Here is a 144,179-nt window from a genome sequence, read left to right as displayed (position 1 = left end):
GGAAGAATTCAACTACCCTGATATCTGTCGGAGGGACAACACAGCAGGACATAAGCAATCCAGGAGGTCAAATGCATTGATGATAACTTCCTCTCCAAGTGACAGAGGAACCAACAATGAAAGGTCTTATACTGGACTTTGTTCTCACCAACAAGGAGGGGCTGGTGGGGAGTGTCAAGCTCAAGGGCAGCCTTGGCCATATTGACCATGAAATGATGGAGTTCAAGATCTTTAGGGCACCAAGGAGAGTGCACAGCAAGCTCACTACTTGCACTTCAGGAGAGCAGACTTCAGCCTCTTCAGGGATCTGCTTGGTAGAGTACCACGGGATAAAGCCCTGGAGGGAAGAGGGGCCCAAGAAAGCTGGCTAATATTCACAGATCACCTCCTCCAAGCTCAGGAGCAGTGCATCCCAACAAAGAGGAAGTCGAGCAGAAACACCAGGGGGCCTGTATGGATGAACAAGATACTCCTGGACAAACTCAAACACAAAAAGGAAGCCCACAGAGCATGAAAGCAAGGACAGGTAGTCTGGGAGGAATACAGAGAATATGTCTGAGCAGCCAGGGATCAGGTTAGGAAAGCTAAAGCCCTGATAGAGTTAAATCTGACCAGGGATGTCAAGGGCAACAAGAAAAGTTTCTATAGGTATGTCAGTGATAAAAGGACTAGGGAAGATGTCGCCTCTCTCTGGAAGGAAACAGGAGTTCTGGTTACCTGGAATATGGAGAAGGCTGAGGTACTCAATGACTTTTTTCTTTGGTCTTCACTAACAAGTGCTCTGGCTGCACTGCCCAAGTCACAGAAGGAACAGAAGGAAAAGGCAGGGACTGGGAGAATGAAGAACCACCCACTGTAGGAGAAGATCACGTTCAAGGGCATCTAAGGAGCTTGAAGGTGCACAAGTTCATGGTACCTGATAAGATGCACCCAGAAGTCCAGAGGGAACTGGTGGATGAAATTGCTGAACAGTTATCCATGATATTTGAGAAGTCGTGGCAGTCTGGCAAAGTTCCCACTGACTGGAAAAGGGGAAAAATAGCCTACATTTTTGAAAAGAGAAAAAGGAAGACCCAGGGAACAACAGGCCAGTCAGTCTCACCTCTGTACCCGGCAAGATCATGGAGCAGATGCTCTACAAAACTGTGCTAAGGCACATGGAAAATAAGGAGGTGATTGGTGACAGCCAACATGGCTTCACTAAGGGCAAGTCGTGTCTCACAAATTGGTGGTCTTTTACGATGGAGTTACAGCATTGGTGGATAAGGGGAGAGCAACTGACATCATCTGCCTGGACTGGTACAAAGCATTTGACACTGAACCTCACAACAACCTTGTCTCTAAATTGGAGAGACATGGATTTGAAGGATAGAGCATTTGGTGGATAAGGAATTGGCTGGATGGTCACACTCAAAAGAGTTGCGGCCAAAAGCTCGATGTCCAAGTTAAGACCAGCGAAGAGTGGCATTCCTCAGGGGTCGGTATTGGAACGAACTCTGTGTAACATTTGTGTCAGCAATGTGGACAATGGGATCAAGTGCACCCTCAACAAGTTTGTTGACATCAAGCTGAGGGTGCCATCCAGAGCGACCTTGACAGGCTGGAGAGGTGGGCCTGTGTGAACCTCATGAAGTTCAACAAGGCCAAGTGCAAGGTCCTGCCCGTGGGTCGGGGCAATCCCAAGCACAAGTACAGGCTGGGCAGAGAATGGATTGAGAACAGCCCTGAGGAAAAAGTACTTGGGAGTGATGGTGGATGAGAAGCTCAACATGAGCCAGCAATATGTACTGGCAGCCCAGAAAGCCAACCGTATCCTGGGCTGCATCAAAAGAAGCGTAGCCAGCAGGTTGAGGGAGGTGATTCTGCCCCTCTGCTCTGCTCTCGTGAGACTCCACCTGAAATACTGTGTTCAGCTCTGGAGTCCCCAACACAAGAAGGACATGGAGCTGCTGGAGCAGGTCCAGAGGAGGGCCACGAAGATGATTCATAGATTTATAGATTCATAAATTTCTAGGTTGGAAAAGACCTTAGAGATCATTGAGTCCAACCGTCCCTAATCCCCATTAAACCATATCGCTAAGTAGATCATCCTCCCTATTCTTAAACACATCCAGGGACAGGGACTCAACCACCTCCCTGGGCAGCCTATTGCAGTGGCTGACAACCCTTTCAGAGAAGAAATTCTTTCTAACATCCAACCTGAATCTCCCCTGACTAAGCTTATACCCATTTCCTCTTGTTCTGTCACCCAACACTAATGTAAAGAGCCCTTCCCCTACCTCCCCACCATCCCTTCTCAAGTATTTGTAGGCTGTAATCAGGTCTCCCCTCAGCCTCCTCTCCTCCAGGCTAAACAGTCCCAACTCCCTTAGCCGCTCCCCATAAGTTTTATTTTCCAGCCCCTTGACCAGTTTAGTCGCCCTTCTTTGGACTCGCTCCAGGAGCTCAATATCTCTCTTAAAGCGAGGGGCCCAACACTGGACACAATATTCCAGGTGCGGCCTCACCAGTGCCGAGTACAGGGGCAGGATCACTTCCCTATTCCTGCTGGTTACACTATTCTTGATACACGCCAGTATCCCATTGGCCTTTTTGGCCACCTGGGCACACTGCTGGCTCATATCAAGCCGGTAGTCAACCAACACCCCCAGGTCCTTCTCCGCCAGGCAGCTCTCCAGCCACTCTTCCCTGAGCCTATAGCGATGCTTGGGGTTTCTATACCCCAAGTGAAGGACTCTGCACTTGGCCTTATTAAAGCTCATGCCGTATGGAGAGTAGTCCTAGGCTTAGGAGTTGTGGGGAGTTGTTGTGGAATCATGTGACTAGTCCAGAGGTTGTAAGTAGGGTGGCTGTTGCTCCAAAGATGGGTCAGGGGCTTGGGTCTACTATGTGGTAGGAGTGTGCTTGGTGGGCCATTAGATGTTTTCAAAGAAGCTTAGGGTCATGGTCAGATGTTGTAAGTATAGTCTTAGTAGTAGGACGAAGACGTAGGCTTGGATTATAGCTACGGCTACTTCTAGGATTGTCAGTAGGAGTAGAATGGATATGGATAGGAGGGATACTGCTGGTATAATAGGAAGTAAGGCAGCAGTGGCTGTGGAGATTAGTTGGATGAGTAGGTGTCCTGCTGTGAGATTTGCTGAAAGGCGAACTGCTAGTGCTAGTGGGCGAATAAGTAGGCTGGTTGTTTCAATTAGGATTAGGGCGGGGATGAGTGGGGTTGGGGTTCCTTCAGGTAGAAGGTGTCCTAGGGAGATCGAGGGTTGGTTTCGTAGGCCTGTAAGTAGTGTGGCGAATCAGAGCGGGAAGGCTAGTGCTATGTTTATTGATAGATGGTTTGTTGGGGTGAATGTATAGGGTAGAAGACCTAGTAGATTGATTGTGAGTAGGAGTATCATTAATGAGGTTAGGATTAGGGCTCATTTATGGCCTTTTTTATCTAGGGGAATTATTAGTTGTTTTGTGATTAGATGAAGGGCTCATAGTTGGAGGGTGGAGAAGCGGGTGGTGATCCATCGGTTATTAGGTGAGGGGAAGAGCATAGCGGGGAATAGTACTGATAGTAGGATTAGAGGGATTCCTAAGAGGCATGGGCTTGTGAATTGGTCAAAGAAGCTTAGGGTCATGGTCAGGTTCAGGAGGGGGACTTAGTGGTTGTTGAGGCCTTGTTAGAGAGTGGGTTGGTGGGTGTGAATGACAGTAGTTTAGGTTGAATAATTAATGAGAAGGTTAATCAGGATACTAGCATGATAAAGAATCATGGATTTGGGTTTAGTTGTGGCATTTCATTAAGGAGGAGTGAGTCTTCTTTCTCTAGCTTAAAAGGCTAGTGCTTAGGTTCATAGCTTCTTAACGATTAAGATGAGAGCAGTGAGGATCAGGCTTCGAAGTGGGTGAGGGGGGTAGATTCTACTACGATGGGTATGTAGCTGTGGTTGGCCCCGCAGATTTCTGAGCATTGACCATAGAAAACTCCTGGTCGGGTAGTGATGAAGGATGTTTGGTTTAGTCAGCCCGGGATTGCATCGGTTTTTACTCCAAGGGTGGGTACTGCTCATGAGTGGAGAACGTCGTCAGCGGTAATGATAATGCGAATGGAGGATTCTATTGGGATTACAACTCGGTGGTCTACTTCTAGCAGTCGAAAGTGTCGTAACGGGAGGTCGGATGTTGGGTTATGTATGAATCAAATGCTAGGTCTTCGAAGTCTGTATATTCGTAGGATCAGTATCATTGATGTCCAATGGCCTTTAGGGTGAGGTCTGGTTCGTCAATTTCGTCTATAATGTAGAGGATTTGTAGGGATGGTAGGGCAAGTAAGATGAGGACGATAGCTAGTAAAATAGTTCAGATTAGTTCTACTTCTTGGGCGTCAACTGTATTTGAGGATAGTTTTTCTATAAGTATAAGTGTTAGGAGATATAGGACTAAGCTGCAGATTGCGAGGGCTGGAGCACCTCTGCTATGAAGACAGGCTGAGAGGGTTGGGCTTGTTCAGCCTGGAGAAGAGAAGGCTCCGGGGAGATCTTCTAGCAGTCTTCCAGTACCTAAAGGAGGCCTATAAGAAAGTTAGAGAGGGACTTGGAAGAGTATATAGTGATAAGACAAGGGGCAATGGCTTTAAACTAAAAGAAGGTAGATTTAAATTATATACAAGGAAGAAATTCTTCCCTCTGAGGTGTGGTGAGGCACAGAAACAGGTTGCCCAGAGAACTCGTAGATGCCTCATCTCTAGAAGTGTTCAAGGCCAGGTTGGATGAGGCTTTGAGCAACCTGGTGTAGCGGAGGGTTGGAACTAGCGTTGGAACTAGGTGGTCTTTAAGATCCTTTCAAATCCAAACCATTCTGTGATTCTATGAAATATTACAGAAAAGTGTCAACCTTGAAAAAGAACTCTTAGTAAAATGTGAATGCTTTACAAATTTACTTTTAAACTATAGTCTTTATAATTTTTCTGAAGTTTAATCTCATCAAGTGAGGGTTTAAAATAGGATATTAGCAGTAAAAATATAATTTAATAGTGGAGTACTTCTAACAGTAGCTCTCCAGTGACTATGTAGACAGCTGTGAAAACTTAATAAAACAGTAATTTCTCATATATATTGCTATTTTAGCACCATGTGGACTCAGATGTTTAATTAAAGTGAGTACTTATATGGCCCTAGTTAGTTTTTTTATCGAAATGGAGATTTGATATGGCCCTCTACCTACTCATTAATCGAATTAAGCTGAGCTGTAAATCTCTTTTTTTTTTCTTGGTGTTTCTTGTTTGGTTGGTTGGTTTTGTTTTCATTGTTAACTACATTTAAGCTATTGTCTTTCCTTTCCTCCAGAGTAATTACCTTATAGGTATCTCAGTCATTGTTCAACAACCTTGTCCTACCAGTATGGCCAGAGTACAATATACATGATTCAGACATTTGTAGAATGAGTTAATTCCAGAAAGAACCTGTGTTTCCTCATTGATACCCTTCATAGACCGAGTTATAGAATATGTATTGGCTCCTATTTCAAATGAAAAGTATTCCATACTATGACTACCATTTAGGAGAACATTGTCACTGTATTCACAAATGATCCATTAATTTGGTACAGTATATTATTATTATTATATTATTACAATATATTAGTCAAGTTAAAATTCAGTGTATTTGAACCTAAATTCATGTCAATTCAGCCTTAGGCTCCATTTTTCTATCTTTATTTGCTAGACCTAGCAGTCATGTGTTCCCTGTGCACATATTATTAAAGATAGGTTTAGGACTAGAGTTTATTACAGTTTTTCCAGTCTTCTTAAAGAAGCCTATGTGGACAGCGTGAAATTAGTAACATTTAATGCCTCATAAATTCCTCTGGATATATACATCTTTATTTGAATTTTGTACTCTCCTCTGAGATTTTCAAGGGAAGTACTAGTAAAAGAACGGTCTAGTTAAATGAGGGGTAGAGGGCCTGAAAACCTCCTGGTTTGTGCTTATCAGATCCAACTGGGAAGTGTCCAAGGCTGATTATATAGAACTGGAGAGGATTAATAAAACTGGAGCTTTCATTCAAGGAAAGGTGATGGATACTTGGATACCAATAGAATAATTTAAGCCATTTTGCACAGGGAAAATCAAGCTGTTAACAAAATGGGGCTTGTGAAGATTTTTGGTCAATAGCCCCAACTGCCAATAGTGTTGGTAATTCAGTGAAGACATAAGTTTCAAGAATTTCTTATAAATTACTGGACATCTCTTTTTGATATTAAAATGGTAACTAAATTGAGGTTAGAACTAATGGACCAGCAATGAAAAGAAACCTCTTCCCTCAGTTAATAGCACAAATTTAGATTATCCCAGAAACATGATTATGAAAGTGTGGAATAAGCTAGCTAAACTATTTCAGCATCTTTATCTGAGAGAGTAAAAATCACTCAGAAGTTTTGGCTATTAATTCTAATATATGGCCTTAAAATGTATGACTGAAATGAACATTGCTCTCTTTGCTGTAATAAAATGTGAAATTCAAGAAGCTGGTTATGTTTTGCAAGAACTTAAGCAGCCCATCTGCCACATATTTAAATCTGCCTGTGTCTTCCATCCTACCATTTGACTTGCACTAATCTAAAATTTTCAGATGCATTTCTTGTAGGATGAAGCTCATTGCTGCTCTTCCAAGACTGCCCTTCTGCAATTCACTTCTACTAAATTATTCTTAAGCATAATTTTGTCCTGCTTAAAAAAAGTGAAAGTTAAATCCTATTGTCCAAGCTTTTACAACTAATTATATATATGGTTCAATAAGTGGCAGGATCTCATTTAGGCTGTTGCCTAAAAGGAGAAATAGGAGGATATTTTTGCTTTTCTTATTTAATTGAATAATTCTGTTGTGTAGATTCTGTGGTAAATTGTTTCTTGGTTTAATTCATCTTAACATTACCAGAGATACTGTAGTAATTTGCTTCATATAAATGCATGTAATAACAATGACTAACCTCTTTATGAACAAAAGCTAGCTTTGGAAAAACGTATTTTTATTTAATATGGAGAATATTGCTACTTCTACCACTTCTACCACTCTACCTTAGTATATCCCTATTGGAAATCTTGAAAAACAGTAGGCACTATATAATTCAGAAATTAAAAATGCATGAATGCTTTCACTGATTAGACTATATGAACATAATTTTCATACTTGCATTTGAATAGCAAGGGACTAAGCTGACAGATATTCTTTGTTCAGCCAGGCTAAACTTTTGGAAAAATACTTCCTAATTTGAAAATATCCTTCAGAAAGATGCTCAATGCATAGAAGTGTGTGCCAAATATTCGAGAAACAGTTTTGCAGCAATTCAGACAGCAACTGAATAACAAAGTATTAAAAAGAAAAGCTATTCATGAGACAGCAGTAATTTTGTTTTAGTGGTTATGGAACAGACCTCAGCACCAGCAAAAGGACACCAAAATTTAATAGAGATATTATTCTTAAAATTAGGTCAGATTTGCAGATTTCAGTTGCTACCTCATAAGATTTGTAAACTGTTCTAGGAAAAGCCTAGCAATCATCACCAATTATTTCTTATTAGGAAGAATGACAGAGAAAGCAAAGGTATCAATGACTCTTAAGATGGAATAAAGCCACAAGGAATAGGATTTATTACTGCGGACCAAAGAGTTTTGTTCTGAAGCAGACATCTATGCTTGGTCAGATATGTGACACCCTGTTTCTGCTTCTGCTTCTGGTTCTGAGGGTCCTGGTGGACAGCAGGATGACCATGAGCCAGCAATGTGCCCTTGTGGCCAAGAAGGCCAATGGCATCCTGGGGGGTATTAGAAGGGGTGTGGTCCAGAGAGGTTCTCCTCCCCCTCTACTCTGCCCCGGTGAGGCCGCATCTGGAATATTGTGTCCAGTTCTGGGCCCCTCAGTTCAAGAAGGACAAGGAACTGCTTGAGAGAGTTCAGTGCAGGGCCACAAAGATGATTAAGGGTGTGGAGCATCTCCCTTATGAGGAAAGGCTGAGAGAGCTGGGTCTCTTTAGCTTGGAGAAGAGGAGACTGAGGGGGAACCTCATTAATGTTTATAAATATGTAAAGGGTGACTGTCATGAGGATGGAGCCAGGCTGTTCTCAGTGGCATCCAATGATAGGACAAGGGGAAATGGATATAAGCTGGAACATACGAGGTTCCGCTTAAACATGAGGAAGAATTTCTTCCCAGTAAGGGTAACAGAACACTGGAACAGGCTGCCCAGAGAGGTTGTGGAGTCTCCTTCTCTGGAGATGTTCAAAACCTGCCTGGACGCGTTCTTGTGTGATCTGATCTAGGTGGTCCTGCTCCGGCAGGGGGAATGGACTAGATGATCCTTTGAGGTCCCTTCCAATCCCTAACATTCTGTGATTCTGTGATTCTGTGATTCTGCTTCTGCTTCTGCTTCTGTTTCTGTTTCTGTTTCTTGCTATTGACCATAAAAGATGTCTTTGATAAGTAGATCAGATGTGGAGAGGTATATTGTAAAAGAAAGGTTCATTTAGTCAAATGATTCTCTTTCAAGAAGAAATGAAAATTTGGGCAAGGTTTTGGAGCTGTAAGGCAAGTTTCTGCTCAGGTATGTATTTGACCATCTGTCTGAAGACCTATTGGAATATGCAAGTCATTGTAGACTGCAGGAACCTTGAACACAAGAGAGACAGATAAATTTACTGGAAAGCGTTCTAGTTTCATGACCAAATGAAAACAGAGAACAGAGTAGGCAGACAATTTGATATATAACTAGTATGAAAAGGAGAAGTTCTGTAGAGCCCTAGGCTATGTTCCAAGAAAGCAGTTAAAAGAAGCAGTAGTAGTTACAGGACTACAATGTTCAGTTCTGCTATCGTTATTAAAAAATATATTTATTAACAAGAATGGGTATAGAAGAGACCAAACAGAAACTTGAAGAAAAGGAAAGCCTTACAGAGACTTATAATTTTATCAGTTCAATTTGACTTGTTTATCAAAAGAAAGATGAAAGATGACTTTATTAGGATGTACTTGTATCTTATAGGGGGAAAATAAAAGTTAAAGAAGAATGAAGTAATCCAAGATAAACACAACAGCAATGATTTGAAATTAAAGCCATAATAATAGAAAATAAGCTACTTACCCCAAAAAATTAAAGTGGCTAGTCATTGGGACAAAAAAGCATACTCAAATGAGGACTAAATGTTTACTTCCTTCAACAGGCTCCACTTGTTTGGCTCAAACCTGGATTAACCAGACAAAGCTTTATGGCCCATGTTAGATGGCAGATCTAAATCAGTGAACTTGTCATTATACCTGAACTTTAACAACTGAAATCTGTGAATTTCAGATTTTAGATAACATACATTTAGTGTGACATAGAAGAATGTGAAGAACCCATCATAAGCTTTTTGTCCTATTCACCCTGTTCTCCATCCCAAAGCAAAATTAATCTGAAAAAAAATAATTAATCTGAAAAAAAATCAATTAATCTGAATCCAATTTAAGTCTGAAGCTGAATACAGAGCTTGGAAAAGGACTTGGGAGTGCTGGTGGATGAGAAGCTCAACATGAGCCGGCAATGTGCACTGGCAGCCCAGAAAGCAAATCGTATCCTGGGCTGCATCAAAAGGAGCGTGGCCAGCAGGTCGAGGGAGGTGATTCTGCCCCTCTACTCAGCTCTTGCGAGACCGCACCTGGAATACTGCGTTCAGCTCTGGAGTCCCCAGCATAAGAAGGACATGGAGCTACTGGAGCGAGTCCAGAGGAGGGCCACGAAGATGATCCGAGGGCTGGAACACCTCTGCTATGAAGACAGGCTGAGAGAGTTGGGGCTGTTCAGCCTGGAGAAGAGAAGGCTCCAGGGTGATCTTATAGCAGCTTTCCAGTACTTCAAGGGGGCCTACAGGAAAGCTGGAGAGGGACTTTTTACAAGGGCGTGTAGTGATAGGACAAGGGACAATGGCTTTGAACTGAAAGAGGGGAGATTTCGATTAGATATAAGGAAGAAATTTTTTACATTGAGGATGGTGAGGCAGTGGAACAGGTTGCCCAGAGAAGTTGTGGATGCCCCACCCCTGGAAGTGTTCAAGGCCAGGTTGGATGAGGCTTTGGGCAACCTGGTGTAGTGGAGGATTTCTCTGCCCATGGCAGGGGGGTTGGAACTAGATGATCTTTGTGGTCCCTTCCAACCCTAACCATTCTATGAGTCTATGATTCTATGATTCTATATGCAAGGTGAGTGAAGCAGTTGTATATACAAATCACTATTATAATAACCTAACATTTTATTACTGTACTAGCAAAGTAAATATCTTTGTCCTTCACAACACTAAAAGTTAGCTATCCTGGGAATTTTGAGTAGTTATCGCTATCCTCTTCTTCCTCTCCAGTATCACCAGCTGCTGTATGTAAAGGACTCAATCCTAGTCCTAGAAAGGAGTAACTGTATGGTCTGCCTGAGCAATTAATGTGGGCGGCTAATACGTAATAATGAAGATACTGAAAGACAATTTAGTAAGCTGATGAATGTGATGGACAGCTACTTAATTGCACTGGAGAAAGTTAATTCACTACTGAAGTGTCATTATTTAAGCAATGCTTGTCTATTCAACAGGCATCTACTTAATAGAGATGTTATTAAAGCTAAATTACAGCAAAGCTGTGAGACATCTCCATCTAAATAAGACAGGCAAGTCGAAATGAGTGATGAGATACTCATTTTAGTAATTTTCAGTTTAGCCATTTATTGTAATTACTATTTGATGCTATATCTTTCATTACTTCATTTGTCACTTCATGTTTGGAGCCACCTGACTTGTATTTTTGTTGTTCTAAGTGCATAAGTAATATAAAGTAATACAGAACTTTTTTTTTTTATTATTTAAACAGTTATTTAGTTGAAGAAGTTACATGAAAACAGGATGAGATATGAAGCAGCAGAAATTAGGATTTAAGATGAGCTAAAATAACCTCAACTGTCAGATGAAAATGAGCATGTGGTAATATCGACTTTAAATTTTCAGTCTCGCATGGTTGCAACAGAAAAGCTTTAAAATACAATAAACGTGTTACCTGCAAGACATAAAATTAGAAGAGATATTAAAAACCCTCTGTTGCTATTATTTAAATCTGATTGTTTTTAAGGCAAACTTTTATTCTGGAGCAGAGAGAGGATTTAAATATTAATATAAATTATAGACTGCATTAATACGTATCTCAATTCCTAAACTGTTATCAAAACAATACCCAATCCACTCAAAGCCTTTAAACATGGACCAAACAAATTTAGAGGAGAGACAACTCCTCTAATGCACTCTTGTGCGTTTCCTTTTATCTTCATATTTTTAGTATCTAAAAAAATACCAATAAAAATATTTAATGATTCCAAAGGCTTTCACTGTCAATCAGCAGTAGAAGCTAAATGTAACATGTACCCACATTTCTGTGATATTTGGATAATAATACAAAATCAAAACTCTTTTCTTATCTACTTTTATGTCCACTATATCAATAGATCAATATATGGGGGCAGCCTCACAAAATCTGTTATTAAGTTACTCTGCACTAACATAGATGAAGATATGATTCAAAAGTAAACTCTTCAAATGTCATAGAGGGATACCATGCTTGTTTTCCTAATAATCTTGAGAATCTTTGTGCACAATCTGCTCTGTTTAGAGCAAGTGGAATGGGAAAACTGAAATTATTTGTATGCAATATATTTTTTAATTCAATAAATAAAAAAAATTGTAAATTTCTTTATTCTTGAAATTTAATTCCGTGAAGACAATTGTCTTTTACATTAATATGTTCATGTGTTTTGCTTCCTCTGTTCTCACATTGCAGAGGTGTAACAACTTGCATACAACAAAAAAAACCCACTGATGTATAGACAAGTTGTTTCAACTGTATTTTGTATTTACACTTTTCTTTTAATGGTAAGAGTTTGTAAAATAGTTTAATTCAAAGTTTATTCTTCATGTATAACATTAGCCTTTTAAATTGCTTAGTGCATTTATTCTCTTAAAATAATTCTATTAGTAATGCTAAGTATTATTTAGTAATACTTAGTAATATTTAAAATATAATGACTATTGATATGACACGTTTTTTCATTTAGTTGATTAAGATTTGGCATTGAAAAACTTTGTTTTCTCTGCCTTCAAAGACAATAAAATATGTTTATTTACTCATGGGTCATGTTGTGGTTTATGTTAGATTTTAATGTATTTTCTTGCCTAATTCATCTTTCTTAAAATATGGAAAAGTGATCTGCATTGTGATTTCCCTTTTTCTGCTAGATGGCTAAAGGTTCACACTAAGGGCCTGACTTGTCATCCTTTATTTGTGCAAGTACTCTTTCATCATTTCAATATTTCTCCTGTCTTAGTTGAGTATTCATACAAATGAAGGATGTTTCAATTAAGCATAAACTGTGTCATTCAGCTTTAATCACTCATGCTTGGATTATTTTAATTTTCACTTTTAATATTTTTTTCCTTTGATCAATCAATTTCAGAAGTTGTAGCTTCGTTTCTTTTTTCAAGAGGTCTGGAGAAATGTTGCTGAATGTTGCACAATTTTAGTGCAGTATTAAAGGAAATTGTTAAAAAGTCAAGTTTAATTATTCCAGTCTGTCACTGAAGACAAAGAGAGTTTTGTTTACACAGGTCTGACCTCTACAGCATGCCAGATGTTGTGGAATGAGCTATAGAAGAACTGAAATAGATGTTTACTCTTCACAAAGTTAGGTGTGTCACTCAGAAAAGAGGTCCTTTAACTAATTACTCTCATATGTCCATTTCTACATGAATTGACTGTCTATTATTATTATTATATTGAATGCCTTTCTTCCTCCCTGGCAAACAGGAAAAAGCCTTTATTACTCAGATAATGAAGTAAGTACTCCATATAAGGATTTCTGCTTCAAAAACAGTAACTTAAGTTACAGACAACAAATGGATTCACTTATATGAGGCATCACTTGACACAGTGGAGAAAGTCTCAGTAATTCTTTATCTCTTCCCAGTATTTTATGGCATCTTTGAGAACTTTAACTCCCCATTCTGATTAGGAAAGTGTTAGTAACTTTCTCAGTTGGCTGTTATGAAATTTATTTGCTCTTGGACTTAAATAGCTAGTCAAAATTCTTTTCCAATTAATACTGCCTTGCTCATTAGGCTTAGAAAGTGGGTTTCTTATTAACCAGCATTGGTTTGACCTCTTTTCACCAACATTTTACAATATTCTATCAACATTTTAAAACATTCTGAAAATGAGACAACTTTCCAAAGCAAACCTTGTGGGAGCCAGAGCTTACTTGTCAGAATAAATGTGGTGAAAAGTCAGGCTGAGAAATCTATGGAGCTTTCTTCTCCACCTACCAGCTCACATCTTTATAAGGTCGTCTTTATTGTATAGTTGTCCAGACCCAGAATTCTCAGTGGTCAGCACCTACAAATAGTGTAACTTGCCCACAGTTAGGGAACAGAAATACAATAGTGAGAGCCATGAGCTCTAGCATCACTTCTAATGGCGATCTCTAATGATTTGTCCACTTTGTAGCCTTTATGTTGTCTAGAAAGTACTAACGTGCCTTCACTTTACAAATAAAGTTGCAGAGGAACATTCAGGAAGAAATGGTGTTAGACACGGTATTTTCAGCATGGCAGACCAATGTTTTGTCAGCTGAGTTGAAAAACCTTTCAAATTCACAGGTATTCAATATATACACTTATCTGTACCTGCAACATAATTCATAGAATCATAGAATTATAGAATGGTTAGAGTTGGAAGGGACCACAAAGATCATCTAGTTTCAACCCCCCTGCCATGGGTAGGGAAACCCTCCACTACACCAGGTTACCCAAAGCCTCATCCAACCTGGCCTTGAACACTTCCAGGGGTGGGGCATCCACAACTTCTCTGGGCAACCTGTTCCACTGCCTCACCATCCTCAAAATTTCTTCCTTATATCTAATCGAAATCTCCCCTCTTTCAGTTCAAAGCCATTGTCCCTTGTCCTATCACTACACACCCTTGTAAAAAGTCGCTCTCCAGCTTTCCTGTAGGCCCCCTTTAGGTACTGGAAAGCTGCTATAAGATCACCCCAGAGCCTTCTCTGCTCCAGGCTGAACAGCCCCAACTCTCTCAGCCTGTCTTCATAGCAGAGGTGTTCCAGCCCTTGGATCATCTTCGTGGCCCTCCTCTGGACCTGCTCCAGCAGCTCCATGTCCTTCTTGTGCTGGGGACTCCAGAGCTGAACACAGTATTCCAGGTGGGGTCTCACGAGAGCTGAGTAGAGGGGCAGAATCACCTTCCTCGACCTGCTGGCCACGCTCCTTTTGATGCAGCCTCGGATATGGTTGGCTTTCTGGGCTGCCAGCCTCTTTTATTGCTCTTTTATGTTAACTTCTGTTCTTACTGCTTACTCTATTAGGCAGTACTTACTGGATGCTGCTACAGATCGGAAAATTATATGAAAGTGCTGTCTTTCAATTGTTCCACATCTGATGTATGACTTCAGTGGCATATCATTTCTGCTGATACTACAACGGATGTGACAACCAGACTGGCTGATATAAGCAATTACATAGCCTGCATTTAATAAATTACAGTAATGCAGAATATCAAGCTTTCTCTGTTATTGTGTGTTTGTATTTTTCTTTTATTTCCAGTTTCATGTCTAGCAGCTTTAATATTTCCAATATATGATACTTGGATTCAACTTAGAAGAAGGAATGAAAATAGGCATTTAGGAAATAGTGAAGAGATATTTATCTTGCTGTGAAAATGTATTTTAAAACTCTTCCAAAGTTTCTTTTCTAGCTTGCATCAGGCATTACACAAACAGCTCTTATTGTTTTGAATGGAAATAGTATGGTTGTACTTTGGAAACTTTGAAAATTGGCATGATACATAAATGTACATTATATGAGATTTAAACTGTTACTTATTTCTGTCTCAAACCAGCTGTTTTTCATTTTAAAACTCATGCAAGTTTGAAGATTTCTATCTTGATATTATACATTATTAATTATATTTTAAATGCTAATAATATAATGTGCATTTTCATTATTTAATGTTTTAAATGGTGTATAGAATATAATAGTAATGTTATATAGTGGTATTATATAATATTAATGTTTTAGTACGATAAATGACATATTTTATACATTGTACATTATATATATTACATCTTAGTATACATTCAACTGAGTATGTGACATTCAGCTGTATTAGAAATCAGAAGGGAAATGCACAGGTCATACACAGAACTATAAATTAGCTATTTCTTCATGACTAGAATTCTGAAATAATAATTCTGTTTTAGCCACACATTCTTACCTCATTTACCTCTAAGCTGTGCAAGTGTCACTCTTCAACAGTTTCTCCTGTCCTGGCTTTAGGATCTGTTTGGACAATCCACGATATTTACCCTGACATCTAATAGTCTTTAAAAAAAGGAAAAAGTACAATGCTTTCCTGGCATTCAAGTCTTGAAAACATAAATTCTACAGGATAAATAACAATATCAGTAAGAATACAATAATTTAGGGTATATAGCTCGCTAAGTCACTGGGTATAATGAGAGACATATGGATTCACAGAATATTAATAGGACATAGAAGCTTCAATACATGGCCTTCTAAGTGCCTTGATTGCTCCTTCTACTCCAAGCTTGTAGCACTCAGGAGATGTCCTCATAAGAAGCGTCGTCTAAACACAGATGTAGGTAGGACAGAAGCTGTAGTAGAATGGATGCTTTGGCCAGTGTTAGCTCCTGGGTTGTGCTTCTGTGGTGGAAAGTAGTCTTGGTGTTCAGTGCATTCCTCTTCTGTTACACAAAAATACCCTTTACGTAGGTGGTAGCTGCTACAAGGGCTGCTACAAGGGCTGAAGAAGACTAGTAAGAGGGCAACACCAGGAAGATACTTGCCAACAGGGGAATGAAGTGCAAGGAAGGCTGTGTCTTCTCTGTAGTTCTCTTTTAGATGTGTTCAGATTAAAATGCATAAGATCCTGGCTCAGGCAAAGAGCTGATACCACAGTATCTCAACTAGAGAACTAGAACTCATGTAGCCATGAGTTTCCTTTGTCTTTGAGATTAGCAATAGATTTCAAGTCATTTAATGAATAATGAAGTCCAAAGCTTTCTCTATAATTAGAGGCATTCATAATGCTCCCTTTTTAAATTTTCTGGTGCCTAATAATGTAGTTTGTTTTCCCTCATTTGGGATGCTAATGTGGTCTCTCACCTATACTCTCACCTACTCCTTGAAACTTGGAGGAACATGATATTTTTAAGGGATGTCGATGCACACACGTGCACACACATTGACTAATGGCAATTCCTCAGGAAACATTTAATGCCAAATTCCTGTCTTTCTGACAGCTTCCTCTAAGAAGCTAGATGATCCTCTAAGAAAACTATGAGATTCATCTAAGAGACTAACACTAAGCGTTACTTTTTAATACCAATAGCTTTGAAATCAATTTTATTATTTATGTTCCAAATATGCAAAAACCAGCACGTACTGCTCTCTTGCCTAATATTAGACAAACAAGTCTCACTTCATTCTCAAACTTCTTGTTGCACACACAACAGCAAACTAATGTGGTTCCATTTCTTAAAAAGGCCCTACTACAAAGTAAATACTTTGTATACTCTGCGAGTCTAAAATTTTACTTAAAGAAATAAATGGCTAGAAAAGCAACATCCCTTTATACAATGCAAACCACAGATCCACCTGAAGATCAAAGAACCTTGAAGTGATAAAGTGGCTTTTTTCTCTCTTATATGAGCTATTTTCAGATGTGTGATATCCCAAAAACTTACATGTGAAACCTTGACATTTTTTGCCTAGTAATTTTAGTGACACTATTAAGGCTAGCTTTAGAGTATATCTGTATTTTAATTGAAATTCACTTAAAATGTTGCAATGCACTAAACTTCTGCCCAATATTGCATGTTCAATATGCAAACATTTTAGTTTGTGCAAGAAGAGCCAGACCTTCCCTGATCTCTCAACATTTCCCAAGCCTTAAGCCTCTGCCCAGAGATACACAGGAGTTAACATAGTTTAATGGAATTTTTCAAATATATCCCTGCAGAGACTAGAGGCCTGGAAGCCAGCATACTTCAGAGTCTGGAAATGTCTGTTTTGATATTTAATAAAAAGGAGGGAATAAAGAATCCAATAACACAAAAGAAATAGAAGAATCTCACAATTCAAAAACACAGAAGTATCCTCAATCAGATAGTTACATCTCCAGATACTATCTTTTAGTGTGGGTAAATATGTGCACTCTGGTCTTGAAATGAAACAACATACTTATTAGGCTTCTTCCATCAGAGAAACACAGTTTTGATATACAAATCAGGTGAAGACTTCTTAGATACAACAATCTTTAAGCCTTTTTTCTTTAAGGAACATTTTTAAAGAAACATTTTCATCAAAATGCTGGCATTCAGGTAAAAAAATGTTTATAACTAAAGTTTGCTAAAAGTAAACTAGCTTTAGAAAACAAAGAAGGCCTATATGCCAGATAAAATATTCACATAAGATACAAAATTCTAGAATGACAAACAGAGAGACTTACTACTTTAATAAAGAAGAAGAAAAAGCATTTGAAATCATTAATTTCAGAAACTAACTTAAAATAATGACTCTTCGGTTGTTCGGAAAACAGCAAAATCCAGACACAGTAATATTATACAGACGAAAAAGATATGAACATTTTTTACCATACTTACCACTTGTTTTAATTAAGAAGCTATATAGGACAGTTGAGTAGGGACACGGAAGAAGCCAGAGAGATTTACCTATTGGAAGCATAAATTAAGATTTCATTATATGCTTATGACTTTATGTCCTTCATACAATATACATAATAAAGTTGGGAAGGATTACAAGAAATAGAGTTTTTTTCATCAATGAGCATATGAATTAAAATACTGTAAGTGACAGATACAGCATTATGACTTAAAACAGTAAACGATGACAGATGACTTCTAAAATATATAGATAATAAATTTAGATATTTTGGCATTAATGTTCCAAAGAAGGAGGATGTGTTTCAACGAAATATGGAATGGCAATTGCTTACTCTGATGTAAATGTGAAAATATTATTACCAGTGAAATGACCTGGTAGATTCCAGGGCTTTAAAAGAATAGGTGGACTTTGGTATCTCTTTTTCCTGAACCTCTTTTAATCCACAGAAAAATCATAGAATCATAGAATGTTTAGGGTCGGCAGGGACCTCAAAGATCATCTAGTTCCAACCCCCCTGCCGTGGGTAGGGACACCCTCCACTACACAAGGTTGCCCAAAGCCTCATCCAACCTGGCCTTGAACACTTCCAGGGGTGGGGCATCCACAACTTCTCTGGACAACCTGTTCCAGTACCTCACCGCCCTCTGAGTGAAAAATTTCTTCCTTAGATCTAATTTAAATCTACCCTCTTTCAGTTCAAAGCCATTGCCCCTTGTTCTATCACTACATGCCCTTGTAAAAAGTCCCTCTCCAGCTTTTCCGTAGGCCCCCTTTAAGTACTGGAATCATAGAATCATAGAATCATAGAATGGTTAGGGCTGGAAGGGACCTTCAAAGGTCATCTAGTTCAACCCCCCTGCAAGGAACAGGGATATCTCTAACTAGATCAGGTTGCTCAGGGCCTCGTCCAACCTGGCCTTGAACGTCTCCAGGGATGGAGCATCCACCATCTCTCTGGGCAACCTGTTCCAGTGTTCTACAACTCTCATGGTAAAAAATTTTTTCCTAATATCCAACCTGAATCTACCTCCCTCTATTTTAAAACCATTACCCCTTGTCCTATCACAACAGGCCCTCCTGAACAGCCTCTGCCCATCTTTCTTGTAGGCCCCCTTGAGGTACTGGAAGATCGCTATAAGGTCACCCCGAAGCCTTCTCTCCTTCAGGCTTAACAGCCACAACTCTCTCAGCCTGTCATAGAATCATAGAATCATAGAATGGTTAGGGCTGGAAGGGACCTTCAAAGGTCATCTAGTCCAACCCCCCTGCAACAAACAGGGATATCTCTAACTAGATCAGGTTGCTCAGGGCCTCGTCCAACCTGGCCTTGAATGTCTCCAGGGATGGAGCATCCACCACCTCTCTGGGCAACCTGTTCCAGTGTTCTACCACTCTCATGGTAAAAAATTTTTTCCTAATATCCAACTTGTCCTCATAGCAGAGGTGTTCCAGCCCTTGGATCATCTTCGTGGCCCTCCTCTGGACCCGCTCCAGCAGCTCCATGTCCTTCTTGTGTTGGGGACTCCAGAGCTGAACACAGTATTCCAGGTGGGGTCTCACGAGAGCAGAGTAGAGGGGCAGAATCACTTCCCTCGACCTGCTGGCCACGTTTCTTTGGATGCAGCCCAGGATGCAATTTGCTTTCTGGGCTGCCAGTACACATTGCTGGCTCATGTTGAGCTTCTCATCCACCAGCACTCCCAAGTCCTTCTCCTCAGGGCTGTTCTCAATCTCAATCTCCGCCCAGCCTGTACTTGTGCTTGGGATTGCCCTGACCCACGTGCAGGACCTTGCACTTGGCCTTGTTGAACTTCATGAGGTTCTCACAGGCCCACCTCTCCAGCCTGTCAAGGTCCCTCTCGATGGCATCCCTTCCCTCCAGCGTGTCGACAACACCACACAACTTGGTGTCATCTGCAAACTTGCTGAGGGTGCACTCGATCCCACTGTCCATGTCACCAACAAAGATGTTAAATAGCACTGGTCCCAGTACTGACCCCTAAGGAACACCACTCGTCACTGGCCTCCACTTGGACATTGAACCATTGAACACAACTCTTTGAGTGCGACTATCCAGCCAATTCCTTATCCACCGAGTAGTCCATCCATCAAAACCATGTCTTTCCAGTTTAGAGACAAGGATGGCGTGTGGGACAATATCAAATGCTTTGGATAAGTCCAGGTAGATGGTGTCAGTTGTTCTTCCCCTATCCATTAATGCCATAAACTCATCGTAGAAGGCCACCAAATTAGTCAGACAGGATTTGCCCTTAGTGAAGCCATGTTGGCTGTCACCAATCACGTGCTTACTTTCCATGTGCCTTAGCATAGCTGCCAGGAGGATCTGCTCCATGATCTTGCCGGGCACAGAGGTGAGACTGACTGGCCTGTAGTTCCCTGGGTCTTCTTTTTTTCCCTTTTTAAAAATGGGGTCTATGTTTCCCCTTTTCCAGCCATTGGGAACTTCACCAGATTGCCACGACTTCTGAAATATGATGGATAGTGGCTTAGCAACTTCATCTGCCAGTTCCCTCAGGACTCGCGGATGCACCTCATCAGGTCCCATGGACTTGTCCACCTTCAGGTTTTTTAGATGGTCTCAAACCTGATTTTCTCCTACAGTGGGTGGTTCTACATTCTCACAGTCCCTGCCTTTGCCTTCTGTAACTAGCAGATTCACTTCTGTGAATCTTAAAGAACTCTATAAATATAATGAAACAACTCCTACAGGTTAAATTTTAAATTAATATGCAAAATAGAACAACTGAAATAATGCTGCAGCAGGACAAACCAGGGCAGAGCTGCCACAGAATTCCTGGAGGAAACGCTTCTTCAGAAACACTGATAGAACAGAACTTACTGACCTTGATCCTGTAATGTAGCTCAGCCCCAAACCTTTGGTATTAAAATTCTAGCAAGCATGAAACAGTCTCTGGAATTCAAAAGCACAAGTGGCAGTATACAGCACTTTGGGCAATACGGAATTAGTCAATAGAAATATATAGATATACGCATGCACACATTTACATATACAGAGAAAGAGGGAGAGAGATTTTTTCACCTAGACTCAAAAACTGCACAAGTCTTGAAACAAGGGGAAGTATTTATTCATGGCATACAACCTTAGATAACATATTTACAATAGAAATATTTAAGGATAGCCATCTATGACAGGAATATTTAAAAACGGTCCTGTATAAAAAATCTCCCAGAAAGCAAGCTGACAAAGCTATTTACCTTATCAAATTTCATATGGAAATCTGAAACGTGCAAATACAATGGAAATTGTTTTGTAAAGTACAATTTCAAGGCTATGCTTTTAAAAGACAAAATTCAAAGTCTGTAAATTTATGAAGTGTGGATTGCAAATATGAACCAATAGCAAAAGATTAGAAAGAGGTAATGCAGATCACAACCGTTATCTTAAAATTAACCAGATACCAAAAGTTCAGTACTATCTGTTTCATGGCACATTTTAATCTTTATATAATTAGATAGTACTGTTGTCCCAGATGTCAATGTAAATGTAAAATTACACAGGCTCCACTTCATACAGGACAAGATGGAGAAGGGAGAGCTTGTGTAGGGATGCAAAATTGACGTGGAAATGAATTTTGCAACAGCATTCTGGGAAGATATGAGTGGGGGAAAACAAATTAATTGGGGAAAGGTTGTTACAGTAAATGAGATATGAGATGATGAAAGCCTTACTGAGGGTTTAGCTGTTGTGGAGGATAATAAAGGGGGCCACTATGACTGCATATTGCTAAAATTTTTCTTCACTTTAATTTATGTTTTATTGCAAATGCTTGGCAAAACCACTGACCAATGTTACCTTTTGGATGGGACATGGAGGTGAAACTGCACCGCTTTTCAACACTTCTCATAGACTTACTAAGTGGATGGAGTGTTGCACTTTTCACATAAATCTTCATCTGAATTAAACACAAAATATGTTATTTTGCTAACTGCATTTTCTCAGCATCTCTACAATGGTCCAATAGATGCCTTTGCACAAAAATAGGAACGGTATTGTTTAATTGCTAAATGTTTCTCAAATGTTACGTGCATCTCATAGGACATGGGCATGAAGCAGAAAGTATACAGCTTCTTTATTGTGTTACTGTGAATATTGCAAATTGAAGAAATATTTTACAATGCAATTACACTTTTGAACAGAAATTTTGCAATATCAGTATTCTTTATTCAAAATTTTGCTTTTGGTGTTCTGTATCACATTTAGGTTCTATATTACTCACATTTTCACTGAATGTAAATACGGATTTTCTTCTGATTCATACAGCATGAAAAAACTAAGCCAATCTGAGTTACAGTAACAGCTTGTATCAAAAAATAGAAACTCCTTTGAGTCTAAGAATATGCTGCTCTCTACATTTCCTAAAAGCTAAAAACATGGCAAAATTCTCAGTTCTTTGAAAGCCAGTCTAACTAGAGTTGGAAAGAAGAAACCCTTTTACTACTATTTTTGCAAAGTTACAGTTCACAGCAGATCCAGACTTTACAGTGCCACTACCAAATGTTTTACACATCCTGTAGGATGGTACTTTTGTACAGCATGAATGGAAGTCTGTTTCTGAAGGAATGGAATTGCACACCCACCAACATTAGTAAAAATGTTAATTCTTTCCTTTGCTATTTATTTCTGTGGATGGAATTGGAAGAAAGAGGAGGAATACACACTGAGAAAAGTGTTGAACACAGATTTCTAAGGATACATAGTATTTGACAGACACATTGGAATAACTACTTGGACAAAACCTGAAAGAACATTTGTGCATTTACAAAAAACTCACAGAACTACTTCCTGTGCGAAACTGCTTATTAACTAGTTCTTCTTTAACAAAACATGTCACAAGGGTCATTCTTCTCAGCAAAAGAAAGCAATTACTTTCTCAAACTCTTACCTATGTGATGAGTTAAATTAATGTCCAGCATGCAACCATACCTTTCCCTTGGAGTCAAGGTGCTAGGAAATCAACTCTCACCTGCTATTTTTTGAATAGTATTTCCTCTCAGGCACTTGATGATCCCCAGTGGCATTTGTTGCTTACATATTTGGGTCTTAATTCAATAATTTTTCCCAACAGTACTTTCTGACTGATCACTAGTATCTCTCTTCCTTCTCAGATCTCTACAGAGTTATTGTACCACGAGAACCAGAAAAATTAGAGTCTTTTTGAGAAAAAAAAAAAAACAACACACACCTGCTTGAAGGAACCAAGGAGATTCAATAAATAGAGATTACAATTATTAAATATTGTGAAAAACAGGTGCGAAGGTTGTCAGCTATCAGGCTTCCTTTCCTAAAACCTCCCTGAGCCCAAGATAGCTCAAAACATACTGATACACCTGAAACAGAGATGTCTCTTCTGGGTCCCGTTTGGTTCTTCTTTGGAAGGTATTCTAACAATTTTAAATGTGCCTCAAATGACCCAGCAAGATCTAGCTCCACTGACAGCACAACACCAATAGCTTATGCTGGAAGCAAAGATGCCAGGCCAGTTAGGATAGTGCTGGAAGCCTGGGCTGGGCTGATCATCTGCTCACCTGCCCCCACCGTTTGTCGGCGGGGCTGGGGACAGGGGCAGATATTTGCTCCACTCCAGAGCGGATCCTGGTGGTGCTCAGGCAGCATGTAAGGCCCTGGTTGGGGTGGAAAAAGAATGACTCACAGCAACAGTAATAAGTGTTCCCAGTGTGACTTAAGTATGAAAACCAGAATATCCATCATTAAAGTAACACGGTCATCAATGGTTAGCAAGCGCTATGCAATAATATAATCATCGAGTTTGTTAACAGGGTGGTACTACGTTTCAAAGTGAGCTTCTTCACATCCATCAGATCATATCCATTCTGGTGACTTTTTTCAACTGAGCTTAGTGTCACATTTCATCTATCAAACCAGATATACCCATCAAATGCTAACATAAAAAAATGGAGAAGAGGTTAGGGTTTTCAAGGCAAATGTGCTTTGAGAACTAAACCCATAGAATCATAGAATGGTTTGGGTTGGAAGGGACCTCAAAGATCATCTAGGTCCAACCCCGCTGCCATGGGCAGGGAAATCCTCCACTACACCAGGTTGCCCAAAGCCTCATCCAACCTGGCCTTGAACACTTCCAGGGGTGAGGCATCCACAACTTCTCTGGACAACCTGTTCCAGTGCTTCACCACCCTCTGAGTGAAAAATTTCTTCCGTATATCTAATTTAAACCTCCCCTCTTTCAGTTTAAATCCATTGCCCTTTGTCCTATCACTACACGCCCTTGTAAAAAGTCCCTCTCCAGCTTTCTCGTAGGCCCCCTTTAAGTACTGGAAGGCTGCAATAAGATCACCCCGGAGCCTTCTCTTCTCCAGGCTGAACAGCCCCATCTCTCTCAGCCTGTCCTCATAGCAGAGGTGCTCCAGCCCTCGGATCATCTTCGTGGCCCTCCTCTGGACCTGCTCCTGCAGCTCCATGTCCTTCTTGTAAAATAATACTTTTTTATCTCATCTTCTGCTGGCCACTTATAGTACTTAAACCATACTGCTAGTCTGTAGATATTGATAGTCTAAGATATTGATAGTACACTAGTAGATGAAAAATTAATTCTTCATTTCTGCTAAATACGCTTATGAGACTTACCAAAGGGTAATATCTAGCACTTTGTAACACCTGGTTATGAGCTGCACTCCAGCACTTCCAGTGGCTGGAGAGGTTTACATTTATTTCAGGGTTCTTCTACGGATTTATAAATTAGTCTTTATAAAAGGACAGATCAAATTTTCTAAAGGGAAAAACTTGGTTTCCACTTATTCACAGTATTATAATGGTACACACATACCTTTAAATCTGTGTTTCACTGGAGCAGAGCACTCCGCATGCACTACAGCTCTACCACACAGTAATAATGATACCATACGATACTTGAAATGGTTTGGCAACACAGTTTAATAGATCTGCACTAAATATATACTCTATCCATCACTCTTTATTCCACATAAATGTTAGCAATATTCTCTGCTTCATCTGCAATGTTTATAGAAAGACTGAAACAAGAACATCCTTGGAAAACATTAACTTTGTCAGCAGCCAATCTCTTAAACCAAGGACCTGCATGCTTTCTCCCCAACACTTCAAATCTCTGTTTACTGAAATGACGATTTGACATTTACAACTTCTAGGTTATTCTGAGCTTTGAATTTTCAAGTACCACATAGAGCTTGCTGCACGCTTGTACTTTGATATTGATCTGACTTTAGCATGCTTACCGTTAGAAGTTCAGAGTCTTCACTGTCTTTAAAGCAAAGCATTTTTATGATGTCCTGGATTTCCTTAGCTATTTGTTTTTAGATAATGTTAAAGTCGATCAATATGCAAAACTATTTTCTGATATAATTTTTAATTATATTATGATCCACGTAAAAGGCTACACGATCAAGAAAGGCAATGGGTCAGAATGGAGATTAATGGACATTCTTGGCTAATTCTGCAAATTATTTTTAAGAGCTACTTTTGAAACTATAGAAAAAGTAGTTATCTTTTTTAAATAGGGGACAAGGGTATGTGACCCCAATAAGAAATTTTTCGCTTATAAATTGAGGACTTTCTTGGCATATAAGCTCCTGAATAACTAAGTTTTTGAGGTAATAATGCAATTTTGCTTCATTTTTATGCAATGCTTCAGAGGTCCATAATTTTTTTCAAAGGCAGCAAGATACGTGTTTTTTCCACCACTTTTGGTATGTTTCCAGTGAGGCTTGATTCAACCATTGAATGAACCAACTTTTGGTAACTGTAAACATTTTAAAGATTGTAATTACAACACGGTTTATAAACAAGCAATCAGGGTCACAATAAAATGATTAATCTGGTTCCCTTGTATTTCTTTCCAGCAGTTAGATTTAATGATATGCCTGCTTGCTTCCCCCCCTCCCCTTCTTCTTTAAAACAAATCTGTCCTACTAAGAAATCAGTACAAAATCAAATCAATGTTGAAATCCTATCTTCCGGAGATCTGTAGTGCTTTAAAGAAACAATACTTTTTGTCTTGAAAGCATGCACTGAGCTACTGTTATTAGAAAAGAGAGCAATTACTGCATTTTTAAGATAAAATACCCTTCTTTTCTAATTGACATTAAATCTGAAGAGGCACAAGTTTAACAAACATTTAATTTATGTTTCTTCTTCTTCAGAGGAAGCCTAATCTGCACGCTTAAATCTGTCATTTTTCATATCCATAATTTGCCTCTTCTGAAAATAAGCCTCTCTAAATAATGAGTGGGTGTTTTTTTTTGGTCCTGCCAAGATGTTTTTCCTTTTAAGGATCTGATTAATAACCTGCTATAAATGTCAAAGGGCAAATTCAAAGGAAAGAGTTGTTTATTAAAAAATTGAAACTATTTTTTTATGAACCCTTGTGCAATAAATGTCTCTCATTTCAAACTATGTGGTCTCTACAGCTGTGTGCATGAGAAGCTATTAGAAACTTCCAGAGCTTTTTTCCTGTGTCTCTTCCCACTGCTTGCTCAGCTCCCTCCCCTTTCCTGCACACCTTTTTAAGTAGGCAAGTAAGATGCAAAAGATTATTTGAAAGTCAGCCCTTAAGTGGATGTATTTTCCTAAAATCCATCTCATTTTTTGTTGGTTTTGTTCACAAAAGGAAAGTTTGCAGAGATTTCTGAAAGCTGTTGTTCCTATGGATTATCTATAAAGGGATACCATATAATAAAACAAATATGCCCTGCTTTAGGTCATGTGCCCACTACACGATAGGTCACTGTTTCTAGCTTTGTCACTGCCCAGGAATAAAGTCGGAGCAGACAAAACCAGGAAAAATTCTGCATGCCATTAAAAGAAGATAGTCCTACCCAAACTGGGATATCTGGTTACCTAACTGATGTTTTACTGTCATTGCTGCTCCTTCCAGTCACTGAGATTTTTGGGAATCACTCCTTTTTATTCTTTATATAAAAAGCAGACATCAACACATATGAATCATGTCTATTCAAATTAAACCAAAATCTGCCTTGTTTTCCTTCAACACTGTATCTTTCCTATTTAATGTTTAAATCATACAGATGTAAATCCATCTATCAGCTTCACTTCATGTCTGCTATTGCAGCCTTCAGAATATCTCCACCACACTGTTATCTCCCCAGCAATGTGGTAATATGCAAGACTAATTTCACTAGCTGATCTTTAGATTTAATCTTGGAATTAATTTTTTTTATATCCAAGAGTTAGCTTCAGACTGCAGGTGACTGCCTTAAATTTCTCTTGTTGTCTAAAGCTGTGGTTCCATGTTTGTGATTGTGCATCGTTGTACTACCTCATCGTACACGTCTGAGCCAGTTCAGACACGAGGGCGTTTTACCAACAGTGCTGTTCATGTACATTTTACCAACAGTGCTGTTCACTTAGCAAGTGCTAATGGTAGAGATTTTTGGAGGGTGAGAAGCCTGATGCTCTGACTGCTGCATGTGCAGCTGTTCACTTGTCCATCCTGTTTCCCTGTGGGGCTCCCTGAAGACTGGCCTCTTCGGAAGAGCCGGCCTTTCGTTTATAATACCAGACTTCCCCTATGTTGCTGGCCAGAAACAACTGTCCTTAAAGCACTGCTTCACTGTCAGAACACCATTCAGCACTGCAAAAGCAATACACAATTTTTTGCTTTCAACTAAGCAGTGACTGCGTCAGCAGACGTGGATCCTTGCCTGATGAGAGCCGTATGTGTCCTGATGCAGCTGCATTGAGACCCTCTGTGCCAGGCATGAGATTTCTTGTCCACTAATGGTCACATACAGGGAGAATAGGTACATCCAGAGGTAGAATGACACCAAGCCTAAAAATTCTCAATATATTGTTGGGATTTGTATGAAGATTAGTAACTACTTGCACCTGCACATCAGAATTGGAAGACTCAAATGATGAAGGATGCCCTCTGAGATATTTTATGCAATATCCCACATTTGTTCTGCAAAACTGTGTACAGTGGAATTGAAACCAAGAAAAGATCATTCTGCAAACCTTTTGTTCTCAACCTTTTTTTTCCTTATTTGTTTCAGAACAGAACTGCTGACATTCGAGGACCACAGCTTTGAGTCACTCACTCTTTACATGTATTCCTCCCTGAATTGTTTTCCAGATCCTCGAATTGCAATTCAATTGCTTTCTAATTGGAATTTAATTGCTTAATAATTATAACTTAATAATCACTCAATGAAGAAAATACAAGTGATTAAAAAGCAAAGCAAAACATAAAACAATCAAAATGCAGACAACTATTTATGTTCAGCTGTTTATGTACAGTTTTAAATTGGAAAGGATGACAGACAAGCTGAAAAGCTATTTGGCAGAATCATTTAGCTGGAAGGGATCATAGCACAAGTCCTGCTACTGTCTGGACAGCTCCCACTGAAGCACATCAGTGTACTTCTTGAGAGGTACGGATATGAGAAGAGGTCAGGGAGGTTGATGAAAGGGCTGCAGAAGCCAGGCACATACCATCTAATACAGTAAGAGATAATACTTAGAAGGGATGGGGACACAGGTGAGACTGAGGTCCACTCATTGCCTGAACTACCTCTTTTATCGCCTGGCATAGCTTCTACTCTTCCTCTCACTCTTGAGTTGGTACAGAAACACATGCAGGCAGCACAGATGGCTAGCGCTTCTTGGCTTCATTCCACAGCTGCCTGGAATGCTCTCTCCACTCCCAAATAGCATGTGTGTGCCTTGCCACATCTTCCCTCATGACGATAGCTTACTGTTCATTGCTTGCACGCGCTGTCTCCCACGGTAGGTTAGCCATGCTCTTAAAGGCAGCGCTTATGGCAGAGTGTGGCTTCATCCACAGGTGTCACGACTTTTTAGACAAGAGGGGGAAAATTGCTACTGTGCTGTCCCCTGCTAGATGGATACGTAAGTCTTCTTCCAGCAGGAATAACTTCTTCCATGATTACATCCTGTCATATCGGCCAGTGCTAATGATTGCTAAAACTTTGATCTACTTTATTGGAACAGAGAGCTGATCAAGACAGATCACTTGGTTGTCTACTCAGCATTCAAACATTTTGGATTGGAAAAAAACTGAGAGGTTTTCTCCTCAGCTGATCTGAGCACACCTCACCACCATCTTGAGGTTGGCATAAACATTGTAAATTCCGCAAGTGATAGAAAATTGAGAGAACTGGGACTTGAAGAAATAATACACAGTTAGCTCCTTACACAAGATTTCTTAAGTACAGTACTTACACGAGCAGTTCAAATCTACTGTTCATTAAAGTTTAAACTCTTCTTTCTGAGAAAATGGCCAATCGAGATTACGATAATTTTATTTGCTAAGACGGTAACTATTTCAGAATTATTGAAAACTACTGAATTAAACCAATTCCAGGAGCCTGGGGAATTTTCAGTTGAGAGAGATATTTTTATTTAAACAATGTCACCCATTCTCTACCAGAACTTATTTTTCAATTAATTTACTAGCGTATTAAAAATCAGATTGATGTATTTATGATCTATATCTTGTACCAGAACTGGAAACAGTTAATTGCAAGTAGGTAATTCTTAAAAAAAAAAAAAAAAAAAAAAATTCTACTATTTGGAAAGCATGGTGTAGAGAGGACTTGGGGGGGGAAGGGGGGAGCAGCGCTCTTGGCTAATCATGTCACTTTTCTAATTCCGAAACTGCTTTGGATGATGAAGAAAATAATTGACTATGCCAACCCTCAGCATCAAAATGATGACCATTTATATTGTCCACGTTGTTTATGTATTGTACAAACTACTCAGTTAATTGGAAGCATAAAGTAATTCTTATTTTCTATTAGCTAGCAGTCAGCTGGTATCTCCCAAAGTTAACACTTTTAGTAGCAAATCAAGAAGCACTATCAAAGTTCTATTGTTCAGTTGTAAAATACCTATTATCCTTTCAAAAAACATCCTAATGCAGTTTCATTATTGTTGAAAGTCATATGAGATGACAGATTATTCCCCTTTAACTGCGCACAAATTATTATCAGAGAAATATCACAATGTCCATGATCTGAAGCACCGGGAACTACACAGGAAAAGATATTCTTTTCAGCCAAATCTTCATTCATTCACGCCTGCATTCTTTCATTCATGTTCAGCTGAAAGAGGGGCAAATATACAGCTGCCAATGCACACAGCTTTTGAACCATCAACACACATCATTGAGCTATGATATATTGGACCATGGGCAAATATTGGAAAACAACATGATTTAATTGGCTGTCACCGTAAGTGAGCTATATGGAAGACTGTGACTAATACTGTAACATGCTCTTGTTGATTGTACAACAGCTGCCTTCATGGTTTTTGAAGTATGAAGTATTCTACACTTCATAGCAACAAAAAAGTTGAAAGTGTTTTGTTGTTTAGAAGCTATGCTTTTATGCTTTGTCCCATTTGCATACCATCTTATATCTGACAGTCCTTCATAAATAATTGAGAAACTTCTGCATAAATTAGAGCAAGCCTTGAAGCAATTATTGCTTTCTTTACTGATCCGTGCAAAATCAATTCTCGTGTACACGTAGGATTTTTCCTGACTTGTTGACAGAACACCACCATTGTAATGACTGCCAGTGTCAGGATTAGAGCAATGACACATGTAGAGCCATTAAAATACATTCAAATTCACTCTGAGTCAGCCTTTGGAAACCTCTGGATAGTTTGCCCCACAGTTAGTCTATTATTATCACATGGGAAAACAAATCACATTTGAATACAAAAAAGTTAAAAGGCCAGTTTTACTGTCATAGCAATTTCTTTCTGTCTGACCTGCCTCAGACCTCTCTTTTTTTTTTTTTGCATTTAAATGAAAGTTTAAATAATTTATTTAGAGAGAATGTAAAGAAATGCAAGATTCGCTGGTTTTAAGTGTGTTGCATCAATGCGGACTGTTTGATATCAAGCACATGGGATTTCTGACTTCAACCATAGCTCTGAACCGAAGGATCTTCAGTGCTTCAAACAGCTGCTCCCATTTATTTGCACCATTCGGAGCGGGTTCTTCAAACCGCAGTGTCAGAATTTCTGAGGGGGTATTTGAAAAGCCTTTTCCAACAGTCCGAAATGGTCGAATGCTTCCAAGCAGCTCCTTAAACGTGTCCACCCGCGGAAGCAGGACTTTGTGACCGTGGCTCAACGCCATACTCCACCTACAGCCCCTGCTGAACCTTTACGCAAGCCATCCGAGAAGCCATACGCCTGACGAGCTATTTATCGTGCCAACGGGAGAAGGCAACAAGAAAGCGAATACGTGTTTTGGGAAGTACGCCTCAAATCTGAAGGCTTTCTTGTTACTCTCGCCATCTGCTGTTCCACTTTCCAGACGAGACGGGCTGTCCCGACCCACTTCCAGGGGGGAGAGGCGTAGAGGAGAGACCATGCACCTCCCCGCTGTGGGCACGGTCCCGAGTAGCGCCGAGAGGCAGTCACCGAACGGCGCCTGCCCTGGCCGAGCCCGTCCGGTTACCGAACGCCTCGGAGCCGCCCGGGCAGGCACCGCTCTCTGAGGGGCAGCACCCCACTCCCGCCATGGCCGCTGGCAACGCCCGCACGCCCTTCCCAGCTGCCGCGCCGCGCCTGCCATAGGCGGCAAGCCCCGCGCCTCCTTCCCGCACGGCTACCGGCTGGCGCCGACAGGCGAGGGCGGCGAGACGGAGCCGCCATCGCACCTCGTCAGCCCAGGCGGAGCGGCGAAGGCGACGGGTGCGCGGCAGTCCTCACCCGCCCCGGGAATAGGCTCTTCTGGCCCTCCTCCCTCCCCGCCCCGGGCATGGGCTCTCCCAAGCGTTGCTCCCACCCTCCCTGCCGCCCGCCCCGGGCATGAGCTCTCCCAAGCCTTGCTCCCACCCTCCCTGCCGCCCGCCCCGGGAATGGGCGCTACCGCTCCCTTCCAGGACCGTCCCGCTCCGCAACCTCACTTCCGGGGCGGCCATTTTGGGAGGCGGGAGCTCGGTGGCTGGTCGGTGGTGGAGGGGGCGGGCTTGGGTCGGGGTCCAGGTCCGGGCCACAGCGGCCGGTGACAGCGGCGGGGGGGGCGGGCAGCCCGGGAGCCGGCGAGTGTCGGGGTCGCCGTAGGTACAGAGCCGCCATCCGCTGATCGCAGTGCCCACCTGTCCCCGCCATGTCGGACTTCGACAGCAACCCCTTCGCCGACCCGGACCTCAACAACCCCTTCAAGGTGAGGCTGGGGGCGGGCAGGAGGCCGGGAGCCTTCCTGGGTGTTGCGGCCAGGAGAGAGCGGGCTGCGCCGGGCCGCCGGCATCCCGGGGGAGGGAGGGCCCTTCTCCCGCTGCGGGCGGCGGGCACTCCTGCCAGCGGAGGTGGGGCAGCGCCGGCCTCGGCGGGGCGGAACGGGCCGGGCCGGCGGCGCCGGAGAGCTCTGCCCTGCGCCAGGCGTGGGGCAATGCGGTTCCGGGAGGCTTGTGGGATAAGCAGCGTTTTTAGGAGCCCTGGAAGTGGGCACAGCCGTTTCACAAGTTCAGGTTGCCGTGTTTCCTTCAGTTGCGAAAATAGCACAAATCGCATTTCAGGGGCGTTACTTTGAAGGAAAAAAAACCCCAACCGTTTCTTGATTTTGGAGGTAACTTTGTGTACACTACTACTACAGTCTTTTTTCTTTCGTTTGACTGACCCAGGTGGTTAAGTTTAGTGAATTTACTCCTTTTCCTCTCTAGCCTCCTCCCAGCCCCCTGCCAAGCTTACATGCTTCTTTATGTTGTTTCTGAAGCATGCAGAGTACTGATGGCTAGGCGTAAGTTCTACCCTGTATCTCAAAATGCTGCGTTGTCGTGTATTCCAAGGCTTCTAGTTTTTTGCACTATTGGCTTGTCATACAGCTGAGTATTGTTTCTTTGCGTGCTCTTCTGGCTTAGCTGACATAATGAGCTGACCTCCTTGGATGCTTCCCCTCCTTATCTTTTCTTTTTTTGTTCTTTGAATCCGGTTCAACTAATTTTTTGAGCTACTTACTTTAATAATCTTACCAGACTTCTTTTTTTCTGCATTTTATTTCACGCTGACACTTCAAAGCACACGAAGCACACACATGGTAGATGGCAGTGAGGTTAAGATGTCAGCTGGAATAATTAAGCCTTTTAAAAATTGAGCTGTCACATTTAAAGCATACTTCTGTGCAGGTAGCTGCTGGAAGCATAACGTTACTGACGTTTATTCATTGGAGTCTGTCTGAATCATTAGTTCAGTTTTTATGGTCATAAAATTTAGTTGATAGTATTCCTTAGGCTAGACGCCATGTTTTCACTTGTATACAGGGCAATGACCTTCCAGATGAACAGCAGCCCTGGCGTTAAGGTTGCTGCCAGCAGTAGTCTGGACTGACACCAATGGCAGTGAGCGCTGTTCTTTTAAATACCTTTTGGCACCAAGCTGGCACCAAGCTCTGAAAATGTCTCATTGTTCTAGAATGTGTCTTCAGCAGCAAAAATATGTGATGCTTCTCCTCATTTTTTGTAATAGTTAAGAAAATAACATCTAGCAAAATTTATTGCATATAGATACCCAGAGCAGTTAAGGACATTGGAATCAGCATAGCTGCTTCTGCATTGCACAGCAGTCCAGGTCACTTGTCCTGTGCAGTGTTTCTGAGACCTAAGCTGGGGACCTACCTCAACTGTACTTCCAGTTTGAAGACATTGCTTGAAGTGCAATAGTCTATTCCAATTTCTCTTCAGAGAAAGACTTCTATTGTAGCTGTCAGGCAGAATCCACACTCTACTTCTCATATGCAATGTATCACTGTAAAAGAACTCTATAACAACTTGTCTGTAACTTGAAGATCACTGTTAAACACAGTTCTGGATTTCTTTTATTTACAGAAATTGGTTTAGGAAAGCTGTATACTTTTCCGTTTTCAGAGGCTGTTTTCATTTCCTTCAGCCTTTGCTAACTTCCGTCACATTCCACTGCCCATCAAAGGTAATCTTGCATACCTTTCTCATCTGCATGTTTAACTTGAAGGAGCAGAAGGCCTCATATATAAGCCAAATGTTGATTGCCCTCTCATTGGCATAACAGCTTTGAAATTAGTGGATATGAATGCATGTCTGCATTTAAGTTTTGTCTGACTGTGTTTTAAAATACTTTACACATAGAACCAGTATTTCCAGATCGACCCTGACAACCTAAGTCTTGTTGGCTGAGCGCCGTATCCAAATGTGCTCATTTTTATTTTTCTTTGCTTGATAATTTTATGTATGATGTGATTAGTTTTCCTTACTTTTGAAGACACTTCCTTTGCTAATGTAAAATCACAAAGTAGTATGATAGACAAAGGGTGTGGGAGAGTATCATGTGGAAGAGCTGTTGCCGAAGTCTAAAGATAGATCCATCTTTTTCTTAAATGTTTTCATTTTACTAACTGTCTGTGATCTATTTGTGAGGTTTCCTGTGACTGTTTTTATGCCTTTTAATAAAAAAAAGTTCAGCAGATTCCTGCTTGATCTTGAATCGTCAATATGTTCTCTGGGAAGACAAAGGTAAAGCAGAAACATCTAGTTTGCTCAGTATTTGGGGTAGTTAATTATTTTGGAAACCTAAAATTAAGTTATGTTTAGAATAGACATAGATAATTGTAAAATAGAATTTCTTGTTTCAAGCACTAGCTTACCTGGATTGATCATAAAATGTTGAATTTAAGACAGTGACTACTTAACATCTACTTTTTTAATTATTTAAAAAAACCTGGACAAACTTGAACTGAACATGAAGGCTGATACACTTTTGAAGTCACAGTATTCCTCTGTAAAGAGCTGTCCTCTGGATTCTGTACCAAGAAAATCAAGAACTGTTTTGGTTTGAAAGAGGAGGTAATGAAACAAACAGATAAGTAACGTTCTAACATTAACAAGCTTTCGATCGCATTGAAGTTGTGGAAGGAAAATGCATCCGTGTGCTAGGCAAATGAAGACATGATAATCCTGCTATAATTTGGTAGCACATTCGATGTGACCTCAAGTATCATAAATGAAAGCAGACTAATAATGAAAGGTATTTACTTTCTTTCACTCAGAATCACTGCTTTTAGCCTGTGAGTATGAATTCAGTCTTTCTGAAGTTCTTACTGACAAACAGTGCAGTCCCACAGCACCTAAACAGGGTGAGCAGAGCAGATCTGGTGATGGTAACTGCGTTCAGCCAAGGATCTAGAGTGCTGCTAGACAAGTCCATAGAGAGGAGGCAGATGTGAGCCCAAGTCAGAAAGTCAATTTAGGGTTTGTTTTAGGTCCAGGGAAAGTATCCAGGGTCAGCCGATGGTCCCATGGTGACCAGGTAAGTCCTTAGTGATGAGGTGAGTCTGGCCACCTAGGAGGCATTTGGGCATCCTCAAGGCCCTGACAGTTTATTCTTGAATAAATGTAATGATTTAGGCCCAGCTGGCAACTAAGCACCACACGGTTGCTTGCTGACTCCTCCCCCCACGGTGGGATGGAGAGGAGAAAATATAACAAAAGGCTCCGAGGGGTGAGACAAGGACAGGGAGAGATCACTCACCAATTATGGTCACAGGCAAAACATACTTGACTTGGGGAAAAAAAAATATTTTGCTTCATCACCAATCACATCAGAGAGAATAAAGAGAAACAAAGCCAGATCTTAAAAACACCTTCGCGCACCCCTTCACTTCTTCCCACGCTCAATGGTGCTCCTGATTTCTCTGCCTCCTGCCCAGGTGGCACAGGGGGATGGGGAACAAGAGTTGCGGTTGTGGTCAGTTCGTCACACGTTGTTTCTGCCACTCCTTCCTCTGCAGGGGGACAACTCTTCACACTGCTCCCCTGCTCCAGCGTGGGTTGCCTCACACAGGAGATAGTCTTCCACAAACTCTTCCAATGTGAGTCTTTCCCACGGGCTGCAGTTCTTCACAAACTGCTGCAGCGTGGATCCCTCGTGCAGGGTGCAATCCTTCACCAGCAGACAGCTCCAGTGTGGGCTTTCCCATGGAGTCACGTCTTCTTTGGGCACAGCCACTTGCTCTGGTGTGGGGTCCTCCATGACAGCAGGCTATCATGGACTATTCCACCGTTAATCTCCAGCTCCAATGCGTACTTCCTACAGAGCCACAGCCTTCTTCAGGCACAGTCATCTGCTCTTGTGTGGGGTCTTCCATGGCAAGCAGGTCTTCACAGACTGCTACACTGTTGATCTCTGAGGGCTGCAGAGGGACAGCCTGCCATCTCGCCACCAGCTGCCGGGGAATCTCTGCTCTGGCACACCTCCTCCCCCTCCTTCTTCATTGACCTTGGTGTTTGCAGAGTTTTTTCTCTCACATCCTCCTCCTCTCTCTGCTGCAGCTGTGCAGGGCCCAGCCGGCCCAATGAACTCTATCAGCCCCAGTGGGATGAGCTCGGACCAGCAGGTGCCCTGGGAGCGGTGAGCTTCAAAGCACTCCAAGCTGCACTGACCCCCTGCTACCAGGCAAGAGGAGGAGGTGGCCCAGCACAACCAACCACCCCTCCTCCACCTCCTCCCTCTCTTCGCTGCAGGTCCCACATAGCACAGGTTTCTTTGTCCCTTCTTAAGTATGTCATTCACAGAGGTTCTTATTGGCTCTGGCCTTGGCCAGAGGTGGGTCTGACTTGGAGCCGGGGAAGCTTGTAGCAGCTTCTTACAGGAACCATTCCTGTAGTCCCTCCTCCACTACCAGAACTCCACCGCACAAACCCAACACAATAGACTAACCTAGTGTGAAATGAATTTTACATGACAAAGGGAAATTTCTAACATAGCTGGCTCCTCGTCATGCCTTTTTTTTTTTTTTAATTTCAGATATCATAGGATAGGGGATAGTTGTAGTCTTCTTTGTTGGGAGGTGATACAGATACAAAGGTTCTGAAACAGCAGTGTCTTGAAATCAAGTGTGATTTTCATTTACTCTGAAACAATTCAGCAATTAATCTACAATGAAAATGTGTTGTTTCTGTGTTGTGTTCTTTTTTTTTTTTGCTTTTATAAGTGAATGATACTATTACTAAGAAGAAATTCCTCTTTTTGTGAATAGAGCTATGAATTTCTCGAGCCTTTGTGGCTTGGCTGATGGACTGTAAAAGGACTGAGGGCTGGCTGTTACAGTCATCCAAACATGTGAAATGATTACTTATGAGTAACTGTGGAATTAGGACTTTAAAAACGATTCTATGATGAATTCTGTTGGATCAGCTCACCTGATGAATTAAAGCTCTGAGCAGGTGCAGGTATTTGATACTATAGAAATTATGGTAGGAGTAAAAACTTAGACATGTTTCTGTTTAAATGTGAATGGTGACCTTCAGTTAAAAGCCAAACCATTACGTGATATGGATGAAGATTTAAACAGAATGGCCTATGTCTTGTTCAGTTTTAGTGTTGATGGACACAAATCATGGAAATCCTCAAATATATGTAATGTTAATTATGTGAGTAGTTTCTTTGGGTGAGATTAGGTATCCAGACTTTGGTTATCTTCGAGTTGTTGCTCCAGAAAGACACAGATCTTTTGTAATTCTGTCATGACTGCCATTCTTGTGTGAATGTCTGAGATTCTCTAAGATACCTAACAATGGTTAGGCTCCTGAATTGCATTGCTCCCACTGAGGTCACAGGATTACTTGAGTTACTAGAGCTAGGTATATATTAGAGTTTAAATTTACTACAGAGGTAATTCCAGTTATAATTTGGATACTGTGCTTGATCTGACTCACATGAGCACAAGTTAATCTACTGTCTGGTTTGGCAGGAAGTACGAGCTGGAGGTTTGATGCTGAAGCTAATAGTGCAGATGACTGCTACTTTATGTGGCAGCAGAATCTATACAGTTTACACCTTGATTGCTCAAGTGAAGCTAAAGTGATAAAAACTTACAGGAAGAAAGAGAAATCGTAATTATTTTTGAAGGATCAGGACCCTAATTACTTGAAGTTTTTCGGTAGTATTTATGCTTTAGAATTCAAAATTTTGTCGTGTGCCTGTATGCATAACTGAGTTTTAGTTCTTTTATATGACTATAAAATGTACCCAGTCTTTATATTAGCGAAGGACATAAATTAAAAATATTTTTCTGACTTTATTACCTGGTTTCCCTTAATGAATTCAAAATTTATAAATTCCCCTAAATCCTGCATAATTTAATGCTGAACATTATGGTATTGGAAGTGTCATTTTGCTGTCCTACATGGTAGTTAGCTTTCAAGACTACACTTCATCAGGGCTGTAACTGCACTGTAATCTATTAAAACTGTGAAGTGTTTTAATAGATATTCAGTATCAGTTATAGCTGTGATTTTTTTTCCAGTTTTTCAGTAAAGTGTTAGCACATATTGCATTAGTATTATTATTGCACTATATATTGAGATTTAACATTATGAAGAGGGACATAAAACACATTTTGGAGCTGAGGAAGGAGAAAGATTTGAGAATGGCAATGAGATGGAGATGATGCTTTGTTTGGCATCCAGTCCTCCATTGCAGGATGGGACTGGTGCAAGCTTTAGGACTGTCGTGGGTTAGGCCGCTCCGGCAACCAGACCCCACACAGTCGCTTACTCCCTCACCCCCAGGGATGAGGGAGAGAATCAAAGAAGAAAAAGAAAAGAGACCCGTCGGTTGAGATAAGAACAATTTACTACTACCACAACCAATACATGTATATGTACGAGTATGTACAAGGATAAATATATACAAATGAGTGATGTACGGTGTAATTGCTCACCACCCGGTGACCAAGGCCCGTCTCGTCCCGAAACGATTCTGCAATCTCAAAACACATAAAACCCGATACCGCAATCCTGGATGAATGGGAGGCCCGGAGACAGCGAGAGAGAGAAAGAAAACACTCTGAGAGTCCGAAAGTGAGAGTCCCGGAAGGGCAAAAGCCCTTCTTTCCAACTGTCCCTCACTTTTATACTGGGCATGACGCTGCATTATATGGAATACTAATTGGCCAGTTTGGCCCTTAATCCTAAGTTCAAGTACAAATTGTAAGGAGAGTCCCGGCCATGCTCCCCCCTTATCCTGTTGTGCTCCTGCACACTGGCAAGAACACGGCAGCTGAAAAGTCCTTGAGACCTCAGTGCCAACTACAAACATCAACTTGCTATCAGCATTCTTCTCAGATTGAGCCTCTGAGTAAAACCAAAACATGGAGCTCTTCTAGCTGCTAAAAAGAAGAGCTAACTCTGTCCCAGCAAAACCAGGACAAGGACAAATTTGGCCTTGTGAGCCTCTGAAGTTCTTTTTGGTTTCAGAGGTGGGGAATTTGCCTTGCTCAGTAGCTCAGAACACTTTGTAGCTCTGCTTCTGTGAGATAATGTGGTGTGTAACGAGCAGTGATTGAGGGCTGAGTATAAGAAATCCCAGTAGGCTACTTTTGCACTATTCTATTTAATAATTGTGTTTTGTCAGTGCTAGAGTAAAGATCTTTTTATATCATTCTGTGAGAGGGGGTGGGAAACGGCTGATCAGTGAATGCGATGTTAAACTTGAAATTGTGAAAAGAACGTTGTAGTGGTCATGCAGATTTTTTTTTATTGTTAAAAGTACAGAAATAGTCTATTTTGCCTCTCTATCATTAATTCTTTCAAGTGTTACCTGTGTAACTTTTGAGAACAATTCTTCCTTGTAGTAAATGGTTTTTGATCATAGAATCATAGAATGGCATAGGCTGGAAAGGACCTCAGAGATCATCTAATCCAACCTCCCTGTCATGGGCAGGGACGCCTCTCAACTAGACCAGGCTACTCAAGGCTCCGTCCAACCTGGCCTTGAACACCTCCAGGGAGGGGGCATCCACAACTTCTCTGGGCAATTTATTCCAAAGTCTCACCACCCTCGTACTGAAGAATTTCTTCCTAAGATCTAATCTAAATCTGTTCTCCTTCAACTTAAACCCATTTCCCCTTGTCCTATCAGTGGACACTCTTGTAAAAAGTCCCTCCCCAGTCTTCCTGTAAGTTCCCTTCAGGTATTGGAAGGCAGCTATTAGGTCACCCCGAAGTCTTCTCTTTTCAAGGCTGAACAATCCCAGCTCCCGCAACCTGTCCTCATAGGAGAGGTGCTCCAGCCCCTGGATCATCTTTGTGGCCCTCCTCTGAACACGCTCCAACAAATCTATGTCTCTGTTATGGTGGGGACACCAGAACTGGACGCAGTATTCAAGGTGGGGTCTCACAAGAGCAGAGTGGAGGTTGAGAATCACCTCTCTTGACCTGCTGACCACGCTTCTCTTGATACATCCCAGGATGTGGTTGGCCTTCTGGGCCGCATGAGCGCACTGCTGGCTCATGTTGAGCTTCTCATCTATAAACACCCCCAAATCCTTCTCTTCAGGGCTACTCTCAACCCACTCTGTGCCCAGTTTGTATATGTGCCTAGGATTGACCCGACCCAGGTGAAAGACCTTGCCTTTTGACTCATTGAAGCTCATGCAGTTAGCACTGGCCCAATTCTCAAGCCTATCAAGGTCCCTCTGGATGGCATCTCTTCTCTCAAGTGAGTCCACAACACCACACAACTTGGTGTCATCGGCAAACTTACTGAGGGTGCACTCAATGCCGTCATCCATGTCGCTGACAAAGATGTTGAACAGCGCTGGACCCAGAACAGACCCCTGAGGGATACCGCTTGACACTGGTCTCCATGTAGACATCGCACCATTGACCACAACTCTTTGAGTGCGGCCACCCAGCCAGTTCTTTATCCACCGAGTGGTCCATCTGTCAAATCCATGTCTCTCCATTTTAGAGACAAGGATGTCATGTGGGACAGTGTCAAACGCCTTGCACAAGTCCAGGAAAATGACATCTGTTGCTTTACCCACATCAACCAGCGCTGTAGCTTTGTCGTAGAAGGCCACTAAATTAGTCAGGCACGACTTGCCCCTAGTGAAGCCATGTTGGCTGTCACCAACCACTTGGTTATTTTTTATGTGCCTTAGTACAGCTACCAGGAGAATCTGTTCCATGATTTTACCTGGCACAGAGGTAAGGCTGACTGGTCTGTAGTTTCCCGGGTTGTCCTTGGTCCCTTTTTTAAAGATGGGGGTTACGTTTGCTCTTTTCCAATCTGTAGGAACCTCACCAGACTGCCAGGACCTCTCAAATATGATGGCTAGTGGCCTAGCAACTTCAGCCGCCAGTTTCTTCAGGACCCGTGGATGTATCTCATCAGGTCCCATGGACTTGTGCACCTTCAGGTTCTCTAGGTGTTCCCATACCTGATCTACTTCTACCCTGGGTGCTTCTTCACTCTCCCAGACCCAGCCAACATCCTCTGTGATTTGGGTGGTGTGGTTCGAGTGGTTGCCAATGAAGACTGAGGCAAAAAAGTTGTTGAATATTTCAGCCTTCTCCACGTCCTCAGCAACCAGGTCACCCGTATCTTTCCAGAGGGGCCCCACATTCTCTCTCATTTTCCTTTTTTCTCTCACATACCTATAAAATCCTTTTCTGTTACTTCTAATATCGCTGGCCAGATTTGACTCTGTCAGGGCCTTAGCTTTTCTAAGCTGGTCTCTGATTACACGAGCAACTTCCTTGTTCTCATCCCAGGTTACCAGTCCCTGCTTCCATGCTTTGTGTAATCCCCTTTTGTATTTGATGTTAGGAGTTCTTTGTTTATCCATATAGGTCTCCTGGTGGTTTTGCCTGATTTCTTCCTTTTAGGGATGCAATGCCTTTGAACTTGGAGAAGATGATCCTTGAAAGTCAACCAGCAATCTTGGGCTCCCAGTCCCTCCAGGGCTTTATCCCATGGCACACTACCAAGGAGATTCCTGAAGCGGTGAAAGTCAGCTCTTCTGAAATCGAGGGTTTCAAGCTTGCTGAGCTTCCCCCTCTTAGCTGCCCTTAGGATCTCAAACTCCACCATCTCATGGTCACTGCAGCCAAGGCTACCCACGAGTTCAAGATTACCTACCAGCCCTTCCCTATCGACGAGAACGAGGCCTAAGATGGCACCTCTCCTCGTTGGTTCCTCTATCACCTGGATAAGGAAGTTATCGTTAATGCATTCCAGGAATCCCCTGGGCTGTACTGTGGGTGCAATACATTAAGGCTTACTTGCTACTGTTAAATGTAAACTGTTTATACTGCTAATGCACTATTAGGGTACTGAAACATGAAATCTCAATTTAGTTGCTCTTTGTGAAATTTCTGTACCCTTACTCGTTCTTGGGCCTGAGATCATGAAGAAAGAAGGGAATCAAGAAGAGCCAGCAATGTTTGACACTGCATCAAGACATTAGTAGTTCTTGAATATTAGCTTTTCCATGTGCAGCTTCTTGTGGCATGAGAGGAAGTCTTTGGGGAGTTAAGCTGTTTGATTTATATACCAAATGTCTACTGAACATGTGCAAGTTGCAATTCTGGAGGCTTCATCTGGCTGAATGTAGAGTGTTACGAGAACACACATCCTTCATGTGCAGGCTATCTTCTTTTCTAAGTGTCAGGTCCTAATTTAAAAGCTGAAATCTAACAGTTGGCACAGGAGGAAAAAAGCTTTGATAACCATTGCTCGCCAAATACATTCCCCGCCCCCCCCCCCCCCCATTTTGTTCTCAAAAGCTAAGCTTTGTCAGAAATCTCTCCCCAAAAATGCTCACGAGGACGTACTGAAAACAAAGTATATCATATGGAGAGTTTCAGCTGAAACAGCAATAGCTTTGATTGCTCTCCAGAACTCATTTATGAAAAGTGGAATGAATAGTTTTCTCGTTGATCAAGAAATCGAAAAAACTCAGACCAACAAACACAGTTTCAGGCATTTTTTGTTGCATTTTTTCTTACTTTTTTGAGCCAGTGGTGTGACCTTAGGAAGTACTCAACAGAGAGCAGGCAGTACAACTGTTACCATAGAAAGAAAAAAAATCAAAAAACCTCTGGATTAATTCTTACGGGGAAGTGTACAATTACTGTTATTCACATTTAGAAAAGGCTAATATGAAGGGGGTATGGGAGGTAAGTTATGATAATCAATGAAGAGCTTAACTTGAAATGAAAAGATCTTATCGTTTTCATGTAGCAAAATGAAGCCTTTCAGTGGGAGTGATAGGGATAAGAAATCCTGGTTGGTCAAGACTGACGTTGCTAGATTTGTGGATCTAATCTCATGATATCCCCAGGGTAGTTTGGCTAGTCTGGATTCACTCCTGGTGGATGTCTGGCTTCTGCTTCTATTCTGCGTACGGTTAGAGTCTTTTTAAGGAATAGCATCTTTGCTGAGTATGTTGAGTAATTTGGAAGATGAGATTGGGTTGTGCCTTTTATGCTTTCTGGGAACTTCCAAGCACAAAAAGCAACAAGGAAAGTGCATAGCTAGGTGAAGGTGGTCATGGAACAGTAAATACTGAAGGAGTTGGCAAAGTGCTGGCTGGCTGATGTTAGGAAGTGGTAAAGCAGTTAGGTTGGGTAAACTTATTTGTGGGGTTCTGTAAGTAAAAGAGAAAAATTGTATGGTGGCAGATCTGAAGGGTAGGCAGTGACTGATGAGGGAGCTTATAGGATTGATACAGTGAATTACTAGTAATATAAAGAGACTTCATCTTGTAAGAGTTTTTGTGAGGAGGAAGACTGTTTTCTTGGCTTTGATTGCAACTGCTACAATCATTAAGAGATCATTCTTAGTCCTTGAACTTAACATAGAACTAAGGTAGAAAATGAAGATGTCTTCAATAGTCTTCAATAGGTTTTTCTTCCCTTGGCTATACTTAAGGAGCTACATAACTGATGTTTTCCACATTTTTCTTTTTCCGATTTCGTTCAATAAAAATAACGAATCCTTTTCTTTTAAAATCCATTTTTGTATTCATAGTATATTGTTTCTCCTTAGACTTTTTCCCTAGGACTAACCAGATGTACTTCTGTCAGTTTGCTCAGATATTTGATGCTATCCTATGAATTCCATGTAAATTCAAAAAAGAAATAAAAGGAAAAAAAGAGAAAAATTCTGTCACTTCTAAGTGCAGCATTTCAGTTTTATGCTTTTTCTAAACACTGTGATTATTGTACATTTTTTTGATGTACAGTACTCTTGGAATCCAAGTCTTGGAAGATATTTAGTTGTCTTGCTTACTTGCCCTTGTCAATCAGTGTTAAAATTTACCTTATCTCATTTCTTTATTAGTTACTTTTGTTACCCCTGTTCTTTTCCTTGTAAAAATATCTTGTGCGTTTTTCCCTGTTCCTCTTTCCAACAATTTATTTTTTCTTTTGCTTAGATTGTGTGATTTTTCTTTACAATTCTTGTTTTCTGTTGCTGATGTGTTGTAAAAGCATTATAATCTCTATCCAAATCAGTGTTTAGAATCAGTGTTTATAAACTCTCTTTCTTGACCTCTGCAATAAGGTGTTGCTTTTACTTCCCTGCTAGTCCTTGGGAGCAAACTAAAAAATATTGAAGTAAATTAAATGTCCTGTGCAGAACAATGATGTCACTTATATAGTTCCACTTAGGAAAAAAAAAAGGCAACACAAGCATGTATTGTCATTATTATATTTTTAGCCTTTTTTTTTTTTTTCTCCTCTTTCATTCCATGTTAAATTATTTGTGCATAAGATAAATGCTTTGGCCTTTTTGGTAGAAGAATGGGTGTACCTCCAAAGTGAAAGCTTTTTTTGACAACCTGAAGGGCAGTTTGGAGTGGATGATCCCTAGTTCACTACTTTCTCTTCACTTAAATCAAAATCACATCTAACAATGTAAACCTAGCTGGTGGTGTTTTTCAGAATATTATGGGGTTATGTATGCTATCAAAGCATTTTACTCATGGTGGAACATGCTGGATCCATTCCCAGTGAATGGTAATACAAAGAATCATTACAGATATATCTACTTCTTCAGTCTTTAATTTACTAATCTCTTCTGTATTAGCGAGACCTGGTAGCTGATGACTAGTTTTGGTCTTCTAGCCAACAGAGGTCTCTGTACTCTTTAATTTTTTTTTTTGGTGTGTTTTTTTTGTGTTATTTTTTTTTAAGGCTGTAAAACTTGCATAGAGTAGATTATTCTACTCTATTTTAAACATTCTCACTTGTAATTAATTTTGTACATCCATTGTGATAACTGGGTGTTCACTTAATTTTATCTATATTTGAGTGATGTGAGCATAATTTGTTAACGTGGCACAGGAGATGTTTTTGGTATGTCTGTAGGTGCTCTTGCCAATGCGAGACATAAATATGTTGGTTTTCTGGTTTTTTGTGTGTTTTTTTTTTGTTTGTTTGTTTGTTTCTGATTGATTTTTCCATTCTTGATGTAACTACTGGGGTGCTGCTAGTACCTGACTCCTGGTGATTCAAAGAGTGTGATGCTAAAAACTAAAAAATACGACAAACTTGTGGGGGAGACTGTCACCAGGGTGGCTTTATTAAAATCACTAATTATGGTATAAGTTAAATGTAGGAAAGCTGATTTTGAATTGCGTGTAACAGTGTTTTGAATATATTTATCTTAAGGGTGATTCTTGTTCAGTCACCGTTAAAATACTGCTTTGCAGTTAAATGTGTGCTTTAGCCAAAAGTGGTAGTGAATTTGATTAAAATATGCAACATATATTTCTTTAGTTTCTGAAGCAATTATTTTCTTGTTTTAAACTTTTTAATAGTGAATTTTTTTTAATTGCCTCATTATAAATTTGTGAGTATAGCTACTGGAAAAAACAGACTCGTTCTCATTTGCTGTATCCTTCAGATTTTAGAATTGATAGATATTCTGCCTCTTTTTTTTTTTTTCTAGCTGTAAATAAGTTGACTACACTCATTAAGAAAATACTGTTCCTGCATCTGTAGATCAAAACTAAGCTAATGCTGTAATAGATGCTGATTCTAAGAATCTGGATTTTATTTTTCAGTAGCTTAACAGTTGGCATGTTTACTTAAGCATGGATTAAGTCACTTACTGTATTTTAAAAAAAAAATAAGGAAAACATTTCATGCAGAGGTTTTAAATGTAGCTGTCTTTGAAGGAAATATGAATGTAAATGTATATAAATGTAAATACTTATCTTCAGTCTTTATCAACTCGTTTGTTTTGTAATGTTGAACAAGACTGAAATTAAGAAAATACATGTATCTATACGTAATTGTTATAAATAAGTAAATAGTATATTTACAGCTGTTTTATGTATTTGATATACATATAAAATATTGTACACTTGTGCATTTATGTAAATATAAATGTAACTAACCATATTGAATAAGTGGATTTATTAATTTTAAATAAAGCTTTCCTTTCATCCATTCTTCTGTTCTGAAGATGCAAAAGCCTTAAGTTAAGCCACAGAAACAATGTGGTGAAACTAGGCATCACATGGAATGAGTACACACTAACTGCATGTGAAGAAAAATTGGTCTGTGGCAGTGGGCACTTCTGCAGAACCAAGCCTGCCTGCCTCTAGCACAGAGAAATGTTTCATTCCTGAAATCGCTTTCTCAAGCTAAATGTCAAGGAGTCTATCTTACTGTATAGGTCACTGCAGGCAAAAAATTAGATTTTTTTCCTCAATTTCACCAGTTCAGGTATAAGCTGAACCAGAGGTGCTTTTGGCATTATGGGACACTCTTTCCTCAGCTTTATTTTTCCAAAATGCTTTTCCTGTTCCTGAAGGTGTTGGAGGTACTTCTGAGTAGGGAAAATCAGAGTTACAGAAAGCTCTTTTCTTCTGTTGTGCTTTATGGGTATATAGTTGTGGAGTCCAGTGGTTACCACAGCAGGATGCAATTCTCTTCTCTATTGAGAGCTTTTCTCCTTATTAATCTAATGTATGACAGATGGAGTTTATTTAGACTATGTTAATCTAGCTTTATAAGAAGCTCAGAATGGAATGATGTCATTTTGGAGACAGAGAAAGAGGTGAATGTTTACAGGCTTTTTTAGTGAAAACAAACCTTTTTTAGATTAAACCAAAAGCTTGAGTTTTAGATGATACAGAGATACAAGTGTTGACTTGTTGCTTATATACATGTGCGTAGATTTACAGAACTGTTTTCTCTTCCAGGATCCTTCTGTTACACAGGTGACAAGAAACGTTCCTCCAGGACTAGATGAGTACAATCCTTTCTCTGATTCAAGAACAGTAAGCACATTTATTTCTTATTCATGCTATTAATCTTTTTAGGCAAGAATTGTGAGATACTGTTTTCAAAGTTTGGGACTAATGTTGTAAAATGTGGCAGGCTAGCGAGAGGTAGTGGAAGATGTGTAAAGATATATAATCCCATAAAGTATTTGGAGGAGTCAGTGGGTAGATTGACTTATATGAACTTTGTCCTTTTAAGGAAGAGTGTCTCTCTAAAAGGGAGCCAAACAGAATTGAGTTTTTCTGCTTTTCAGTAAGACTTCTGGTAGCGTGTCCGTATACTTTTCTGAATTTTACTTGCTTTTTGAAGCTTGCGAGTGTGGCACGCTTCCCCAGTGTCTTGCTTTTGATTTCCATTTCACTTAGTGGAAGTGCTGCTCAGAATAACATTGCATTTAAGTAACAGTCCGCAGGCTATGAGTAGTTTTGCTGTAGTAAAAGGAATAGTTTATGTCCAATAAACACAGTTGCTTTTTTCCTCTAATTTGTATAGCTTTAATTTACCTTGTGCTTATTTTCACCCAAGGCGGGAGGGAAATACAAGAAATGGGGAGTAAATTCATACTGTGGTTACTTTTAATAGCGAAGATCTTGTGCAAGATGAGCAAAATGTATGGATGATTATGATCTGTCAGTATAATTTATAAACATTCAAATTCTGTATTTTTCAAATATAGGCTTACTTCCTGTGGCAAATCTGGTAGTGCTGATAGGGAATGTTGGTATTTGAGTCTGCAATGCAACAGTAAGGGTTCATGCAATGTTAAAATGCTAGACTGGAAGAAGCTTGTTTTTGAGTATGCCTTGGATCAGCTGTTTAAGACAGAATATTTACAGCTAGCAAATATATTAAACAAGTCTTTTTCTCTCCTGACTCACAATACGACAAATTAGGATTGATTTATCTTTCTGAAGCTTGAAGAGTTACAAAATTGCTTTGTATTGACTGTAAGGTACAAAGACAGTAGGTCTTGTTTAAAAAAAAAAATGATCCAGAGGTACTCTGACTTTTTTATTAGTTATGTACTTTTCCTACAGAGCTGCGTGTTAAAATGAAAACTGAAGTATATGGCTAAGGTTATCTGGCTTTGAACAGTCAGCTGTGAATGTATAAAAAGTTCTAATTGCTCATTACGGATGTCAGTCATATAGAAAAATTGGGAGTATAGAGGAAATCTTTAAGTCAGTGTTCAGATCTGCTGATATGTGCTATATTCATGCACTGTGATTGAATTAATAATCAATGGGATTTTACCAAATTCATAAAAACTGTCTATGGAATGAGCAGTTCTGTTTCTGTAGAGGAAAAGAACTTTCACAGGTTTTCTTGCAGAAAGCAAGACTGAAAGAGCAAAATATATGTTCAGCTAAGAGTGCAGTCATAATCAACCTTTAGATGATACTCCCTTTCCTCTCTCTATATCTTGTGCATGCTTTATATGTAAGTATTTATTCTGTAATTATATGCATTTGCAGGACTGTGCTTAGGTGCCTGAGGATATGTTCACAATTCCATGTGCTCACCTCTCTTTTCCTACCAGCTTTGTATGCAAGAGAAGGGCATACTATGAGTGTACAAATAAACATATGCAGCAGGATAAAGGGAAGAGACAGTGGAAGTGAATGCCTTAAAAGATTGGATGAAAAAAGGTGGAAGCAGGGTTTGTGAATTTTAGACTTGGAGGATTACAGTCTTTGTCAGAATAAAGACAGAAATTACTCTGCATTTTGTGTGCTGCTTAGAGCCAAAACATCCAAATAGTTTCTGGGGACTTTGATTTGCTGCTGATGCTTGTTCTACTGTTATTGGGAAGCTGAGTCATCTTGAACAGTTTTGTGCAGGTAATCCCGCTTCTAACATTTGAAAACTATAATGACGCTAGTGAGAAGAAAGCATACAAGCTGGTGGTAGCAAAATGTCCTGGAGATTTCTGTGCTCTTTAGTTTGAGAATTGCTGGTCTGTAAGACTAAAAATGATGTTTGTTTCACTATGAGTAACAATGTGTAGCTCTAGTTTTTAAGGAAGCTGAGAATGGTGTGGTTCAATTAGAAATCCAGACTTGGTGGTAAGATGATATCTTGCAGTCAGTAGCACTGGCACAGCATTAACCTTCTTTCCCGCTTTCCTCCAAATTCAAGGAAATAAAGCATGGTGGACTGCAAAAATTTTCTTCCATTGTAAATCCGGACAAGGATGTTTCTTCTGTGAGAGAGTGACTTCAAACTATGAGTGCTGACATTCATTATCTTAGCTCAGTTGTGTTTTCCCTTTGCCAAGGGAGATGCTTCCTATCAGTTCTTTCTTGGTTATCAGGATAGGATAGGAGAAAAAAGAGTAAATTCTTCTTTATCTTAGTATTCTTATTCTATTTTTTTTTTTATTTATTTCAGTGCATTCACCATTTCTCAGTCAAGTTATGTCCTTCACATCTGCACTGGGAAGTTTTGTAGGAAAATGACTTGTAAGACATAATGAGGAAAGTGAATAGCACATAGGGGATTTTAGGTCTCAAATGTCATCATCTTGATATCTAACATGAGAAATCAGGAGTATTTTTTTTTTCTTCTTATCAAATTTCAAAACATGTCTTATTTTCAGTTGTTAAACCAAACAAAGTTTTGAGTGCATGGTATAAATGTCAGATTAAATATTGCATGTGTTTTCAGTGGTTTTATCTCCAGGTCTAACAGTCACCATGGAGATGACTTTCTGTCTTTTGTTATGTTTCTGAAATCAACAAGCAACAAATAAGATTAGACAATTAGTATTTCTGCTTCATCATTTGATGAAACTAGTGTTAAAGAAGGCCTTTAATCCTTCCTGCTTCTACAAGTTTTGCTAATGCGTGTTGAGCTCCTCTGAGACTGACACAGTAACACATACAGCAATCACTTTCAAATTGCTGCATTAAAAATTTGGAAACAATTGTTAGTAGAGTTGGGTTTTTTTGGGGGGTTTTGAGACATGTTTAAATAGATTTTTTTTCAGTGAATTCCTGGGCAGCTCCCCTCCTTCTGTCTTACATCTAAACGATGAAGTGTTTATAGGAAACCAGATTGATTATCCACAGCTGTCTTCTTTCGAAAGTCTACCCACTGCCCCCGTGAATGAACTACTTCATCCACATGGGGAAATCTATTAAAGAGAGAACTTCTTTTGAGCATTTATCTCCAGCTAACCTCTGCTCTTTGAGAGAGGTTGTAATAGTTTGCATCTTCCCCTAGTGCAGCTGTGGCATGAAATAAAATTTAGATTGATCTCAGAAGTACCATTTGGGGTAGGAACAAAAAGGGATGTTGTAGATTGGTGTTGATTGGACTTCAGGATATAACTACCATATCGTAATATGTCAGTGAGGGTCAAAGACCATGGACCAGTGAAGTAAAGTCTCTGTAAATTACAAACAGTCAACAGTTCCCCCGTCCAAATGTGGGTGGTATGCCGTGATATTATATGATACGATATTATCCAGTGATGGCTGGAGGTTAGAGCAGTTCTCGCAACACAAGTCTGAGTGATTAGAATTACACCCTTAAAAAGACAGAACTGCTGACCATCTGTCTTGCTGTGAATATCTCGTCAATCCTATGCAGGCTGTAAGTCAGTTAAGTATCTCTTCCATACCCAAATCCCTAAGCCACTGATAGCACTTGTACAGGCAGCCAACAACACATGGACAGACAGGCATGACAAAATGGAGCACCTCTCCGGTGAAGACATGCTGAGAGAGTTGTGGCTATTCAGCCTGGAGAAGAGAAGGCTCTGGGGAGATCTTGTAGCAGCCTTCCAGTACTTAAAGGGGGCCTACAGGAAAGCTGGAGAAGGACTTTTTACAAGGTTGTGTAGTGATAGGACAAGGGGGCAATGGCTTTAAACTGAAAGAGGGGAGATTTAGATTAGATACAAGGAAGAAATTTTTCACTCAGAGGGTGGTGAAGCACTGGAACAGGTTGTCCAGAGAAGTTGTGGATGCCCCATCCCTAGAAGTGTACAAGGCCAGGTTGGATGAGGGTTTCCCTGCCCATGGCAGGGGAGTTGGAACTAGATGATCTTTGAGGTCCCTTCCAACCCAAACCATTTGATGATTCTATGATCTTTTCCCAACAGCCTTATGTGTATGCTGATCCGTAAGGGAGGCAAAATGTGTGCTTCATTTCTTATACTTAGGGAATTGCGTATTAGTTACAGCAGAATTCTACAGTTTGTCCTGATACGTGAGTAAGCCAGACTTTGGTCTGGTAACTATGAAGTTAGGAAATGAAAGAATATATACAGGATGGCTGTGACATTCTGCTGAGGTAAGAAAAGTGGATCAAGTCTTGTTTTCACATTTTCATTATGCCTGACATGGGGCCAAGTCTTCCAAGTTCCAGAGAGATGGGTTGAACTGTTAAATGTGAGAAAGGAATGAAGAGACTTGACATCTACTGCCCTGAAGCCACCTGAGGAGCCCGTGTCTAATCATCTACTTCTGAGACAAAAGAAGGCAGAGTAGGTTTTGAGGTGCTCTGGTATGAACTGCCTGACATGTTTGTCAGGGCTGAAGGAGTTACCCGGCAAGTGCCAGGTTCACTGGTTTCCTTCAAAGATGCCTCAGCAAATTTTATTCCTAGAAATCCTATGTCAATAAAAAACAGAATAACATAGGCAAAAGTACACTAAGAGATGAGAATTCCTGTTCTGCTCACTTAATAATTATGGATCTCGATGTCTTTATGAAATGTCCATTAGTTCTCAAAACTAGTTTCTGCAATTAGCTAGTTTGACATCTTCAGGATTTTGATAGTTGTTGACGAAGTGTCTCTCTCACACTTCCATCTTTTGTGCTGATAAAACATTCGAAGTGGTTTTAGGAAGTGGATGTTTGCTTTTGGTTCTAAATAACAAATCTATTGCTCCTATAACTAGCTCTGATCTGATCAAGTGGTAATAGTATTTTCTCAATAAGTTTTACATTTATTATGTACAGTTTTTGTCTATATGAAATGCATGTCCCTTGCCAACCTTTTAAAAACTCATATCTGACCTATTGCTTTCCAGAATGCCTCCAGTTTTAGACTTCATGCGTCTTGTGCAACAGCACTTAGGCCATGTCAGACAATTTTTCAATACAACACCTTGCAAATACAGCTCCGTTTCAGAATGTAAGGAACCTACTGTATGCTAATGAACATTCCAATAAATATTTTTACTGGAATTATTTTGCAGCTTTTTTAATGAGGTTAGCTTAATTCTTAATTGAGCTAACTTCAGAGGTGGCAATTAGAGCAAACCTGTGCATACTTTATATTTGGAAATTGGTGTGAGACATTAACTTCTCGAATTGTGCTTGGTGCTGCCTTTTTAATAACTGTACAAAGAACTGTCTGCCTTACTGTTTTGTCTCCCAGGCCAGTAAATGATTATTTCTTAACTTTTATTGACTATGTTTTAATTGCATGTATGAAGCAACATTTCTGTTGTGTGCATAACCTGTGTTCTCTCTGGTTCTTCTTTGTTTGCCTTGTATGCTTTTTTTATTGAACTTCTGTTTTTCCAGTTGTCGCTCGCTCACTCCTCCCCCTCGGTGAGGTGAAGAAAAATGTAACAAAAGGCCTGAGAGTCACAGTAAGAACAGGGAGGGATCACCCACTGACCAGGGCCCGGGCAAAACAGGCTTGGTTTGGGGACAAATCAATTTAATTTGTTAATGGCTCATCCAGAGAGGGTAACAAGAAATAAAGCCAGATCTCAAAAACACCTTCCCCCCCACCCCTCGCTTCTTCCTGACTCTGCCTGCTCCCCCAGTGGTGCAGGGGGACTGGGAATGGGGGGTCACAGGTCAGTTTGTCACGTTGTTTCTGCCACTCCTTTCTTAAAGGAGGAGGACGCCCTACACTCTTTTTCCCTGCTCCAATGGATCCCCTCCTCACGGGACAGTTCACAGACTTCTCCAATGTGAGTCCTTCCCGCAGGATGCAATCCTTACACCTTGGATTTCTCTGGCATGGGCTTCTTCCCCACAGAGTTATGGCTTCTTAGGGAGCTGCCACCCGCTCTGGCATGGGTTCTCCATGGGCTTCAGATGCCTCTCCACCTCACTGTCAGCCTTCAGCAGCTCACGGAGACCATTCTCTAGACTTCCTTCAGGCACAGGCATCTCTGCTCCAGCGTGGGATTCTCCACAGGCTGGAGGTGGATCTCTGCTCCACCATTGATCTCCATGAGCAGCAGGGGGGCTGCTGCCGTCTCACCACTAGTTGCAAGGGAATCTCAGCTCTGGCACATCTCCTGCTCCATCTTCACTGTCCTGGTGTCTGCATAGCCGTTTCTCCTAGGTCTTGGTCCTCTCTCTGCTGCAGTCATGCCGGGCCCAACGAACCTCGGAAGCAGTGGCCCAGCATGGGCCGCTGCCAGCCCGGGAGGCACTGGGGCAGCACCTGCCTCCTCTCTCTTTGGTGTAAGTCTTGCCTCCGTTCAGGCTCCTTTGTCCCTGTCTGAATAGGTCATTCGCAGAGGTGCTGATGGTCTCATCTTTGCCCTGAGGGGATGGGGAGGGTCTCACCTGGCCAGAGGCCGGTCCGACCAGTTTTGGAGCCTGGGAAGCTTTTCACAGCTACTTAGAGGGGCCATTTCTGCAGCCCCTCCCATGCTACCAAACCCCATCACTTAAACTCAGCACACAAGTCATTGCCAAATACTGGGAAATATGTTTATAGGACAAAAGACAACTTTAAGTGGTTTCTGACAAAATGTTACCAGAAATTACTTTTTATTTTCTCCTTTTTTTTTCCTGTACCCTTTCCTTATTACCTACGTCAGCCCAATAATAAATAATCTTGTATGTCAGCTGAACTTTATTGAAGTCCATGCAGTTCTCCAGATCTGCTGCAGAATGCTAGAGCTTGAAGATGTTTTGTCTTCTCTGATTTAACTTCAGTACTTCTTGCTTCTAGGAAAATCCCAAACCATACAGCTATGTTTTGTGTTTTTGTTTTTGTTTTTTTTTTTTTTAAATCTATTTTCTTGAAGGCTGAATGATTTTTCCAAGGCAGCTAGGTACTTCTGTTTTCTGTTACGTAGCTGTGTGGTTTTTTTTGCTTCTCAGCTTTGATTAGATTTATTTCAGTTTGATAGGAAGACTTAGTGCAACCTGAATTTAAAACGGTCACTTTTTAAGAGCCATCTCTAAGAGTGCAGGAGCAGGCAATTCCAGAGTGTCAGAAGTTAAGCAGGTGGAGCAGAAGGCTGGCTTGGCTAAGTAAGTATTTTCTTCTAGAACTTAGGTGTAAGAGGAAAGTGTGTGGCCATTGGAATCAAGGATAGGCAACACAGGAGGACTACAGAGATGCTGCTCGCCATTGCACAGAGAAAATTCATGTGGCCAAAGCTCAATTAGAGTTCAGGCTGGCCAGCACTGAAAGCAAAAGAGCTTTTTTTAATACTTCAACAGCAAAAGGAGGATCAAAGATAACATTGGCCCATTACTTGGTGAGGTCAGTTGTCTCACAAATAGGGATGTAGACAAAGCAGAGATGATCAGTATCTTCTTCACCTGTGTCTTTTAACACCGATGATGGGCCCTGGGAGCCTGTGACTGGAGAGATGGTAGACTCCCAGCGGACTCGAGTTGTTCGAGACTTGCTGCTCCAGCTGGATGCACCTAAGTCTATGGGGCCTGATGGGATTCATCCCAGGGTACTGAAAGAGCTGGCCAGTGTTATCATGGGACACCTCTCCATTATTTTTGAATGGTCTTGAGAGTCTGGAAAGGTCACAGTCGACAGGAGGCTGACAAATGTCCCAATTGTCAGGAAGGGTAAGAAGGAAGACCCTGGTAATTACAGGCCTGTCAGTCTCAGTCCAGTGCCTGGTAAAATTATGGAGAAGGTTATTCTGGTGTTACTGAAAAACACTTGAGAGACAATGCAGTCATTGGTCATAGCCAGCATGGGTTCGCGAGGGGAAAGGGGCTTAACTAAACTTAGTTTTCTGACAAGGTCATCTGTCTAGCTGACCAAGGCAAGCCAGTAGATGTGGTGGTTTTGGATTTTAGGAAGCTTTTGATACTGTATCTCACAATATCCTGCTGGACATAATGTCCAGCAGACAGCTAAGTAAGTCCATAAGGTGCTGGGTGAGCAATTGGCTGATGGGTTTGGGCTCGTAAGAGTTACAGTAAATGGGGTTATATCAGGCTGGTGACCAGTCACCAGTGGGATTCTCTAGGGCTCAATTTTAGGGCCAGTGCTCTTTAATGTTTTTATAAATGATCTAGACATAGAAATTGAATGTACCTAAAGTAAGTTTGCTGGTGTTACTAAACTAGGAGGAGCTGTGGACTCCCTTGAAGGTAGAGAGGCCTTACAGAGATAGACTAGAGAACTGGGCAATCGCCAACTGTATGAAATTTAACAAAAACAAATGCTGGATTCTCCACCTGGGATGAGGTGATCCTGGTTATACATACTAACTGGGGGACAAGAGGCTGGAGAGGAGCCCTGCAGAAAGAGATCTGGGAGTTTGGGCTGATGACAAGTTGAATATGAGTCAACAGTGTGCCCTGGCAGCCAAAAGGGCCAACCATGTCTTGGGGTGCATCCAGCGAAGCAAAACCAGACGGTTGAGGGAGGTGATTGTCCCACTCTGCACTACACGGATGCCACGTCACGTGGAGTACTGCGTGCAGTTTTGAGCGTCTCAATATGAGGACATCAAACTGTTAAGAGTGGGTCCAGAGGAGGGCAACGAAGATGGTGAAAGGTCTCATGGAGACCATTCTCTAGGCTTCCTTCAGGCACGGGCATCTCTGCTCCAGTGTGGGGTTCTCCACGGGCTGTGAGTGTGTCTCTGCTCCACCATTAGTCTCCATGGGCGACAGGGGGGCCAGGGAGGCAGGGCGGCAGGCCTCCAAGGACAAGACTAGAGGAGGGGCTGAGGTCTCTTGGTTTGCTCAGCTTGGAGAAAGAACGCTGAGGGGTGACCTCACTGCAGCCTACAACTTCCTCAAGCGGGGCAGCAGAGGAGGAGATGCTGATCTCCTGTCTGGTGACCAAGGATAGGACAGGAGGAGATGGAATGAAGTTGCGTCAGGGGAAGTTCAGATTGGACATAAGTAAAAGGTTCTTCATGGGGAGGATGGTCAGCCACTGGAACAGGCTCCCCGGGGAAGTGGTCCTGACACCAAGCCTGTCAAGAGTTCAAGGAGAACCTGGATGACGCCCTTAGTCATATGGTTTAGTTTTAGGTAGTCCTGCCAGGAGCAGGGAGTTGGACTCGATGATCCTTGTGAGTTCTTTCCAACTTGAGATATTCTGTGATGACAACGCTTTCTTCATTAGGTTCTTGGTCTGTAAAAGATCATTATGATACCTGTGCCTGTTGTGCATTGAATTGTGATCTTAGAATAATAACCTGGAAAAATAAACATGGTAAAGCAGCATTGAACTTCCACCATTGAGGCAGATTTGAGCACTGACACTCGGTTTCCCTGTGCGCATGTGATGAAGCTAAGGTGAGTAATTAAAAACACAGTAGTATGCAAAAACATGCATGGCCCTTTCTGTGCTTAATGAAGAAATGCTACTATATTTCAGCAACTGGCTGTATCATGTGAATATGGTGGTTGGAATGCAACTCTTGCTGCATTAAATTCTTAGTATGTGTAACAACCTAGCAGAAATTCTGGAGTGATACCCAGTGAAAATTAATGATGGATATTGAAGCAGATGCATGATTTTTCTTACCTTTCCTTACTATGTCCAACTCTCTTAAAAGCTCTTCTCTCTACTTTTTCTAACGTCATGCACTAATTTCATCAAATGATACTAAATAACTCATAAGTTATATTAAACACACAATAACATTCATGAATGGTGTAGACACACTTACTGCAGCTCAAAAATACCTGCTTTAGGTGCACCATAAGAATAGACTAACTGTGCTGGCTTTTTGCTGCTTTGTCAAGCTTGCTACCAGAGCAAGATGGCCTTTAGAAAAGTGGAAGCTATTTTCAAAGAAAACTTACGAGCTTAAACTCTTTCAAGCTAAGTGTGAAACTGTAAGGCAAACTCAAAGCTCTGAGTTAAAACTTGTAGAACAACTTGGGAAACTTTGTTTCAGCAGGAAGCTTCTGCCATCTTTAAGATTATAAGTGTACTAACAGAAGATAATGATGTAGGAAAAAACTAAATTAATGGTTTCTTTACTGGGCAAGTGTTTTTTAGACTTGAATTCTCAATAGAATAGGCTTTAGCGAAGTGATAACTTGCTGGAAATAGGTAGTCAGCTGAGTGTTAAGAAAACTAAGATGGAAAATTGGTGAAGCATGAACTGGAATGTACCTCAGCTGGCTTCATACCAGAGGAAGGAAAAGTGACAGCTATCACACTCACTATAGAAAACGCTCTTACAAGGATGCAAGAAACTAAGAGGCCAGAAGGTACAAGTTCTTTACTGGGCAACTAGGGGCTGGAGGGTCACAGAAAAGTCTACTAATCATAAATGGTTGTTAGTTGGTTGGATTTTTTGTTTGTTTAGGGTTTATGTTGGCTTTTTTTTAGCAGACCTCTACATAGACAGGGGCTTTAACCTTCAAACAGACATGGAAGTTGCCTTGACTGCAGCATCATTCCTGCGTTAAGTGATGCACTGTAGTGCACAGATCTAACAACATGAGACTCAGGGCAGCTGTTTACTTGCACTGCAGTGCTTGAAATAGTAAGCCTGGAGTGTCCTTCTTCATGTTACTACAGTGATACAGCTGTATGGGTTTTGAGGAGCTGAGGCCAGAATGAAGACCATAATCTCAGTTGTATTATTACAGAGTATCCAAAGGTACATGTGATTTTTAATCACGTATCATCCTTGTAAAAGTCATGGTAGTCTTTCAGTTGAAAACCTCCATGATGTTCCAAATCATCCAGTCATAGTGGTTACTGTAAAGATCGGCAGAATGTAAGAGCTTCTATTTCATTAAGGTTACAGACTTTTTTCAGTTTAAAGGGAGTAATAAGTAAGAGGGAAAACAACAAACAAAGGCAGAAACACAAACCTGATAGGTAAATGATAACAGAGATGAAAAGGAAGACCAAAACTCTTCAGCCACTACTTTATGGGCTTTGCAGAGAGTCAGCCTGGACTTTTTAACTGATAAGAGGGTAAAAAACAAGATAAGCATGAATAGTTGAGTGGAACCTGTAGCAAAAGTTAGTAAGGAATGCAAATTTAATGCAAAATTTATTAAGGAATTTTTAGGGAACTAGTCAAACGTGGAGCAATTGGGGACTGGAGAGGAGCAAGGAGGAGACTGCAAAAGAGGATGGAGTAAAAAAGGGGCTGGTTGCTGCCAGTCAGTAAACTTGTCTGAGCTATGTGCCTAATCACTGCAGTTACTGTTAGGTTCTTTCTTAACTATCTTTCAGTGACATTTCACTCTCTACAGCATCTGTGAGTGCTGCAGGGTCTCGGTGCCAGTGGCTGGAGAGACTAGAGTGAGAGACTTAGGTGCTAGCAAAGCGGTCAGACCCCAAGTAGTAGTGGGCCATATGTCTGTGGTGTCAACATCTGGGTGTCAGCAGCTGAAGGGACCATGGATCATAGGGCCCACATGTTTGAGGTGTCAGCCACTGAAGGGACCCAGTGTGTTTTCCTCTGTGTGTGTAATTCACTAGCAAACTTCAGGCAGGACTAGCTAGCAAATAGGAGGAAAACCTCTCTCTGGGAAGACTTGAAGTCTGAGCCAAAAGTGAGTAAGGGAGTCCAGGCTCTGGGATTGGATACGTGGCAAGCTGAGAGCCCATGCTGGCGTTTGAGGGAGCTGCAAGTGAGGAGGTTGCTTGTGACACAAGTGTATGTGCATGAATCTTCTAGTGAACGTCAAGCCGGGTGAACTAGCAAACAAGACAAAACCTGTACAGCAGGTTAAGAGAGCTCCAAATCCAGGTAAATATATCAACAGGCTGAGGGCCCACTGGTCGTATCTGAGGGATCTGCAGCTGTTGGTGTGCTTGTAAATCTAGAGCGAGGCATGTGCTTTCCATAGTCAGCTTCTGTGCTGATCAGTTGGAGAGGAGGAGTGGAATGTGACTCCATACCTATATTCTATTGTAGTTTCGATAGTGCTATTGGAGAGTTCTGCTAAAGGCAGTGCCCTGCCTGTGGCAGCTGGTGTAGCAAGCTGTCCTAGTGTCCTCAGTGTGTGTGTGTATGTGTGTGCATCTCTGGGACACGCACTCCAATTCCTACTAGCTGAACCTGGAAACTGAAAAGTGTCAGCTATATCCCTTAGCCTGGAACGGAGGGCCCTCAGAGGGTCTCAGGGTGTGCTGGAGCAGGCTCCAGCAGCTGGAAAGGAGGAGTTCATAGGTCTTGGAGTCTGTTGGAAGTAGTAGCCTTTGTAACATCCCTTAACAGCTTTTGGCACCCAGCTTCTCTTGAATTTCTTAGAATTCCAGGATGGAAAGGCCCTACTACAAATCACTGGTGTAATCTCATTTCTTCGGGGAGTACAGGCTTTTACATAGGCACTGGCTGTTTCACACAATTGTCCTTATGTGCATAGTAGGCAGCAAGCCTAATCTATTTATAGCCAGCTAGCATGTCATGGAACCTAAACGAGGTAGAAATCTGAATCAAAAGAATCTTGTACATAATTAATACCTTATATTAACATTGTATATAACATATGCTGTTGGCTAACCTCTTCGATATGTAGCTCTAGTGAGCTTTCAGATTGGTTCCTTTACTCATAAGCATATATAAATGTTCCAGTCATTAGCAGCACTGCAGGCTGTTTGGACAAAGCCTCTTTCAAAGGTAAATATTTTGAATTCACTGTTCAAATATTTTCTAGTCTGACAATTCACCTTTTGCACTGTTACAGGTAATATTACTGTTACTTCTTACAGTGTTACAGGAGGGCTACTGAAGTCCTTGCTGGAGAGTGTGAACAGTCTTGTTCATTTAATGTCTTTGTTGGCAACAGGGACAGTGGGATCAAGTGCACACTCAGCAAGTTTGCTGACGACACCAAGTTGTGTGGTGTTGTGGACACATTGTGGGGAAGGGATGCCATCCAGAGGGACTTTGACAAGCTGGAGAAGTGGGCCTGTGCGAACCTCATGAAGTTCAACAAGGCAAAGTGCAAGGTCCTGCATATGGGTCGGGGCAATCCCAAGCACAAGTACAGGCTGGGTGGAGAATGGATTGAGAGCAGCCCTGAGGAGAAGGACTTGGGAGTGTTGGTTGATGAGAAGCTCAGCATGAACCAGCAATATGCATTTGTATCCTGGGCTGCATCCAAAGAAGTGTGGCTAGCAGGTTGAGGGAGGTGATTCTGCCCCTCTACTCTGCTCTCCTGAGACCCCACCTGCAGTACTGCCTCCAGCTCTGGGGCCCCCAACATAAGAAGAACCTGTTGGAGCGAGTCCAGAGGAGGGCCACGAAGATGATCTGAGTGCTGGAGCACCTCTGCTATGAAGACAGGCTGAGAGAGTTGGGGCTGTTCAGCCTGGAGAAGAGAAGGCTCTGGGGAGACCTTATAGCAGCCTTCCAGTACCTAAAGGGGGCTTACAAGAAAGCTGGAGAGGGACTTTTCAAGGGCATGTAGTGATAGGGCAAGGGGTAATGGCTTTAAACTGGAAGAGGTTAAATTTCGGTTAGATATAAGGAAGAAATTCTTCACTCAGAGGGTGGTGAGGCACTGGAACAGGTTGCCCAGATAAGTTGTGGATCCCCCATCCCTGGAAGTGTTCAAGGCCAGGTTGGATGAGGCTTTCAGCAACCTGATCTAATGGAGGGTGTCCCTGCCTATGGCAGAGGGCCTTGGAACTAGATGATCTTTGAGGTCCCTTCCAACTCAACCCGTTCTGTGATTCAATGATTAGTTGAGCAGGCAGCAGCTTATCAGTTATGCTTTCAAAGTTATTACTACTTTAGCTGCAGAGCTACAATAATCAGACCTTTTTTTTTTTTTTTCTTTTGTAGCATTGCTCTGGACTATGAGGCATAATGTGTAACAGTTTTTGTTCAGTAGCTTTTTATTACTGTGATGCAGGTTTTGTATCTTATGTTTGAAGCAAAAGATGATAATGCTCTTGATGATTGCCTAGTTTTTGTAGGAGTTCTCATACAGGCCTTTTTGTACATCACAGAACACTCCAATATAAGGAACAGCAGTATTAACCATCTTTAACCAGCTTCATAGACTCATTTAGGAAAAGACCCTTAAGATCATTAAGTCCAACCATTTACCTAGCACTGCCCAGTCCACCACTAAACCATGTCCTTAAGTGCCACATCTGCACATCTTTTAAATACCTCCAGGGACGGTGACTCAACCATTTCTCTGGGCAGCCTGTTCCAATGCTTTTGTTGTTCTTTGGTTGTTCTTCATGAACAAAGCTTTTCATGAAGAAAGTTTTCCTAATATCCAGTCTAGACCTCCCCTGGCACAACTTGAGGCCATTTTGTCTTGTCCTATCGCTTGTTTCTTGGGAGAAGAGACCAACACCCACCTCGCTACAACCTCCTTTCATGTAGTTGGAGAGAGCGATAAAGTCTCCCCTCAACCTCCTTTTTTCCAGGCCAAACAACTCCAGTTCCCTTAGCTGCTCCTTGTAAGACTTGTGCTCCAGACCCTTCACCAGCTTTGTTGCTCTTCTTTGGACACACTTCAGCACCTCAGTGTGTAGTGAGGGGCCCCAAACTGAACACGGTATTCGAGGTGCAGCCTCACCAATGCTGAGTACAGGGAGATGACCACTGCCCTAGTCCTGCTGGCCACACTATTTCTGATACAAGCCAGGATGCTGTTTGCCTCCTTGGCCACCTGGGCACACTACCAGCTCATGTTCAGCCGGCTGTTGACCAATACCCCCAGGTCGCTTTTCACCGGGCAGGCTTCCAGGCACTCTCCCCCAAGCTTGTAAGCATTGCCTGAGGTTGTTGTGACCCAAATGCAGGACCTGGCACTTAGCCTTCAGTTGTATTCATCCTACAACACTGAGTAATCTTTCTTAGGATGAAAAGCTTACATCACCGAGCATTTCTGAGATATGAGATCTCTGATATCTCAGTATTTTGTCAGGAGCTGATGTATAAGGTAGAAAGATAATTTTGAAATGCTGGAATCAGCTGATGTTGTCGAGATGCGCTGCAATATCAGACACAGAGGTGGAGTTTACTCGGGCATGATGTTTTCTCCTCTGTGTATTGCATTCGTGCATTTCAAAAGATGGTTAAAAAAGATGCAGGTGATATGGGCCAAGTCATAATTTGCCAAGCTAGTGGTATTTAGTTGATTCCTGCTTTGTTTTAAGGTGCTTTTATATTGAAAACACACTTCTCACCATATTTTTGTTCTTGATTTCAGTCTTATTAGGAACAAGTGCTTCTCTGTCTTACAAGATCACAGAACAGGGAAGTCTTTCATGTGGCAAGTTCTGCACAAAGAAAGAATTGTAGTTCCCCCCCCCCCCCAAGTACATTTAAGAATAAAAATATCTTCATAGTAGTGCTATACTGATCTGCTTTGGTAAAGTTCAGTTGAAAACTTCCATCTGGGCAGTAGTTTTTTCCCTTGTTTGATAGGTACCAGTTAACATGGTGTACGATAGAAAGATGTGGAGAAAGTCAGAGATGATGACAAATGGGAATAAGCAGGAGAGGATTTAAAAAAAAAAAAAAGAGAGAAAAAAAGAAAAAACTGAGCTACTAAAAACTTCTTGTAAGCTGTATTCTTACAGGTAATGACCAAGCGAACAAATTGCCGGTGGTACTTGAAACTAGATACTACAATACATACTGGTGGAATAGTTAAGCAGTAGACTATGGATCTTGAATTGGAAAATTTAATATGGTACATTGCTTCTCCGGTTAGCCAGGTGTTAAAAGCTTTTGTTCGGTAGAAGGCTCTGGAATACATTACTAATAAATAGCATCATGTTTCAGAATATGAATAGATCACTGATAAATCCTTCAATTCTCGTAAACAATAACTGTCTTTATTCATATTCATGTCTGAAAAAAAAATCAAATTCTATTTACTTTCTACTGATGCCTAAAGTTCCATATGTGTTTATGGCAAATAGCGCAGTCTAAAACCAAATAAGCAGAACACTGCACCACAGAATATCATCAACTTCTTTTTCCTAAAGGTTATAAATATTGCAGACAGCATATCAGGTTTCAGTTTATCAGTAACACTTCCTTTAAAACAACTAGATTGGTTCTTACAGAGTTAATGAAAAAATGTTTATAGAATAGGAGACTGTTTCCCTATAATTGTTTCTTGTTTTCTTAGCCTCCTCCAGGAAATGTGAAAATGCCTAATGTACCCAGTACCCAGCCAGCCATAATGAAACCAACAGAAGAGCCACCTGCTTACACACAAATTGCAAAGGTTTGTCTATAACTTTAAGGCACTAAGTTCCTTTTTACTGTAATTATTTAAACACAGATCTGGAATAATGTCTTTTATAAATCAGCATTCCTTTCCTAATGATCACTGAAAATTATTAACTGCCTTTAAGTAATTGGTTAGTGCATGAATTCGTGCAATATTAAATCAGTCTTCATCCATAACTGGAGATGCTTAATTATAGAAAACAGACTTGGAATGTTTCTTTTGTGTTTGCATTTGTTATCAATATCTAACAATGCTTGTTTTGTTCAGGAGCATGCCTTGGCCCAGGCAGAACTGCTAAAGCGTCAAGAAGAACTGGAAAGAAAAGCAGCTGAACTAGATCGCAGAGAAAGGGAAATGCAGAGTCTCAATCAGCAGGGGGGTATGCATGAAAAAAATACTCATTAAATTGCAGAAGTTTCACTTCTTTTTAGAAGCTGTTTTAGTTTTACAGTGACATTTTGAAACAGATCAAAGAGGGGTTTTTATAATCACTTCAGCAGAAAAAAGTTTGTCTTTTGAGACAATGCATACAGTGAGTAAAAACTGGCCTGCCTTGTGCAGATTTTCACTGTAAAAATGTTAAATGTGGCCTCTGTTACATGTTACTCTCTGCTATAGGTATTTTTATTCTAGGATAATTTCTAACTCATACTGTTGAATAGAAATGGACCATTTTGAGAAGAAGTTCAAGTAATTTCAATAAGTAACATCTCTTTGGTTTTCTTCTGTCAGTATTTATAGCTGTAGAAGAACTTCCCTGTTTTGAAACATTTGCTTATCTTTTGCTATGTTACAGGCAGTATTCTATGTAAATAGCAGAAAGAGCTTTCTATTATTAATTTTTCATATGACACTTTGGAACCCATAGTCAAGATCAGGATTTCTTTTTGCCACAAGCTGTATGTGTGCTGCACAAAACCATCTGGTTTTGTGTGGCAATTTCGAAAATGAGATTTACATCCTCTTAACTGAAGATGCTTTGCTAGAAGTAGATCTTGTGGGAATATTCCTTTTCAAAAGGAAGAACTTGAGACTGAAGCCAGAAAAAAACCCAAAATAAACCAGAAAACACCATTTGCGAGGTTGACTTTGTGTAGTCTTTTCAGTTGTATTTAGAATTCTGACTTTTATTTCCATATGTGCTGGGTTTTTTGACTATGCAGTGGTACAATTCCAGATTGCATAATTGCTTAGTAGTTCAAATGCGCAGGGAACATTATAGAATAGAATAGAGTATTTTCAGTTGGAAGGGACGTACAATGATTGTCTAGTCCAACTGCCTGACCATTTCAGGGCTGACGAAGTGTTAAAGCATGTTATTAAGCATATTATTGTTCAAATGCCTCTTAAACACTGACAGGTTTGGGGCATCGACCACCACTCTAGGAAGCTCATTTCAGTCTTTGACCACCATCTTGGTAAATAAATGCTTCCTAGTGTCCAGTCTAAACCTCCCTTGGTGCAGCTTTGAACTAGTCCCACGTGTCCTATCACTGAATAACAGAGAGAAGAGATAGAACCTCCCTCTCCACTTGCCCTCCTCAGGAAGCTGTAGAGAGCAGTCATATGCTAGTATCTAGGAATGTGGAATTGTTGTTCTTTTAAGGAAAAGAATCATGGTGATACTGTCCCGTTATTGAACCATTTTTATTTTCTCAATATTTGCTCTTTTCAATCTCTCTGTTAAATCTCTGTACCTCTTCTCCCCAATTATGTTTGTGTTTTTTTGTTTTTTTTTTTTTTTAATTTCCTTCTCCATGTATTGCCCCTCATCTGATTTCACTAGCTTGTATCTAGTAATATAGATTGATTACTTTTCTATTCCAGGCTTTGGGGACAGTTTTGTTCATCTATATCTTGGAGAACATAACAGTGATACTCCGTGAATGTTTCAGGATAAAATAGGTATTTGTTATTAGGTTGCAGTTGTTCACATCAAAGTGCTTGAAGAATCAATGGAGAATCTAAAGGATTCTTTAGGAAGGCAGAACAGAAGAAAGAGCTCTTAAAGCTTGAAAGAAGATACTAGTGTTTTACCAAATGACTGTTAAAAGATGCTGCAAATCCAGAATTGTATCTTGTGACTGAGGAGAACAATATTCTTTTCCTTTTGGTTTATTTTTTTTTGTGTGTGTGTGCACCCGTTTGAACTCCTTTGGAAACACTGTAGAGTTATCTTGATGGGAGCACAGGGTCTTTTGCAGTGCTCTGGTTATTTACATTCAATGTACGATGCTGGCAGCACATCTAGGACACCGTTGTCATATGCAGTTGAGTAGTGTGCAAAGATCTTCAGGCTGGTAGGTCAGCTCAGCTCGGTGCCTTCGATCTTCTCTGTTCAGGTCCTGTGCAGCCTTGCATTTGAGCTAAGTGAAGTGTGCTGCTTCCTATTTCAGCGAGTTCATTTGGGTGTGCCTGAAAATGCCTTTCTGTGCTTGCATTAAGCTGCTTTGGGGATGCCTGCATTCGTAGTGTAGGCGTGCCTCTGAAGTCATGTTAATAGGCCTTGAGGTGGTAACTTGTGCTGAATGAAGTAAGTCCGAGCTAGCTCTTTGCTTATCAAGATACAATGTTGGAATATGAGTATCCAAAGTGTATTTAGAGAAAGACCCCTTGGTTTTTGGTCTCAAGCTGTCTCACCAAGCTGTCTTTTGCTCTTAGTTGAAAATTTTGGAACCTATACCATAGTAGTGGGAAAGCAAATGAAATATAATTCTTAAATAATAACTGGAATTATTATAAGATATTTGAATTTTTCCATAACTCTGTCTTGAAACCATCAGTCCCGAGAGAAATAACTATATACTCTAGAATGAAGATCTGATTTATTATGATATATTTTTCACATAAGAAATCTCAAAGTAGTTTTTAATATGGATGGAAATACTACTTGATTACCTTCTGTATGCTCCCTCTGCCAATCCCATCATCTGAAAGGCTTGGTAAAAATTTCGGTAGAAGAGGCAGAAAATTTAACAGATACTAAGTGCTTTGTGCCTCTTTGGACAGAACTGACAGCTTCATCTTGTCTAAGCGGGCAAACAAATAAGGAATAATGCAAACGTGTAAGCTTTGTGAGTTCTCAGTTCTTAACAGATCAACTGCTAGTAAAGATATGTTTGAAGATGGAAATTGCAAGCAAAACCTTGTCAGAATTTCAAATAAAGGTGCCTTTAGGTTACTGTCTACTTCAGCTCCACTTTTGGAACATGGTGATTAATGTATCTCTTGCCATCTAGAATTTGTAATGCTATAGTAAAGTTTTGTTGCAGTTATTATCCCAGTTGAATCTCTGAATCTGTGCTGGATATCATTCGTGTTTGGCAGAATACATACTCTAGCCTGTGAGCAGATCAGCATACATGAAATCCAGGTGTCTGATGTTGTGTCCTTTGTAGTGGCTGCACTCTGTCACATAGCTTTATCAAAATACAGCGATGCCGTAGGGCATCTTCTTGTAAGAAAAAAGAAGTTTAGACCATTTCAATAGCTGCCTTTCTTGAGGCTTATGGGCTTTTAGATAAAGCTTTGACTGTAAACTGTGTTAGGAACTAGTTCAAAATGTTAGAGATAGCCTGGTGTTAAAAATATCAGAATTCTGAGAATGAAGAATGCTTTTCAGTCCCCAGTCTTTGTGTTCAACAAGTATGTGAGTATGGTGAGACTATAGGGAAATGTGCATTTAAAAGTCAAGGAACTCTGAGAAACTGTTTTTCTGTCCGAATCTGCTTGTTTTGTGAAGAGATGCCTGCTTAGTCTTTTACATAGATGAAATATTATACTTTCTTTGATCTGTGTGCACTTCATCGTAGTTTGTTTCTGAAGTTTGCTTTCAGTATTGTGTGAGGATTGCTGATAAAACTCTTGGGTTTTGGTAGCCCAACTTATCCATACACTTGCGAAACTCATATATAAAACAATTTGAACAAGTCCAAATGTGTATCTCTTTCTAGTATACAGAGGTTAAAACTGTATTATAAAGCTTTTTTTTTTGTCTTTTGCAGGTAGAAAAAATAACTGGCCACCACTTCCTGAGAATTTTCCAGTAGGTCCTTGTTTCTACCAGGACTTTTCTGTAGACATTCCTGTAGAATTCCAGAAGACAGTAAAGATTATGTACTATTTGTGGATGTGTGAGTATTTTTTTAAAAAGAAAAAAACAAAGTGCCTATTCCAACTTGATGATACATACCTGCTACTTTGGCTTTTGCAACACCTTTAAGGAGAAATTGTTTTAAATCCAGAAGTCAAATGCTGTTAACTTCAATTTTAAAACTATTGAGTTATTTCATAGACACCTCCACAGGAAAAAAGGAGGAGGATTATCCTAAGGCAATTTGGTTTTAGTATATTTCAATTTTCAGGTTTAAATATATCTGTTGTTGTAAAATTAGCTTTGACCATTTATTAATTTAGAAATAACTCTACTGTTTTTAAAATCAGCTTATATATTACAAAATGTAATTCACAATCAGTGTTAATAGACTTGTCAGTTTAGGAAGTATAATATCCATTTTCATTAATATACATAGTTTAAATAGTTTAATATCATTTTTAGTCTATAGTGGAGACTTAATATCATTTTAATCTATTTTAAAAAGTAGTGGAAAGTAAATTAGCTGGAGAATCAGTCCATGTTAAACTATCCTTTGTACACCAAGAATGCTCTACACTGTCATTGTGGGGTTAATTTTGCCCTTGTTCAGATGCTGTGTTTTGACTGGAGAAATGCTGGGTGAAACAAATGTTCAAATGCCTTGCCCAGTATGATGAAAGCCTAATAATTACTCTGAGATTGTGGAAATTCCAAAGATTTAGGTGCTTTAATGCCTTTAATATATTTTTAGCATACTGAGGGAATGTGAATTTCAGAACTTTTCTGTATTTTTTTCAGGGCTTCAGATTGAGTTAGCAAATCTCCATAATTTTACATATTAATCTGGTAATCTTATTACTGTGATTGAACCATGTAATCAAAACACATAAAATGAGCTGTCAGCATTGAATCAAGTGAATTGCACTTCATCATAATCCACAGCTTTCTATATTCTTTGCTGGGTTATTAATCTTCAAATAAGCACCAAAATCCGCTAGAGAATGCGTGACTAGTCATTCTCGTAGATCTGACAGACATTTAAGATTTATATGAAATCTAAGATCAAGGAATCCAAAATTTTAGGATAGTTCCTAATTCTGGCCATTTGCAGGACTGAGTTCGGAAAGTGCCATACGTTTCAAACACAAGGTGAAGTTGGGCAATGAGAATTGGAATATTAATACTGTTTTTCTTTTTCCTTCTTACGGCAATAAATAAAGGAAGCAGCAGCATTACAGTATTTCAAAATATATAGGAGTTGTGCTTTTATACTAATACGCCAGATTTTCTTCCAGGTAGACTGAGGCTTTAACTGAGTACTTTTGCTCATTTCCGTCTTCAGCTCTAGTACTCTCTGACTTAGGGATTACTCAGGAAGGAAGGAAAAGGGCATAATACAGGAAATGAAAACAAAAATCTATTTAAGACTAAAAAAAAAAAAAAAACCTGAGTACAAAACTCCATGCCTTAGGGCTGGCTGTTGAATCAATCCTTGTGACTCTTCTTTCCCAGGATCTTATCTACGTGGTTTGGCTCATTTTTCATTAGAGTGGCTATACTTCCTCAGTGGAGGCACTGATTACCATAGCAAACCAGCCTGGTTCTTCTTGCTGCTCTACCCTACATTTTATTTCCTCTTCTAAAACTTCCTGGGTTTTGTAAGGTGTAGGGATTCTGTGAACATAATCACATTTGGATAAGTCTCATACCATGTGTTCAGCACTTTGTAAAGTAAGTTAGTTTTCCTCTTCCTTTTGAGCAGCCCTAGGAACAAACCTTTCTGTTTCAGATTTCTGTGTGCTTCCAGGGTTAGTAGCAATTTTTATATTCTTATTCCTGGTCTTTATGTATCTGAGGAAACTTTACCTGTTTCGGATCTATATGCTCTTTATCTCATGAGAAAACAAGTCTGTTTGTATCCCTACACCATGAATTCATCCATCTTTTCTGTATTTGTATCAGAAGTCAGAGTTTTCTGATTCCTTGATGTGGTTTTATCCTTGCACATTTTTTTTTTCCCTTCCCTGAGGAGAGGCGCTCTTTTTTTTTTTTTTTTTTTTTACTGTCTGAGTGCTCCCATGTTTTTGTGAACTACTGCAGTCAATTAGCAATGGCTTCTGTCATCTGCCAGTGGAGCTTTTCTTTCTGTCTTGGTTTTGTGACCATTGCCGTATTAGTGGCTTGCAGATAGAATGACAGTTTTCTTGGATTTTTAGCACTAAACACTGCTTTTTACATCTTTCTATGCTGTTACTAATGACACATCCCATGTCTCTTGACACCAAAACTTTTTTGGCTCAAAAGCCTGTGTCTTCTAGCTTCTGTACAGGTTAATAGCATATTCAAAATGAGCAGTACTGATTTTCAAAGAATATTTCTTGTTTGAAGTTACAAACTGAACAGCTGCTTAATCTCATGGAAAGCTTTTGTGGCACTGGGTTTGTTACTTTATATAGGTTGTGAATGTTTCCTTTTTCTATGAACAAGACTTTTTAAAAGTTTTCAAAGACAAATGACTTAAACTATAGATTCTGGTAGAAAAAAATACCCTGAAGTGCCAACTTTTACGGTATTTTTGCCAAGTAGGAGAGTTTTATCTCATCCATCAGACAGAATGTTTGAGGATATGATCAGTAGTACATACATCAGTCTGTTGATGTTTGTTCTGCCTGTTCCTGAGAACCTCCAAAGGTGAACACTTCATAAACGCCCCCCAAGCTTGTTCTACTGTGTTGCTGTCTTTTATCATTATCCAAGCATATAATTTAATTCTCCCTTCCTGTGATTGATCTTCGCTGTTATGGCCACTGTTGTTACAGAGAACACATTTATCCCCATTAGTCATCTCCTTTTGGCTAAATTAGCATGTTTACTCAGCCTTTCTTTGTGTATTATGTTTTCTAGTAGTCTGATTGTTTTGTTTGCTATCTCATAGATTTGCTGCTTGGTCCACTCCATATTATTATGGGTTTTCTAGTGCATAGCATCAAGAATTCTACAATGTGAACTGTGTTCAATATTTTAACGGAGGTCCTAATGCACTGTGTAAAGAAAAAAAACCACCTTCACATATTTGATAGCATGTGCTTATGTTATGTGCTGATCTAAGCCTGGTTTAGAATATGTTTTTTCCTATGGAAAATACTTCTGTCATTTGTAAGACGTGTTTGCACATGTGTTAACCAACCCCCTGTCCTAAAAGAGCAGAACAGACAAGGAACAGAAGCCTAAACTACATTTGAAGCTACTCTGTGCTCCAAGCTTGTGTATGATCAAACTTCACCAGCTTTGTTCTCACTTGCCAGTTGCCTTGTGGCTTCAAAACACTCGGTTTCATAGGCATCCTCTTCCCTTTGAAGCAGTCCATTACAGGGTGACAGTCCAGCTGGCTCCTGGGAAGAGGCACATTCTTTTGTCATGTATGCTAGTGAGGACTTTGGTTTCCTGAGAATACCATCAGTAAGACATTACTGAAATGAAATGTATTACAAAAATCTCTTTTCATACAGTCTCAAATGGGACTGCAAAATAATAATCTCAATAACGTAGGCCAGATAGCATCGGTGCAACTTGTGGTCTTTATCTACAATTCACTTTCAGACATTAATGGATGATAAAATGTAGTTAATTAAAACAGGGAATATATATCTAACTATGATTCTTCTGTACAAGGAAGTTTACACCAATAACAATGAAGTTGAGTCTGATATTTATTAAACTAATGTAATTTCCCATTGTTCACTCTTATTCTGGCCTGTGTGCCCTTTTTTTTTTCAACCTTACCTGCTTCCACAACTAAACTAGGAGAAGACTTCCTTAGATCACTTCACGCCGAGTACTTTCTTGGTATAGCTGTGAAGTTATTGTCATATAGACATTGCATGTTGCAGACTTCTGCCAAAGCCTTAGGCCATTTCAGTGCCCAGGTGGTCACTGTCTTCTAGTAACTTGTATCATAGTTTAATTTGAAGAGGCAAGGAGGCGGAAGGTACTTAAAACTGTTACCCTGAACACAAAAACACCTGTCTGTTCATACAACAGCAAGGCTTATCTAGGTCACCTGGTGAAGGTATTGGCTCAAGGGACAAATGTCTTTCTGTAGCTTGCAGCAGGCAGAGAGAAGGGCGAGTGCAGCGAAGGAAGAATTGTCAGTGAAGTCCTGTGCCCTCAGCCATAGCTTGCTAATACTCAAGTTTTTACAGCTGAGATTCTCCACGACAATAGTAAAGTAGACCCTTAAGTTGCTGGTTTTATTGTGCTAATAAGTATCAGTAGTGAGTGTGACGTTTCAAGGCTCTTCTGCCCTGATGGTATTCTTTTAAAACTTGTCCTGCTACTGTAGTTGCAATTACAAAAAAAGTAGTCATTTTGGAAAGTTCAAGCTCCATCTCTAGAATATGGATGCTTCTAGTACTACGGGGTCTGCCTGTTTTCCAGTATTGACTAGAAAAAGAAAGAATACCCCTTAGTAAGCTTTTGTATCTTTATCAAATGGAGGCAGAAATTTGAATTTGCATCCTTTGTTGTGCTTTATAAGACATACACACAGAAATTCTGAAATGTGTTGCTTTGCTGACCTCTTGGAACAGTGCTAAGATATGTAGATCCACTAAATGCTTTTTATTTAAAAGTACAAAGTTTTCTGTTTCTGGTGACTCTTAGAGGAAAATACAATTCGTCTGAGGGAAATGTTTTGAGTTTCATCAGCTTTTCTTGAAACAATGTGGGCGTTTTGCTTTAAGACTTTTTTCCCACTAAGCTGATGTAGGGCATATTTAAGTGCTAGCTAAGAGGGCAGCAAAGAGTTTGAGGAGTCTTTATTCAGAATCTTTACTTTTGCTAGTTCTTCTGTTAACCTTGCCTTCCAGTAGAATGACTAAAACGTTTCTCTGGACTTAAGTAGAAAAGTCATTGCTGCAAGGCGCAGCTTGTGTACTCCCAATTTTAAATACTCTATTTTAACCTGATCTACAAGGAGAGAAAGTGGCCTCTGAGACAGAAAAATTACTCCTGAATCACTGGTTATTGCTGAACAAAGACAGAAATTCATGTTCATCTTTTAAGTCTGGCAGAACTAACTTCTGTGCCAGATAGCATGAAGGTAGTGGTTGTAATGTTTCTTAATACTGCGGTATCTTTTTCTGTTCGAAGAACTAAATACATTTGAAATAAACTGTGGGGTTGTAGTGACAACGCATTTTCATTAGTAGAAATTCAACCTGTAACAAGGTCTGCCAATGAGAAAATGCTAGTATGGAGCTAAGAACAGCGCAACAAAAGTGCATATGTTTAAGACCAAATTTATGAGAAATAATTGGATATGCAATGCAGTAAAGGACCTAGAAACATTTCTGCTAAGTGGTGTTTTTTTGCTTTGTTACAGGGAAAAGAAAGAGCTTTTCATTAAAAGATTTTTTTTAAATTCTGATTTTCAAATTAGAATGTGTACAGTGCTAAATTTATGATGCGTTTTATATGATTTATAAGATTTCTCTCAAAAAGTACTTAGTAGTCTGTAAAGTATGTGTCCAATAATTACTGTAGAAAAAACACCAATTATTGCAGCTGTAGAAACCTTTTCCATCATTTTAAGTTTGAAAATGTTTTATCACAGGATTTTTTTCCTTCACCATATACCTGATAGTACTTGATATTTCATGTTCAATACTTTCGCTTGTAAATACAGGGTTTACCTGAAAGTTAAAAAATCTACATAAAAATCTATTGAGAGAGTAAGATTTATTGTCAGCATGCTGATGTTTTGTGTAAAAATGCTCAGTTTGGGTATTACTTTAACAGTTGTAATAATTTATGTATAAATATAATTTAATTAAGACTATTTTGCTTTTGCTTCTACAGTCCATACAGTGACACTGTTTCTTAATATCTTTGGATGTTTGGCCTGGTTTTACGTTGATGCTACACGAGGGGTTGATTTTGGATTGAGTATTCTCTGGTTCTTGCTTTTTACCCCTTGTTCTTTTGTCTGCTGGTACAGACCACTTTATGGAGCTTTCAGGTAACAACTTCAGCTTGACTTAGGATATTTAAAAACTTGTTGAAATGCATTAACATTCCAGAATTTGTGTGATTATCATTATGATAATCCTTAAATATGCTTTCATTAGAAACAAATTGTAAGCTTGTCATTAATTCTGTCGTTATATTTGAAACATAGATGGCAATAGTTAGGAATATCATGGAATAACCTTTAAAGTATTTGTAGCCTCTACCATTGACAAAATTTTTGTAGGAAATATTTGACTTTGTAGTGGACTGATAACAATTTTAAGGAAAATTCTCATTGGATCTATCCCTCACACCAACAATTGAGTAGGTTAGCAGAGTGTCTTAAATTTTTGGCTTCCTGAATGAAATTCATAAAACTCTACACTTAAAAATCTTACATTGTTAAGTACAGTGTCTATGATTGAAGTAGGCTGAGATTCTTAAGAATGAGTAGAGCAGGTATATAGTAATCTAGTATAATTTTTCTAGCTTTTAGCAGTCTTTGCAGACTTCACAAGTGTGAGATGTGGTAGCTTTGTGTTCAAGAATAGAATGGTTGGTTTGCATGCAAAATCGACCTTTTTTTTTTTAGTGAAAATCAGCCCTTAGAGATTCTAAATTCCTGTACTCCTACTGTATTTCTTGGGAATTTGTTTTTACCTGGAAGTGATTCAGGATATTCTCAGTTAAAATGCAGTAATTCTTGTAGAGAAAGACTGATGGCCACAAATTGCAGTTAAGCATAACGTTTAGATGAAACGTTTCTTTCTGCTAACCAAGAAGCTATTGCCGTTCCCAGGCATCTTTGAGGAATCATGTAGTTTAACCTGAATTTGCTCTCTAGAATATCCATAGCATTTCTTAGTGAATACTGACTGCTTGGAAAAGGAAAATTACTACTTGCATATTCCGCTTTTGGTCAGTTGCTCAGCTGAAAATGAAAGAGTTACTGAACTGAACTGTTTGAAAAAATAGAAGTGAACAAACTCCCACAGGAAGAGCTATTAACGGCAAAATCTGGTTCTGTGACTTAGCTAAGTGATTTCTACTTTCTTTAGAACTCTGGTAGCAAGCATATCATATGATCATTAGTTTTAATAGTAGTAGATTGAGGTCTTTGTTGAGATTTTGCCTGTACATTTATAGTTTTTTTTTGGTTTTTTTTTTTTACTTTCAGTCTTTGTCAGGCTGGCATTTTAGTAGTTTAAACCGCAAGCCTATTTTGTGTATTTTCCTTTTAAGCAACAGCTGCTTCAGTATTCTGGTCTGCACTATATTTCAGTAATTCTGTATTAGATTTTATTTCCTTTTACAAGCAAAATATTTTCTTCCCATCCTGCCAGCACTGTGAACTTCAGTCTGAAAGTGGAGCAGAATTCTGTTCTTCATGCATTGTAGCAAAACTTGTACGCTCAGTCTAAGAGGCCCTGCTGTGTGCTGAACAGAACACTAAGGAATAGTATCTCGCTGCTTTTCTCATCTCTGTTAGAGGTGCAGATGGCAAACATACTGTATTAAAGAAGAAGAAGCAGCTCTTGTAAATAAACACTCTACAAAACCACAGAATTACTGATGCTTCCAATCACCGTCAATAAATAAAAGCATTTTTCCTCTAGTTAATGCAGAACAAATTTTTAGATTGGTAGTACAGTATTTGAAAAAAGCCATTAATTTCCTAGCTGCTTTAATCTTTTTTTCCCCCCTCCTCTTTCAGGAGTGACAGCTCATTCAGGTTCTTCGTGTTCTTCTTTGTATATATCTGTCAGTTTGCTGTACATGTACTTCAAGCTGCAGGATTTCAAAGATGGGGAAACTGGTGAGTGTTCTGTTTGCTGTAGCATTGTACTCTCTGTAAGGCAAACACTTATATTTGATACAGCAACTGTAATACGGTCTGTGTGTTTTTTCAAAAAAAATCTTGTGTTCACTGGAATTGTTACATTTAGTACTCAAAAAAGCATTTTTGGAGTGTGCTTAACTAGGAAAAGTGGCTGAAACACATCCTGAGAGTGTGAGGTACTTCTGTTATTAGGCTGGGCAAAATTTTATCCTTCAAAGTAAACCACTTTGAACTATTCTTTTATACATTACCTGTTCCATTTTGATGGTGTCTATAGATGTTATTTGCTCTGAATGTAAAAACATAAGCAAAACTTAGAGAAAGTGAACATAATATAGACAGTAATAATACACTGTTTGCATATTGTTTTGTATCAATAGTTATTTCTAATTATATTAATGTACTTACTAATTAAGGAAATCTGTGGCTGAAATTTGAAGAATGAGTCAACAATGTGTAAGGGTCAATATAGTGGTATATTTTTTATATTATTTGAAAACTCATTTGTCTGAGTCAGCTCCTTATTCTGTAACAGTTAATTTTTCTTTTTGATGTTTGTACATGAAGCTTTTGTGTATATTATCTTTCATTTGAGTCTTCAAGGTCTAATAGTTAGATTTTACAAGGAAAAGCTATTGGGAATCTATCACCATCCTCAGAAAAAAAAAACAAAGTTGAATTAACTAATGGCATGGTTGTAGTGGCCAGCTAGTAGCATGGAGAGCTGTGAATGGCAGTACTGTAGCTGGGTAATGACACTTCTCCGTGTCAGGGCTTTTTGTTGCTATCCTCCAAACACACATAAAGCAGACGAACTAGCATTGCTTTAGAACGTAAGGAGAGATCCTGTTTTATTATTTTTTGCTCTTGAATCCAATATTCTCGCTTTTTCATAGATATGTTGATTGACATTAACTAAATAAAAAAGCATTTTAGAGGGCCAGCTCTCCAAGTACGTGGATTGTGCTTTTAAGGATACTTGGGTAAGGGGCTGAAAAGTAGCCAGATCATCACAGAATGCTTATTTGAGTTTGGGTTTTGGAGTTTTCTGGTAGAGTCCAGTTGGAGATAGGGGATATCAAAGCAACTTGAAATAGGTAGAGGAAAGCTTTAAGGTTGATTGGGTTTACAGAACTCTTTTGCTTTTTTTCTCTGGAAGAGTCTTTTCAGTCTTAATGTTTTATTTTTCTTAAGGCAACCTGCTTTTTGTGGTTTCAAGTTTGGTACTGTATTTTTCTGTTGGAATGGCAAAATGTTTGAAGTGGATACTGATAACGTGATTTTTTTTCTATTTGCTAATTTGATGTTATCTACTTAAAAAAAAATGTCCTATTAACATCAATTGAGAAAGCAGCACTGTGTGGATACAAATTTAAATGAGTATTCCCACATAGAAGCTCTGTGTGTGTGGCATGTTTTTGTTTTATATTTAAAGAAGTTAGAAGCTATCTTTTTAGAGACATTTCTCTCCCACAAAATCATGTAGTCCTAAATCAGTCTGAAATAACATTATGACGAAAAAAAACCCTCAAAGTTGATGAGCAACTCTCAGTTTCCTCACAATTCTGATCAAGGATAATCATCTTTACTACAGTTTTTCATACAGTTTCAGTGCATGGACTGGGAAAAATGGAAACTAAGCTCTAAAAGCTTACTGTAGAGCCGAAACATGCTTATGTAAAATCCCCATGACTTCTTCTTCAAAAATATTCAAAGTTGATCAGAAGCAGGAGGCTATAAGTCTTCCCTTGATGTGGATACCTGTGGTTGAATGCTTCATGTGCTGTGCTAGTAAAGTTTGTCCTTTCTTTTTTCTGCAGCGGGTGGATTTCATCTCTTACTGGTCTTAATAAGAGCATTCCTGTTGGCATTATGATGATAATCATAGCTGCACTTTTCACAGCATCTGCTGTTATCTCATTAGTTATGTTTAAAAAGGTAAGTTAAATGGTATTCTCCTCTTCTGTTTCCTATGTTTGATCTGGATTTTGCTTTCCTGCTTGAGAGAGGTACTCTCTCACGAAATGATGGAGGTTAAATGATATTCTTGGGAGTGTGCCATACCTATTAACAACTACACTTTTTTGCTTATACTGTTGCGGAGTTACAGAATGCTCTTTGCACAATGCCCTTATTTTCTGCAAACTAAAACAGGGAAGGATAGCTCTGAATAAGAGAAATTCGGAGGTAAGCCCGCAGTGAAAGGGTAGGTGAATGCGCAGGACACCGTGATTGTACCTGTGGATGCCTGGTGGTAATTTTCAGATCTGTGGTGATTCGTCAGGCTAGGTGAAATGTGATTCAAATGATTGTTAAGTTTCAGCTCTTAGCAAAACCATTCCCATTAAAATCAAATAGAAAGGGACATGCCTGGCACCTCAGAAAAGGATTTTTATTTCTCTGCTTCTGTTATTTTAATATCTTGTTGACAATTAATGATTGCATAGCAGGAAAGCTCAAAGAAGGGTGCTTTTTTCTCTTGGTTCTTTTCTGCAAATTTTCATCCAGAAGACCTAAATGTAGTTACTAATGTGCTAGTAAGTTTTTGATGCTGTTTAGATAAAATGTAACTGAGAATTCTGATGATGATGTGCTAGCAGTTCTAATAATTCAACCTCAGTTACAGTTACACTTAAAGATTTTCACATACCCAAACTCTTCTGGCCTGTTTACAGTAAGCGAGAAAATTTAAGTGTTGCCTGGAGATGTCTCTTGTCCTTATTTATTTTCTGCATGAACAATCAGTTAGAGGAGAAAGAAACAAGCAAGAAAAATGTACGGTGGAGCATTTTCTTACACTATTCTTTCTGTGTGCATCTGGATTCTTTTCAAAAACCTGCATACTCAGATGTGACCTGGTGTATCTTTATGGATGAGAAATAGTCACATTTTTAGCAAAGAAAAACATTACAACATTAATTTTCCTGCTACACTGGAGTGAAAATGTCTTTGAAATATTATTTGACAACTTTATTGTGACTCAATCAAATATGATTCAGAAATAGCATTTTAATTTTAATACTCAGGTAATTGGAAGTTACTCAGGATTTGGTTTTTTGTTGTACTAGAGATTATATGCCATATTGTTTAGGGTGTTGTAAGTCATAGTGTTGTGAATACCTCTGCTTATTATGCAGAGCTATTGGTCATCACACTAGTTCAGCAGATACGTTAATACTCAGTCATAGCTTAGCTTGTTCTTGCAACTGTATCAGTCAGAGAAATTAAAACGTTTCTAAAAATTGATGTAGAAGAAAGTTTACCAAAATGTTACTGACGCAGTGGATTGAAAGCTGCTTTTTTGGTATTGTTTCTTGCTGTTCTTTTCGACATGCACACTTACTCTTTTAATGAGTACACCAAGTTGCGTTTGAATTTTTGCAAGCTGTGAGCCCTATCTTATGCTAAGGACGCAGCCTGTTCGTGTATTTAAATACGTTATTTCAGAGAGTAGACACCACACACATTTTACTAAGACTCACGAGACCCCTCTGAACTTGCAAAAAGTCACAGGTATTCCTACAGTCAAACTGCATGCCGCAGGGCAATCAAAAGTTGTAGGATTTGTGGAAAAAAGGTCTGTTTACTCATTTCTGGCTCCTCCCAAACACAGGAGTAGACCAGATTTCCCCACCACACCGCTCAGCTGCGTGTTTGAGCTTTTGCTGTTAGTCTACCAAGACAGTAAAGGCTCAGTGCTGTTTTTCCCACTGCTTTTCCACCTCCCTAGGTGCATGGTCTCTACCGCACGACTGGTGCAAGTTTTGAGAAGGCGCAGCAGGAGTTTGCAACAGGAGTGATGTCGAACAAAACCGTGCAGACTGCTGCAGCCAACGCCGCATCAACAGCAGCAACCAGTGCAGCTCAGAACGCCTTCAAGGGTAACCGAATGTAGGGGAACGTACAAAGTCCTCACGGTTCTCTTCAACTGTACTCTGTTTTCCAGTCACCTATTGTATTCCCTGAAAGCCTAGATCAAAATTCACACAGCATGTTTGTCTCTTCTGCAGCTGTGCATGGGTAAAATGGGAAATGTCTGGTTCATTTTATTAAAAATTTATTTATTTTTAAAATATAACCATTCTTTGCCCTTCTTTAAGACGTTGCATTCTAGAATACAAAGCCTTCCGTATTTTATGGGGGATAAATAATTTCAACAATTAGCCTGAGAATGAATTGTGCTATATAATGAGCAAATAAAACTATTAAGAATTTGGAAGGCTTTTTAGTGGTTCACTCTGGTATTTTTTTTAACTTCAGGAAACCACTTTGGATCAATTCTTTTTCTTCGTAAGAACTGTTTTCCTTATGTCTACTGTAAGAAGTGGAGTAGACTGAGAGATGTAGAAAGTTAGGTTTGGCTACTGCTTTTGCAATTTCTGCAGCTGCTGGAGAACAAATACAAGTAGGGTAGATATTATAAATTCTTTTCTGGTTTTTTTTTTTTAGGATAAGTCTTTTGATATAAACCTGTAAGTTTGCATGAATACTGTTGAGTTATCTGATACTGTTTAAATAGTGTTTTGGTCCAGAATTTACCTGCGCCACTTTATAATGATAGCGTTTGTATCTATTTTCATGGAGTATTCTCTACCTGTGAGAAATTGCTATGATGCATAAACATTCTCTGTAACAGAATGTCTAATGCAGTGTACAGTTTAAGGAAGTTAAGTGATGGTTTCAATCACAGAGCTAAATGATTATATATTTGCTATTTTTAATTTCAGTATTCATGTCTTGGGGTAATAATTTTGCTGGAAAAGAAACCAATATTGATTTTTAGAACACTAGTTTCTTGGCCCTCCTCGCTTTTCTACGTGCAGTGGTATTTTTGCTGTATTTGAGATTTTTGTTTGTTTTATTTTGTTGGTTTTTTGTTTGTTTTGTTTTTTTTTTAAGCCTAGATTTGTGTTTAACAGTGGTACTAAATCTTTAGCCTAGTCAGTCACTCTGTTCACTGCCTGTCCAAAACCCAAATATACAGTATTTAATTTTCTAGCAGGAATATTGTCTAAAACCAAGCTTTTTAAGCAATGGCATTTAACAGATACTTGAATTCATTTTAAAGTTAACTCAGCCATCTCTGTGATGTGACTTAGGCTGGGGAAAAAAGCTTTCAAACCATTTTGAGTTGGAAAAGCGAGAAATCGTGATCGTTAACAAAGTTAAATTTTATCTCATTGAACTGGAGGCCCAAGAGGTTAAATTGGTGCTGTAGAACTGAATAATCTATAATGGTACATACTACCATAATATTCTAGAATATAATCAGGTCGTAGTATAATGTCATGTTTCTCTCCTTTGAAGACTCTTTATATTCTTGGATTGCCTCATGAGTCTTATGCAAAATACTTGGGCTGTTTTTTCAAACTCTGGTTTAGAAAATGAAAATAGGAAGGACCATATCCCACCACCTCTGTACTGTACCTGAAATGAATTCAGCTCGTAAGGTGAATCACCTTTAGTAAAAGAGCATAAAATTCGGAGGTCCCACCATGTCCTGAATGCAGACTGACTCTCATAGATCCTCTTTCACTACACTGTATTCAGAATAACAGAAAAGCATTACGAAAACTAAAACCTCTCGCTTAATCCCTGGATCAGTATCGTACTGTTAGCATGAAGTCCCTATTAGTCTCCTTTCTTTTACTAATTTCTTGAGATCCAACTTAAATTTGGATAAACGTAGTAGTTTCACCTGTGCTGAAGTGTATATTAGTGAATATACTTGCTTCTAAATGTTCTCTGCATCATGAAGTTCAAAGCAATTCAATTATTCGGTGTAATAGGGGCTCTAAAATTTCATACTAGTGGACATGCTAGCATTGAATTTAAATCTGTGCGGAATGTTATTAAGAGCTTTCCAGACAAAAGCCATTATTTTCTGTTGAGATCAGGCATCATCCTTCTAGCAGCTGTATATTAAGTTGGTTCTTTTCATAATGTTTTAAACTTAGCTTGAGGGTCGTATCTAGGAACTGTACTTGGGATTACTTTTAAGTCTAAATTTAAGCAATTCTCTTGGTGTCTCTTGGATAAGAATCCCAGGGACATGTATCATTCTTGCAATTTAACCTAAGTTGAAGATTGCATAATAACATACATTACTAGAATATATTACAGAAAACAAGTTAGGAATAAAACCTGAATTTGGCAGGTAGATTTGTTTTCCCAAATGTTTAAAGGCTCTTTGAGACAATATATTTAATGTTCTATGTGTAGGGAGCATTGATTTGTAATGTCATGAGTTGAATATATGATTTAAACCTCCTAAGTGAAATTCAAAGTTCAGTTACACGTGAATTGTTTAAGCGAGAAATCTCTGACATTTTGCAGCCCAAAAGGGAGGGAGAAACTTGAGCTTTGGCAATAGAATGCTGATATTATTTTGTACCTAACAAAAACTAGATTTTACAGTCTCCTATTAATTAGTCAATCAGAGTATGGCACCCACTTCAGTTGTCATTTTGTAGTACTGTGGCAAATTGAGTACGAAGTATGAAGCTGAAACACTGGAATGTCAGTAGTCATTGATCTGTAATTTAGGAGTCAATTTTATTTATCCGAGGGATGTTTGTATATTTTGTAAATTGCTAACAATGCTCTGCCATCCTGGTGAATGTCATGGTTCTGTACAAATGCACTTCTTCGGTCCCTCTGTTGCATGTCTGAGTAGTTCAGAAGTTTTGTATATTTATTGTATTAACACAGTGTCATAGAATAAAAAAAGACTTTTTTCCTGGATGTTTGCTCTGTATAGTTTTGACCAATATCGGGATTTTTCTTCTAATGGTCAGGGGATAATGTGCAGAGTGAATGATCTATGTAAAAGTCTCACTTGGTTTTTATAATTCTGTATATAAATGCTGTAATTCTGCTGAAATGGGAAGCAAAATGTCCACTATCAAAATAATCCTTCATGGTATTCAGAATTAGTCTACTCAACTGTTAACGAAAAAAATTCCTGCAGCCCACTTTCTTGTGCTGTAAACTCACGAGGGTTAAAATCTAAATGTGTTCTGTCATTACTGAATGAAATTCTGCAGGTATAAAGTGAATCCTGAAACACTGTTGAAAGTAAAATGGATTTGCTGAAAACAGCATTGCTTTGGTAGTGCTTATTTTCTGAGTTCCTGCCTACAAATTGATGTTTCTGTATCACTGCTGTGTCTTGCTTTTCTTTTAGGCACTATCACAGTCTGTTGATTGATTGATTTATTTATTGTATGATATCAACTGTAACACCTGCTCTCTCGTACTGAATTTATTCCTGGGTTGTCTTTGAAGGACAAAATGACGCCATCTGGACCACTGTGACGTAGTTACGTTTGCAAATGCACAGTACAGAGAACAGTGCTCTGAGGTACAGTCAGGATTGTTTTGGGAGATAGCAGACGTGAGTTTTTGAAGACACCTGCACATGCATGCATCATTTAGTAGTGAAACTCTTCATCAGCTTGATCTGTTTCTTTGTAATTTACAGCTTAGGGTGGCAGTGGCAGCAGTACAACAGTTTTTGTACTTTCTTGTAAATCGTAAGCATTGTTGTGGGGAGACCATTCCTCTGGTTTGCTGAGGCTAGTTTTCTTCAAGAAGCATGAAGTTGGGAAACCAGACACACAGAGAAAACAGCACAGGGAAGACAACTGTGATTAAAATTACTCAGTGATACTTCTGGAAAGACATTTCTGTCAAGGAAAAAGCATGCACCTAGAGCTTTCTGGTTGTCAATCAGTAGTAAGGCACAGTGGATCAGGTTAAGTAAAACAAACGTGTGTTAGGATTCACTCAGTTACATTAAAATGTGCAAGAATGAGTTTGTACTTTTTTTTTTTTTCCCCACAAATTAATTTTGTGTCTGCAAGGACATGGCTGTAAATTAGACTTGAAGTACCTGGCTTTAAACTAGATCCAGACCATTCTGTGATTCTAAGTAGCTTTTATTCTCATCAGTAGAAAAATCAGGAAGACTTAGAAAATCAGAGGTGCAGATTTCTTCCCTCAGCAGCAGAATACTAGTTTAACTTCATGCTACGATTAAACTAGATACCATGTCACACACTGCTGAGGAAAAAAAAAAAAGTCATGATGTAAGACAGACTTGTGGATTACATTTTGTTCTGGAAAAAAAAGAAATTGTCCAGCTGTTTAATGGAAGCATATACAGCTCATCTAAAATGTGCTTTTTGTTGGATGAATGGATAATGATTACACCAAACAACAGTGCTTTTAATTTGTTTTACCTTCTCTCGATACACTTGGTGCTGCGATGTCACTAAGTAGAATCATAGTACAGTTTGGGTTGAAAGGGACCTCAAAGATCATCTAGTTCCAGCCCCCCTGCTATGGGCAGAGAAACCCTCCACTACACCAGGTTGCTCAAAGCCTCATCCAACCTGGCCTTGAACACTTCCAGGGATGAGGCATCCACAACTTCTCTGGGCAACCTGTTCCAGTGCCTCACCACCCTCACCGTGAAGAATTTCTTCCTCATATCTAATCTCAATCTCCTTCAGTTTAAATCCATTGCCCCTTGTCCTATCACTACACGCTCTTGTAAAAAGTCCCTCTCCAGCTTTCCTGTAGGCCCCCTTTAAGTACTGAAAGGCTGCAATTAGATCACCCCGGAGCCTTCTCTTCTCCAGGCTGAACAGCCCCAACTCTCTCAGCCTGTCTTCATAGCAGAGGTGCTCCAGCCCTTGGATCATCATAAGAAAACCCACACTGTCCTTCAGTGGGTGTTACTGCACGGTGCTGTTACATCGCTAAGAGGTGAAGGAAAAAGCTTCTGCACAAAGGAGCTGCTGTACAAAGCAACTGGTTGAGAAGACCAGGTTGAGAAGACCAGGGCTCTGCTTCAGAGCCCAGTGACTCGCGACCGTTTGCTCTGCTCTTCCGCTTTGCAGCTGTGTACAACGCGAGCTGGGCAGAGGTGCTGGCTGGAGCCCACGCTGCTGCAGGAAACAGCTGCCTCTGACCACCGGTGCCTCTGCGGCGTTGGCTGCTCTGCTGCTGTTTCAGCTGACAGTGCTGCACGTAGGTGGTTACAGGGTTGAGAGCCCAATTAAACAATGGAGTGTCCTCTGGACAGCCGTCACGGCACACATCCCAAAGCACGTGTTGCAGTTTCGCAGTGTGGGGCTGTTATCTTTGCTACACGTGTTTGATGTTTTAGAGAAAAAAGTGGGTATGCTGGATTGGGCAGTGGGGTGATACTTTTTGTCCAAGGAACGAGAGCAACTGGAAGTGGTCAGGATAATGTCATTAAATTTGGAATTGCTTTTTCTTTACCTTTGTCAGCCAGACCAAATTACTGATGCCACTGCACCTGAGTGATACCTAAAGCTGGTCAGGGACACTGATCCCTACACGCTCAGAATTTCACTTGTATGAAGATACTGCAAATGAAATCAAAAAGACATCTATTGGAAAGCAAGCTGTCAGGGAATCACAGGAGCAAGACATCATCTTCATATTCCTGTCCCTCTGATATTAGTAACACGCATTCTCTTTCTCATTGCACCACCATTCTAAACCTAGCTGGAGCTTGGGGATGAAGTTACAAGAACACAGAAATCTGTCATAATTCACTCAGAGAATTGAGATCTGCGTTCCCTATTGCCAATTCCATTAACCTTACTGAAAAAGGGAGGTAATATCTTTAGCTCTACAAATCAGTACTTTGTAATTTCTTTCGACAGTATTTTGTATTTGCAGAGTGACTGCTGTATCTATACCTGCTTTGAAATCCATAAAGATCACTAATGTGGTGGTGCACAGACTGGCACCTATTCTCTAACTGGAATTAGGGAATTCCAGTTCTAATCTGGACTGTGGATTTCTAAATGTTATGTTTTAACCAAAAAAGCCTCTTCTGGGAAGTTTAGAAACTGTTAGCAGTGTAATTAAACTAAATGCAATTAATTATGTGTAAATTCAATAGAAATAGACCACAGCAGCTATGAGACAAAAGCAAGATTGTGACTTTTCTTTAAACTACTAAAAGCCTTATTCCTATTTCTGCCGTAAATTTGCTTAGAGAACATTTTGTGACCTCCCTCTAGTGTTTGTCAAGTCACAGGTGAAAGGTAATGCACATTGTGGCAAACACCATTTTAAAAGCCTGTGTGATGAAGCAGTATTTGTTTTATAACCTTCACTGCCCCTGTTCGTGAGGAAGGAACTGGAGTGCCTTAGTTGCAAAATGAAAAACATTTGTCAGACATACGTTCAATTAGAAAGTCTCTTTAATGCAACTGTATTGTATAACACATAGCTACAATTTCAGATCACGTACTTTTTGATCAGTAAGTGGTAATAATTGTTGAAGTCAGGCAGAAATCTGTAACGCTAACGTCATCATCAATGGGCAGGGATCTTTAATGCTATGAGAACTACAATAAAAGCTACCTTGCTGTGGCTCACCTTGTCCAATACGTTTCAATTAAGGTAGTCACACTCCTGTTAAAAGTTTGAAAACTCACGTTTTAATTGAAATTTAGATTAAAAATAACACATTAGGTACATTGTTCATGCTAACAAACGTACATAGTGGTGACGCAAGAACAGAAAAACAGTACCACAAATAAACCATGGCTCAAAATCTGCTCCAGCTGGATTGCCACAGCTGTTCCTCCTGTACAAAGCAGCTGTGGTGTATGCGTTGCTGCCATGCTCTGCTTTTGTTGGGCTCTGTCCGTTCCTTGAGGTAGGCACCAGTGCCCACTGCTTTCAAGGCAGGCTTGAGCTCCTCTCTGTTGACCACTAGGACGTGAGATATTCCATCTGATGTGGGGTAACAATGCAAAGTGGAAATGATTCGGCTGAAAAACAACCTCGGAATCCAGGGAACTTCACTGAGTAAAACAGATACAAAGGTGACACAGACAACCCGGAAATGGCTCAGTAGCAGCGTTATTTGCAGTGCTGCGTTATAAATAAAGCACACGAAGAAACCTTGCTGAGCCTTTTCAGATTGAGTATTGCCAGAGATGGACACAGCTACGTTTGAATCGTCTGTATTATATAGAGCTGAGTATTTCAACTCAATCTAGAAGACTTCTGTTAACTCTTTAAGCTGCTGTTACTACTGCTGTATTCATCTTCAAAATCAGCAATTTCTATTGCGTTACGCTATGCTTTAGTTTGTCCACACCACCTAAACTCCAGCCACTTCTCTTCCCTGGGAAGTCCCTTTTCAAATTACCTTGTTTAAAAGCAAAACTGAGGAAAAAAAAACAAACAACGAAACCCATTCCTGGTATTGCACATCTCACACAAGTTTGTGTATATATATATATTTTTTTTTAAATATGCTACAATTTTTTTTTTTTAAAAGGTCTATGGCACTTTACAGACTATAAGTTTACAAAGTTGATCAAACCACAGATGTTTGAAGAATTCTTCAATACCACAAAAACAAAGTGAAACTGAACTAATTGGCACACAGGTTTGAAAGAATCCACAGCAAATTCTTCTAGATCCTATGCAGTGCATGTACATTAAGAAGCAGTTACACTTCGCATCCCCCTTATGAAGTTAATTAAATTAGCTTTAAGCTGATTTCTTTTTTTTTTCTTTTTTTTTCTTTTTTTTTTTCTTCCCCCCCCCCCCCCCCCCCCTCCAAATACCTTTGAAAGCTACTGCTGAGGTGAACTTCAGGAACAACTTTAAATAGCTGTCAAATTTAATGAGTACACCCTACACCTGAAAACCTCATCCAGAAAAAAAAAATCTGCAGTAAATATACCATCTTCTCACTTGCTAGAAAAACAGAACCCTGAGAAAAGAAATTCTGATTATTTTCGTTTTCTGTATTCCTTCCCAGCCTGTCTTCTATCTGTGCTATGTGATGAACATGGATATTCTTGCAAGTTAGTTGATTACGTTGTTGCAGAGCAAGTTGATAGTAGACCAGCAACAAGCAGGAAAGCTGGTTCGTCTTGGTTACAAAGGCAAACAAAAGCAAAACATGCCACTGAAAATACCTCCTTTGTACTTAACTGCACCATTAACAATTTTTAAGCATTCTGTAGATCACGGCAGAGGCCAGCTAGTCACGTAAAAGCAGGTTGGTCACTCTCTACTTCTAAGCCAAAGCAGTATAAGCCCTCTACCTTTTGGAAGAACTGACCTTATTTCGACTAATCTAGTGCTCGAGCCAAAGCAACGTTTGTCACTCTAGTACTAGCGTCCACCAGATTTGCTGTCAGTGGCGATGTGGACGCTGGACTGCTACCCACCTAAGAAAAGCTAAAACCGTAAATCTATTTTGTAATTAATTTGTAGCTGTTTTATTCTAGGCTACTCTTACTCTTCCTATCCCCTCCTTTTCCACTTTCAGCGCCCACACAAGCACAGCTGAGCTGGTGGCCCCACCTCCGTGGCACAGACTCCAGCTGGGGGCTCAGGAGGAACATCGGGAGGAGGGTTTGAGCAGCCCTGAGGTACAGGCCAAGTGCGTGCCCTTCGGATGGTATATTTGTGTGTATGGGAGATGCAAGTGTGGACTGGACGTGCTGGCTGTGACTTCTGCCCTCAGACACCACTTTGTGCTAGTAATTTTGGTTTGTTAAAATCTTGCTTTGTGCAAGAAGTTGGCAGAAATGGTTCCAGACTTTGACTTTTGTTTTTTTAAATAAAATATTTAAAAGAAAAGTGAATTGCATGTTTTAAACTACAGTACAGTGGACGTGGGCTGCAGGAGCAGATGAATGAAAGAAGAGGCTAGATTACAACAATCCCTTTTTAATACTGACATAAGTTGACTTCCTTTTTTACACAGTGGCTTGGAGATCACCTCCGTAGCCACCTGGCAGGTGGCTCGGAGGTGCACTGGGCACGGACACGTGCAGGCAGGGAGCTGGGCCTGGTTTGCTCCACGGATGGGCTGGCCGAGGCAGTGTCTGTGCTGCTCAGCAGGCACTGGAGGGATCCTCCAACAACGCCACTGCGAGCGTCCACCCGTGCTCGCAGCTGGCCCTGGGCTTGCGGGCGTGACTGCTCAACAGCTCTTGCTTTGTGAAGGACTTGAGCAAAGTATTGAAATTAGCTGTCCACCTGTACAGTAACAACAATTTTTTAATATGTATAAATACTAATGGCACACTTTAAGGGACCGACCAGGCGTAAACAAGGATCTCTGCTCCGTATTACACAGTGAGGTGATGAAGAGCAACACTGTCATTGGATGATGTTAAACTACCAAGAAGTAGGAACAGGAGTCTAAAATTCACTTAGTATATCACTAGAGCTACTACTCAGATGAATTTTGCCCAGCGCTCCTATGGCACAGTTGCATCATTCCTTTGTTTTTTAAAATACCTTTTAAATATGTTTTTGGAAGCAGTTCTAGTAAGTGATGCAACACCACGTGTAATACAACCAGCTGCCTTTGAGAAAGGAATGTCATTTGTGGCAAAGTCTGTTTTATTTCTGCTGATTTAGTTGGAAAAGGGTCCATACTACATGTGGTTAAAAAAAAAAAAGAGAAAAGATCTTCTCAGCCATGTAGAATTTGGCAAGACTCCCTGAAAAATGTAAATTTCTTAAGAACTCATGTGGCTCTGGGTCATGAGACTGACTGCTCTGTAGACTAGGAATGAGGTTTCACTGCAGAAGAATGAATAATACTGCTCAAGTGAAATGTGCGATCTACGTGCATGGCAGAGGCTACAGCCCAGGCCAGGCTGTTGGCATTCACAAGGTAATGCCCAGCTGTGCTGCAGGGAGTTGTCATCTGCTTGGGATTTCAGGAGTTTTAATAAAGCCTGTAGAAGTATTTCTAACAGTGGTTATTTCAAACAATTTTATCAGAATCAGGTGAAAGCCAGTGTAACAACAGCTTCTCTGTCTAGTCAATGGAAACAAAATCATTTGCCTGCTAAGTAATGAGTGGCACACACCTTGTACTGTAAGTTTCAAGACAAAGAAACCTGGCAGGGACTCGACTTTTTACATGCTTAAAGATTGGTGTAAATGGCAGTAAGTCAACCTTGCTCTCTCCAACATACACTTACTATCCGAGAAGGCACTGTACTTTAAAGGAAGTTCAGTATCAAAAAGCACCTCAGTGAAAAGTATGGTACCAAACCAGGTGGTGGTGAAAGATCCACAGGTGAGGGGAGCCCTTGGAAACAAAGCCTAATTAAAATAGGCTTCTCTTTTGATTAAGGAAAAAAAAAAAACCACAACGTGCTGGCTTTTATTATTTTAAATCGAAATTCTTCAAAGTGACCAAAGTGGGTAAGCCTATCCAATCAACCAGAATTTGTTGGTTATAACAACATTCCTGCTATATACACGATTCCTCACCTCCCTGGTCAGATTAATATATTCCACTGTGTCCTGATCATAAAATGAAGCTAAAAAAAAAATCCCCATGTATTTACATTCTGCTTTTTTAGGATCCTTTGTCTGATCCTCATTGCCCAGCAAGGAAGGAAGACCGTTTCAGTAGTTCGGGGCTGCAATGCCTGGGGCTCAATCACACAAATGGTAGAAACAGGTAAGCAGATCTGCTTGTCCAGTCAATGGAAAGCAGATATAAGATCCAGGCGCTGGTGTTTTTCCCCACTGGAGTTAAAGGAGGCAGATAAGGTTTTTTCCTTCTTCTATTTCTTCTTGCACTTTGTCACTGGATGTGGCTATTTCAGCCTGCGCCGAGAAGACTGCACAGATGAAGGTCAGAATAGTGCCACCAATAGCTGTGTAGAAAGCCCAGCCCAAGGAGCAGTCTCCTAGTTTGTAAGCGGAAGCATAATGTCCACAATAGCTTATTGCCTTCTGGCATCCCCAACCTGCAGGGTAAAGTATCAAGCCTAAGATAAGGAAGAGGCCTAGAAATAAAACAGAAAGACAGTTTAAGAAATTATCAGTTTAACACCAAATGCAACACATGTAGTAATGGTTTTCATGGTCACTACTCATTCCTTAGTACCAGGATTAGAAGAAGATGATTTTTCCTCATCAGAAACATCAGAACAACTCATAGGTATCAAAATTTGCTTTGTTTTAAAATTTTGCTCAGAAGAACAGGAATAATTATGAAAAATAGATTTTGCTTTAACACAAACAGTTTATCCAGAAAATTAATACAGCCTTCCAGATCCCATAAATATTATCCATTTATTTGTCCTGCACTGTAAAGCCCTTTATTCAACCTGGCACCTTGATGAAAATAGCTGGTAAAGGTGCTGTCACCTTCTAGATGTGGGCTGAAAGTTGTGCTTTTTATGTATGGTTCTGGTTCATCCATTAGATCTCATCTAATCCCAAAATTTCTACCAAGTAACAGAAAACAGTCCTCTTTTCTTCCCTATACTGAAAGATCACCAAGATCAGCCGTAAAGACTTGTTGACATCTTCTTCAATTCAGTTAGACTGGCCTATTCTGCAGTACGTCAGGTTTCCTTAATGGTTTGTTTAAGGAACTTCAGCCAGATGCAAGAGCACTTCCTCACTGAGAATGAAAAGCTGAGTCCTAGCGAGTAAGCAGTTAATATACACAAAATGCAAAAACCATCATCCAGCTGCCTAAAATTAATGTCTATGGATGCCAGACACTTGACAAAAGAAAGTCCTTCCTCCAGCGTTTTTCTAGCGATGACACAACAGCATGGGCATGAATGAACTAAATGTCATTATTCTTTGGGGCAGCAAAATCCATTAGCGAGAGAAATCCATTCTCTGTGAAGGGATTTCATCACTGCTTACATTTAAGAACCAATGACAAATTTTATGCAGTGCTTCCTGGCTGATTGGCCAAACGACATTAAGTATAAAGTATTGCTTTATCTTGGACAGACGTGGATAAGCTGTGCTTTCATCCTGCTGAGCCCCGCGGCCGTTTCAGACTAAACACCAGCAGTTCCTTCACCTCTGTTCACCACCAGTTTCCTGTTCTGCCTAACTGGCATGATCACACGATGTATTTTTCTGTCTGTACACTGGTACGGGACATTCTCTCTAATGATCACAAGCCCTTTGGTAGTTAAAAATCACCATCACCAAATTAAGAAGTCAGATCTGAAACGCCAATGTAGCTGCTGCCAACAAGGAAGTTCTTAAAGTTCACCACTTCATCACTCACAAACCTAAAGTGCCTGTGTTTAACAGCAAACCTGGCTTATGGCTGAGTCACAAGCAGGACTAAGAGGCTACATCCATCACTTCTTAGCAAAACTGGAGCACTGAACAACTCCTGAAAGCTACTGGTTCATAGTATGTATGTCCCAAACTGAAAAGCAGTTACCCAAAACTCAGCTCCCCAAAAGCCTGCAGCACTGCTGTCAAGCATGGACTTTACTGAATCAGGACTTTACTGACTTAAAACTTTTTTAAAGAGTACAGGAAACTCCTAGAGAAATATTGACTATGGTACATAATGTGATAAACTACAGCTGTTTCTCACAGACAAAAAACAAATTTGGAGACGTGTCTCAACTATGGAGTTGAATACAGTCAGAGTCTCACCTGATCTTTCCTTCAGACAGCTAACTTTGTGAATCCTATACTGGCATAGCATAAGAAAAGAAAAAAAAATATTTTTTTCACTACTGAACCTACCTTCTACTACCCCATTCCAGTGCAGACAGAAAGCTGCTTAGGACTTGGACCACTTCTCACTATCACTAATATTTATCATCATTTCTCCTTTCATTAATACTTGGTTCCTACTTGCTAGGAAAAGTGAATAAAGATGATTCAGTTAAGCCAATTCAACATACCTGCAAGAGAAACGGCACTCCTTAGATTTCATCCTAACAGCAAGTGGAGAGGCACAGACTCCTCATGATGTATTTCAGCTCAAAGCTCCAATACCCAGAGTGAGCTGTGCAGGGTGCAGAGATCTCATCCTGACTGTCCCTACTTGCCCAAAAAGGAGTGCTCAATTAAAAAGATCAAGCAGAGCTCTGCGTCCTGCTTCTCAGTGAATACAAATGAGACGGTCACAGGCTACAGAGCTCACCTCAGTGATTCCTGCAGCTTAAACAAAATAGACAGAAGATGCTTTACCACCCACCAACAGAGAAAACCATGGGCTAAAACAGAAGCCAGCGATCCAAAGCACTTAATTGTTCAACTACCTGTAAACCGAGCAGCAACTTCCAGAGACCTGCAGTAAAGAACTACCTCTCTGCTCCTGAGGACATGGATGCAGATGGAAGGGAAAGGAAGGAAGAATGCCCACGTGGAAAGAACAAGGTAGAATATAGCAGCGGTAGCAAGGGCAGCAGAGGTGGCGATGCTGCTTGGAAAGTCATGATCTGCTTTTAAACAGGCAAAATAGATGCAACATGAATAGCTTGGCAGCCTCTCTGCTCTTCCACCTTTGACCTAAGGAGCACTGCACAACCATTTTATGCAACACAAAGAAGCGAGAGGGCTGTTTCTCCAGCTAACAGCGCAGCCTTGATCTACATCTAACACATGTGCAAGCAGCTGCAGTTGAGCAAAAACCACTTGCAGGCCAGCCTGTGGGGGAAAAAAACACGGTAAATTCTCAGCGCTGATTTCTCACACCAGTGTCCACAGGGCAGAGACTGGACGGAGCCCTTACATCTCTTTGCTTCCTTGATAGAAGTTTAACCGTCTACATCCCTGCCCTTCTGTAGATGCAGCTCAGTTCCTGGGGCTCACCTGCCTGCAGTGCTCCTGATTTGGTTATTTATTTGCATTATCACAGAAGCTGGCAGTTTCTGCCTCCAGTAGCTGACAATCTGCTTTTCAGACGAGATGCACAGAGCTGGAGCGCAAGGCACAAGTGAGAGAACCCCAAACAGCGTGATGGCAACGGCTTCATCAAATCCACAGTTTTTCTTTTACAGCCTTTGCAACAAGACAGTCTTAAGAAGAATGTTGAAGGAAGAGAAATGGGTTTTCAATTGCCTGTGGACAGCACAAAGCGGCATGCGGGTACGTGGTTTCGTGTTCTGAAGAGTGCCCGGGAGGAAGGCAGAGGGGGTGCTGCTGGAGGGGCTTCGCGGAGCCAGGAGCAAAGTATTATGCCAGTGACTGAAACACAGTGGAAAGGACAGCCAGGAGCTTACGAGGGGCTGGGAAGGAGAGCCAAGCACTGTATCCTGGGCACTCATCTATGCTCACAGCGCACAGGAACACAAGACCAGCTCCTAGTACAATATAGAGATTTGTGTATAAAAGTTGCTCTGTGCATTGACCGACTATTGTAATTCTCAGGTTTCTTGAATTTGATTCTGTTATTCTTACACTTGACTCATTCAAATATTACTTCTGTATTTAAGGTACATTGTGTGGCTTTTTAAGCCATTTAATGCTGTAAATTAAGTTTAAAGCACTTAAGCTTTTCTTAGTCATAGAAGCACAAAGCTCAGTTTTGTGTTGTATAATTTTACGTCAGCATAATCTGACAGAGCAACCATTATCTCCTGTCGACACTTTGCCTTGAGATGTATCTGGCAGGAGGGCAGTAAATATTAATGACAGAGATTTCTTTTTCTTAATAAATCAGTTTTTGCTCTTGCCTTAGTGCCTTGGCTGAGAAGCCAATCTTCAAGGAAAAGAACAGAGAACAAAAATCAAGTGCTCTATCTGAAGAAAACTTTTCTGCAATGAATCCTTTCAGTTCTTTGTGCTGACATACAGTAAATGAGAGTTTTAATCCACAGTAAATCTACCTGTGGAATTATTGCTGTTTGTTCCCCTTCTGGGAGAAACAAATTAATTTTTAAAACATTACAAGCGGTTTTCCACTGTGGTCCTCTACAGCCTCAGAGAGCTCAGGCTTGCTCTGTTCTAGATGTAACTCCCTCTTCTGAGCACAGCTGCACTGCTAGGAGTGCAGCTTCTGCTGTACATGTATTCTTGTTCCTATTTCCTAATTAGCTCTATTCCACTTCTTTAAATCTATATGGTATTTTTTCATAATTACATTTTCCTGTTTGTTAGTTGTTGCCAGCTCTAAGTCACCTTTCCTCTTGGGATTCCTTAAAACAGAGGTCTGAAAGAATGCTACGCAGTGCTGCCAGATGCCCAAGAACGACAACAGAAAACTATTTGAAATACTTTTTTATCCAGAGACCTCACCTGAAACTCTTTGGTATAAGTCTGTCAGCAGAGAACATTTTCCCATCTTTCATTGAAGGCAATTTGCCCACATAACATTTTATTATCAATCCCCAATTCTTTTTTCTTTCAAAGAGAAGCCTTAAGAAATACAGAATGTAGATGAGATTTAGATTTTATTGATATTATTAAACCAAAATATATCTCCTGATTACAACACAGACAAGCTATTAAACATCAGCCCTTCTATATTCAGATGATGTAAAAGCAACTCCTTTCTCCTAAAACACCAAAGCAAAACATCACAGCATACTGTGACGTATCAATACAAATACAGCAGACTGCACTGCTGTGCAATGACGTTTCTGAAGACAGTTCAGTAACACTTTTTCTATAGGAGAATCCTTTTTGTATTTGTGCACCAAGGACTTTTCCTCTTATTAAATGCCTGGAACTGCAACAAGCAATTGCCCCTCCTGGTTTTTATACACTGCAGTAGCCGGGCTAACACTGTGAAAACCCAACAGACCGGTCTATCGTCACAGGCATTTATATGTCACATGATGTGCTGGGGTCAGATCTGAGTAACAGCTTTGTCATTCCATCCTTGGAAGTGATCCTCAAGACTGGGGTTAGGCAGATGCTTGTTTAGCTAAGTGAAGGCATGCTATTTAGTTTTGACAATCTCCTGTGCAGCTGCTGTTGTGCCATATTAAACAACAGCATATACTAACAAAGCCAATTTCCATTGCAAATCCCAAAACTATCTTCTCATTTCCTAGCAAAATAGCAAAAAAGCTTTTAAATGCTGCTGAAGAAACAGGAAATTAAGCAGCTGTGATCAATGAGGTGGCACTGCAACAGGCTCCCGTGGAGCAGCACAACCGAGCAACAACATTTTAAGAGAGAAAGAGAAAAAGGGTGAAGGTGGGAAGGGATTAGCCTTGCCCAACACCACGCAGGCAGTGCAGCCAGGTTGCTTCCTCAGTGGTAGTGATGCCAATTGTTCTCATCTTCTGTGCAACCACAGGAGATTAATGCTCAGCCCAAGGGCATTGTACCAGCCGGGCAAAACAACGCTGCCTTCATTGCTCATATTTCCAAACGTGTCAGTATGCTACCTGAATACCTCAACAATTTAACGTGTAAAATATTGGCACAAATGTGCTATGTGAGCTTAACCCAAGGAGGCTTTCACATACGCAGACTCTCCCTGACAAACCCCTACCCAGCAGGAATACTACCAGGTCACCATGTGCATGCTTGTGACCACTTCATCCACCGACACACAACGGAAGCAGGGCCTCCTACTCAGCAGCTGTGTAACAGGTACCTGCAGCCATGTGAAATGATTCAGCAATCTCATTCGCATCAGAGCTAACGAGGCAGGCTCAGGCCAGCTGACGTGGTGGTTTCAGCCCTCCACACTGGTTACAGGAAAAGGATGAGGGTAGTGCCAAGATGCCGAAGGGAGCCCTGATTACACTACCTGCAGCACAGGGCCCCAGACTTGTCTCTGCAGCTGCTCTCCATCCCCCTGGGTGACTGCCAGACCCACCAAACACAAGCAGGTGACCAGAGGCAAGAAGCTCTTTGCCCAAAAAGAAAGAGGAGATTCTGCAAGCTCTAGTGCCTTGGAGATGGCCTCTGGCCCACCTGGAAACGCTGCACAACAAACAAAAGAAAAATGCGTAACATTAAGGAGATCAATGCTTAAAAAAGCCTGCCTGGACACCACAAGCCTGCCTGGACACCACACTCAGTGCAGGTTCACACAAGCAGAGGGGATTTGGGTTACATCAGAAGCATGGCTGTTGAGGGTGGGGAAGGTTGCTGGCGGGCAATGCACCAAGGCAAGGTCCATACCTCCATACCTGCAGTCACTGCAGAGGACTGCAGCCATATAGAGATTTCATTGCACCTAGGACACCCTAAGACGAGGCAGGAGGATGAATTGTTTAAAACTATAACCAGATGATGGTTCAAAACCTGCACAGATTTTTTTTTTTCCCCCTTTAAAATTGTCTCAGGGTCATATAATGGTAAGCAGTTACCAGAAGAAAAAGCAGTCCCTAACCACTGCATTCCCCAAGCTGAGGGGGGAACAGTAAATTTCAACAGTAAATTAACTATACCATTTACTCATGCATCTTTCTCATTTATTAAGCAAATCAAAGATGCTCATTCATAACCAAGCCTATCCAAACATATGTAAACTTCTGATGGCATTACTGATGTTGGGGTGTGGAAGAAGCAAGAAGAGGAATACAGTGCAGGGGGCTACTGGTGGGAGACTCAACTATTAAGTATATTTTGCTACTCACAGGAAAAGCCGAAAATAAGTCAGTTTATCAGCTTGATACGAGTTGCTGTGGCAGAATGACATCATACAGGGCATTCGGGGTTTGGTTTTTATGATATTGATGCATAAAAAAGTGTAAGCCTGCAGACTCCTGTTTTTAGGAGAGGGGAGGGCAAATCTCCGTTACCTTTCAGTAATTTTTATATGCATGGTGAGGGTTGCCATTAAGTGGAAGGGAAGGAAATGCAGAGACTAAGAGATCAGTCCCAAGCCCTGAAATGACACTGCTGCCTCCTTGCTGGCTGTCAGCCATGTCACCACGCTACGGGGGCTCTTGTGCAGCGGATGCTAACCCTGCAATTAAGTCAAGATAAAGCACCTTATAGGGGAAAAGCCAAATGTTTACAAGCTTTCCGCAACGCAGAGGTAACTGAAGACCTCTCCTCTCATAGGGCCACTGCTCAGGCACGGCTGTGAGGGCTGGTCACCTCTCACAGTTTACCTTAAAAGACAATGAAACATTGAGTGTTTTTCATCTAGGATGGCCCAGTAAAAGCCTTGAAGCTGCTAAATGAGAAGCTCAGTTGTGGGTGGTAGATTTGGGAAGTTCCCGAGTCAGAGAAGGAAATATCAGGCTGTGTCAATTATTCCCTTCATGGAAGAAGCAAAGAAGAAGATCTAGTACATTTCGCACCATTCACCATAACCTTTTTCACTGCCGTTTCAACCAGGGAGCTCCATGCCCTCCAAACCATCAATTGCTCATGCTTAATCAGCAGAAAGGGAATGAAAACCACCACCTCCAGACCACAGCTCTGTAAGGGAGGCAGAAGCAACACCTTGCCTTGGCTTAAGCAAAGAGGTAAAAGGGCTGCAGGCCATCTTTTTCATGGCATTACATTTCCTCAGTACTGATCCCACAGCACAAACAAGACCTCAGGGGTATGGGAGGGAGGAGCTGCAGAGGAACTAAGGCTCAGAGAGAAGGACTGGGCAAAGGTGGCTTCATGGCTCATGCAGCAGCAGAGTGCGGGGTCATCTGTGTTGGCGAAGGAAGGAAAACTCAAACTCACTGGTTTCCATCACCACCACACCAGGCACACTGAAGAGAGGAGCTAAGCATAAGTTAGCTCCTTACCTTGGAAGAGCCACTTTCATCTTTTTTCTTGAGTTTGACTGAAAACACAGCATTTGTTGAGTTTTAATATTCTCCTAGTGATTGCATCCTATATACAAACAGCAGTGTCAGTCTTGGCTCTGAGGCCTGGAAGGAAAAAGCCGACGGAAAGGGAGTCCCGCTATCCTCCCACTTATCCGCCTAGCCTCTCAGGGGGCAGCCAGCACTCTCTTACCCCACATTGCCGGGGCGGGGGTGCAAAGACGTTCTCGGCATCTCACCTACACCGCTGGAAGTCAGGGACCTCAGTGCGCACACGTGCAACGGTAAAACATTTCTCAGTGGGTCGCATGAAAGTTTCCCACTGAGTACCATGTCATGGAAGAGATTTATGCTTGCTGAGAAAATCAGCTGCCAAACTTGATAACTGAAAACCTGAATTTTTTGTTTATTTTTCTATCCTGTTTACAATCTGCTGGGTGTCTAGTGGTTCCCACGTGTCCACCTTGGTAGCGCAGGAGATAAGCCAACCACCAAATCTAACAAAACACCAAAGTCTTCACTTTATTTCTTTGAAGTTACTAACACTCTCCCTCAGGCTCAATAGAAACTCAGCACTTGAACTCAATTTTCCTTCCCTGGCATATTCCAACACAGCAGTCCCCTTTGCTTGAACTTTCAGCAGCCAAGTGTGTGTTAGATGTCGTGCTGGCATCTGGCCATATAGGTTACAGGAAGCACTGTACCGCAGACAGCAAAAGCAGTTCAGACTGTCAGGATTTCCATTAGAAATCCCCCGCCCCCCTTTTTTCTTTCTTCCCACCCCAAGAATTCAGAATTTTGGCATCAGAAAAGAAAAACTCCAGCTGAATCCAAGAGGAAATATGCTTTTTGAAAAATGCATGCTCTGCGTTTTAGAAAGACAAACACGAAGCTTCCTTGCCTTCGATGGCAAAACCACTCTTGCTCTGCTCTCCTACTGCCTGGGCTCCCCGGCTGAGCAACAGCTTCCATCGCCCACAGGCAGCAACGTGAGCACATAAGGTACTTTCTTCCTTGCTTGCCAGCTTGGCCCCTTCTCAGATAAAACAATGCTTTTTTACAGTGCCTACAACCAAACATCCTAAACTACTCTGCAACTATCATAACCTTTTGCATCATGCTCTGAGCATCAAAGAGCTCTAGCAGCCTCATGTCCCCTCCACAACAGCTTGCTTCTCCTTCTGTGTTTTCTCACCTCTCTGAGAGAAGTCCTAGCTGACCTCCCGCTTCTTCCTCAGCTTCCTCCTCTGCAACTCCCAATGGCCTCCTTACCTTCCAGCAGCCAGGAACGTGCAGCCGCACAGCCCCACGCACCACAAGCCCACCCTGCACAGCCATATCCTACTTCATACACCCCCACAAGCAGCTCCAGATCCTCTTCCCCTTCAGATGGTTCCCATCACACTCTGCTCAAGCCATCTTCCCAATCACCCAGCCTTAATGAATCATCTCAAATGGAGATGATGACCAATAAGTACAACACACTGAATGACTACTTAGTGTAAAAAATGTAAAACGAACTCTTCCAGCAGCAAAGATAAACTCTTACAGACACAGCTGGCTTCAAACTGAGTTTCATCTCTTCATTTTAGAAAATTGTGGAGAAGTTTCCTGGCATTTGAGGGTAAAGCTGCACTCCTGGAACTGAACTATTGCTCAGGTACTGCAGTAGTTTCTGATGGAGAAACTCCCCAGGATACCACAGCAGGGAACAGGACTAGACACAAACAGTAAGAAAAGTGAAAAAATAAGAAATCATGGAAAGGACATAAGAACGAATGCAGGAGACTTTCTGAGATCCCTGAAAGTACCATGGAAAAGACTTGACTGTTTGGGACAGAGCAGGACAAGCACCAGGGGAAAAAACAGCCTCCCAGAACAACGCAGGGGTACAAGAGGACATGCTCGGCAGGAACAAAGCAGGGTGAAGTGTTAAGGAAACCTCAGTGCTGGGTGATGCGAAGTGAATACTAAAGTAGGACCCTGGAAAGGAAGAAGCTGAGTCATCCCCCAGCAATGCTGGAGGAAAAACTGCTGGGATGAGGGAGGGAAGCCCAAACCCGCAGCACCTGGGCCCAAGCAGACGCACTCTGACAAAGCGGCCGGGGCAACCTCATGCTCCGGGCCACCTGCAGCAGCCTTTTAAGACACCAACCTCTCCCTGGTCAGACTGGGCTTACATCTGTTAAACACGTAACGGCCAGCAGCCCAGCCTGCTGAGCCACACAACAGCAAAACGCAGCCATGCATTCCCCCATGCCAAACCAGAAACACCCCTTGGCACGTGGCTGAGAGGCAGCTGGTCTCCTGACTGATGCAACCCAATTTTTACGTGCCTGTTTTTTTTCCTGCTTTTGTTAGAAACCCATTTAGTCAAGCCGCATTTGAGCTAGGAGACAGTGGACAGAGAAAGTGATGAAAAAAGGTCTTTCAGCCGAAGCCATCAGCACTCTGGAAAGATTTTAGAAAGAGGAGCTATTTTTTCCCCTTTCGGTAAACCTGCCTGGCAGTTCAGCCCAGCTCCAGCATGGCAAATCAGCAGTAACAGGAACTGCACTCCCAAACCCAGCCACCTTCCCAACACGCCAGCACCCTTTTCGCCTCCGCTCTCCCCAGAGCCTTCCCTGGCACACGACGGCGCAGCTCCCCACGAGGAAACCCAGGGGCCGCTCGAGTTTTGCGGTGGAAATTATATATGTGCTGCTGATTTAGGTCCTGCCTCCGGGCGCCGTCAGGGAGCCGATGGCCGGTTGGGCTCACCTGCAAGTCGGGCAAACACCAGCTGTCGCGAAGGGGCTGTGTCTGCCCAGCCACGACACCAGGGACTAGCTCTGCGCAGCCCTTAGGGGTTCACAAAAAACGGCCAAGGAAAGTTCCTGATGATGAACTGCATAAAGGAAACTGTGCTAGAGGCAGAAGTCCAACATGTTTTAGGCTCTGTCCTAAGCTCCCCCCCAACCTTCCTTTGAGACCAGGTTATCATAGAATCATAGAATGGTTTGGGTTGGAAGGGACCTCAGAGATCATCTAGTTCCAACTCCCCTGCCATGGTCAGGGAAACCCTCCACTACACCAGGCTGCTCAAAGCCTCATCCAACCTGGCCTTGAACACTTGAACAGGGATGGGGCACCTACAACTTCTCTGGGCAACCTGTTCCAGTGCTTCACCACCCTCTGAGTGAAAAATTTCTTCCTTATAGCCAATCTAAATCTCCCCTCTTTCAGTTTAAATCCATTGCCCCTTGTCCTATCACTACACGTCCTTGTAAAAAGTCCCTCTCCAGCTTTCCTGTAGGCCCTCTTTAAGCACTGGAAAGCTGCAATAAGATCACCCCGGAACCTTCTCTTCTCCAGGCTGAACAGCCCCAGCTCTCCCAGCCTGTCTCCAGAGCAGAGGTGTTCCAGCCCTTGGATCATCTTTGTGGCCCTCCTCTGGACTTGCTCCAGTAGCTCCATGTCCTTCTTGTGTTGGGGACTCCAGAGCTGAATGCAGTATTCCAGGTGGGTTTAGATTATATTACTTAGCACCAAAGTGAAGTACCCAAGCCCAAACAAGGCTTGTTAGCAAATGTGCAACTATCTTATATGCGTACCAAGATACCTCAATAGGAGATCACCAATTATTTACTTCCTACAACTAGATGATTACTGTGAAAATTTATCTTGAATGGTTCTTAACAGCTACCATATAACAACATGCTGCCTCTTCTAGCCTCTGCATTTAAAGTCATTCACAGACTGTAAAAATAGAGTACTTTCCCCAAAAAGACATTCAAATGAAAGACTGCCTGGTCTTCTTGCTGCTGCTGGGTAGTAATTATCTATTTAATTACACAGCTCCATTCTTCGCACTGTCTGTTGCAGAGAAAAGATGCTTTTCCAGATGAAATGATCCTCAAACATCTCCAAAACCAGGGCTACCGATTACTGTTTCTATGATTCCAGAATGAAAGGCACTGCAGTCTGAAAATAAGCGGTAGAAGGTCTTGCTCCATAACAAAGGAATTACAAGCGTTTAAACAAGAGTCATATTTCCTTCCTTTATGGCTTTATAGTTCTAATTTTCTGACACAAACACCCTCTCTATGGACTAGATATTTGTATGGTCTCTTTCCGCAGACCTAAAGGAGAGTTTGCACGTTTGTCCAAGGGCCATAACAGGAGAAATGTTGCTTTCTGTTCTGTCATTTCACCGTAGGCATCATTCAGGTCACAACCAATTTTATTAGACTGAAAAGATATATCCGGTGTCTGTTATTGTGTTTTCATTATTAATTCCAGGAATAAATTAACTTGTTGTATGCTTTTAATTATATTAAATCTCCACTGCAAAGATATAGAGATCTTAAATGAGATTAAGTCTGCAAGATCCTGAGTTCCTGTAGATGACTCTACCATGGGCGCATCTCATCTTTGAAAATGAGATGTTTGACATACTTGCAAATATTGGACTCATATAGCCTGATAAACAAAATGATTTTGTGAATTCTTCTCCTACGCTTATTAAAAACATAATTGTTCACATTTGAAAGAATAATCTTACACTTAAGACGATTAAGGCAGGGTTGTATCTTGTTCTCTGGTCAGGGCATTAGCCTAGCTATCATAATCCCTGTATGGATTAACCATGCCGTCAACTGTCCTTCTTGAACAACTTGCTTAAGCGTTTTCCAAAACTCAGGAACTGAGAAAGTTGAAATTAACAGCTGTGGTAAGTCATAAGGAAAATAATTTCAACTAAGTAAGCAGATGCTGTAATGTTACTGGCACAAAAGCAGCCGTGGACCCAATAAAACTAATCTTGAGAAAACGAGTTGCTAGCCACAAGACGCCTGGCTGCAAATACTGGCAGGCATACTTCTCATAGCAACCGTTTCAGTAACGTGACCTTTCTGTTACCCGGTTTCATGCTGCGTCATTTATCTGAATTATAAGAAGGGAAGTGCTGCTATCCTTAGTACAGCTCTAAAAGGACTGATCTATCCCCTAACATGTAAGAAATGCTTAGTTGACCACTTTGTTCAACTCTTGAGGCTACAAGTCCCATTACAGGTGCAGCCGGTTTGATAGCAAAACACAAAACTGACTTTGCATGTATTTTCTCACAAACGCAAGGTCTCCAGAACAGTATTCTAATATACAAGAACCTACTTTCCTGCTAATCTTGATGTTAGGTTAGATATTTTGAGATGGTATCAGAGTTGTAAGTAAAGTTATCTTTTTGACGGAACCAAGTAAGTCTGACAGGCCATACGTGTACTTATGCTGTAACCAATCTCTCCCAAACAAGTGCCCTCCAACAGAAAAGAAGTAATGTCATCTCCTGAAAAACAGGTTTCATGGATTATTTCTGAAGTACAGGCTAAGAAAGCAAGGAGCTAAAACCTTCCCCTGGCTTAATCTGCACTGCAGAGCTGCTTCCTTGTTGCGCCAGTTCTGGCAAATTCTGTAAACAAAGAGTGACTACAGCAAAATCTGTAATTTTTATCTAAAGGACATTCATCTGCAAATTGTATGCCATCATGTGAACAGAAACATCTTGAGCCAACTTAAGGATCTAATTCTGCCCCAAAAGCACAAACTTTACATTGTGGGTGACACACAAAAAAAAAGCAGTACACTTGAAGTGGAGGATGGTGAGAGCCACCATGCTTGTGCTTCAGGCACCACTGTCGGCTGGTCCCCAGCCTGCACCACTGGCTCTGGAGAGCTGCAGCAGCCAGCAAACTCAGTTTTTGCCTACTTCCCCATGTGTGTTCAGAATAAGATTAATTTAAGTCTCAACTAAGCAAATGAAACTAATCGGCTTCATACGGGTTTGAACACCTATCATTACACCTCCTCTCTAGGTACAGCCACCACAGACGTGTTTGGCCACTTCACTGGAGGTGGCCAAACAAGATTCATATTTCAAGCAAACAAGGTTAAAACTCCTAATTTTTCTTGTAATGAAACCATTTTATGAATTGAAAACATCTGCTTAAGAGCACCACCAAGAGGGAAAGAGGAGGTGGCCCTGCTCCCCTCCTCCTTCCTCACAGGTCTTAGGGCTGTCAGAGGTAAGGCAGAAGACCACTCTCCTCTTCCAGAAGACCACCTGCGTGCAGCACAAAAGATGAAAATCTGAGTATGGAACAGGTTCTCCCTGTGGCTCACTGATGAATACAGAAAGCCAAATACTTCTCTAACTAGGGGTTTTCTAACAGTCATTTAATCTCTATAAAATCCATGGGTTTAAGCAGAAACACCACATCTCTAGAACCAATTCATCTTTTGAGGCAAAGCACAGCTGATACTTGGACAGTGAAAGATAAGCTCACTGGGCTGCGTAATGCAGCTGAACAATAAGCTGGCTAAAGGAAGGGTTTATTGTTAAGGTATTGCTTGTCAAGCTCACAGCCTTGAAGGAGGCTGCTTAGCATGAAACACTGGAGAAGTGGGTGTACGACTGCAGGCTGTTCTTATCCCCGGGTGGAATTTACTCCCACCACAGTCATGAAGTCTTTGAGACACTGAGAGAACTGCCTTCGGTCCATGGAAAAATTACTAAAGTAGCCAGAGGGAGATAGACTGCCTTAACATATTAACTTTGCTCTCTGCTGGTAACGAAGGAGAGAAGTTTTTGTTAGTGAAAGCAATTCGAACAGAGGGAAAAAACTCAACAGCAAACAAAAGCAACACTGGTCAGTTCATTTTGGCACACATCAGGCTGCAATTCTGCTGCCAATGTCAATGTATTACATGCTGTGTAGCTATAAATTTCATTTGTGTTTGAATAAACACCAGCATATAGAACTGCTTTGGGTCTGCCTAATGCAGTCTGTCTGTAGACAGGATGGAATCATCATATTTCTTCACTTGAATGGCCCCCAAATTAAAATCTTTAGTTGCTCTCAAAGTACACGTACCTGCAATCCCTTGTAGCAGCCCACAGACATTAAAAATGCTTTTCTTCATAATACTCTGCACACACATAGTAAAGACGGACACGAACGCCACAGCACAGAGAATCATGATTCCCATGGCTAGGAAAATAGCGGTTGCCTGCCAAAACCCACTGGCAATCTCACTGAAGTTTTCGGCGTAAGGACCACAAAGCGTGTCTCGTCTAGAAAGCTGCATGTGGGAGATTCTGGTGCAGCGCCCGTAGATGCCCAGTGTTGGATGGTAAGGTTCCTGCGACCCCCCCGTTCTGTTGTCGACATCCTCGGAGCTTGAAGGCTTTGCTTTGCCAATCAGCCAGTCTGCGCTCATGAAAGCGATAAGCTCTGCGAAAGCCACCACAATACTCAGGAGAGTCCATAGCATTGAGCGACATGTTACAATGACATGACACATATTGATGTCCAGTGCTTGTGATCAGTGCAGCTGACGGTCTTAAAATCCAGGCACGAGGGGGAAAAAATTAAATCGAGAAAGAAGAAAAGGACCCTAAGAAAATAACTGTGGCTGCTCTTTCAGCTCCCTCACAAAGGCCAAGATGAAATTTCTCAGGAGAAAAAGTGAATGGCCCCAAGTTTTGCAAGCAGTACAGTCATTTGTTCTCTCCGTTTAGTTCCTCCTTTCTTCTTTCTGGGATGCTGAGTTCTAAAGTACGCTTTTCTTCCTTAGTATTCATACTGGCACATGACGCTGCAGGCTGGCGGGGGAGGCTGCAAGGACTGCCCACTGTTTGACATCACACACCTACAATAAAAAAGACAACACATCAGCAGTGAGAAAAAAGTCCTCGTTTCCACCCTCACGGTAAGCCAAGATCTCGCACAGATCCACATCAACATGCAAAAGCTCTAACAACGGCCTGTCAAACAGAGCCTGCTGGAAACCTCCTGGGTTTGTCCCAGGGGAGTGATTAACCTCCTGCTGCCTGCCCGGCCGTACTTATGGTATCTGCCCTGCCCCATCCCATTGCGAGAGTTTGTCAAGCACTTTGCAAGCAAAGGTCTCAGTAACACCCAGCGGTTCCACCCACTCCTACCACCACGCCCCCATCATCTTCCTCTGGTCAAAATCACCAAGGTTGCTGGCAGTTACCCAGCAAAACGTTCGCACAAGTTTAAACAGTTTCACAGACGTGCAGCTCCTGCCTTCAGTTTGGGGAGGCAGCACGGCGTGCCTTTGGGAAGGAAGCTAGGCACAGCTCCACATGCCATGGGCACCTGGGTGCAAGGTGCAACAAAGGAACCTTATTCCAACCTTCCGGGCTTCTGCTGACTGCAGCTGAGCCAACCCCAGCCTCGAGAGAAGGCGAACAAGATTGCAGCTGGGGACAGCCCGCCCTGTGATGTGGTGATACCGCCCATCCCTTTGAAGCCTGGGTTTTGAAGGAGCGGTGCTTCTCTGGGTTCTGTATCCAGCTCTGCTCCAGTGTTTCAGAAAAGCAATCTGCCTGCAGGTATGTCACACACCTCATCTTGAACTGATGCTGACACCAGCAGCCTCCTGTGACTTATGCCACTGTAAACAGGAATCTGTGGAAAAAATGTCCCAGTCGCTGCCAAGTGGCCAAGAGCCTCGGCGAGGGGGGTTGCCAGTCAGCCTTGAGCTTCCTGACTCCTATCGATTCCCCCTTCCACAGTCCTGTGCATGCTGTGACTGAACCGGAATGTTCCCCAGGGCTTTCCCCAAGCCTTTATGCTGCCTTTCAACAGTAGCTGATGACATTTCCAGAGTTACACTTATCTTAGTACAAGAGGCAAGCAGAGATCACTACCAACTCGTGCCCAAATATTGGCTTTGAAATAACAAACGGGTCATCGCACACGCCTCTGTGCTTGAAATGAAACTGAGTCGCTGGAAAGCAAGGAGGGGAGCAGGAAATGCCCTCATGTTACCCCCTCCATGATGAGAACGTAGCACTTCGAAGTTTTCCTCACAAAAAACAAAATATCGACATTGAACTGGAGGCAAGAGAATCGAGAACCAGACCTGGACCTCACTGCTGCACTGCTGCCAAACACAAAGGGGTCAGCAGATGCCAGAAAAACAGACATCCACAATTTTTATTTTAGCTTTGTCATGGGGTTGGTATTTAATTTCTTAGGAGTTTTGAGCCCAGTGGTTGAATCCTAGTGCCACTGAATGCAAAATGAAACACACTCACAACTTCAACACATTCAGAATTGCATCCAGCAGTTTCTACTCCCTCCTGTACTAGTCATAGTGAATCATTTGCAAGATTTTATCCACATTACTCTTCCTTGTCTAGATACGCAGACTCTTCTGGTACTAGCAGATACGTGGACTTCAACTGCTGTGCCAACAACTCGATTTTGCCTCCCTTAGTTCAATGTTACAGCATTGCCTTAAAAAAAGGCAAAACATATTTAGTTGTGCATTTAGCCACACCAAGATAACAGTTCTGCTCATTTTCCATTTCAAGCAGCCTGACATACTGATGACTCGAATACACCCTTTGTAATAACAGAGAGCTGAAGTGTCAGCCTGCCAAAAAAAAGTTAATTCTCTCAGTATTTCCACTTTAAATAACAACTGGAATGCAGAAAATGTCCACTACAAACCTACGTTCTCCTGATGTCATCTGCACAATTAAAGAGAATTTAATAGAAAACGTCTTTATTTTTAAAAGAAGTTTCAAAAAGCTCTAGAATCTGTAGTTCTGTGGAAGCACCGCACCCTTTTGAACTCCTCATCTTTGTAATTCCAGGATTTTAATTGAGGTGCAAGGGACATAAGAGTTGAACATGCATCACAGCTGTTACTGCTTACTCTGTACCTGCTGAATATAAAATACTGTTTATTGAACACAGATGAGAACAAAGTTCATATTTACTTAAGTAGGTGAAAATTTCAGATGAACACTGGCAGCCATAAAAACATGGTACTGATAAAAACCACAGGATTCTTTTCCATTTGAAATGCAAGTGCAAGAATAAATTGCAGTAACTTTTTAAAACACAGTACCTCCAGAAAAGTCACTGCATGAGCAAAATAGCCTGTCTAAAGACGATACAGAGGTTGCGTCAAATCTCAGGACTTCACTGAACATATACTTCCCCATTTTTCCACACAGGGAAACTTCGCAGCACCTAAAGGTTAGTAAATGTCATCGACAGTTACAATTCAACAGAATATACTTTGCTTTCCAATGAAACCTTCGCAATTCGGCTTTTCCCAGGTAACGAGTACTTTATTCTGGCACAAAAGTATCTCCAGAGCAACGTACCCTTATTTAGGGGAGAACTTCTGCATAAATTTATTCTTGCACTAGTGATGCCCTTGAATGGGAGTGCCAGCCACCTACAACTCCTTTTTGTGAAGAGATGGACAGAAACATATGAAGTAGGATGGCGCATAGACCAGACAAGGCGCAGCGGCGTTTCTTTGTGAAGCTTAGCAAGGAAAGGTTGCAGATAAAGTACTGGAGGTAAGTTACAGTTCAGTCACACTTGTGTAGTTAACCTTTTGCTTCCAACACACCTCACCTTAAGTTTCCAAATGAACCTAACCAATTCTCATGCAGCTCCAACAGCACGTCTGTGCCATGCATCGAAGTCTTTCCAGATACAGACTGTGCTAAATAACTACGCTTCATAAAGCTTCCCTCCAGCACTCAGCTCACCCCTTTTCTGCCATTTTTGCTCAACAGAAACTTGAGCTAGGCCCTTGCAAGGCTGGAAACCGGCTGTTTATTCCTCCTCTCAGTTTCCCATACCTCGACAAGTTTTTTCCTGACAGAACTGTATGTTCTTCACAGCACGCCACTTAATATCCACTGCTGACTGACTGTCAAAACATTTGCTTTGACAGCCCAAATTCAAAATATACAATGGTTCTTTAACCCCTTTGGTATTAAGTCATTCAAAATAATGCTCGCTGAGGAAGAACACTACAAAAAATAGGCTTGTCCCTTAGTCTTTTGGGCCTCCCTCTATTTTTACTATTGCATTCAACGGTACTGGCGTGAAAGGAGGCCATCCACCTGGGCAAGCAGGTGCACCAGGAGGAAAACAGCCCCACATGAGAAGTAACCATGTGAGCCACCCACCATGGCATCCAGAAAGACTGAGTTCTTGAACGCAAAATTCTTTTGGTTGTTTTAATCTAACAAAACAAACCATCTTAAAATATCACTAAAACTCTCTTCCGCTTTAGGTGTCATTTTGACAGCCAGATACACTGCCTCAAGTTACGCTTTCACATCTCTAAGACTTTTACTCTAGAACATTGCCATGTGCTAAGTAGCTGGTGAAGGGCTTAGAGCAGCAGCTGAGGGAACTGGGGCTGTCTAGCCTGGAGAAAAGGAGGCTGAGGGGAGACCTTACTGCTCTCTACAGCTACCTGAAAGGAGGTTGTAGCGAGGTGGGTGTCAGTCTCTTCTCCCAAGCAACAAGTGACAGGACAAGAGGAAACAGTGCCAGGGAAGGTTTACATTTAATCTTAAGTTCCTTCACTGAAAAGGTTGTCAAGCATTGGAAGGGGCTGCCCGAGGAAGTGGTTGAGTCACCATCCCAGGGAAGTTGTTGAGTCACCATACCTGGAGGTATTTAAAAGGACCTTGATAGGCTTGAGAAATGGGCCAGTGCAAACTGCATGAGCTTCAATGAGTCAAAATGCAAGGTCCTTCACCTGGGTCAGGCCAATCCTAGGCACGAATACAAACTGGGCACAGAGTGGGTTGAGAGTAGCCCTGAAGAGAAGGATTTGGGGGTGTTTATAGATGAGAAGCTCAACATGAGCCGGCAGTGCGCTCATGAGGCCCAGAAGGCCAACCGCATCCTGGGATGTATCAAGAGAAGCGTGGTCAGCAGGTCAAGAGAGGTGATTCTCCCCCTTTACTCTGCTCTTGTGAGACCCCACCTTGAATACTGCGTCCAGTTCTGGTGTCCCCACCATAACAGAGACATAGATTTGTTGGAGCGTGTTCAGAGGAGGGCCACAAAGATGATCCAGGGGCTGGAGCACCTCTGCTACAAGGACAGGTTGCGGGAGCTGGGATTGTTCAGCCTTGAAAAGAGAAGACTTCGGAGGGACCTAATAGCTGCCTTCCAATACCTGAAGGGAACCTACAGGAAGGCTGGGGAGGGACTTTTTACAAGAGTGTCCACTGATAGAACAAGGGGAAATGGGTTTAAGTAGAAGGAGAACAGATTTAGATTAGATCTTAGGAAGAAATTCTTCAGTACGAGGGTGGTGAGACTTTGGAATAAATTGCCCAGAGAAGTTGTGGATGCCCCCTCCCTGGAGGTGTTCAAGGCCAGGCTGGACGTAGCCTTGAGCAGCCTGATCTAGTTGAAAGGCGTCCCTGCCCATGACAGGGAGGTTGGATTAGATGATCTCTGAGGTCCCTTCCAGCCTATGCCATTCTATGATATGATATGATATGATATGATATGATATGATATGATATATGATATGATATGATATATGATATGATATGATATGATATGATATGATATGATATGATATGATATGATATGATATGATATGATATGTGTAGATGTGGTGCTTAGGGACATGGTTTAGTGGTGAACTTGGCAGTGCTAGGTTAACAGTTGGACTTGATGATCTTAAAGGTCTTTTCCAACCTAAATGATTCTATGATTCTAAGTAAATAAATAACATCTATTTTCCTGAACTAGATAAACACATTTGCCTCCATTTTGCTTACACTGCCAAAATCAGAAAGTCAGAAGCTGATGCAAATTATAATATTTGAATTAAGGTTTTGATTTTAGAGATGTTGAGCTGCAAGATTTTGCTTTGGCATACCAGGCAGATAGGAAGGAACAGCTGCAAAGTTCAAATCTGAGTCAATCACATACCACATCTGTTTATTTTAAAAAGGTATCCTACAAGCCATTACAAGAGATCCACAAGTATCTTCCAGAACAATGTTATGGCCAGTCCTTCATGCTCCCCTTATGGTTTGACCAAAGACGGGGGCTCAGACTAAACCCTACAATTCAGCTTTTGCTCTTCCCAGCCTGGTTCTGTCAGCTCAAGAGCGAGCACAAATCATCTTTAGATAAGTGGCTTTTGGCTTGGCTTAAACAAACAGCTGAATGGAAGGCCACACAGACTGCTGAAACAGTCCCAATTTATAAAATAAATCCAGGCACAATTAGAAGTTTTCTTCTAAAGCTTGCTACAGTCCAAAGCACGACTATGCAGAGGAGTTTCTAAACCTTGTTTACAGCACACAAGCCTGAGCATCTCATAACCCAAAATGTGCAAATCTTGGAAGCCTGGGTTCTGCTTTCTCTGAAACATTGTTCGTTAGCAGTTATAAACACTGCGAAAATGCTTTGAACTATGAGAGTGGAAGTGGCTCCTATTTATGTTGATGTTTGCAGACTCACTATTTAAAACAATCAGAAAGACGCTCACACACTAAGACTCAGTCACCTCAAGCTGACCCCCACCCAGGTCGACATGAGCTCCCACTTTATGCAGCTTTGATCCTAAGGTGTTGCTGGACAAGCAAGCTATTCAACCGGGAGCTCACTCTGCCTGGCGGAGTGAGGCAGCCACCAAACCATGGAAGCAGGAGGGACAACACTTAGACAATGTGGGATGAGTATTAGAGATTATTCGTTTTCTGGGTGAGTGATAAACGTGAATAAATAAACTTCTCCTCTCACTTCATCCCTCACAGGAGGTGCATTCTTCCAGGAGTTGCTGCCCAGGAGGAGAGGACAGGCTCCTGTCAACTTCCATTCATTCTTTAAAGTAGTGGACCAGACACCAAGCAGCATTTCTCAGGAGATACCACCATGAACAACAACTCACCTGGCTAAAGGTACACCTCTGCATTTCTATCACCACACACTTACAGTGACTTGCAAATGAAAGAAAAGGTATGTTCATCACATTCCCCTCTCACAAGAGAACAGGGACAAGGATTAATACTTAAGGAAAGACCAGTTGTCTCAAAAACTTTGGAGTAAGCTTTCTCTGCAGACCAAGAAGAGCTCTGCTGGCTGGTTTCTGGTAAGCAGTGCATACTCACCACGGGAAGCACCTGGACCAAGAAAAGGGAAGGACACTTGGATACTTCAGTGTGTCTTTGTTTCGTCTTTTAAATGCAACACATTTCAAAGTCATAAAAAATCTTCAGGGTCAGATAACGAAACAGGAGAAGGTGATTCAAATCTGAAGTGGTTGCACCGCTTCAGAAAAACAGCAGAGAATAAGCAAAGGATTCCCTCCCCCTATGTCCACCTTCATATTTTCATCGAATTACTGCCTTCTAAAACAACATTCCAGAGCAGCGCTTTTTACTTGAAGAACAGAAAGCAAAGCTTTGATTAGTCACCACTTGTGAATTAAAGAAGGAAAGCAAACATTTGCATATCTCATAAATATTTAACTGTTATAAACCTGCACAGGCATATTAATGAGTACATTATTGTGACAGGCTGTTGAAAACATGCCATACTCTGTTACAGACAGATGCATTTCACTGGTAATAGAAGGAATGTAGACTTACAATGCATCATGTCTTGATCTTATTGGCACAATGTAAGTGTGAAATGTAACGAAAATATTTTGCAACAGAATTAAAACTCACTGAAGTATCCTAATCAAATCCCTATTTCCTTGCCTTTGATTTGAGTTACGCCCTGTTTACTTCAGCCTTTTCCTACCAAAGGCAGAGCCTGTAGATGCGAAATCTGAAATTAAATTATCTCTCATGTGCCTAAATGCCCAAATTCTATGTATGCCAACAGGTAAAATATAAATAAACAAACAAACAAACAAAAATGCTGACAGTGACTTTTGTTCTCCTGAGGCAGAGCGAGATGCTTATTCCATCCCATCATGCAAGTGGGTTTCTTCGTATCATGCTATGGAAAATGCCATCTAATTACAGGTGGATTTGTTTCTAGAATACATCACTGTAAAAGAAATGAATACAACACTTGTGTCCAACTTTAAAAAAAAAGCAGTTTAAATGTACTATTCTCTTTCTGACCTCATTAAAAGCCATGGCAAAACTCCCACTGATTTTAATGGGGCCAATACATCACTGAAAAAAATCACCAGAAGAATGAGAGTTTCCAGATTTTCAGACCAACTGCAGAGGAGGTTTAAACACAGGATTCATTTCCTTCGTCTCTCATCCAGACAAAACTTTGCTTATTGCCCCCCCACTAAGAGGAGATCAAGCTAACTCAGATTTACATCATCTTCTCCGAACCGCAAATTCTCCAGCAGGGGATTTGTTCCATTGCTCTGTATTTATTGACTTACAAAATTCCTTAAACGTACAGCCATTACGTTGTGTTTTGAAAACTTACTCAAGATCTTTTGCAATTCCAAAATTTATTAAAATCTACGAGGCTAAGAAAAGCTAATGTGTAGTATTTCTATTGTTGCTATCTCAAGAGAAAATTACACATCACATCAAAAATCATCACTAAGGGAGCAATCTTGGCTACAATTAATGATAGCCTAACTGCTCAGGAATTTACCAACTGGGAGTGGAATCGTGAGTTTCCTTTCCTACTTCTATTTCTCACTAGCTCACTGAAGTCTCAATCTTCAATAGCCTCATCTGACGCCCCCTTTCTTGGTTACCTACAATATCACACCTGTCAAGCAGACTCAAATATTCATTGTGTTGTGATTGCTTCTTGCAACAACTCTGAACTACAGCTTCTAAAGGACTTTGGTGGGGGAGAAAGGGTGGTTAGGAGAAAAATGGGAAGACAGAAGGAAAGTACTACAATTATTTGGTAGCAAACAAATCCTTGCTATTTTTGTACTAAGAATTTTTACCTTAAAAGGAAGCTAGGCTATGGCTGCTTAAATAGTTAATAGTGTATGCATGAGATAGAACATCAGCCCAAAAAAACTTGGAATCTGTCCTTGCTGTAAAAGGCAATTCACTCCCATGAGTTCATCGTGACAGATTTGGAATTGGTTTTAATAATTTATGAATATTGTATAAGTTATTTATTACACTAATATGTTGGTTATTGTTTAACACAAGGCTGGTGAGAAAAACAGACAGGAAAGGAAAGAATGACTCAGTTATCCACTTCTCAGCAAACTCTGGAGAATTGCTTACTAAAAAGACAATACTAAGACAGGAAAAGCCTCGCAAACACAGCAGATCAAAGATGCAAGTACTGTTTAGGAAGGAACAGACTCTCAAACTGAAGGGAAGAGAAGCTGGTTTGGACAAACAAGCTTAAGAAAAAGCACCTATTAGAGATGCTTGTTGAAGTTAAGCCACCATGGAATACCACATTGGGCCTCTCATTTGCCTTTAGGCAAAGCAGACAACCCTGCAAACAGCCTTGGTTCGTTGTATGAAGGAAACACCACTTCAGTTAATTCTCGAAAGGAAACCGTTACCGTATCTCCTTTCACAGCTGTGGCTGTGTTAGCAGAGCGACCACAAAGGTTATGGATCTCCAGCCTGTGTGAACAGCTTGGAGTGGGGCATTCTTCTGCAGAGACAGGACCGAAAGCTGTAGACTTGAGGACTGCCCTTTGCAAGCAGGAAGGACCCAGCGGTGTTTGCAGTTACTCATTGCACATGCCTGTAAACAATGTTCTATGTCTATCTCTCCAGAAAGCCACTGGTTAGCAAGCCATCTCACAGGTATCGACTGCTCCCCAGCTTCATGATGCGTAACATTCCCACAGCGCAGAAAGGACGCACTTTCAGCGGAACAGGGTGAACTTTGTATCCGGGTGATACAACCCAAGCAAACTACCTGGCTATGATACCAGTGACAGATGAGATGGAGAACCTATCATGGTTCAAAACGTATGTATTCATTTATGTTCCTCTTAATTGAAACTGAAAGTGAAACATCCTTCAAAAACAATCGATACAGAGGAGCAGCTCAGCACAGTAATGCATGCAAACTTGTGTACATGACATGAAGAGCTTTATTGAGCAAACACTGACTTTTCATTGTACTTGAGCTGAGGAAAACCAGTAGTGACTCAAGGTAACCGAAAAGGGTTGTGATGGTTCAGAGCTGCCTTGTTTCCGTTCTGGAAAGGTGTGTAGACATCTCAAATATCTGGGCACCACATACAACAGTAAACTTGCAAAAAATGCATGAAAATAATATTATCTAGTCTGGAACAGGGCAACATACTCCGAGAAACACAGACATACGATATCACTGCGCACATCTACCGAATGTGAGCTTTAACCACTGTTAATGGCTGACCATTTAACCATGGCCAAGAGAAAAGAACTGAAATGACGTGTTTCTGATATTGCATGTTTCATGAACTAATAATTGCAGGAATGCTGTGTTCAGTTGGGATCTCTAAACTTTAAAATGGAAGCTCACTGCAAAGAGCTCAGAAAAATCTAGACTAATAATTCAAATTCTGGAAACCCCATTTTAGAGCAAGAAACAAAAAGAAACAGATTATTTATTTTAGCAACTAGATTCAATTCTAAAGCCAAGATTGGACATACTCCTACAAGCTGAGCCATGTACAAAATTCTGGCTTGTTTTATGCATTTTGACTTTCTAGACTAGGGATTGATAATAGTCCTTTCCTGTCCTTAAAATGTATATGACTGTGAAAATGACTAACTAATAAAAATTTTTAAAAACTGAAAAGGACTAGAGGGAAAAATCATCTGCACCTTTCTCAGCTTTACTTTCTCTGAAAATGCTCTAACATCACTCTGCCACTGATGTCCTGCGGTTTGTGTCATAGAAACAATGGAGCAAACTAGAACTGGACCTGTGTGGAGATCTGCATATAGGTAAGGAAGTGCTACACCTTCCTGCCATCTAGATACACAGGAAAAATGTAAGGAAGAAGGCATTATTAACCATCCCAGTTTTCCAGATGAGATGTTCCTCATATAACAAACACTGGGAACTGAACCTGAATGCTGCCATTACAAACCCTAAAACTTTGGGGGTTTGATATTCTCCTCAGGATCAAGTGCTGTGCCAATCATTTCTCTTGTGATCCTTCAAACACAAACCTCAGCCAGATGTTCAAAACCCGCCTGGACGCTTTCTTGTGTGATCTGATCTAGGTGGTCCTGCTCAGGCAGGGGGATTGGACTAGATGATCCTTTGAGGTCCCTTCCAATCCCTAACATTCTGTGATTCTGTGAAAATGGCACAGCAGGCTCCCCTTTTTTATCTATATGACAGAGAATACAATTCTACATGAAACTGGACATAAAATTAATTAATCTGTGTTCTATGAATGCCATCTTTTAAAAAGTAAGGGGTTGTTTCTTTTGGGATATTGTTTTTCTTTTAAAATTTAATTCATTGTCTACAATAACAGTTGACAGATCAGTCTGATGTTTTGCATAGGATAAATTAAAAAAATGCACTAGCTGGTGTACACTATACTTTCTGCACTAGGGTAAAACAGAGCATTCCAAGTTAAAAAACAAAACACAAACAGACTGAATCAACAATTTGAGTCATTGCTCCTGGAATCACTTTTGTTTGTGTGTTCTCTGAGCTCTCAAGATGGCAAAGAAGTAACAGAGCAGAAGCTCTCAAAGCTTTTTGGTGGAGCCTGGTCCATTTGCAGATCCGCCAGAACATGCCAAAAGATATAACTGTACTGACTCATGATTTGGATAATGATCTCATCTGAACTGAAGCTGTGAAAATACCAAGCGACTTGAGATGATATAATTGCTGTTGCAAAATCTAGATTCTTCTGTAGCTCTCCTAGAAAGAGGGCATTGTTGGCAGACAGAGATGAGACTTTTAAAATAGATGCTCCTGGGGATGTGCCCAGAGGCCAGTTGGTACACGTGCACAGCTAGGTACAAGCTGTCAGCAGTGCTGCAGCAGCCTCTTGGCAGCAGGCTGTCTTCTCCCAGCTGCAATTCGTGCCCTGTGGCCTTACTGGTTCTGCTCTTGTAGGCCAAGATTCACCTCAATTGCTCACCTTCATATTCGGAAAAACTTACCACATCCCAGGCTTTAGTAGTGGAGCTGTCACCACTGGCTTCATTGCTGGTGACATCTGCACTGCTGGTGATGCCTACTTTGGTATCGAGCCTTTTTACTGCAGTATTTTAAGATGCTGCCTGAGCAGCTCTGGATAGAGCACTAGAAAACACAGCTTATCTTTCACCTAAATTCACAGGCTTATCTCCTCTGGACTGGAAGAGGCCTACACAGATTGCTGCAGGACATGAATGGCAATTGTGCTCTTCTGTGTTCAAGGTGTGTGTCACTGACTACAAGAACCCTCATGTTTATTTACTGCACAGTTCTCCTGAAAAAGGAAAGACCTATTTTGTTCCTTTTTCACTACAATCAAAATCTGCTATCCTATTCAGGGAAGGGAATACAAAAGGCTGAAGATACAAGACGGACAAGTCATCCTTGTTTTTATCAGTATGGTGCTGCTAAGCAGTTATTTTTGAACGGTTTCCAAACAAAGCTTAGGGTAATTCCTGCCTTCGAAGCAATTTTGGTATTTGCTCATCGTGATCATAAGGGCATGACTGCAGTGTGATGTAAGACTTCTATGAGTCCTAGCAGCTGTACAGAACTCTTGAATGCTTTTTCAAAGTACACAGTTACAAAAGAAGAACACCAGTATCCACTTCAAGGAGCTGGGAGACACACCCAACATCTTTTCTCCCAACTGCAGGCTGAAATGAGAAGCTGCAGGCACCGTGCAGCAACGTTGCACTCAGTCGCCATATGCTTGAGCCAGATACTGCCTGCAGCACGTGCACAGCCCTCCTTCTCTTTGTTATTCCACAGACCCTGTCTTGTACGCACAAGGGCTTGAAAGCAGTTGAAACTGCCACGAAATATGCTGCAAGAAGAAGAAGAATGTATATAGCCCCTTTCCACAAATGTGGAAAAGCTCTGGTGTACCAGATTTTCATTTCTTTATGAGCTGTTACAATAAGATTGTATAAAGAGGCACTTGGCAAGTTGGTTGGTCTGTAGAAAAACAAACAAACAAACTTGACAACTTAGGTTGGATTAGGCGTGTGTGTCTGAAATGTAAAACTAACATGCTGATCAGTTATACCTAGTAAAACAATCCTCTCCCTTGTTTTTAAACCCGTATTTATGTTGCAAGATTTTTTCTTTTTCTTTTTTTTTTTTTACAGGAAGCTATAAAAAGAAACAATAAGCAGAAAGTACTGAAACCACAAGCAAATGCAAGGAAGAGATAAGGTGAAATGCTAAAAATAAGTCTGGAGCAGTTGTGAGTTGGTGAGGAAGGAAAATAACAGTAAAACATCCATGTCTTTATGCAAATATGGTTAAAAAGAAAATAAAGAAATAGGAATCAGCTGGTGAGAGGAAGCTTATGGTGGAACAAAGCACACTATGGGAATGCAAACACAGGCTGTTACAATAACCTGCACAGAAAAACTGCGCTCCTAAGAAAAGGTCAGTGCACTACTACTATACTCAAAGACAACCAGAGTGTGCTAAAATATGAAGAGAAACAACAGAAATTATGGACATTTAGTTGCACCTGGGTGGAGACTGATGCACTCCTTCATGATCCAAGAGCCTGGCTGTTGAAGGCTAACTCAGACAGCCTGCACCATTATCCAAGGAAACCCAGCAGAGCAGCTCAGCAGCACCACCACTTCTTGACAATGCTAGAGAAAAATAAGCTCTGCCTGGCCTGGGGTGGGTTTGACACAAGGCGGTGTCCTCACTCCAGGTGACTCTGAGCTGCAGATGCTTTATACCACTCACCATTACAAAAAAATGACATAACCAGTAGTCTTACAAAACAAATGTTAAATGATGGCCTAGGAAAAGTGATGCTGAATTTTATAAGAAGGTGTAGAAGAAGCGCAGATAATTGAAATATGTCCAAAAGAATGATCAGTGATGGCTTAACCTTTGAAAACTCTTGTGGAATTTGTAAAAAGAAGTTTAACACAGAAGACCGGAATTTATCAAACATAGCAGTAACCTTTCAACATTGAAGAATGTAGTGCTGGGGGGTTGGGGTGGGGGGTGGGCCAGGAAATCAACCCAGCCTTAACTAAGACCAAGAAACAGGACACCTGTGAACTCTTGTAAGCAATTCCCTTAAACCCATGAAGAACATGAGATTATGGAAATAAGTCTAATGCTTCCACAGTGTGTTCCTTTAGAATGACAGGCTAAAATCCAAAGCTTAAACTATTATTTCTTTGGGAGGAAAAGACCAAGAAGAGTCTTGGAACAAGCAGGCAGTTATCCTTCCATGCAATTTAAACTATATTTTGTCTCTTGAAAATACTAGGAAGACACGGACAGAGTACTACTGAAGACAAGTTGAGTTAGGTTAGGATACATCCCTTTATCAGACTCCTAACAACCCAGCTTCGTAAGCACAGGCTACCGTTAAAACTCTTAAAACTGAGGAAGCAAAGCATTCAAGAGTTCAATACAGCTGCTAGGATTCACAGAAGTTTTACATCACACTGTAGAGTCATGCCCTTATGATCATTACAAGCAAATACGAATACTGCTTAGAAGGCAGGAATTATCCTAAGCTTGGTTGTGAAACTGTTCAAAAATAACTGTTTAGCAGCACAATACTGAGAAAAACAAGAATGACTTGTCCATTTCGTCTTCTGCTTTCTGAGACAGCAGAGAAGAAAGCAATCGTTTAGGTTTGTTGGTACTGTACTTATGTGGTAGTTAATCACTCAAGAACAAGCAATGCCTTTGTAAGACAAATGAGGCAAGGAAACAATTAACACAGAAACCCTCTATTTGACTTTTTCCCCTCCCTGCCTCGGTGGACATAAGCTGTATTTGCATTAATAGTGAAAAATAAAGAAAGCACCTATGCTGATTTTAAAAATATATCATAAACTCAGTTGATTAAACAAGATGGCTTATAAAGAATATATGTTTTTTAAAAAATATTTATATTTAGCTTGATAAAATTAAGCATTAGCACAGATTTTTAAGTCTGACAATACTACTATATGTACATCTAAATTAATTCAAAGTCATGCTCCACCATAGTATGTCAGGGAGTGAAGTGTTATTCCAACACTGATAAACTGTTATGGATGCTTTCACAGAGATGCACGGTAAAAACCACACAGAGAGAGAATAGAGAACACACTCCATTCACTTTTTTCCCCCCAGCCATGAAAGCAAGAAATTGAAGCCCATTTGATTCCAACAACAAAATCCAGGCAATGCTCACTAGGGAGGAGTGATGGGGGCGTGTGTTTTGTTTTGTTTTGAAAAGATTTGCTAGACATATTCTGCACTAACTTGTCATGCATAATATTATTTAGCTCATAGTTAAAATAAAATTGTGGCTTAAAGCACAAGACAGACTATGACACTGATCCTTCAGCTGGTAAAATGCTTTCATGTACCCACCAGAATATTAAGACACAAATCCCTTTGGTTAGTGACATTGTTTGAATTCAGTTCCCAGAAGCAGCTAATACAGAACATCAAGGCCGTAGATATATCAGACTTCTCAACTACATCAAAACTTTTGAAATGGTAAATATGTTTGCAGAGATTCTTTTTTTTCCCGAGCAGAAAGATTTCATAGGCTATACTTAAGAATGTTCAGTATCATTTAAAAATTCTAACTCCATCGCCAACAGTTTATGAACTCATCGTTTCCATAAGGCCTGCCTTGCTATTTGATCACAGGAATGCAAGCTTCTTTTGAGCATTAACATACATCTACAACTGTAATCTTAGAAACAAAACAACAAACTGACTCAGTTACTATGTTTTCACTTAGGTCGTCTGGTATTCAGGAAGTGAGACTCTGATTACTAATCATCTGAGAGAGCCCTTGAAATGATGAGTGACCTTTTAAAAGTTCAGAAGAATAAACATGTATCATGAAATCACTGGGAAACAGCTTCTTAAAGAAAACAGGTAATGGAGAAACTTGGTTGAGGGTGAATGTGTCAGTGTGTGTCTGTCACATCCTGACTTTAATCTTTCGAACACAAGGCTGAGCGCCAGCCCTCTCCAAAACAGAGGGATGCTTGTTTTTCCTCTTCACAATTAAAACTGATGCTTACATTACATTCACATTGCCCTATATGCTGTACCTCTAGAAGACTACCTATGTCAAAACAATCTTCTGCTGTGTTGCCATATTGTGAGCCCAGACACTGGTTTACACTATGTCCAGCAAGCAGCTACCAGAAGGTACATACAGGGGCTTTCCCAGACTGCATTTCAAAGAAACAGACACATTTGAAAAGACAATGAAAAAAATACGGTAAGTGAAAACTGATTAAATCAAAGGTAACCCTTTCAACCTGTCACTGTAAGGCAGACATGATCTTAGAGGAACTCAAGAGGCATCTCATTGAAATAAAAGTCAGTAATTGGACTTGCCTATAGCAATTACATATCATAAGCAAAACGAACTTGAAGCCTTGGTACGTATGAAGGACTATGAATTAACTGACACCAACGAGATTAAGTGAGGAAAAGTGCAATAATAGAATACTGATGCATTTTGGAACAGCTTTGCTGCTTTCCCAGCCAGAAACGGTACATAAGAAGGAGAAAATCTTTTGCTATAGCTCAAGAATGTATGTATTTGCTCGGATGTCCAGAAAATCGCAGACAGACAGATCTGGAATGTTTCTGGTAAAGGAAAAGAAAAAAAGAAAGGGAGGGAAGGGACCAGAACAAGCCCTGCTTCAAAATTGTCCCATTCACCCCTTCTCAGTTAGAAGGAGGTAATGAATGAAGTTTTGTTTTTATTTTTAAAAAATAATTGAAGCATCCAAGGATCTGGACATAGTGGTAACACAGAACACAGTTATTTCTTGAAAGTACAACATAAAAATAGCATGAAGTAAAAAAAGACAACATTCAATGAGGGCAAGTAGCAAGAAAGAGAAAATCAAGCCTATAAATACAGAGTGAACAACAGCTAACAGTAATACAGAAAAGGATCCAACTGTAAAATGGATCGCCATGGAGTAGGAGTCAAAAGTATCACAAGATGACAAAAGCAGAACTAAAAACTCCTAACTGAAGCATATGTTGGTACTGTTACCCGGGACACAGAAGGAAATGATTCCACACACTGTCAACGCAACGAACTTTTTTGCTTTACACTTTAGCAAAAGATGTAGACTAGAAAAAAAATCCTACGTGGGGTTAACATTCAAAAACCCGTACACAGACTTTCTCTACCTTTCTCTCAGTTTCAAGTTTCAGCAAGAGCTACAAAAGCAGCTGTGGCTAGGGTAAGCTTGCATGGCTGGACACAAGCACAGTAAGAATTTCAGGGTGATCTGAAAAGAGCTTTCTTTTATGATGCAATCAGTCAAACTCAAGATTCATGCCCTTCACAGGGCCAGTCTATAAACTACAGAACAATAAATCAACCAAATCAAAACAGGATGTGCAAGGCAGTTTCTGTGTTTCTAAAACACCTCCTCTAGGATGCAGACACAAGACACCCAAGGGGTTTTGCAGTAACTTCCAGCCCAGGTGATGCACGCACTCAAAGCGAAAATTTCAAGTTGGGTAAGGGCTTCCCCTTACAGGAAAGGAGAATGAAAGTTGTTGCAGTTCAGCCTAATACTCTAGCACAGGTTTCCTTTATCCATCAAAATGTAAGTTCTGCCTTGTACAGAGATTGTTCAACCCTTTCCACTCTTAAAACACATTTTCATTGCTTATAACTTTGCCAGAATAGCAGTTTGGGCTGAAACTTTCCACACCAGATGCCTGCCTGAGGCTGAATTTTCTTGCACAAGTTTCAGCCAAACCATTCAGATGTTTTAAAAAACGAAGCTACATTTTTCAGCATTAAAAGCTTCTGGTGACCTTTTCCTCAAGAAGGAAAGACACTACTGACAGATTTCAAATGCTTGTTAGCTTGATAGAGAAGTAAGATTTGTAATAGGGGATAAAATCTTCTATTCCGTCAGCTGCTCTGTGACATCGAGGGGGTGCACATCTACCCTGATTTGGCAAGTTGTAAGCCTTTCCTAAGTTTGTCTAGTGACACAAATCCCCATGTTCTGCACCCTCCCTTTGCACACCTTTCCCTGAAGCTGGAGTCTTAACCAGAGCAGCAGAGTAGTCACCATCCCCAGGGGACAACACGTGATTTCAATCAGCTATGCATCATGACAGACCAGAGTTGGAATCAGAGCTCAAAACAGGGTGTGCTTTTCTCTGTCATGTCAGCAACTGGGCTATGCAGAGGCCAAGCTGGGGGGCTGCTTTGGAAGGAAACAAGAGCTTTAAAACTAAACCCAAAAAAACAACCCACCAAACAAACACACACAAACAATAACAACAACCACACCACGGCTGGAGACTGGGTGGGCTGAAGGAATGAAGTGAGCCAAAAGACAGAGAAGCTGACGGGCCTAGTTGATGAAGAAACAGATGGGGTTTGTCCAGGGGCCACCCCAAACAACTTACTTGGAGGTGAAAAGCCTCCAGAAGTGTGTGCAGAATTTATTTTGCACAAGCAACCTCGAATCAGGCATTTCCTTACCTTTTAAAACTCTGCATGATAGTGTTCTTAAAGCTCCCTCATTCTGCATTTGCAATGCTACTTTAAAAGGTCCACACGCACTGCTGTGAAGAGCGAAGTTAGATGCTATAGCTGAGCCAGCCTAGCAGGGACTCCTTGGAGGCTAAACCTGACCTTTTTCTTCCTATTCCCAGATACGTTTTCCGTTCACTTCCCTCGAACATTCTGGTGGCCACTAGATTCCTCCACGGGGTGACGGAATCCACCCAGAAGAGAAGGGGAGGAAAGCAAAGCCAGGAAGCAACCATACAGGCATCTTCTCAGTGAGGGAGTTGAACTGGCTCCCAGTGAAGATAAGAAGCACCACAGCTGGCAGAAGGAAGGGGGCTGGACCACACAACAGGGAGTGGGTGGGGAGGAGAGCAAGACCTCCCCCTTCTTTTCAGATAATGGTCTTTAGCATCACAATTTGAAGGATATTTCTTACAAAAATTACAGCGTGACATATCAAAGCTTTAGAAGCAAGAATGCTGTTGGCTTACCTAAAGCTAAGCCATTATCTCTGTTTATAGATGTCTACATTTAGCTCGTATCCAGGGCTAAACAACAGCCAGCTGTTCTGCTACCCAATAATCCCTCCTCACTTGAGAAGGGGAATGGGGAAAAGGAAGGAAGACCCATGGTTTGAGATAAGAACTACTTAATAATTGAAATAAAATAAAATGAAAGAAAATAACAATAATAATAATTATATATACAGATGAGTTATGTAGAGTATGATTGCTCACCACCCCTCGATGAATGTCCAGCCCATTCCTGGCTAGTGATCTCAGAGCAGGAAAATGCTGAAACTGCAATCCGAGAAGAGACAGTAGGGCTTGGAAGCAGAATGACAGGTGAGATGGAAGCAGAATGACGGGTGAAACCCTCCATGGATGACAACTATTGAGAAAGAGAGGGTGTCCCCAAATAACATTCCAATGTATAGTGAGCATGACATTATGGTATGGAATACCCATTTGCCAATTTAGGTGCCAATCACCCTGGCCACGGTCCCCCGAGGTTCTTGGACATCTGGGTCATTAGCAAAAACAAGTTGAAAAGTCCTTGAGCACTACGGACACCTGCACACCACGGCTGGCTACAAACTAAACCAGTGTCTTATCAACTTTGTCCTCACGGAATCAGGTGCTGCAGTCTTCTTCAAAATGCAGCTTACGTGAGCAATGCCGCTTTTCTAAACAGAAAATTAATTCTATGACTATTCCAGTGAAACAAGGACAATAGACAAGCAAGGTTTCACAAGAATTGCTTAAACCTCCCCACCAATTAAGGCCCCTAGAAACAGAAGCTTTTTCCAGAAAGCATGACAAAACTACTGATAGTGTTTTGTTCACAGTCACTACTCCAGAGTCACGTGCTGAAATTATTTCACTTCAGGAATGTTTCAGTGACTCACAGGCTGGAGTGCAGTATAGTTAGCACAAAGAACTCAGCTTTATTATTTATCTCATATCTATACTGTTTAAAAACAATATGGTTTTCTTTAGTCTCTTATTTTTCTGTAGTTCAGTCACACTGGTCCAATTGTACCCAGTGAGCACCCCGCCCACTTCAAGATTAAAACTAGAAAAATAATCCTTCTGTTTTCATTAAAAAGCTTTTCCTCCTTTATCCATGTTACAACTGAACTCATATTCAGACACTACACTCCAGACAAAGTTCTGAAGTTTTGTTTCTACCAAATTTTTCCTAAATGACAGCCCACTGACCCCACTCCAACTCCAAACCCTGACAAATTCTTGCAAAAATACGTATTTAAACCCATCTCAAAAACGGGGTCAGTGATCAGCTCCCAGTTGTAATGCTTGCACTTGAAAGTAACAGCAGTGAGGTGGTCAGAGAAGCAGCATCTCTGGCCACGCTGGAGTCCTGGTCCTCATGAGGGACTTCAACCACCCCGATATCTGTTGGAAGGACAACACAGCAGGGCATAGGCAATCAAGGAGGTTCCTGGAATGCATGGATGATAACTTCCTTCTCCAAGTGGTAGAGGAACCAACGAGGAGAGGTGCTTTGCTGGACCTTGTTCTCACCAACAAAGAAGGGCTGGTGGGGAACGTGATGCTCAAGGACAGCCTTGGCTGCAGTGATCATGAAATGGTAGAATTCAAGATTCTTAGGGAAGAAAGGAGGGTGCACAGCAACCTCACTGCCTTGGATTTCAGGAGAGCAGACTTCGGCCTCTTCAGGGATCTCCTCAGTAGAGTACAATGGGATGAAGCCCTGGAAGGAAGAGGGGCCCAAGAAAGCTGGTTAAAATTCAAGGATCACCTCCTCCAAGCTCAGGAGCAGTGCATCTCAACAAAGAGAAAACCAGGTGGGAACACCAGGAGGCCTGCATGGATGAACAAGGAGCTCCTGGACCAACTCAAACACAAAAAGGAAGCCTACAGAGGGTAGAAGCAAGGACAGGTAGCCTGGGAAGACTATAGAGCAATATAGAGATTAGGTTAGGAAAGCTAAAGCCCTCATAGAGTTAAATCTGGCCAGGGACATCAAGGGCAACAAGAAAAACTTCTATAGGTATGTCAGTGATAAAAAGGGATCTAGGAAAAACGTAGGCCCTCTCCAGAAGGAAACGGGGGACCTAGCTACCCGGGATATGGAGAAGACTGAGGTTCTCAATGACTTCTTTGCCTCAGTCTTCACTGGCAAGAGCTCCAGCTGCACAGTCCAAGTCACAGAAGGCAAAGGCAGGGACTGGGAGATGAAGAACTGCCCACTGTAGGAGAAGATCAGGTTCAAGACCATCTAAAGAACCTGAAGGTGGACAAGTCCATGGGAGCTGAGGAGGTGCATCCGTGGGTCCTGAGGGAACTGCCAGATGAAGTTGCTAAGCTGCTATCCATCATATTTCAGAAGTTGTGGCAGTCTGGTGAAGTTCCCAATGACTGGAAAAGAGGAAACATAGACCCCATCTTTAAAAAGGGAAAAAAAGAAGACCCAGGGAACTACAGGCCAGTCAGTCTCACCTCTGTGCCCGGCAAGATCATGGGGCAGATCCTCCTGGCAACTATGCTAAGGCACATAGAAAATAAGGAGGTGATTGGTGACAGCCAACATGGCTTCACTAAGGGCAAATCCTGCCTGACTAATTTGGTGGCCTTCTATGATGAGGTTACAGCATTGAGGGATAGGGGAAGAGCAACTGGCATTGTCTACCTGGACTTATCCAAAGCATTTGATAATCAAATGTCTCATATGACATCCTTGTCTCTAAATGGGATAGACATGGTTTTGATGGATGGACCACTCGGTGCATAAGGAATTGGCTGGATGGTCACACTCAAAGAGTTGTGGTCAACAGTTCAATGTCCAAGTGGAGGCCAGTGACGAGTGGTGTTCCTCAGAGGTCAGTAGTGGGGCCGGTGCTATTTAACATCTTTGTTGGTGACATGGACAGTGGGATTGAGTGCACCCTCAGCAAGTTTGCAGATGACAGCAAGTTGTGTGGTGTTGTGGACACGCTGGAGGGAAGGGATGCCATCCAGAGGGACCTTGACAGGCTGGAGAGATTGGCCTGTGAGAACCTCATGAAGTTCAACAAAGCCAAGTGCAAGGTCCTGCATGTGGGTCAGGGCAATCCCAAACACAAGTACAGGCTGGGTGGAGAATGGATTGAGAGCAGCCCTGAGGAGGACTTGATAGTGTTGGTTTATGAGAAGCTCAACATGAGCCAGCAATGTGCGCTGGCAGCCCAGAGAGCCAACCGTATCCTGGGCTGCATCAAAAGAAGCATGGCCAGCAGGTCGAGGGAGGTGATTCTGTCCCTCTACTCTGCTCTCGTCAGACCCCACCTGGAATACTGCATTCAGCTCTGGAGTCCCCAACATGAGAAGGACATGGAGCTGCTGGAGCGAGTCCAGAAGACAGACACAAAGATGATCCAAGGGCTGGAGCACCTCTGCTATGAAGACAGGCTGAGAGAGTTGGGGCTGTTCAGCCTGGAGAAGAGAAGGCTCTGGGGTGATCTCATAGCAGCCTTCCACTACTTAAAGGGGGCCTACAGGAAAGCTGGAGAGGGACTTTTTGCCAGGGCATGTAGTGATAGGACAAGGGACAATGGCTTTAAATTGAAAGAGGGCAGATTTAGATTAGCTATAAGGAAGAAATTTTTTACATTGAGGATGGTGAGGCAGTGGAACAGGTTGCCCAGAGAAGTTGTGGATGCCCCATCCCTGGAAGTGTTCAAGGCCAGGCTGGATGAGGCTTTGGGCAATCTGGTGTAGTGGAATGTGTCCCTGATCATGGCAGGTGGGTTGGAACTAGATGATCTTTGAGGTCCCTTCCGACCCAAACCATTCTATGATTCTACAGATGAAACAGCCCTGCCTTTGTTTGGCTCCGATTGAGTAGGTGGGCTGCTTTGAGCAGAGCTAGTGACTCTGGTACTGCCGCACAAGAGCCTTGTGGTCTCGTCAGGCCCAAGGCACCTGATGGAGAACCCTGGTGCTGATTCCTCAAAGTTTCAGAGAGACCTGGGGAGGGCAGGTTCCCCCATGCCATGGGCTCACTGCAAGGACGCTAATTGTAAACGTGAAGCTACTGACCATCCTGGAGCATACAGAAAGACATGCACAACTTAGCTTCCCAAATGGTCCCCTGCAGTTCAGTCCTTATTTCACAGACATACAAATCTGACTGTGGCCTCTTCCCGCTCCATGATCCTCCCAGACAGAACTGGGTCTGAGTCACAGATCTTCAGCATGAAATGTCTTGGATCAGGAAAGGGATTGCCACACCGCTCCCCGGCTACAGACTTGCACCATTCATCACACCAGCTGACAGATCAGACTTGTGTGCTGGAGGAAAAAGGAAAAGCAACAAAACCCCACCACACGCCAAGTGGTCTGCAGCAAGAATGAAAGATTCTTGCATCACATTCTCCTTCTTACGCTGCATTCACCGCCTTTTTGGCCTGAACTCTCTTCCTGACCTCATCTACCATGACTATTCTCCAAGTCCCATCTCAAAGCTCATTTCCTCAAGGGAGATCAACAGTTAGAAATTGCAGCTACATGTGCACATTAAAAAAAAATAAATAGGCACAGCCTTTCCAAGCAAGCTCTCAAAGAATGAGCTTCCATGTGGTTTAGCCATCCAGTTCCAGCAATTGACTTTGTTTCAGTCTGTTCTTATCTTCAAGACACTTATTCTATTGCAGGATGCTTTCCGGGGGCTGAGCACTTTTGAAATCAGAACAACAGACACTAAATCCTGACATGAGATTAATGAGAGGAGGGCTCTGTTGGAGGCTTGTCTGGGCTCTTGAAAGGTAAAATATACTTGTTGAGAACCTCCACCTCTTTCTAGACTGTCAAGCGCCAAGTGCTTTTACTATATACATAATTGAAAACACCTTTACTCTCAGTCATGTGAGTTGGGTATACTTATCCTAAATGCAAAATGTGTCCTCTCAGAGTTTCAAAGAATCAATGTGAACACCTGCATCTGAGTGTTTCAACTGCAATAAATATGTAATTAAAAAATTTAACCAATGTTGCAAGTGTATATTGCATAGAAAAACAAAGTACATTTAGAAGTGTAAGTGCACACAGTAAGGAAAGCAACAAGACTCAGCTTCCAGCAAATAATAAGAGCATTAGTAAATTTTTATTAAAAAAAAAAAAAATCACCTTTTCCTTTTTCCCTTCAGGAAGAGCTGATATTAACTGAAGTAATTTGGTTTTCAGATAACAGACAGGAAAGAATTTCTCTGAGAGATGAAAGGTTTTAGGTAACAATGCATATATAATGAGAATTCCCAAATGTTTGCATCACTGGCAGTTCCTGCGGGTGCTGGAGGAAAGATTAAGCTTGATTAAATTGAAGATTGTGCAAGTTTATTTATGGACTCAGCTGTGAAACAGAGAATAAAAATCTATTTGAAAAAAAGCTATTACCCATTATTTTGTTGGTAAAATATCTGCAGTTTCCCAATTATTTTCAACATAAAACCCACTGTTTTAATGTGAGCTGAGAAATAAATAAAGTCTAGTGAAAGCATTAGATGGAGAAGTGAAGGAACCAGCAAAACTATTTCAGTCCAAGAGTTTGAAGTAGAGATTTCACTGCCTGTTTGGCCAAAATACATGTTTCAGATGTCTTTGTCACATGGTTCTACTTCATGTAATGACCTATTCAACTCAACCACCATATATTTTCAGCGTTAATTACATTTTGTCATGACAACATTTTGCTAACATTAAAATATTTCCTGAATATTTTGGAAGCCCTGCCATATTCTAAGCCAGATACCCAAAAGGTTGATTCAAAATTCAAAATCCTAAGAAATTAACTGCCAACAATGTATTTCAAGAAAGAAATTGGAAGTCAGAGAGAGGAGGACATGGAAATTCAGCAGAACATTCCTTATAGTTCATTTTTTCCCTGAGACTGCCAAGGACCATCAGACAACCAGCCATATTCTTCATCGAAGACCTGAATGTTCTCATTACTGAGAAAGCAGTTTTCAAGCCTAACCTAATAATACTGAATGTAGACTTGAAAGATGGGTAGTTTACTCTCAATTCAGCAGAGGCAGGGTTTAACCTGTTCAGTCTTCTTCCCAGAATACTTCACAGGGAGGAGAACATTCAGCCATTTTTTAGATTTCAAAGCTGTAAGAGAAAAGTCTTAGGCGGACTTGGGTTTGATCCCCTTATTGCACCATGCGACTGAGATGAAAAACTTGTTTCTGTTCCTAGAAGAGTTCAGACAGTCCAAAAGCAAGCATTTCTTTTCAGGAAGTTGGATTTAGAGGCATTACAAAAGATTGTCAAATTAACTCAAAATGTAGCTAAAAGAAAGGCTGCAGCTTCTGCTGCTAACTTGGCATATGAGAACAACAAAAGCCTCAAAACAAATAAAATTACAAGTCAGAGCATGAAATATTCCAGCCTTTGATTTTTTTTTTAATATTGTCTCAGTTTCTCTAGGCTTTTAAAACGTCATAAGTTGCCTCTGTGCCAGAGAAGTTGCCTCTCCAACTCACAACTCTGAGCGCTTGTTTATGTGAAATACACTACTGAGTTAGCCTTCACCTCTCAGGTCTAATCATCAATTATATTGCCAGGCAGATTTCATAAAAGGCTTTAGCACTGATTTAGCCACAGAGATTGAAAAAAAGAAGGCTGAAATGGAAAAAACCCACAATTACTGACAGAATATTCTCTTACTTAAGTTACATGTTAAGAAGTTCTCTTAAAACAAATCCTATTTCAGTCACCCAGGTAAAAGACAGAAGTCATTCCTTCAGGGCCTTTCAAAATGTAACACAGGCTGAAGAATCAAATTCGCAAAAAAATCTTGAAAGCAGTAAAGGGGCTTGTGCAGGGTAGACCTAATTGGCAATAGGTGATCTTTGTGCACAGTATATGACAACACGGGAAGTGCTCTGGGGTGGGTTAAGCTGCCATTTGATGCCAAAAGCTCCAGGATAATAGGCTAGCATGCCCAAAGAGAGTAAGGTCCGATGTGAAAGTGAAGCTTTACAACAGCGTATTTGGGATATTTTTCTCAGCCATTCACCTCATTTTCCTTAAGAGAGGCCTTTGGCACTAACAGAAGTACAACAGCTTTCCTTGCTTTCATTTTTGTGATGTCAACATCATTCACATAACAGCCTATAAGAATACGCTTCTTTTTTAATTCTCCTTACTTGCATATTAAGCATGTAAATGTGCCTGGATTTTGTGTCTATAGCAATGAATCTCTGTTTTGCAGGATTAAAGATTAGAGTGCACTACTTAAAAAAAAAACCCACACAACCCACAAAAAACCCTTTTGAGAGAACTCTTTTTTCTATGAAGTGTCCTTGCAAGTTGAATTTCAATGCTTCCAACATCCGCATTCTGAAAAACGCCATTCACAAAGCTGAAAACAACCCATTATTCTTTGACTGCAGCCATCAGTTAGTGCTGACAAATGTCTGAAACAAATTTGAAAATATTTGTACCAAATTCAGTCAGGAGTTGCCACACCACTTGCACTTTCATCAGAACATGTAGAGAATATAGCCTCTCTAATCCCACAAAGTTAAAAGAGATAAATGAAAAATACGTAGTTTGAATAATTTTTTTTCTCTAGTATTGTAAGTTGAATTCAGCTATTAGACACATTATTTTTAACGTGAAGTGAAAATAATCTTTTAGTGGCCTTTGTAGCTCAATGTTAATTCACTTCTTTGTAAGTAGCTGTCTTTCTGAAAAAAAATAAAATTGAGGTGTGGGTTGAATTGATATTCCTGTTCTGTCTCATTGCTATTTTAATCCATACTTTTCAATTTCTGCCTAAATAGCTTCTTTCTATAGAATTAGAATATTTGGGAAAAAGAAAGAGAAGTATATTTGTATTTATGTCCCCCTTTCCTGTCACTCGCCTCTCCCCTACAAAGTCCAATCTACAGGCTCTTCAGTCATGAATGTTGTCAGTATTATCATAAGAGCAAGGGAAAACTTTCTGTCTTTTAAGACTATCTTTTGGCAAGTCAGAGATAATTCCTTATACAAAAAGCTGATGCCTGAAGTCATACTTCTCTCGTAAGCAGGAAGGATGCAAGGTTAATTTAAATTTTCCTTATGCTGTTTTGCAAGTTGTTGAAAATCACATTTAAAGCAAAGAACTGAGTTCTGAGAATAGGAAAAATTTTGACATGGTCATCAAAACTTTAAATCACCTCCTTCAATAGCTAGTATGAGAATGTTTTAACAGATAAATAAAGCAAAAGAATGCAGATCCAGTTCGCAGATACTTAAAAAACAGCTATACAAGTCATCATACACTCCTGTAGGGGTGTATTTGACCTTGGTCTGCCAGTATAATCAAAACATGGACCACTGAACCACAATGGTAGCAAGACAAGTAGTTAATGTTTTGCCAGTGCATGCTCTGAACAGTTTGTCTCACAGATACTCAACCTATCTGCCTATCAACACATCTCTGTAACATATCCTCAGGAAGAAACAAACTTCCACTGCAACACCTCCTCTCTCAAAAAGATCCTGCATTAACTTTTAGAAAACCTGTGATAAACTTTTTTAATCTCTAAGCAAAGGTGTCAGCAGTTCTTTGTAATCACATACGTTTTCCTCCGAACAAAAGCTCTGCTGCTGCTGGCTGACCTGATCTTCTGCAAAACTCATCACATGAGTGCTCTCAGGCAGAAACAACTGCAGAAGCTCACCCTGTCACTCGGCCTGCCTGTTCTGTTGGTGGTTCTTCCCCTTCACTGTTGAGATTTGTAACATTTAGCTGTGGATAAAAGAAGCAAATGTCTCCAGTTTGGCTGGCACTGGAAGAACAAAGGAAAATGATGACAAACTGATGAGGAAAACAAGACAAATTGAGAAAATGTGCTATGCTTTACCTAAAGATAGGAGAAATCATGGTGAAAACAGAAAGCATGCAAGTGGATGAAATAATTAAATATAAAGATATTTATGGCCTGGAAAAAATCATGCAGATAGCTCATATATATGTGAGATGTAACTACCTAACCTTACAAAAACAAATTTTCTTTTTTTTTTTTTTTTTAAAAAAAAGATAATCATTGTGATTCTATGTTTGGGAACTACAGTCTCATAGAATGATGCTCTGCATAATCATTTTTGTTCTGCACAAATATTTACATTGTATTAGTGGAAGAGTAACCCACACTCTTCCCTCTCTGGATTAAAGCATTACCACCAAGTTACACAAGAAGTCATGGCTAACTGGAAACAGCTGCTAAGCCACTTGTATCTCTGTTGCTTTGTAATACCCACTAATAACTCAGAAGGATCATATCTTACATCTGCTTCTCTTCTTTTCTACATCAAAGTCTTAACAGATAGCTTGTAAGTGAAGTTGTCCTAGAAGCTAGGTCTCGAGGAAAGGCACAGAAAGCTGTCCTGTGGTTGCTGCAGATGTTCCCCTCTGTACATTTACTAATAGCTGCCTGCTGAGTTTTAACATTTTTGGAGCCAGGATTTCCAGATGTCTCCATCAAAATTACTACAAACAACTGGGAAGTTTATAGAAGTTAGACTATCTAAAAATTTCTCTTTCCTTACAATTTTTTCCCTGCAATCTCGGATATCTACAGAGAAACTGTACACAACACCACGGATTTGCTGCCCTAACACAAACACATGTAACAACAGCAGACCCAATAAAAGTGTCACAGAAGACCTCATATCATAAATCACCACTTTCACATACCAGAGACAGCCCTTGATGCTCACCAGCCGTGGTCAAGCCACCAGGCTGCACTGCCTGCTCCTAGTGCCCAGCATTCTGCTCATATGCTATCAGCATGCCAAAATGGAGAGCTAAGGCTTGGTCTTACATTACTGTCCATCACCTCAGAGACATTATCCATAAGGTCTGGCAGCACAAAATGAGATACAGAACTCAAGACACTAAAATTTAATGAAAATGCACCCCAATATAGACTTGACCAACACTTTTGTGGCTATCCTATCCTATACTGCCTTTGAGCAAAGGCATCTACTTCATTTTTCGAGTAAGTCCTTTGAACACAAAAGAGAAACTAAGATGTATGATTCACACATCCAAACTTTCAAATCATGTTTTATTATAAAATGAAATAGGCTGCCCAGGGAGGTGGTTGAGTCCCCAACCCTGGATGTGTTTAAGAATAGGGTGGATGATCTACTTGAGGATATGGTTTAATGGGGATTAGGGATCGTTGGACTCGATGATCTCTAAGGTCTTTTCCAACCTAGAAATCTATGAATCTATGAAACCCTGCCAAGTCTCTTTGTCAAATTTATCAAATATTTTCCTGTTTCTCTTGAAGAATGAATGCAGCCACCATATTCTTATTAAAAAAATAAAATCAAACAAAACTGTTTGTACTGAGGAACCCAGCTTCAGTGATTACTGTATTTTATTCAAGAACTCAAATTGCTTCCAGACAGCAACCCACAACAATGGCCTCTGAGTGTGCATACAGGCATTTATTTTTCAGTGACAATTTTATGAAGATGTACATGCACAAAACAGGTCCCATGCAGGCAGTATTTACAGCCTTCCTTGCCTCCTGCCAGAAATTTTCCTCTTCTTTAAACAAAGAACTACTGCTTTTCCTAATGGAACGAACATTTCTAAAGCCCCGGAAATCTAGCTGCAATTAGGCAATATAAATCAAACCACAGTAATGAAGCACATGGATAACCCAGTTTTCTAACTAACATAGCAGGAAGGTTTTTTTTGAAGTATTTCTAGTGATTTTTAGCATTAGCATACAATATATTTTGTCTGTCAGACAGCTATTGTCCTTTCCTACAAAAAAAAATTGAATTCTGCTTTGTAAAACAACCAACCAACCAAAAACCAACCCAAAAATACATAAAATAAAATAAAATAAAATAAAATAAAATAAAATAAAATAAAATAAAATAAAATAAAATAAAATAAACCCAAAAAACCCCCGATACACTACAGCTGAAAGTCAGAGTCTACAAAGGAAACAAAAATCATAGAATCATAGAATGGTTTGGGTTGGAAGGGACCTCAAAGATCATCCAGTTCCAATCCCTCTGCCATAGGCAGGGACACCCTCCACTACACCAGGTTGCCCAAAGCCTCATCCAGCCTGGCCTTGAACACTTCCAGGGATGGGGCATCCACAACTCCTCTGGGCAACCTGTTCCACTTGCCTCATAGTAAAAAATATCTTCCTTAGACCTAATCTACATCTCCCCTCTTTCAGTTTAAAGCCATTGCCCTTTGTCCTATCACTACATGCCCTTGTAAAATATCCCTCTCCAGCTTTCCTGTAGGCCCCCTTCAGGCACTGGAAGGCTGCTAGAAGGTCTCCAGGGAGCCTTATCTACTCCAGGCTGAACAACCCCAACTCTTTCAGCCTGTCTTCATAGCAGAGGTGCTCCAGCCCTCAGATCATCTTCAGGGCCCTCCTCTGGCCTTGCTCCAACAGCTTCATGTCTTTCTTATGTTTTGAGGCCCCAGAGCTGAATACAGTACTCCGGGTGGGATGTCACCAGAGTGGAGCAGAGGAGTAGAACACCCTCGCTTGACCTGCTGGCCACGCTTCCTTGGATGTAGCCCAGGATACAGTTGGCTTTCTGGGCTACAGGCACACATTGCTGGCTCATGTTGAGCTTCTTATCAACCAACACCCTCAAATCCCTCAAACTTTCCTTCAAGAGCCAGCATCACAAGAGTTAAGATTAATCACCTCAAACACAAACAAGACTTCCAGGATCTTGACCTAATATCAGTGAACAAGGGCACAGCTCAGGAATTGCAGCTGAAATGGGGATCAGCTACTTCTCTGTTCGCCATGTCAGAGTAAACAAATCGGACTCTTGTTTGCACCAGCAATTCCATTCTTATCAAAGTCCGTAGTACCCACCTATGAAAAATACTGATTTTTTAACGTTTCAGGTGTTAAGAAACTTCATGGAAAATTCTTCACCAAGTTCGTATCAGGCAGCATCAGCTGGTAAATGGCAAGTTGAAACAATTGCAAACTATTCTGGAGCATACTTCACGCAAGTTAGAAAGAGATTCGATGAAAGCACATTTCAAAACAGTCTTGGCCCTATATTCTTTTCCAAAGCATTGTGTACTTGTTATTGACCAACATACAAACTGTTGCTACAGGAGCTTATCCATCACTCTCTTATCTGCTCAGCACCTCTCTGTTTTCCTTTCCTTTTTGAGCTAAAAGTCATCTTTAAAACGTGAGGGAGATAGCAGTAAGATTTAAAACCTGAGACAACAGACTTCCAAGAACTACTGTTTTCTTATTAATCCTGGGATGAGAAAAAACAACAAACACATCACTCACCTTCAGGAAGGACCTCTTTTCACTTACAGATCAAGCTTCACTGTACCCTCTCCAGTCCTACACCACCACAAAATAAAAGTTGTTGCTCTCACTTAGTCTCAGTAGTACTCTCTTTTTATAGAAAGAATTACATATTGTCACTCAGACCTAAAATGAATGTTTGAGTACTAATTATTTTTTGTAACATGTAAATGTCAGCTTATAACAGAACTACAAAGAACTGCATGAAGCAACTCTGCATTTCAAAGGTGGCAGCTATGGGTAAACAAAATACTGTGCTAGAATACTGCACTGACAGAAGCTACATAATTTATACTTTCTAGAACACTGTAAACTCCAGAGGATATTCCTACTATGGCTGAAAAGAAGCAGAAGTTAAGCAACACTGAATGCTTTTCTCTGAATACCGCTGCAGGAAGGCTTTCCACTCAGCAAAGAAAAGGCTGGAATCTGCTCTTGATTCAGTAGCATTCAATATGCTGCACACAACTTCCAAAACGACTGCGTGATTTAGAGTCCTAAGTTTCTCCTTTTTCCTTCTGCAAAACTATAGTTCCCCTTAGCCTTTTGCACTTTAGAAAGGGCAAGTCACCTACCAAGGATTGCTCTGTACCAAAAGCTGAGCTCTCCCTTGGAACAGAGAGGCACAATTCAACTTACCTTTTAAAAGGAGTGAGCAGGCAATTCTGTCCAGCTGTAGCTTACAGTAGTCTCAGAAAACACTAATGCTAACATTTGAGAATTAAAGGTGATGATAATGATCTGGGACAATGCCTCTTATTTTGTTAAAATTATAAAGGCAGTATGTTAATCAGCATAGCTGCCATCGGCCCTCATTGTACAACTGTAAGCCATCATGTGCAAGTCAGCAAAATGCTTTAGCAACTGGAAAACTCAGTCTAGACCTTTATCAGAAAATGATCAGAATAATAAGATCACAAAGACTTGTGCATCCATTTAATTGAAATAATATGTTCTTTACTACAGTATGTACTTCATCACACTTTAGCAAACATCAAACCAACTCAATTCCATCACTATTTAAATAACTTTTCCATGGCAAAAACATCTATTCTGTTACCATAAATTTAGATCAAATGATAAACATTTACTCAACAGACTTAATTCTAGACTATGCCATAGAAACATCAGACTGTTAAGGCTTTTAGAGATAGATTTGAGTCTGACTAGCTCTTTTCTTCTTCCTCAAATCACAGAATTTAAGCAAGTGAAGTTGTAAACTACTCAAAACTATTTAGAAATTAAAAAGCAGAAGAATTAGAGCAGTTCACAATTCAACAGATTTTTCTACCTAAATACACTTACCTATGTCCCAAAGAAGAACACTGCTTTTGTTTTCCATAAAAAATTAGGACAAAAGGTCCAATGTTTTATCTACTGTTTTCTATCTCTGCTTTCTTCGTCTACAAGCCTTCTAAAACATCTGAGGCTAATATTCATTACGTTTCTCTCAGGGTCTCTTTTAACCCTGTGATTTATGGTCTCCAGAGGTGAAAAAAAATGCTTCAATATAATGAGGTGAAAGACATAAAACTACTTAATAGTGTTCCAGCAACAATCTTTTTGCAAGCTCATGGCAAATTCTGTGAAGCTTTAGAAGAGCCTTTTAGGATGAGGCACTCTCTACAATTACCTGAAAGGAAGCTGTAGGGAGATGGGGGTCGATCTCTTCTCCCACGTTATGAATGACAGGACGAGAGGGAATGGCCTCAAGTTACACCAGGGGAAATTTAGGTTAGATATCAGGAAAAATTTCTTTACAGAGAGGGTTCTGAAGTATTGGAACAGGCTGCCCAGGGAGGTGGTGGAGTCCCCATCCCTGGAGGTGTTTAAAAACTGTGTGGATTTGGTGTTGAGCAACATGGTTTAGGGACCCTGACAGTGCAGAGTGAAAGGTTGGACTTGATGATCTTGAGGGTCTCTTCTAATCAGATGATTCTATGGTTCTATGTTTCAGCATATATGCCATTGTTAAGGGTGTAGTCACTGCTCACTGAAGCCAACTGGAATTTTTCACCTACCTTCAGTGGACAAAGGCGTACCAGCGTTACTACAGATACGAAGATACCTTTCCTTCATTCAAACTTAATTGCATGCACACAAACGTCATAGGAATAGCTTTTGAAAAAGCCACAGCTGTTTCTCACTTCAAGCATTAAATCCAGGTGGATCATGTAACAACTCTTACGGTTGTGCTGATTATTCCAAGTTTGAACACAGCCAACATTTAAAAAATGCCTAAAAAACCTGGGTGGATTAGGCCACCCTGGTTGGAAAATCTGACAAAAGACATAACTTCATATAATTCTCACTGATTTAGGAAGGCTGCAAATTGCTGGACCCTTACAATAGACACTGCGTCATTGCACCCCTTGCCAGTTAGGAAACAGGACTAACACGCACACACAAACAGCTAAGAATATGGAACTGATCCATAGATTATACTCAAGTGGAAAATGGACTCACTTTTTCTTCATCTAAGAGTCTTCTATTCTGACTTGTTTCTCATGAGCAAGAATGGAAATGATCATACAAATATCGACAGTCCAGTTTTATGGACATATTTTAGTAAGTGATCCTTTTATTAAATCCATGATATTTCACAATACACTAGCTTCCAATGAATCAAACTATAAAGATCTGTGTCACATTATGTAATATCTTATGTTTAACCAAGACAAAGTCAATCTTATATTGTCCTTTAGTGAAGGATGGGTATAATTACTTAAATCAATACCTATAATTTAATCATCTGGCACAGAAAACAAAGTTCCATCATCAAAATATCACTACACAGTTCCCAGTGATATTCATTTCCTTTTTATTAGCATGGATAACACCACAAAAATATGCTGCTAGATGAATCTACAAGCATGATCCTGTAAAGAAATGTGCAACTATAGCCAATACCAATCGAAACTAAGGGAGCTCAGATGATTTCCAGCTTTTATGATTTTATCATGAGTCATATCTGGTGTTTTCCTTGAGCCACACATTTAGGAACCTCAGCAGTGGTGCCTGTAATTACATTTATGATTTTGTTACTATAGTGAGGGGGAAAAGAATCTGCCTTTTTACATATATGCATCCAGACATAAAGCATGCGGGTGATGCCCCTGGTCACATTCCAGACTACTGGGTATCAGATTTTGTTGCACAAAAAGCAAGAGATGGTTACAAAAGTGCTTTTCATCTGTTACTGATAATTTCTTAGTGACTATGCACTAAGATCCACATACATGAATTTCAACATGTCGTCTTTGTTGTGTATTTTCACTAATGAGAGAACTCCCGTTTTTTTCCTTTCAGAGAAGAACAAGTATTTATTTATTGGACAGCTTATGATAGCAATGGTATGACATTCCACCCACAAATAAGCTGGAACAAGCCAAAAAACTGCAAAAACATGAATGAAGCTAAGTTTTCTGCCTTTTTTTTTCCCCCGTGTCAACCAAATAAATTTAATCAGTAGTGTCAGTAAGAAAACAATATTGGCCCAGCCTCTGGTGTTAAAACTGTTATTCTGTTGCATGATTTCAAGCCCATTGAAATGCTATTCAAGACGCAAGTGGCAATGTAAGAATCAATATCTAATTGGGAGAAGGAAAGTGTACAAGAGCTTGCAATACAAACACACACATTTTACAAATGGTCTCCTCTGAATATCCTTAAAACTGTTACTAAGTTTTTGAAAGCAACTGCCACAAACAAATTGCCTTTCAATGTTCACATAAACCTCTGTAAACCCTAAACATTATCTGAAGCATATACCACTATTCCAGTAATGACTAAAACAGTTTAAGTCAGCAGAGGAGCAAGAAAAGAAAAAAAAGCTTCTCCTGTCCTCATTTCCAACACTTTCTTTCAGGTTGTACCCAGCAGGAAGCAATTCTGCTTCAGCAATGAATTAAGAAGATGAACTAACAGATTTCTGTCACGTCAAATTTTGATCATGTCCCGCATTTTAACTAACTTGTCATTTAATAAGGAAAACCAAAAAGATCCCACACTGAAGTTTCTCCACAAGACAGATTCAAGCAAGCACAAATTTAAGGGTTCCATGGAGCTGAATGCAGTAAGGGAAGCACAAAACCAAGGAGGAGCTTCTAGAGTATCCTGTTATTTGCTAAAATAAGTAAGATTGTGCTCTGGCTGCAATTCTTACAAACATCCCCATCTGGCCTCAGCAAACTGGGAAGAAATATGATGCAATTTTCATGGCACCCACATCCTCAAAGCCAGACACTCATCACCTAGGTGTTAGTGAGCCCTTACACAAGTCTTTTCAAATTACTGCTTCCCACCAAACCCTGAAACTGTCTCCCTTTAACATCTGTTAATCTAATTGGTTCCTATGAGCCAACAATTAAACCTGTTGTTGCAAGGAGCAACAGGGAAGGGGGATTTTACATATCCACAGCTGGGCTGTTAGCAGAACAAATGGACTGCATCTGACTCAAAGGTTCCCACCAAAAACCAGTTATTAAGCTGTGAGAACAAGCCCTAAATGAAGCTGATGGCCACAGCAACTGGGCTGAGCTCAAAGCTCTTATCAGCTGTTTTGTCACAACCACTATCAGGAGGAAGAGGGCAAAGGCTTCAGAATTTCTCTACTCAGTAAATGTAACATTCCTGGAGGATGGTATGACTACAATCATGGCAAATATGAGTGAATCACTCATTCAAAGTGAAAATAGAATTTTTGTATGATACATTAAGAAGTTGGCACATTTTAGTTGGCCTCCATGAAGAAAGAAAAAAACTGGAATCAAAGTCCCTGTTTAGATTCAAAATATTTTTACAAAAAGGGAAGCATTGCAACAGCTAGGCATACTCAGATCTTTACTTAGGCAAAATACTTCAGTGGATTTAAATTAGAAGTAACATTTTGTATTGGGTTTGCGTGGTGAGGTCTTGGTAGCTGGGGGTGCTACAGGGGTGGCATCTGTGAGAAGATGCCAGAAGCCTCCCCCATGTCCAACAGAGCCAATGCCAGTCGGCTCCAAGATGGACCTGCTGCTGGCCACATAAGTGATGGTGGTAACGCCTCTGTGATAACATAAAAAAAACCTGCTGCAGAAACAGCAGCCAGAAGAGAGGAATGAGAACGTGTGAGAGAAACAACTATGCAGGTCAGTGAACAAGGAAGGGGAGGAGGTGCTTGATAAGGAATAGATACCCCTGCAGCGCATGCTGGAGACCATGGTGAGGCACGTTGTCCCCTTGCAGCCCACAGAGGTCCACAGTTGAACAGATATCCACCCGCAGCCCATGGAGGACCCCATGCCGGAGAAGGTGGATGTGCCTGAAGGAGACTGTGACCCCTTGGAGACCTCACGCTGGAGCAGGCTCCTGGCAGGACCTGTGACTCCATGGAGAGAGGAGCCCACTTTGGAGCAGGTTGCTGGCAGGACTTGTAACTGACCCCACGAGACACCCGCACTGGAGCAGTCTGTTCCTGAAGGACTGCATCCTGTAGGAGGGACTCACACTGGAGAGGTTCATGAAGAAGTGCAGCCCATGAGAAGGACTCATGTTGGAGAAGTTAGTGAAGAACTGTGTCCCAAGAGAGTGATCCCATGCTGGAGCAGGGGAAGAGTGTGAGGAGGAAGCAGCGGCAGAAGGAATGTGTGATGAACTGACTGCAACCTCCATGCTCCATCTCTCTGCACTGCTCAGAGAAAGGTCAAGAAAATCAGGAGTAAAGTTAAGCCTGGGAACTAGGGTTGGGGGGGAAGGTGTTCTAATATTTAGTTTTTATTTTTCATTATCCTACTCTGATTTGATTGATAATAAGTTAAACTTCCCCAAGTCATGTATGTTTTGCCCATGACGGTAATTGGCAAGTTACCTCCCAGCCCTTATCTTGATCCACAAGCCTTTTGTTGTATTTTCTCTCCCCTGTCCAGCTGAGGAGGGGAGTGATAGACGCCAGGTGCTTTGGTTGGCACCTGGCATCTAGCCAGGGTCAACCCCATCACACTTTTTTTTTTCCCAAAAGAAAAAGTGAAAATGGAACAAAGCAATACTCAGCTCAGTATTGGTCCTGGTCCCATTTCCACAGACACTTAGAGATGTCTCTCTCTCTGTGTACACACAGGAGATTCTCACCTTCAGAAGGAATTATCATCCATCTAAGCAATGTGCATAAGGGTTTGCAGAGCTGCAATATCTTCTGTATCATCAGCATCCAGCATAAGGAGAGGAACTAACAGAACTGAGCTTTAGGCTCAGAAATAGCTTTGCTAGACCATCATCTCATGAAATGTCATTTCACATCATTTCAGGTTAATAAGGCTGATCATCTCTAGTACCTTCAATGCTTTAAGAAGTTACTCCATTTCCTCTGACCTTTTATTTATTTATTTACCTCACTTTCATTTCTGGTCTGCCTAGAGGCAGCTCTTCCGTAGCACAGCCAAGATAGAACAGTGAAAGATCTTGATTCACCATGAACATCTTTCTGCCCACTGGCACAGCATGTATATATCTGCAGTGGTTCATTAATAACAGTGACAGGTGAGTTGCTACAGGCACAGCAGTGAACACAACACTGAGAGCATCAGAATATAGGACAGACATGAAGGCAAACAAGCTGCATTCACACCTAGAAAACATAGCAATCTTTCAGACTGTCACAAAACATGTTCATGTAGTCATAGGACAAGGGGCAATGGCTTTTAATTTGAAAGAGGGTAGATTTTGATCAGATATAAGGAAAAAAACTCTTCACTATGAGGATGGTGAGGCACTGGAACAGGTTGCCCAGAGGAGCTGTGGATGCCCCATCCCTGCAAGTGTTCAAGGCCAGGTTGGATGAGGCTTTGAGCAACCTGATCTAGTGGCAGGTCTCCCTGCATGTGGCAGGGGGGTTGGAACTAGATGATCTTTGAGGTCTCTTCCAACTTGAACTACTCTATAATTCTATGTTAAAAATTATGATTTTGCACCGCTAATTGTAATTCCTGTCTCACTGTTGTTAGTTGAGTACCATCCCAAAATGGAAGTGATGAAATTTTGAAATAATTTGCTGAAGTGTTGCAGAAATAAAAGCATGCTATTATCATTCACCGATTTCCTTTAATAAGAAGGAACTGTACACATAGACTGGTGATTAAAAGAAGTAAAAATAAATGGGATAAGGACTTTCCAAGTGAAAGTCATGGCATTTGGTCAATTCTCTTTTGATTCACTTAAGATACTGCATGTTTAGACTAAGCAGCATCCTCTCTATATTTCACAAGCATTAGTATGCTAGCAGTACCTCTGAGGTGAAGTCCCTCCAGCTACCAGGAAAACAGTCACCAAAAAAAATTTCAGTAACAAAGAAAACCAGCTTGATAGCCAGACATCAGAGGCTGAACTGGTGAGAATGCCAGGAAGGCAGATCTAGAAAATGCTTTAATTGCATTAAATATAACGTTGTCTTGATGTATGTGCATGCAAGGGTACTTATTGTCATAACGGATTTGACAGTTTCAGGAAGGGATATGAACGGTATCCAATTTCCAGAGAGAAATATGCTCAATGCAATCTGGAAAACTAGTTAGATTTCAAGGGATGTTTTCAGCCTCCCTAGTATAGAATTTCTTTTCGTTCTTCTCAGCCTCAACTTTTCCAATACACACACACACACAAATTATCTACAGAGGAGGATTTTTTCCTCATTTTTCCTCATTTAATAAAATCTACAAATCTTCAGAGACTATAAACTTTTTCATTTTCTACTGCATTAAATTTTACCCCCAAAAGAATCTTTATGAAAATATTTATCTTCCTGTATTATTTGTCTAAGAGGTGGATTTTGAAATGATCCAGTAAGGGACAAATGCAACCTTCTACCAAGTAGACTAAACTATTCTGCTTTAGGGGAAAAAAAAAAAAAAAAGTGATATAAAAAGCAGAAAATGAAAGAAAATGTCAGATATATTACCTCACCTCCTCCCATTCATTCCTCCCATTTATTCCATTGCACTGAAAGTCAATAATATTCTCTCACTGTTGTTTACACTTTGTCATAAGTCCTTGCAGGGAGCTCCGATTACCAGGCTGAGGAGAGCACTGCCCCTAGGTAGAACTGCAGCAGCATGACCAGATCACAGGACAGAACTGTCAGGGATTCCTGACTACATGTATTAGTAGATGTCCTTGATTAGGTC

General features: G+C 40.9%; 2 protein-coding genes and 1 pseudogene across 3 annotated transcripts; 1 reads left to right on the top strand and 2 right to left on the bottom strand.

The window, feature by feature from the left end:
* Positions 1 to 31,874: 31,874 nt before the first annotated feature.
* Positions 31,875 to 79,978, top strand: SCAMP1 (secretory carrier membrane protein 1). Of its 2 annotated transcripts, XM_086629395.1 has the most exons (9): positions 31,875 to 31,981; positions 46,787 to 46,864; positions 63,152 to 63,250; positions 63,524 to 63,635; positions 67,261 to 67,389; positions 73,212 to 73,371; positions 75,076 to 75,177; positions 77,022 to 77,139; positions 78,932 to 79,978. In XM_086629395.1, exons 1-9 carry the CDS (start codon positions 31,925 to 31,927, stop codon positions 79,094 to 79,096), a joined length of 1,020 nt encoding a protein of 339 aa, XP_086485521.1. In that variant the 5' UTR covers positions 31,875 to 31,924; the 3' UTR covers positions 79,097 to 79,978. The 2 variants fall into 2 exon arrangements, with proteins under 2 accessions (XP_086485521.1, XP_086485522.1); XM_086629396.1 differs by lacking the exon at positions 46,787 to 46,864.
* Positions 79,979 to 88,456: 8,478 nt separating this feature from the next.
* LOC104375217 (uncharacterized) lies at positions 88,457 to 89,076 on the bottom strand (annotated as a pseudogene).
* Positions 88,748 to 105,444, bottom strand: LHFPL2 (LHFPL tetraspan subfamily member 2). The gene is made up of 2 exons (XM_086629241.1): positions 104,615 to 105,444; positions 88,748 to 90,038 (listed from the first exon to the last, which is right to left on the bottom strand). The coding sequence occupies exons 1-2, from the start codon at positions 105,042 to 105,044 to the stop codon at positions 89,782 to 89,784; spliced, it is 687 nt and encodes a 228-aa protein (XP_086485367.1). The 5' UTR covers positions 105,045 to 105,444; the 3' UTR covers positions 88,748 to 89,781.
* Between the last annotated feature and the right edge of the window lie 38,735 nt (positions 105,445 to 144,179).

This window comes from Tauraco erythrolophus, chromosome Z (genome assembly GCF_009769465.1).
Source record: "Tauraco erythrolophus isolate bTauEry1 chromosome Z, bTauEry1.pri, whole genome shotgun sequence".
Taxonomy (NCBI): Eukaryota; Metazoa; Chordata; class Aves; order Musophagiformes; family Musophagidae; genus Tauraco; species Tauraco erythrolophus.
Note: the sequence above shows the minus strand (reverse complement) of the source record. Positions and strands in the feature narration are given on the sequence as shown.

What these genes read in the sequence shown, in the direction of transcription:
- SCAMP1 (XM_086629395.1), top strand. Translation starts at nt 31,925, where the DNA reads ATGTCGGACTTCGACAGCAACCCCTTCGCCGACCCGGACCTCAACAAC. An exon ending in ACCTCAACAACCCCTTCAAG is followed by an intron (nt 31,982 to 46,786) that starts GTGAGGCTGGGG and finishes TTTCTCTTCCAG; the next exon opens with GATCCTTCTGTTACACAGGT. An exon ending in CTTTCTCTGATTCAAGAACA is followed by an intron (nt 46,865 to 63,151) that starts GTAAGCACATTT and finishes TTGTTTTCTTAG; the next exon opens with CCTCCTCCAGGAAATGTGAA.
- LHFPL2 (XM_086629241.1), bottom strand. Translation starts at nt 105,044, where the DNA reads ATGTGTCATGTCATTGTAACATGTCGCTCAATGCTATGGACTCTCCTG. An exon ending in GCTGCTACAAGGGATTGCAG is followed by an intron (nt 90,039 to 104,614) that starts GTACGTGTACTT and finishes TTTTATTTCTAG; the next exon opens with GCCTCTTCCTTATCTTAGGC.